The 144179-nt window shown below is 38.9% G+C and overlaps 1 protein-coding gene and 2 pseudogenes across 3 annotated transcripts; 1 reads left to right on the top strand and 2 right to left on the bottom strand.

Annotated features, from left to right (window-relative positions):
• The first annotated feature begins 27080 nt into the window (after nucleotides 1-27080).
• On the top strand, nucleotides 27081-31231 carry LOC138071808 (ubiquitin-conjugating enzyme E2 D3-like; annotated as a pseudogene).
• A 40303-nt stretch (nucleotides 31232-71534) lies between these two features.
• Nucleotides 71535-136013, bottom strand: NBDY (negative regulator of P-body association). Of its 3 annotated transcripts, XM_068963060.1 has the most exons (4): nucleotides 135710-136013; nucleotides 133948-134084; nucleotides 75512-75638; nucleotides 71535-71565 (listed from the first exon to the last, which is right to left on the bottom strand). In XM_068963060.1, exon 1 carries the CDS (start codon nucleotides 135943-135945, stop codon nucleotides 135739-135741), a length of 207 nt encoding a protein of 68 aa, XP_068819161.1. In that variant the 5' UTR covers nucleotides 135946-136013; the 3' UTR covers nucleotides 71535-71565; nucleotides 75512-75638; nucleotides 133948-134084; nucleotides 135710-135738. The 3 variants fall into 3 exon arrangements, with proteins under 3 accessions (XP_068819161.1, XP_068819160.1, XP_068819163.1); XM_068963059.1 differs by lacking the exon at nucleotides 71535-71565 and having other exon boundaries at nucleotides 75486-75638; XM_068963062.1 differs by lacking the exons at nucleotides 71535-71565; nucleotides 75512-75638 and adding an exon at nucleotides 79629-79652.
• On the bottom strand, nucleotides 106695-106994 carry LOC138071554 (mediator of RNA polymerase II transcription subunit 31 pseudogene; annotated as a pseudogene).
• Nucleotides 136014-144179: the final 8166 nt, after the last annotated feature.

The following is a 144179-nucleotide window of genomic DNA, read 5'->3' as shown; positions in this document are numbered from 1 at the left end:
CCATCTCGGTTTCTGGCTCAAACAGCAGCTTGTTTGATTGAAAGTCTGGGTCAGAAGTTAACCTCCCAATAATGTCTGTTGAAAAGCTAAAAGCTGAGTTACATATTTAATTTTAAGGCTTTGGGATCTATGACAATATCTGTGCACAAAAACAGGCTGTTATAGAGACAGTCCCTTCTTTGGTGGAAGGAGGCAGTTCGAGCCCTCATTAAAGCTATGGGTAGAACTGTAAACCAACTGTCTTGTGTTTCCTAAGTAAGCTTACACGGATGTCTTTTAATAATGTCATTAGCTTTTTCAACTTTTTCTGAAGATTGGGGTCTCTGGAAACAGTGTGATATTCTATTCCTAGAGCTTTTGATACCCCTTGAGTTACAGCACCTTTAAAGTTGGAGCCATTGTCACTCTGAACTTTAGAGCTTAAGATACAACTTACATCATGAGAAGTCAGTACAGTAAAATTTTGCCCATTAGTAAACTTATGAGCTTTAGGCATTAGCAAAACAATAGTAACAATTAACCTTAAGCAATGTGGCCATAGCCTTTTTTCAGTAACAAGATAAATTCTTATCCTGTGGGCAAGATCAAAGTTGGAGCCTGTAAGGGAGCAGTTTGCAGAACCTTAAAAGCCTTTTGAGTCTCTGGGGACCAAACCAGCTTGTTGGTTTGGGCCTACTGAGTCTCAGTTATAAGTTTATATAAAGGCTGGGTAAGTTTTCCATAATCTGGGATCCAAATGTGCAATAGCCTGTAATGCCCAAGAATCCTCTCAATTGTCTTAAAGTCTATTTGGCTTGCTTAGGAATTTCAGACAATAAAGTATAAGGATTAGACACTTATTATTTGTATATCTTGAACAAGTTTCCATTTATCTTTGACTTTTTTACACCCAAAATAGGAGTATTGTATGGACTGTTACAGGGAATTAATAGGTCCTGCTCCTTCAAATTCTCAATGATGGGTTTTAACCCTTCCTTAACACCTCAGGCTTTTATGGATACTGCTTTTGATGTGAAAATAGGTGAGGGTCTTTGAGCTTGATAAAGACAGGAACAGAATTTTGTGCTTGACCCACAGTTTTTCCATCAGCCCACACTCTAGGATTTATATTTTGTTCAATTAATGAGAGAGAAAGAGCAGGCTCCATATTCATGAAAACAGAGGCCTGGGCCTTGCTCAGTATATCCCTCCCCAGAAGGGATGAGAGAGACTCTAGCATGAATAAAAATTCGTGAGAAAATAGCACAGAGTCCCAGTTGCAGTCCCAGTTAAAGGATGGCTGAAACAATAGTGTATGTCTTGTCCTGACAGCCCCATTACAGTAGTGGTGATCTGGAGGAAAGCAGATCAGGGGTTTTAGTGAGCAGAAAGCTGCCCCAGTGTCCAAAAGAAAATCAACTTCTAGGCCCTCCACAGTTGTTAATACCCAGGGTTCCTCAGATGTTTTTAGGATCAGGGCTTGTGTGGGGATCCCTGGGCACCTTCAGTCCCATTTGCCTTCAGAATCCAACCCCTGGGGCCTATGCCTTGGAAAGCTGTCTCTCCTCCAGTGTCGTCCTTTACAAACAGACATGGAGCCAAGGGCAACTTGGATGCCTGAGGGCAATCCCACTTGAGATGCCCCTCCTTTCCACCATAATAACAAGCTCATCCCTTTCACCTAGGTCCCTCTGGGCATTTTTCCTCAAGCTGTTTCAGAGCAGGTCTAACAGCCATTGTTGAAGCTTCAGTCTGTTTTGTTTTTTTGTTTGTTTTTGTTTTTTCGTTTGCCTCATATTTTCCTCCTCATATTCTCTGCCATTGGAGAAGGAAATGGCAACGCACTCCAGTGTTCTTGCCAGGAGAATCCCAGGGACAGGGGAGCCTGGTGGGCTGCTGTCTATGGGGTTGCACAGAGTCGGACATGACTGAAGCGACTTAGCAGCAGCAGCAGCATTCTCTACCATACTATACCATCTGAGCCAGCTGCAACAGTTTTTCTAAAGACTGATTTGGTCCAAACACCTGTTTTCTTAACTCAGGGCAGATATCTGGAGCCAACTGAGTGAGAAATCTATCATTTAAGATCATTTCTCCCTCTGAACTTTCAAGATCAACATCAGTAAACTTGTGGAGAGTATCCCATAGTCTATCTAGGAATTTACCAGGAGTTTTCTTCTCTCCCTGTTCTGTGTCAGCCAATTTACATTGTTTAAATTCTCAGTATGTGTGCTCACTTGAGTCCTTCAAGAATATATCTGACAAAGTGGCTCTGTTATTGAAACCACTTGGCTCCCAGTAGGGAGGAGGGCTATTTCATGCTCCCTCTTTCCTCTTGTTTCAAGTTCAAGCCAATCGTCTCCAAAAGTAGTAGCTTCCCCAAAAACTCAAGCTCTCGAGTCAGGAGTCAGTGTCTGTCCCAAGACATACATTGTATCTCTTCAAGTAAGCTCATAAAGTTAGTACTGTAAAGGCTTCTATGTACTTTTTAGACACATACTTCTATGTACTTTTTAGACTATCTTCTAGATAGCCTAGACTGCAATTGGTACTGTTTGAAATTCTACTGAGACTGAGGCAGCCCCTCCTGGAAAGGTGCCCTAACTCTCAGCCTGTTCAGTTAGGAGCCCCAGATAAAGGGACAAAGTGAGAGAACAGGAGGGAGCTGAAGGTTTCACACCCAAATCTGCACCCTTAGGACATAAGTCTGGCATGTCTTGCAGGGAAGATAAAGAACAACACATAAGGCACTTATACTCAGTTTCCTTATTTTCTACAGAACCAGTCTAGTTGTAAAATAGCAGTAATTGAGATGCTTCAACAGGTCAGCATGCCCCATCTTCCAAAGAATACTGTGCCCATTCAGTATCACAGAAGAAGGTCAGGCATGTGTTTTTAAACTCTGGGGATCAAACTTGTCCCAGCTTGTTTTTTAAAATATATTTTAAAGGAGTGGTTTTGGAACTGCTAGCTTCCATCTGTAACAGAGGGGAAAAAAAAAAAATGGCATTCACAGCCATGGCTTTTTTTTTTCCACCGGAATCATCCTTCTCTGCTCTAGATGGGGATGTAGACAGACTTTCCACCGAAACTTTTCTTCCCTGGTTGGACTTAGTCTGTCCCTTACCAACGCAGGCATCTTACTCGTCCCTCCAGGTTCTACTACTGAGGCAGGGTGGAGATGCACCAGGGGTAGACCTGATAGCATCCCAGATTGACGTCAAGTTCCTTACCACCAAAACCTTTGTTTGATTTTTCCCTTTTCCTCTGATGCCACTCAGGGTGGAGCAGAGTAGTTTTCCCATAATGTTTTCCAAGCTAGGACTCCTAGGGGAAGCATCCATGTTCCATGCGCCTATGTACATTCCTGAGTACAGTTCTGACCATAATAGAAGTGGTGAGTCATAAAGAGATGAACAACAGACAATATGTCCCTTATGAGTGTCACCACGCCAGTATATGTGATAGCAAAATAAGTTTTGGAGGGTTGGCCAGTGAGGAAAAAGTGGTTTTTATCCTCAAGTTACTAGGGCCAATCCTTCCAGTTCATTTACATAGATTACACAAAAGAAATATCTAGGGAGTTGAGACAAAAGCCACCAGAGAGCCTCATCTGGTCCACTAAGAGGTAGCACTACCAAAAGAAGAAGCTGACGGTACTTCCAATCTGGGATTCTCGACCTATGTTCTTAGAAACCCCATGCTCACCAGCAATGCTTCTATCTGTATAGATAGGAGGCATAGCCATGACAAAGACTCACTTTTAGGTCGCTGGCCCCTGAGACAGGCAACCAAGAGTAACCTCTAGCCTGAGAGACTTTCCTGGAGCTAGAGTTCCTAGTAACTCCTAGTAACTTTCTAGCAAGGCTTGCCTAGTCTAAAAAGGCTAAGGGCTTCCATACATGGGGTCTAAATAAAAGTACATAATAACTGCATGCTGTCCCTTGAAAGTCTATGATCCAACAGATTATGTTAGTAGTTCTAATTCCCACACAATTACAAAATGGTCAAAGAGACCAGGAAAAGGTGACTGAGACAGGAAAGTTCAGTCCACATGCTTCACACATCTCTGGCCACTCCCCTCACAGGGGGAGGGTGTCTCTTGGCATTGGCAGGTCGGTATAGAGGCATAACAAGGCTTCCCTTTTGGGAGCTGCCTTCAGTCATTCAGTAGCGGCCAAGAGAAGCTACCCCGTGCCTGAGATCAGGGGCAGTGGCCGAGAGGAGCTACCCTGCATCCGAGGTAAGGAGCAGTGGCTGCGCTTTGCTGGAGCAGCCGTGAAGAGAGATCCCACGTCCAAGGTAAGTGAAACACCACCCAAGGTAAGTGAAACCCAAAGAAAAGGGTAGGCACTTAGAGAGGGGATCAGAGGGAAGACAGATGAAAACTACAATCACAAACAACTAGTCAATCTGATCACATGGACCACAGCCTTGTCTAACTCAAGGAGACTAAGCCATGCCATATGAGGCCACGCAAGATGTACAGGTCATGGTGGAGAGGTCTAACAGAATGTGGTCCACTGGAGAAGGGAATGGCAAACCACTTCAGTATTCTTGCCTTGAGAACCCCATCAACAGTATGAAAAGGCAAAAAGATAAGACACTGAAAGAGGAACTCCCCAGGTCAGCAGGTGCCCAATATGCTACTGGAAATCAGTGGAGAATTAACTCCAGAAAGAATGAAGAAATGGAACCAAAGCAAAAAAAAACACCCAATTGTGAATGAGACTGGTGATAGCAGAAAAGTCTGATGCTATAAAGAGCAATATTGCATAGGAACCTGGAATGTCAGGTCCATGAATCAAGGCAAATTGGAAGTGGTCAAACAGGAGACGACAAGAGTGAACATTGCCATTCTAGGAATCAGTGAATTAAGATGGACTGGAATCGGTGAATTTAACTCACATAATCATTATATCTACTACTGTGGGTAGGAATCCCTTAGGAAAACTGGAGTAGCCATCAGAGTCAACAAGAGTCTAAAATGCAGTACTTGGATGCAGTCTCAAAAACGACAAAATGATCTCTGTTTTCAAGGCAAGCCATTCAATATCATGGTAATCCAAGTCTATGCCCCAACCACTAATGCTGAAGAAGCTGAAGTTGAATGGCTCTATGAAGACCTACAAGAACTTCTAGAACTAACAGTCAAAAAAGATATTCTTTTACATTATAGGGGACTGGAATGCAAAAGTAGGAAGTCAAGAAACACCTGGAGTAAAAGGCAAATTTGGCCTTGGAGTACAGAATGATACAGGGCAAAGGCTAATAGAGTTCTGTTAAGAGAACGCACTGGTCATAGCAAACACCCTCTTCCAACAACACAAGAGAAGACTCTACACATGGACATCACCAGATGGTTGATACCGAAATCAGATTGATTATATTCTTTGCAGCCAGAGATGAAGAAGCTCTATACAGTCAGCAAAAACAAGACCAGGAGCTGACTGTGGCTCAGATAATGAACTCCTTATTGCTAAATTCAGACTGAAACTGAAGAAAGTGGAGAAAAACACTGGACCATTCAGGTATGACCTAAATCAAATCCCTTATGACTATACAGTGGAAGTGAGCAATAGATTTAAAGGCCTAGATCTGATAGATAGAGTACCTGATGAACTATGGATGGAGGTTTGTGACATTGTACAGGAGACAGGAATCAAGACCATCCTCATGGAAAAGAAATGCAGAAAGGCAAAATAGCTATCTGAGGAGGGCTTACAAATAGCTGTGAAAAGAAGAGAAGTGAAAAGCAAAGGAGAAAAGGAAAGATATAAGCATCTAAATGCAGAGTTCCAAAGAATAGCAAGGAGAGAGAAGAAAGCCTTCCTCAGCAATCAATGCAAAGAAATAGAGGCAAACAACAGAATGGGAAAGACTAGAGATCTCTTCTAGAAAATTAGAGATACCAAGGGAACATGTCATACAAAGTTGGGCTCAATAAAGGACAGAAATGGTCCGGACCTAACAGAAGCAGAAGATATTAAGAAGAGGTGGCAAGAATACACAGAAGAACTATACAAAAAAGAGCTTCACGACCCAGATAATCACGATGGTGTGATCACTCACCTAGAGCCAGACATCCTGGAATATGAAGTCAAGTGGGCCTTAGAAAGCATCACTACGAACAAAGCTAATTGAGGTGATGGAATTCCAGGTGAGCTATTTCAAATCCTGAAAGATGACGCTGTGAAAGTGCTGCACTCAATATGACAGCAAGTTTGGAAACTCAGCAGTGGCCACAGGACTGGAAAAGGTCAGCTTTCATTCCAATCCCTAAGAAAGGCAATGCCAAAGAATGCTCAAACTACTGCACAATTGCACTCATCTCACATGCTAGTAAAGTAATGCTTAAAATTCTCCAAGCCAGGCTTCAGCAATACATGAACTGTGAACTTCCAGATGTTCAAGTTCACTTTTGAAAAGGCAGAGGAATCAGAGATCAAATTGCCAACATCTGCTGGATAATCAAAAAAGCAAGAGAGTTACAGAAAATAATATCTATTTCTGCTTTATTGACTATGCCAAAGCCTTTGACTGTGTGGATCACAATAAACTGTGGAAAACTCTGAAAGAGATGGGCATACCAGACCACCTGACATGCCTCTTAGAAACCTGTATGCAGGTCAGAAAACAACAGTTACAACTGGACATGGAAAAACAGACTGGTTCTAAACAGGAAAGGAGAACATCAAGGCTGTATATTGTCTCCCTGCTTATTTAACTTATATGCAGAGTACATCATGAGAAACGCTGGGCTGGAAGAAGCACAAGCTGGAATAAGGATTCCCGGGAGAAATATCAATAACCTCGGATATGCAGATGATAACCACCCTTATGGCAGAAAGCAAAGAGGAACTAAAAAGCCTCTTGATGAAAGTGAAAGAGGAGAGTGAAAAAGTTGGCTTAAAGTTCAACATTCAGAAAACGAAGATCATGGCATCTGGTCCCATCACTTCATGGGAAATAGATGGGGAAACAGTGGAAACAGTGTCAGATTTTATTTTTCTGGGCTCCAAAATCACTGCAGATGGTGACTGCAGCCATTAAATTAAAAGATGCTTAGTCCTTGGAAGGAAAGTTATGACCAACCTAGATAGCATAGTCAAAAGCAGAGACATTACTTTGCCAGTAAAAGTCTGTCTAGTCAAGCCTATGGTTTTTCCATTGGTCATGTATGGATGTGAGAGTTGGACTGTGAAGAAAGCTGAGTGCCAAATAATTGATGCTTTTGCACTGTGGTGTTGGAGAAGAATCTTGAAAGTCCCCTGAACTGCAAGGAAACCTAACCAGTGCATCCTAAAGGAGGTCAGTCCTGGGTGTTCATTGGAAGGACTGACGTTGAAGATGAAACTCCAATACTTTGGCCACCTGATGCTAAGAGGTGACTTATTTGAAAATACCCTGATATTAAGATTGAAGGCAGGAGGAGAAGGGGACGGCAGAGGATGAGATGATTGGATGCCATCACCGACTCGATGGACATGGGTTTTGGTGGACTCCGGGAGTTGGTGATGGACAGGGAGGCCTGGTGTGCTGCTGTTCATGGGGTCGCAAAGAGTCAGACACGACTGAACTGAATTGAACTGAATTTCAGTAATTAGGAGGCATCATAAAAGTGCAGAGCAAGGCTCAATGCTCACTTCACTCACGGCGTGTCTTCCATTCACACAAGCACATCTTAGCATTAGTAAAATAAATCAGAAAATGTGTATACTGAGAAAGCAAAGAGGCCACCACTCTGAGTGTTCTTACCTTGTCCTGAAGATCGCAAACAAGCCCCAAGATTATAGCTTACAGTGAATGATGTCAGATTCGTGATCTCTGAAAAAGAAGATTTAGCTTCAGGACCAGGGACCAGGCTTGATCACCCAAGAGCTTATGTGTAGGAGAGTTTTATTAAAGTAGGGAAAGGGACAGAGAAAGCCTCTTACATAGAAATCAAAAGGGAACCATAGAATGTTCCCCTAGCTAGTCTTATCAAGGCTTTATTCACTTTTTTTCAGACCCACTCCCACAACATTCATCTTAAATTAACAAGATTAGAACAAACAATATGAAGATCTTACCAGACCCACTAATCATAATATACATAATCATAATATGCTTTTTAATATGATAAGATCAGTCAGAAAGTTCTTGTTAAGGAGAAACCTGTCCTTGAGTAAAATATATTGTTATATTGACTAAGACAAAGCAATGTAGAAAAGAACATTTGTTCTTTTCTCCTTGAGATCCCCAGACCCCTTTCTCCTTCTCGAGTGCTCTGGACTACTTTCTCCTCATCAGGAACCCTGGACTTCTTATCAACCTATGTAGGAATTGACTCTTTCACTAGATTCCTCTTTCCATGGGATTCTCTAGGCAAGAATACTGGAGTGGGTTGCATGCCCTCCTCCAAGTGATCCTCTCATTCCAGGGATTGAACCCAAATCTTCTGCATTACAAGCTGATTCTTTACCACTGAGCCACCAGGGAAGCCCTAAGACTATTACAAGAGACAAATAAAGATACTACATAATGAGTAAGGGATCAATGCAGGAATAAGATATAATAGTTGTAAATAAATATACAATCAACATAAAATAATCTAAATATATAAGGAAATATTAACACATTTAAAAGGAGAAATCAAGAGTAACACAATTGTAGAGGAATTCAACACCCCACTTACATCAGAAGCACAGATTGTTCACACAGAAAATCAATAAGGAAACAAAGGGTTAAATGACACATTAGAGTAAATGGAGTTAATTGATATATGGAAAGCATTCCATCTGAAAGTCAAATACACATTCTTTTCAAGTTAACATGGAATATCCTCCAAAACAGATCACACATAACAAGGCCACAATACAAGTCTTGTTGTATTTAAGGAAATTGAAATCATTTCCAGCATCTTTCCAACCACAATACTAAAAACAAAAAATTATCTACAAGAAAACAATATAACAACAATAAAAGTCACAAACATATGGAGGCTAAGCAATACGCTACTAAACTACTAATGGATTACTGGAGAAATTAAAGAGGAAAAAAATAAAACCACCCAGAGACAAAGTAAAACATAAACACAACAATTCAAAGCCTATGAGATGGAGTAAAAGCAGTTCTATAAGTTTATACTGATATAAGCTTATCTTGTTAAACATGAAAAATTCCACATAAACAATGTAACCATTCACCTAAAGCTACTAAAGAAAGAAAAAGAAACAAAACTCAAAGTTGACAGAAAGAAAGAAAGTATAAATATCAGAGGTAAAATAAGTGAATTTAAATTCAATAGAAAACATTAATGAAATGAAAAGTTAGTTCTTTTAAAAGATAAACATTATTTATAAACTTTTACCTAGACTCATCATGAAAAAAGGAGAGCCCAAATCAGTATAATCAGAAACACAAAAAGAGAAGTTACCACTGACAACACAGAAATGCACAATATCATTAGAGACTACTATGGAAAACTATACACCAATGAAATGGACAGCATTGAAGAAATGGGCAAATTTTCAGAAAAGTACAATCTCTTAAATTGGAGCCAGGAAGAAACAAAAAATAGGAGCACATAAATTACCAACAATGAAACTGAATCAGTAATTTTATAATTCCCAACAAACATCCAGAACCAGATGTCTTCACAGGAAAACTCTACCAAACAGTTAGAGAAGAGTTAAAACCTATTCTTCTGAAACTGTTTCAAAAAAGTCGCAGAAAAAGGAACAATTTGAACTCACTCTATGAGGTCACCACCACGCAATACCAAAACCAGACAAAAATACAACAAAAAAATAAAATTACCAGCAACTATCACTGATGAAAATAGATGCAAAAAAAATCTTGACAAAATACAAGTAAATCAAATTGAGCAACATATTAAAAGTATCATAAACCATGAATAAGGGGGATTTATTTCAAGGGTTGAGCATTCTTTGGCATTGCCTTTCTCTGGAATTGGAATGAAAACTGACCTTTTCCAGTCCTTTGGCTACTGCTGAATTTTCCAAAATTGCTGTCATATTGAGTGCAGCACTTTCACAGCATCATCTTTCAGGATTTGAAATAGCTCAACTGGAATTCCATCACCTCCACTAGCTTTGTTCGTAGTGATGCTTTCTAAGGCCCGCTGGACTTCGCTTTCCAAGATGTGTGGCTCTAGATTAGTGATCACATCATCATGATTATCTGGGTCGTGAAGATCTTTTTTATACAGTTCTTCCGTGTATTCTTGCCACCTCTTCTTAATATCTTCTGCTTCTGTTAGGTCCAGACAATTTCTGTCCTTTATCGAGCCCATCTTTGCATGAAATGTTCCCTTGGTATCTCTAATTTTCTTGAAGAGATCTCTAGTCTTTCCCATTGTGTTCTTTAAGGCTTTCTTATCTCTTCTTGCTATTCTTTGGGACTCTGCATTCAGATGCTTATATCATTCTTTTTCTCCTTTGCTTTTCACCTCTCTTCTTTTCACAGCTATTTGTAAGGCCTCCCCAGACAGCCATTGTGCTTTTTTGCATTTCTTTTCCATGGGGATGGTCTTCATCCCTGTCTCCTGTACAGTGTCACGTACATCATTCCATAGTTCATCAGGCACTCTATCTATCAGATATAGGCCTTTAAATCTATTGCTCACTTCCACTCTATAGTCATACGGGATTTGAATTAGGTCATACCTGAATGGTCTAGCGGTTTTCCCTACTTTCTTCAATTTAAGTCTGAATTTGTCAATAAGGAATTCGTGATCTGAGCCACAGTCAGCTTCTGGTCTCGTTTTTGTTGACTGTATAGAGCTTCTCCATCTTTGGCTGCAAAGAATATAATCAATCTGTTTTCAGTGTTGACCATCTGGTGATTTCCACGTGTAGAGTCTTCTCTTGTGTTGCTGGAAGAGGGTGTTTGCTATGACCAGTGCATTTTCTTGGCAAAACTCTATTAGTCTTTGCCCTGCTTCATTCAGCATTCCAAGGCCAAATTTGCCTTTTACTCCAGGTGTTTCTTGACTTCCTACTTTTGCATTCCAGTCCCCTATAATGAAAAGGACATCTTTTTTGGGTGTTAGTTCTAAAAGATCTTGAAGAAATCTGCATGCAGGTCAGGAAGCAACAGTTACAACTGGACATGGAACAACAGACCGGTTCCAAATAGGAAAAGGCTGTATATTGTCACCCTGCTTATTTAACTTATAGGCAGAGTACATCATGAGAAAAGCTGGACTGGAAGAAACACAACCTGGAATCAAGATTGCCAGGAGAAATATCAATAACCTCAGATATGCAGGTGACACCACCCTTATGGCACAAAGTGAAGAGGAACTAAAAACCCTCTTGATGAAAGTGAAAGAGGAGAGTTAAAAAGTTGGCTTAAAGCTCAACATTAAGAAAACGAAAATCATGGCATCTGGTCCCATCACTTCATGGGAAATAGATGGGGAAACAGTGGAAACAGTGTCAGAGTTTATTTTGGGGGGCTCTAAAATCATTGCCGATGGTGACTGCAGCCATGAAATTAAAAGATGCTTACTCCTAGGAAGAAAAGTTTTGACCAACCTAGATAGTATATTCAAAAGCAGAGACATTACTTTGCCGACTAAGGTCCGCCTAGTCAAGGCTATGGTTTTTCCTGTGGTCATGTATGGATGTGAGAGTTGGACTGTGAAGAAGGTTGAGTGCTGAAGAATTGATGCGTTTGAACTGTGGTGTTGGAGAAGATTCTTGAGAGTCCCTTGGACTGCAAGGAGATCCAACCAGTCCATTCTGAAGGAGATCAACCCTGGGATTTCTTTGGAAGGAATGATGCTAAAGCTGAAGCTCCAGTACTTTGGCCACCTCATGCGAAGAGTTGACTCATTGGAAAAGACTCTGATGCTGGGAGAGATTGGGGGCAGGAGGAGAAGGGGACGACAGAGGATGAGATGGCTGGATGGCATCACTGACTCAATGGACGTGAGTCTGAGTGAACTCCGGGAGATGGTGATGGACAGAGAGGCCTGGAGTGATGCGATTCATGGGGTCACAAAGAGTCGGACACGACTGAGCGACTGAACTGAACTCAACTGATTCCAAGGATTCTTCAATATGTGCAATCCAAACAATGTGATACACCATATTAACAAACTGAAGAACAAAGTCCACATGAGGATCCCCATAGAGGCAGAAAAACCTTTTGATAAAATTCAACATCATTTATGACAAAAACTCTCAAAAAGTGGGTACAGAGAGAACATACCTCCACATAATAAAGGCGATATATGGTATTCAACATATAAAAAGAGCTCATGCCACTAAACATAAAAAAAGTAACAATCTGTTTGAAAATAGAACTGAATAGATACTCAGCATTGCTGACTATCATGAAAATGCAAATCCAAACCACAATGAGATATCACCTGTCAAAATAGCTACTATAAAATAATGTCTACAAATAGTGCTGTTTGGAGAGTTTGTGGAGAAAATTGAACTCTTGTACTCTGTTCGTAAGGAATGTAAATTGGGGCAGTCAGTTTGGAAAACAGTTTGGAGATATCTCAAAAAGTTAAAAACATGACTATCATCAATTCAGTTCAGTTCAGTCACTCAGTCGTGTCTGACTCTGAGACCCCATGAATTGCAGCATGCCCGGCTTCCCTGTCCATCACCATCTCCTGGAATCTACCCAAACTCATGTCCATTGAGTCGGTGATGCCATCCAGCCATCTCATCCTCTGTCATTCCCTTCTCCTCCAGCCCCAAATCCTTCCCAGCATCAGGGTCTTTTCAATGAATCAACTCTTCGCATGAGGTGGCCAAAGTATTGGAGTGTCAGCTTCAGCATCAGTCCTTCCAATGAACACTCAGGACTGATCTCCTTTAAGATGGACTCGTTGGATCTTCTTGCAGTCCAAGGGACTCTCAAGAGTCTTCTCCAACACCACAGTTCAAAAGCATCTATTCTTCAGTGCTCAGCTTTCTTCACAGTCCAACTCTCACATCCATACATGACCACTGGAAAATCATAGCCTTGACTAGATTGTGTTTCTTCCAGCCCAGTGTTTCTAATGATGTACTCTGCATAGAAGTTAAAGAAACAGGGTGACAATATACAGCCTTGATGTACTCCTTTTCCTATTTGGAACAATTCTGTTGTTCCATGTCCAGTTCTAACTGTTGCTTCCTGACCTGCATACAGATTTCTCAAGAGGCAGGTCAGGTGGTCTGGTATTCCCATCTCTTTCAGTATGTTCCACAGTTTATTGTGATCCACACAGTCAAAGACTTTGGCGTAGTCAATAAAGCAGAAATAGATGTTTTTCTGGAACTGTCTTGCTTTTTCGATGATCCAGCAGATGTTGGAAATTTGATCTCTGGTTTCTCTGCCTTTTCTAAAATCAGCTTGAACATCAGGAAGTTCTTGGTTCACGTATTGCTGAAGCCTGGCTTGGAGAATTTTGAGCATTACTTTACTAGGTATATATGGAATTTAGAAAAATGGTAACAATAACCCTGTATGTGAGACAGCAAAAGAGACACAGATGTACAGAACAATCTTTTGGACTCTGTGGGAGAGGGATAGGATGGGATAATTTGGGAGAATGGCATTGAAACATGTATAATATTATATATGAAATGAATCGCCAGCCCAGGTTCGATGCATGATACAGGATGCTTGAGGCTGGTGCACTGGGATGACCCAGAGGGATGGTACGGGGAGGGAGGGAGGGGCGTTTAGGATGGGGAACACGTGTATACCCGTGGTGGATTCATGTTGATGTACGGCAAAACAAATACAATATTGTAAAATAATTAACCTCCAATTAAAATAAATAAATTTATTTTTTTAAAAAAGAACAGTTCAAGGCTGTACAAGTTCCATTAGACCCTTTCCCAAGGCATATGTCCTGAGATAACTTCAGTAAAAGATTAACCAGCCAGAAGGAACATGTTCGAGGCAATGTGATTCTAGGCCAGATGTACTAATTGCTGAGAAACAGACTCTCCGGCAAGATTTGTTACAATTATAATTATTAACATAGAATCTAAGAAAAGCATTTCCATGAGTAGGTTATTATGTGCTGTTTGATGATAAGCTACTAAAGAAAGACTAGTTCTTGGGTAAGATACATTGTTGCACAAGGCTTGAGGAAAGCATGAATGAGAATGTTCACCTGCTTGTTAATGGGCCCTACATTGCCTAAGCTTTAACCCTCTCAGTTAAAGGTAAGTGACCAAAGGTGTGTGAGTTTATCTGGCCTTTCTATCCTGTTCAACTGAGCTGTGTTTCTCTTTTTGTGCCAGTGCCATACCATCTTGATTACTGTAGCTTTGTAGTATAAGCTGAAGTCAGGGGGCCTGATTATTCCAGCTCTATTTTTCTTTCTCAAGATTGCTTTGGCTATTTGGGGTGTTTTGTGTTTCATTACAAACTATAAAATTTTTTGTTCCAGTTCTGTGAAAAGTGTCATTAGTAATTTGATACAGCTTGCATTGAATCTGTGGATTGCTTTGAGTAGTATAGTCATTTTCACAATGATGATATATCTCTCCATCTGTTGTTAGTGTTGTCTTTGATTTCTTTCATCAGTCTTACCGTTTTCCTGCTTACTTCTTTTCCTTCTTTTCATAGGTTCATTCCTAGGTATATTATTCTTTCAGTTGTAAAGATTAAAGGAATTGTTTCATTAACTTCTGATCTTTCATTGTTAGTGTATAGGAAAGTAAGAGATTGCTGTACATTAATTTTGTATCCACAACTCTACTGAATTCATTCATGAGTTCTAGTAGTTTTCTGGTAGCATCTTTAGGATTTTCAATGTATAGTAGCATCATCTGCAAACAGTGACAGTTTTACTTATTCTTTTCCAATATCAGTTCAATTCAGTCACTCAGTCGTGTCTGACTCTTTGTGACCCCATGAATCGCAGTACGCCAGGGCTCCCTGTCCATCAGCAACTCCCGGAGATCACTCAGACTCACGTCCAATGAGTCGGTGATGCCATCCAGCCATCTCATCCTCTGTCACCCCCTTTTCCTCCTGCCCCCAATCCCGCCCAGCATCAGGGTCTTTTCCAATGAGTCAACTCTTCACATGAGGTGGCCAAAATATTGGAGTTTCAGCTTTAGTGTCAGTCCTTCCAATGAACACCCAGGACTGATCTCCTTCAGAATGGACTGGTTGGATCTCCTTGCAGTCCAAGGGATTCTCAAGAGTCTTCTCCAACACCACAGTTCAAAAGCATCAATTCTTCGATGCTCAGCTTTCTTCACAGTCCAACTCTCACATCCATACATGACCATTGGAAAAACCATAGCCTTGACTAGATGGACCTTTGTTGGCAAAGTAATATCTCTGCTTTTGAATATGCTATCTAGGTTGGTCATAACTTTCCTTCCAAGGAGTCTTTTAATTTCATGGCTGCAGTCACCATCTGCAGTGATTTTCGAGCCCCCCAAAATAAAATCTGAGACTGTTTCCACTGTTTCTGCATCTATTTCCCATGAAGTGATGGCACCAGATGCCATGATCTTCGTTTTCTGAATGTTGCACTTTAAGCCAACTTTTTCCCTCTCCTCTAGCACTTTCATCAAGAGGCTTTTTAGTTCCTCTTCACTTTCTGCTATAAGGGTGGTGTCATCCGCATATCTGAGGTTATTGATATTTCTCCCAGCAATCTTGATTCCAGCTTGTGCTTCTTCCAATATAGATCCATTTTATTTCTTTTTCTGCTCTGATTGCTGTGGCAAGAACAAGCAAAATTATGTTGAATAACAGCAGTGACAGTGGGCAGCCTTGTCTTGATCCTGATATTAGAGGAAATGCTTTCAGTTTTTCACCCATTGAGAATAATGTTTTTTTGTGAGTTTCTCATATATGACCTTTATTAGACTGTGCTATGTTCCCCTCTCTGCCCACTTTCTGGAGAGTTTTTTTTTTTTAATCATAAATGGGTGTTGGTTTTTTAAAAATGCATTCCTTGCATCTATTGAGATGATCATATAGCTTTCATCCTTCAATTTGTTAATATGGTGTATTACAGTGATTAATTTGCATGTATTAAAGAATCTAGGATCCCTGTGATGAACCCCACTTGATAATGGTGTATGTTGTCTTAATATCTTATTGTATCCTACTTGCTATTATTTGTTAAGAATTTTTGCATCCATGTTCATCAGTGATATTGGCCTGTGTTTTTTTTTTTTTTTTTCTGATTCTTTTTCTGGTTTTGGTATTAGCATGATCAGAGCCTTGTAGAATGAGCTTCGGAGTGTTCCCTTCATTTTTTTTTTTTTTTTTGGATGAGTTTGAGGAGGACAGTTGACAGCTCTTCACTAAATGTTTAATAGAATTCACCTGTGAAGCCATCTGGTGCTTAGCTTTCTTTTTCTGGAAAAATTTAAATTCCAGTATCAATTTCAGTACATCTGATTTGTCTGTTCATAATTTCTTTTCCTTCCTGGTTTAGTCTTGAAATGTACTTTTCTAAGAATTTTCCATTTATTTGAGGATTGGTGTATAGTTGTTTGTAATACCCTCTTATGATCCTTTGCATTTCTGTGTTGTTGTAACTTCTCCTTTTTCATTTCTAATTTTATTGGCTTGAGTCTTCTCCCTGTTTTTTGATGAGTCTGGCTAATTGTTTATCAATTTTGTTTCTCTTCTCTAAGAACCAGCATTTAGTTTTATTGATCTTTGCTACTGTTTCTTATTTCTTTTTCATTTATTTATGCTCTGATCTTTATGATTTCTTTCCTTCTACTGACTGAGTTTTGCTTGTTATTGTTTTTCTAATTGCTTTAGGTTGTAAGGTTAGGTTGATTATTTGAGATTTGGGGATTTTTTTGAGGTAAAACTGTATTGCTATAAACTTCCCTCTTAAAACTGCTTTTGTTGCATTGCACAGGATTTGCACTGCTGAGTTTTCATTGTCATTTGTTTTTATGTAGTTTTTATTTCCTCTTTGATTTCTTCAGTAATTTCTTGGTTATTTAGTATTGTATTGGTTATTCTCCATGTGTTTGTGTTTTTTTACATTATTTTACCTGTAATTGATATCTAGTTTCATAGCATTGTAGTTGGAAAAGAATGCTTGATATGATTTAAATTTTCTTAAACTTATCAAGCTTTGATTTGTAACCCAAGATGTGGTCTCTCTTGGAGAATGTTCAGTGTGCACTTAAGAAAACGTATTTGCTGCTTTTGGATGGAATGTTCTATAAATATCAGTTAAGTCCTTCTGGTATAATGTGCTTTAAGTTTGAGTTTCTTTATTAATTTTCTGTCTGGATGATCACTCCATTGGTATAAGTGGGGGTTTTAATGTCCCCCACTATTACTGTGTTACTATCAATTTCCCCTTTTATGGCAGTTAGCCTTTGCCTATGTATTGATGTGCACTTATGTTGAGTGCATAAATATTTATAATTGTTATGTTTTCTTGAATTGATCCCTTGATTATTAGGTAATGTTCTTTCTTGTCTCTTGTAATAGATTTTATTTTAAAGTCTATATTGTCTGATATGAGAATATCTACACTGGCTTTTATTGATTTCCATTTACATGGAATATCTCATTCCACCCCCTCACTTTCAGTCTGTTTGTGTCCCTAGATCTGAAGTGGGTCTCTTATGGACAGAATATATATGGGTCTTACTTTTGTATCCAAAAATAAGACACAAATTTGTATCTTCTTAATTGCATCTTCTCCTTGTGTTTATTCTCATTCTGTTTATTCTGAATGGGACTCTCTGTGCTTCCTGGACTGGATCTACTATTTCCTTTCTGGTGTTAGGGAAATTTTTGGCTATAATCTCTTCAATTATTTTCTCAGACACTTTATCTTCTTGTTAGACCCCTATAATTAAAATGTTGGTGAATTTAATTTTGTCCCAGAGGTCTCTAAGTCTATCCTCAATTTTTCTCACCTTTCTTTTTTATTCTCCTCCTCAACAGTTATTTCCACCATTCCAATGTTCACCTCGCTTACCCATTCTTCTGCCTCAAGTATTTTGCTAATGATTCCTACTAGTATCGTTTTTATTTCAATTATTGTGTTGTTCAGCACTATATGTTCTTTAGTTTTTATAGGTTCTTTTAAACCATTTCTTTATTTTTTCATTCTATTTTTGAGATTTTTGATCATCTTTACTATCATTACCATGAATTCTTTTTCACATAGACTGCTTATTTACTCTTCATTTATTTGGTCTTGTAGGGTTTTACCTTGCCCCTTTGTCTGTGAGGTATTTCTCTGTCTTCTCATTTTGTCTAGCTTATTGTGTTTGAGGTTTCCTTTTCGCAGGCTGCAGGGTCATAATTCCTCTTGCTTGTTGTCCCTACCCCCAGTGGGTGATGTTGGTCAAGTGATTTGCAGAGGCTTCATGGTGGTAGGCACTGATGCCTGTGTTGTGATGAGTGGAGCTGAGTTTTTCCTTCTGATGGGCAGGGCCATCTCAGGCAGTGCATTTTGGGATGTCTATGATCTTTGTGCTATAGGCAGCCTGTTTGCTTATGGGTGGGGTGTGTTCCTGTCTTTCTTATTGTTTGGCATGATGTGTCCAGTACTGGGGCTGCAGGCAGTTGGGTAGAGCCAAGTTATGGATTCAGATGGAGGCCTCTGTGAAAACTGTTGCTGATTAAATTCTCTGAGGCTGGGAATTTCCTAGCAGTCCAGCATCCTCAACTTGATTCTCCCACCCCAGAGGCTCAGGCCTGACTTCCACTTTGGTAACAATACCCCACAATTCTCTCATCACAGCAATAAAGGGGATTAAAGAGGAAAAAGAAAGAAAAGGCAAACAAAACCCCAAATGGTAAAATCAAACAAAAACAAAATCACAGAAACACATACACATACAAGAAACAAAACAGAACCAAAGGAGAAAAACAAGAGACCAACCAACCAGAAAAGAGAAGCCCAAAATAAAATCATACCATTGAAAACAAAACAGCAAAAGCAGAAAACAAAGTCAAAGCAAAGTAAAAATTGAAGAATAAAGCAAAGAAAACAAACCAGACAAAAATGATTTTTAAAAGGGAGAAAAACAAAGGAAAGCAGAAAGCAAATAAAAATGGAAATATAAAGAAATTAAAAACAAAGAAATACTTCACAGAACAACAGAAAGGTAAAGTAAAAGTACAAATATTAAAAAAAAACTTTTTTAAACCCCAAAAGACTGAATAAAAATAATAAACAACAACAACAACAAAAAACAAAACAGAACCAACAACAAAATGAATCAAAGCTTAATAAAAGCAACAACAATAATAATGTTTTCCTAGTGTCTCAGTTCTCAGTTTCTTTGCCCACACCATGAGTCAGAGCCCACCACCTTTGCCTTCAGAGGAGGCCCTCCAGTGCCTCTAGGCTGGTCTCTGGACCTGTTGTGGGACCTGTAGGGACAGCTCAGATTCTGGTCTGGCCCAACTCCCACATGTGCTTGCCCTCAAGGTCCACAGTTGCCATAACTAGACTATTTCATTTTGAGGATTACTCATTGTCCATTCAGATATTCCATAGATGCAGGGTTTACTGACTGACTACAGAGATTTAATATTCAACTTATGCAGCTGATGGAAAGACTTTCTATCCTCTTCCTTAATCACCTCACCATTAGGGCTAAGCTGTGATTTTATCCCCACCTCTGTATTTGGGCCATCCATGAGACTCTGCTCCTGAGGCTGCCCTGGAATAATTGGGTCTGCCCTGGTGAGGACAGGATGCAGAGGTGGCATGGCTGCTTAAATTGCAAGATCCCTTGTGTGCTAGGTGTGCAGAGAAACCAGTGGCCACAGGTGTAAGAGATATGGTCCTACTGGGATCATTTTCTAGCACCATATGGCAGGCACATGAGGGCCAGCCCTGGCCAGCCTTTTTCTATAGCTCAGCAGCAGGTGCTGGGATATGAGGAAAGAAGGCTACAAATGCAGGTGGCTCCACTCCCTCCATGTTACTCAGCAGTAGGGCCCTGCTTCCATGGCAGTCTGGCTTTCCTCCATAGACATTCCCCATTCCGAATTTCCTCCCTCATGTCCCTTCAGGTTGCCACAACCAAAAGCAGTCTTTGCCCTGGCTTTGGTCTCTAATCCCCACAATCCAGCTCCCAACCCCTGTGTGCTCTGGTAGACACACACCCTAGTCCAGGGCACATAGGGCCACAACATGGTCCATCTGTATAGTTCTCACTCTGTTGCCTCTGCCACAGATCAGCCACTTCACCATCCTCCAAGAACTTCAAAAGCTTCTCTTCTGTCCTGATCAGCTGATTTCCACCTTGGTGAGGGGGCTTCCCCTGATGTGGGAATCTCCCTTCTCCTTCAGCATGCCCCTCTACAGAGTGCAGGTTTTGTTACACTTCTTCTCCTCTTCTCTTCTTTCTTCCTACCAAGTTATACAAGAATCATTATAGTTCCTACTGGTGACCAAAGTCTTCTGCTAGTGTTCAGCTGGTGTTTTGCGAGAGCTGTTGCGCCCGTAGATGTATTCCTGATGCATCCGGGGAGAGAGATGCACTCCATGCCTTCTACTTCTCTGCCACCTTGGTTTTCCACAAGAATGTAGTTTTATTCTTAACTAGCATTTCTTCTTCCAGAATAAGAAAAGGGAAGATATAGGGGGGAAACACAATAGATTTTTTTTTTTAATTGTACAAAGCTTGTGGAAAAAGGAAACTTGGCTATGGAATTTTATGTGTGTGTTATTTTAATATTTGAATGCATTGATTTATATCCTTTTAAATGAGCCTTAATATCAAAAGTGTACTGATACAAAAGTAGAATGACTCTTTTATTGGATTATTGATCTTTTCTTAATAAGAGATTGTAAAAGGTTTTTCTTTACCTTTTAAATAAACTGCTTAGGAAATATTCTTAATTTTAACAGAATAATTTCTTCCACCTTATGCTAACATTTATTATGTTCTAGATTTCTTAACAGAATGGAACTTTTGTTTCACAGTGATATGTGAACCAACTTAATCAGATGTTCAAATATTTTGACTTTCTAGAAAACCTGTCCAAAGGAAAAGCTAAAATAAATTTTATTCTCCTCAAATTGACTTTAAGATTGCCCAGAAGAAGGCCCCTGAAAAATCTTGGAGGGTTTGTCCTTTCATCTTGTAAGGAGAAAAAAGTAAATTAATAAGTAATTGTGTTGATTTGATATATTTAATTTCATGGAAAAGCATTTTCAAATAAGTAGAGAACTTAAACTACCCCAGATTATGTTCATATAGTAAATGTTATTACTAAGCATATTTCAGAAATTATATGAAGTCCATAGAAATATGTCATACACTTTTTAATACATGATTATCCTTTATATAATTTTTTCAGTAATAATACCAGTTTTTATCTTAATATGTCAAAAATAACTAAAATTTCTTGTCTAATGAATTCTCATTAGATATTTAAACATAGCATGAGTGCATACTAATATGCTTCAGTCATGTCTGACTGTGTGCAATCCTAATGACTGTAGCTGGCCAGGCTTCTCTGTTTAACCATGCTGCTGCTGCTGCTGCTGCTAAGTCGCTTCAGTCCTGTCCAACTCTGTGCGACCCCATAGATGGCAGCCCACCAGGCTCCCCCGTCCCTGGGATTCTCCACGAAAGAACACTGGAGTGGGTTGCCATTTTCTTCTCCAATGCATGAAAGTGAAAAGTCAAAGTGAAGTCGCTCAGTCATGTCTGACTCTTAACGACCCTATGGTCTGCAGCCTACCAGGCTTCTCCATCCATGGGATTTTCCAGGCAAGAGTACTGGAGTGGGGTGCCATTGCCTTCTCTACTGTTTAACCATAGACATGTATAAAATGCTTTGTTGTCATCCAATATAATTTTTGTTTTACTCTAATTCTTTTCTGAAAATGCTTGCAAATAAAATGAAACATTTATCTTTTCTCCTTACCTGATCTTTCCAGAATTCAGAAACTCATATTGAGTGTACTTATTTTCATGCAATATATTTATTTGTATAAGTTCAAGAAAAAAAAGTTCACCTTGTAACAGTACATAATTGGAAACGTTTATATTTCCAAAACTTTCACTAAAATTTGATATTTAAGAATCATGAATAGAATTAGATATGACTAGACAGCTTTAAGGAACCAAGATTGATATTATGGAATCAATGACTCTTGACTTACAGTGTTCACAGCCTTATAGGTGCATAAGGAATGTTGCTTCCTGAAAGATATAGGAAACACAAGGTATGTGGGAAACTTCAAGAAGAGAAGAACTCACTCAAATCTATAGATACTGAAGATGAGAGAAGAATTCACTCAAATCTATATGTACTGAAGATGAAATCAGGAGTTATATTCTTGGCTTGGCTTCCTACCACCAAGAGGCTTTTTAAAAGGCTAATTTGAGATTCTTTATAAATGCTCCAGTAAAGCAAACTGAAAAGGGCTTATGTTTTCAATTACCATTCTTGCTGCACTTATCAGAGAAGACAATGGCACCCCACTCCAGTACTCTTGCCTGGAAAATCCCATGGATGGAGGAGCCTGGTGGGCTGTAGTCATTGGGGTCGCTAAGAGTCGGACAGGACTGAGCGACTTCACTTTCACTTTTCACTTTCATGCATTGGAGAAGAAAATGGCAACCTACTCCAGTGTTCTTTCGTGGAGAATCCCAGGGACGGGGGAGCCTGGTGGGCTGCCGCCTATGGGGTCGCACAGCGTCAGACATGACTGAAATGACAGCAGCAGCAGCAGCAGCTGCTGCACTGATGCAGATTCAGTTCAGATTAGTCACTCAGTCATGTCCAAATTTTTGCAACCCCATGGACTGCAGCATGCCAGGCTTCCCTGTCCATCACCGACTCCCAGAACCTGTCCAAACTCATGTCCATTGAATCAGTGATGCCATCCAACCATCTCATCCTCTGTTGTCCCCTTCTCCTCCTGCCTTCAATCTTTCCCAGCATCAGGGTTGTTTTTTTTTTTTTTTTTTTTTTTTTTTTACAATGAGTCAGTTATACCCATCAGGTGGCCAAAGTACTGGGTTTCAGCCTCAGCATCAGACCTTCCAATGAACATTCAGGACTGATCTTAGGATGGACTGGTTGGATCTCCTTGCAGTCCAAGTGACTCTCAAGAGTCTTCTCCAAAACCACAGTTCAAAAGCATCAATTCTTCGGCACTCAGATTTCTTTATAGTCCACCTCTCATGTCCATACATTACAACTGAAAAAAAAAAAAAAAAGTTTTGTTTTTTTTAATTTAAATTTATTTATTTTAATTGGAGGCTAATTACTTTGCAATATTATATTGGTTTTGCCATACATCAACATGAATCTACCACGGGTGTACACGTGTTCCCCATCCTGAACCCCCCTCCCACCTTCCTCCATGAACTAGACGGACCTTTGTTGGTAAAGTAATGTCTCTGCTTTTTAATATGCTGTCTAGGTTGGTCATAACTTTGCTTTCAAGAAGCAAGCGTCTTTTAATTTCATGGTTGCAATCACCATCTTCAGTGATTTTGGAGCGCAGAAAAATAAAGTCAGCCACTGTTTCCCCATCTATTTGCCATGAAGTGACAGGACCAGATGCCATGATCTTAGTTTTCTGAACGTTGAGCTTTAAGCCAACTTTTCCACTCTCCTCTTTCACTTTCAAGAAGAGGCTCTTTAGTTCTTCTTCGCTTTCTGCCTCATGCAAATAATCAGGTTAAATTTAATGAGACGACTTATTCTATAAACAAAAATCAAAAGTGAGGTGACTGTATAGAGAAATTTTGTTTCAGTGTAAAACTATATCACACCCTTATGGGTTCTCAGTTCTTCTAGTTTATTCCATTGGTCTATAACTCACTGAACTAACATTTCCATATTTTCTCCCATCTTTTTGCCTTAGCACCACTGATAACTGAAACGTGCCCACTTACACACTTACGAGAACCATCTAAAGAAGCTTATTTGAACTGAAGTTAGATACTTCCATGCTCTGCTCCTACAAATAATCATGACAACAACAGTGATATGTCTGCCATCACCAAAGAAATTCAAACTTCAAATCAAGAAATTTATCAGATTGCCACTGCCATTCTTAACTCTATCATCAAAACATGCTTTCATCTCAAGTTTAGAAATATTCTGTATAGTCTACCTTCTGGACTCAGCAACTAGGTTTTCAAATCTTAATCTTTTGTTTTGTTTTCAGAGACTATCCCTTCACTAAATACCTAACTGAACCATCCAGCAAACACCTCTACTACCAAGTTGCAATAAATGATTCAGTTCAGTTAAGTCGTGTCCCACTTTTTGCGACCCCATGAACCACAGCACACCAGGCCTTGCTGTCCATCACCAGCTCCTGGAGTTCACCCAAACCCATGTCCTTCGAGTCGGTGATACCATACAACCATCTCATCCTCTGTGGTCCCTTCTCCTCCTGCCCTCAATCTTTCCCACCATCAGGGTCTTTTCAAATGAGTCAGCTCTTTGCATCAGGTGGCCAAAGTATTGGAGTTTCAGCTTCAACATCAATCCTTACAATAAACACCCAGGATTGGTCTCCTTTAGGATGGACTCGTTGGATCTCCTTGCAGTCCAAGGGACTTTCAAGAGTCTTCTCCAACACCACAGTTCAAAAGCATCAATTCTTCAGTGCTCAGCTTTCTTTATAGTCCAACTCTAACATCCATACATGACCACTGGAAAAAACATAGTCAACTAGATGGACCTTTGTTGACAAAGTAATGTCTCTGTTTTTGTATATGCTATCTAGGTTGGTCATAACTTTCCTTCCAAGGAGTAACCATCTTTTAATTTCATGGCTGCAGTCACCATCTGCAGTGATTTTGGAGCCCAGAAAAATAAAGTCTGACACCGTTTCCACTGTTTCCTCATCTATTTCCCATGAAGTGATGGCACCAGATGCCATGATCTTCATTTTCTGAATGTTGAGCTTTAAGCCAACTTTTTCCCTCTCCTCTTGCACTTTCATCAAGAGGCTTTTTAGCTCCTATTCACTTTCTGCCATAAAAGTGGTGTCATCTGCATATCTGAGGTCAGCTCACCCTTAATGAAGAAATGGCAACTTATAAGAAATGGAATTATATTGTTCAGAGCAAAGAAGGATGTCTTTTTTCTTCTTTGAATAAGAAGAGGGACTGACAAAAATCCTTCACCAGACTGTACTCAGGTTCTTCAGACTTTCTTCCCAATTAGGCCCTGACTTTTTGGGCTTCTGTGTTTGTCTCTGCATTGTCAATGTTAGAAAGATTGCAATAAGCAAAATTAGCAATTCTAGCTAAGTAAGATTAACTAGAATTCCTCCATTCTTGATATCTGATCACCCTTAATATCTGATTGGGTTCCTCATCCTCCACTATCCCTCAGGTGATGATAGCACCCTCACCTGTCTTCACTAGGAATCCTGTTAGATCAGTTTAACCAGAATATCTCCTTACACCTGATGTTTGCTCTTAGTAATTTTCCATCCATAGACTCCCTAACTCACTCCTCGGTTATACCTTCTCAATTTGCCTTGCTTTATATTCTCCCCCACCACAAGACCCCATTGGCAGTGGTCCTGATACTTATCTCAATGGCTCTGACTTTCTGTCTTTAATAAGTGCCTTGAATGAATAGCTTTTATTTTATTATTAATATTATTTTATTCTGTAATACTGGCCATCCACTTTCAGCACCCAGTCACATTGCCAAGTAAATATAAATGGAAGCTCTAGGTAGGTAGGCCTAGACCTCTTCTGTATTTCTTTCTTACTATGAAATTGTTTTTCCAAAGTGAAATTTAATATTGTACATTTTTAAAACTTCACATTATCTTGATTCCTCAGCATTGGGCTGTGAACACTTCTAGATGTTTGAGTGCACCAAAACTCTTTCTAGCTACAAGTTCCCCTTTTTGCCTCCCCCTGTCTGTGATCTCAGGACATATAAATGCACCAGTGAAATTTTCTCATGCCTTTTGCTTGTATACTCCACCTCGACCCTTAAAGGCACTTGCCCAGCAGTATTTACTCTCTCCCAGCTCCCTATCTGCTTAGTTGAGTTCTTTCTTTTGGCACTCCTCTTGTATCCTGTATGATGTGACATACCTCTCTTTTCTAGAACCCATATGTAATAAATCTTTTATTTTTATACTCTTTTCTGAGTGTAGTTTTCACTACCATGTTGGAATAACCCTTAAAGATCCTACAAGGGTGACTTGCCCATTTACAATCTAAATTCCTCTCCAGTGGAAGACTGATTTATGTCTAGATTCATGATAATCTAATCTTTATGCTCTAGACATTTCATATTTAATTCTTAAAACAAATCTTAGGTAGGCATTATCATAGTTCTTAAAGTTTAATTCTTCAGTTTTTCTTACATTGTGATATGCTATTAATTTTTTAAAAAGAAAACAGGCAGCCCAATAAAATTATGCAATATAAAAATCATTTACAAAGGATATTCTTAGAGATAAAGAAGACTTAACAATATCTCAGTATTCTATAATAGGTCTGAAAAGCTTTTAAAGTGAGCAAATAACAAATATTTTAAGCTATGTGGGCTACATGGCCTCAGTCACAACTGCTCAGTTGTCTTTGTAGCAAAAGTAACTGTAGATACATGTAAACAATGGTATGTGGCTGTGTTCCAATAAAACTTTATTTATGAAAATAGATAGTAGATGGGATTAGATTTCTTGGTCTTATTTTCCATCTTCCTGTTTATTAATGTTTCCTAAAGGAATAAGACTATATATGGTGTGTGTTTGAAAAGGCTGGAGTGGTGATGAAAAAAAATTAAGAGGAGCATAAAAGAGATAGCATTATGAAATATATTTTTCAAAAGTCAGATTTGATATTTGCTCATGATTTTAAAGGCTACATTTTGAGAAAAAGTTTAATACTTTCATCAGTTACTATAATAAAATTGAAGACAGGAGACGGGCTCCTGTCAGGAGGAATGCACAAAATAGCCCTTTAGTTATTGCAGCGTGACAGCTCCTGTTAACCAGCCCTGAGATTCTCACGAATTCCACCTCAATACCAAAAGCCTCTGTCTGGCAGAGCCAATGGAAGAGCAAGAGATAATCCTTCCCAGCTGCTGGTATAATCAAGGGTTTTTGCAGGATCTTTGGGCACGCACTGAGTGAGATAGGGAGGAGCCAGACTATGGCACAGACTAGGGCGCTGAAATGGATTAATAATGAATGTAGTGATTTGGCCCGTGACCCTCTAGCACATGCAGGTCGATTTGGAGGTGATACATTTCATTAGAAAGTGAAAGTGTGGCCATGATGAGGGATCCTTGTCCCATGGAAGGTGATGCTTGCACTTCCTGCATCCTCTCCTGATGCCTCTGCGTGATCCCCTACTGTGTTCAAAGGCTCATGATGGGGGAGGCCCCCAGCTGCCCTCTTGTCACCCCTCCTCCACTTCCCTCCTCTGTCCCCAGTGTGTCCTATAATAAAATTGAAGAGATTAAAAAAAAAAAAAAAGAAAGTGAAAGAGAAGTCGGTCAGTCATGTGTGACTCTTTATGACACCATGGACGGTAGCCTACCAGGTCCATGGGATTTTCCAGGCAATAATACTGGAGTGGGTTGCCATTTATTCAGTTCAGTTCAGTCGCTCAGTCATGTCCGACTCTTTGTGACCCCATGAATCACAGCAAGCCAGGCCTTGCTGTCCATCATCATCTCCCGGAGTTCACTCAGACTCACGTCCATCGAGTCTGTGATGCCATCCAGCCATCTCATCCTCTGTCGTCCCCTTCTCCTCCTGCCCCCAATCTCTCCCAGCATCAGAGTCTTTTCCAATGAGTCAACTCTTCGCATGAGGTATACTGGAGCTTCAGCTTTAGCATCATTCCTTCCAAAGAAATCCCAGGGTTGATCTCCTTCAGAATGGACTGGTTGGATCTCCTTGCAGTCCAAGGGACTCTCAAGAGTCTTCTCCAGCACCACAGTTCAAAAACATCAATTCTTCGGCACTCAGCCTTCTTCAAAGTCCAACTGTCATATCCATACATGACTACTGGAAAAACCATAACCTTGATTAGACGGCAAAGTTATGTTTCTGCTTTCGAATATACTATCTAGGTTGGTCATAACTTTTCTCCCAAGGAGTAAGCGTCTTTTAATTTCATGGCTGCAATCACCATCTGCAGTAATTTTGGAGCCCCCAAAAATAAAGTCTGACACTGTTTCTACTGTTTCCCCATCTATTTCCCATGAAGTGATGGGACCAGACGCCATGATCTTCGTTTTCTGAATGTTGAGCTTTAAGCCAACTTTTTCACTCTCCTCTTTCACTTTCATCAAGAGGCTCTTTAGTTCCTCTTCACTTTCTGCCATAAGGGTGGTGTCATCTGTATATCTGAGGTTATTGATATTTCTCCCAGCAATCTTGATTCCAGCTTGTGTTTCTTCCAGTCCAGCTTTTCTCATGATGTACTCTGCATAGAAGTTAAAGAAGCAGGGTGACAATATACAGCCTTGACGTACTCCTTTTCCTATTTGGAACCTGTCTGTTTTTCCATGTCCAGTTCTAACTGTTGCTTCCTGACCTGCATACAGATTTCTCAAGAGGCAGGTCAGGTGGTCTGGTATTCCCATCTCTCTCAGAATGTTCCACAGTTTATTGTGATCCACACAGTCAAAGGCTTTGGCATAGTCAATAAAGCAGAAGTAGATTTTTTTTTTAGAACTCTCTTGCTGTCTCCATGATCCAGCGGATGTTGGCAATTTGATCTCTGGTTCCTCTGCCTTTACTAAAACCAGCTTGAACATCAGGGAGTTCATGGTTCATGTATTGCTGAAGCCTGGCTTGGAGAATTTTGAGCATTATTTTACTAGCATGTGAAATGAGTGCAATTGTGCGGTAGTTTGACCATTCTTTGGCATTGCCTTTCTTTGGGATTGGAATGAAAACTGACCTTTTTCCATTCCTGTGGCCACTGCTAAGTTTTCCAAACTTGCTGGAATATTAAGTGCAGCACTTTCACAGCATCATCTTTCAGGATTTGAAATAGCTCAACTGGAGTTCCATCACTTCCACTAGCGTTGTTTGTAGTGATGCTTTCTAAGGCCCACTTGACTTCACATTCCAAGATGTCTGGCTCTAGATTAGTGATCACATCATCATGATTATCTGGATCATGAAGATCTTTTTTGTACAGTTCTTCTGTGTATTCTTGCCACCTCTTCTTAATATCTTCTGCTTCTGTTAGGTCCAGACCATTTCTGTCCTTTATCAAACCCACCTTTGCATGAAATGTTCTCTTGGTATCTCTAATTTTCTTGAAGAGATCTCTAGTCTTTCCCATTCTGTTCTATTCCTCTATTTCTTTGCATTGATCGCTGAAGAAGGCTTTCTTATCTCTTCTTGCTATTCTTTGGAACTCTGCATTCAGATGCTTATATCTTTCCTTTTCTCCTTTGCTTTTCACCTCTCTTCTTTTCACAGCTATTTGTAAGGCCTCCCCAGACAGCCATTTTGCTTTTTTGCATTTCTTTTCCATGGGGATGGTCTTCATCCCTGTCTCCTGTACAGTGTCACATACATCAATCCATAGTTCATCAGGCACTCTATCTATCAAATCTAGGCCCTTAAATCTATTTCTCACTTCCACTGTATCATCATAAGGGATTTGATTTAGGTCATACCTGAATGGTCTAGCGGTTTTCCCTACTTTCTTCAATTTAAGTCTGAATTTGGCAATAAGGAGTTCATGATCTGAGCCACAGTCAGCTCCTGGTCTTGTTTTTGTTGACTGTATAGAGCTTCTCCATCTTTGGCTGCAAAGAATATAATCAATTTGATTTCGGTGTTGACCATCTGGTGATATCCATGTGTAGAGTCTTCTCTTGTGTTGTTGGAAGAGGGTGTTTGCTATGACCAATGATTGTTCTTGGCAAAACTCTTTTAATCTTTGCCCTGCTTCATTCTGTATTCCAAGGCCAAATTTGCCTGTTACTCCAGGTGTTTCTTGACTTCCTGCTTTTTCATTCCAGCCCCTTTTCATGAAAAGGACATCTTTTTTGGGTGTTAGTTCTAAAAGGTCTTGTAGGTCTTCATAAAACCGTTCAACTTCAGTTTCTTCAGCATTACTGGTTGGGGCATAGACTTGGATAACTGTGATATTGAATGGTTTGCCTTGGAGATGAACAGAGATCATTCTGTCGTTTTTGAGATTGCATCCAAGTACTGCATTTCAGACTCTTTTGTTGACTAGTTTTCTGTGAGTATGGTTTCAGTGTGTCTGCCCTCTGATGCCCTCTTGCAATATCTACAATCTTACTTGGGTTTCTCTTACCTTGGGCGTGGGGTATCTCTTCACGGCTGCTCCAGCAAAGCACAGCCACTGCTCCTTATCTTGGATGAAGGGTATCTCCTTCCTTACCTTCAAAGTGGGATAGCTCCTCTAGGCCCTCCTGTGCCTGTGCCATTTACTGGCAAGCCACAATTGTGGAACCTAATGACAGCCATTTCAAGGCAGTGTATTTTTGACAATTCATTTTCCTTCAGACTAAGTTATGAACAACCTAGATAGTATATTTAAAAGTAGAGACATTACTTTGCCGACTATGGTCTGTCTAGTCAAGGCTATGGTTTTTCCAGTAGTCATGTATGGATGTGAGAGTTGGACTATGAAGAAGGATGAGCACAGAAGAATTGATGCGTTTGAACTGTGGTGTTGGAGAAGACTCTTGAGAGTCCCCTGGACTGCAAGGAGATCCAACCAGTCCATTCTGAAGGAGATCAACCCTGGGATTTCTTTGGAAGAAATGATGCTAAAGCTGAAACTCCAGTACTTTGGCCACCTCATGTGAAGAGTTGACTCATTGGAAAAAACTCTGATGCTGGGAGGGATTGGGGGCAGGAAGAGAAGGGGACGACCCAGGATGAGATGGCTGGTTAGTATCACTGACTCGATGGACGCGAGTCTGAGTGAACTCCAGGAGGTGGTGATGGACAGGGAGGCCTGGCGTGCTGTGATTCATTTGGTCTCAAAGAGTCGGACACGACTGAGTGACTGAACTGAACTGAACTGAACCCTTTCAAACCACCTAAGGTTGCATTTACAACAATAATTTATCATCCAAATATTAACAGTAATGGCAGCATTTGTCTTAATATTCTAAAATCACAGTGGTCTCCTGCATTAACTATTTCTAAAGTTTTTTTTTTTAATCCATTTGTTCACTGCTATGTGATTCAAACCCAGATGAACCCCCTAGTGCCAGAGATTGCACAGATCTATAAAACAGAGATAGGTACAACAAAATATCTCAGGAATGGAGTCATTAGTATGCCATGTGATGCTACCTTAAAGTCAGAATAACCTGCATTATAGCTGTAATAAACATAAATTACTGTTCCTTGTTTTTAAATTTTCTTATCTGGCTGCTCCCCTTTTGGACCTCATCTGTTTTAATTTTATTTTTTTGTCTACCTCCTCCATTCATTCACATGCTCAACTGATAAGACTTAAGTTCTTCCAGCTTTGGACAATAAATGTTTTTAGAAACTAAAGTACAAGAGAACAGTTGTCCAAGATTCAGAATTTTTTAATTAAAATTTTTTTTTGGTGTTGATTCTCTCTTTTTTTAAAAAAAAAATTATTTTAGTTGGAGGCTAATTGCTTTACAATATTGTAGTGGTTTTTGCCATACGTTGTTATGAATCAGCCATGAGTTTACAGGGATTCCCCATCCTGAACCTCCCTCCCACCTCCCTCCCCATCCCATCCCTCTGGGTCATCCCAGTACACCAGCCCTGAGCACCCTGTCTCATACATGGAACCTGGACTGGTGATCCATTTCACATATGATAATATACATGTTTCAATGTTATTCTCTCAGATCATCCCACCCTCATCTTCCCCCACAGAGTCCAAATACTGTTCTATTCATCTGTGTCTCTTTTGTTGTCTCACATATAGAGTTATTGTTACCATCTTTCTAAGTTCCATATATATGTGTTAGTATACTGTATTGGTGTTTTTCTTTCTAGCTTACTTCACTCTGTATAATAGGTTCTAGTTTCATCCACCTCATTAGAACTTATTCAAATGCATTCTTTTTAATGGCTGAGTAATATTCCATTGTGTATATGTACCACAGATTTCTTATCCATTTGTCTGCTGATGGACATCTAGGTTGCTTCCATGTCCTGGCTATTATAAACAGTGCTGCGATGAACACTGGGTACATGTGTCTCTTTCAATTCTGGCTTCCTCAGTGTGTATGCACAGCAGTGGGATTGCTGGTTCATATGGCAGTTCTATTTTGAGATTTTAAGAATCTCCACACTGTTCTCCATAGTGGCTATACTAGTTTGCAATCCCACCAACAGTGTAAGAAGATTCCCTTTCCTCCACACCCTCTCCAGCATTTATTGTTTGTAGATATTTGGATAGCAGCCATTCTGACTGGCGTGAGGTGGTACCTCATTGGTTTCTATTTGCATTTCTCTGATAATGACTGATGTTGAGAATCTTTTTATGTGTTTGTTAGCCATGTGTATGTCTTCTTTGGAGAACTGTCTGTTTAGTTCTTTGGCCCATGTTTTGATTGGGTCATTTACTTTTCTGGAATTGAGCTGCAGGAGTTGCTTGCATATTTTTGAGATTTTTTTTTTTTTTGTCAGTTGCTTCATTTGCTATTATTTTCTCCCATTCTGAAGGCTGTCTTTTCACCTTGCTTATAGTTTCCTTTGTTGTGCAGAAGCTTTTAATTTTAATTAGGTCCCATTTGTTTATTTTTGCTTTTATTTCCATTACTCTGGGAGGTGGGTCATAGAGGATCCTGCTGTGATTTATGTCAGAGAGTGTTTTGCCTATGTTTTCCTCTAGGAGTTTTTTTTTTTTTTTTGATGGAGCATGTGTATTTTGTGGCCAGTGTCTTGGTTGTAAGATTAAACCATTCCTAATTGCTCTAACATGCTGAAGAGTCATCTGAGAGGGAGGAAGATGAATGCTGAGTTGTCACATCATAGGAAGCAGCATTATTCTAGCAGCATCCATTTAAGCCTTCCACTGTTAAAGACTTGAGGTTACATGATACACTTTATGCTCATAACTGATGTGGCTGGAGAACTGCTATTGAATTTATATCATCAGCAGAACAGAAAATGTGATGTATTTTATGCATGTCAATAAAAGAATGACCTGTTTTTGTTCTACATAGAATAAAAATTGGAAGTCAAACACCCTTTCTATTCCAAAATAGCATCTCATTTTTTAATTTTCACTTAAATTGTTAGGAGGCTTGGAGCTCTTAGTTAGTGTATCTTCCAATACACTGTTTAATATAGCACTGAATAAATGCTGCAAGTTGCCAATGGATGAGTGATCGAATAATAGCTCTGCTAGTAATTGATTTATTTTTCTTCAATAAAGTTACATAAACAAACAAACAAAAAAACTGAAAGTATATGAGTTTGGATTTTCACATGCATTAGCATACCAAATATTAATTTTATATAAGTTCAGCATATCCAATTGGACAAATGTAAAGGAATGCATTCTATAATAACTCCTTCATTGTATCCTCATTACAAAAGCAGATAAGACAATAGATCTAAGACAAAAGTAAATGCAGGTTATTACTGACTGCCCCTATAAAAGAGTTAAGACAATAAAAGAGGGAGCAAAGCAATTTAAAGTCAGTTTTAAAATACCAAACAAGGTGTCTTGATAACTATTAAAGAAAATAATATTCAGTGACACTTGCTAAAGATGGTAAGACAGACTTTATTCAGGACAGTTGAGATAGGTATAATAACAACTACAATGGGTTTTTACAGTGGGGGAGAGAAACTGGTTTCAACTCCAACCATGGGATAGAAAAGTGGGTATTCCATGGAAGAGAAAAATACTGTGAGGAAAAATCAGGTGTTCTGGTAAACTTTCTGAGTTGTCCATACAGCAGTAGGCTCAAAGGCTGCCTATTAAAAAAATGATGTGGCAATTATTTAACTTTATAAGAAGTCATCAGTTTCAGCTTGCAAGACTTTAAGCAAATGAGAGTTTCAGTCCTGAATGACTCTAAGTCAGAAGGTGGGGGAGTGGAAACTTTAATTTGGACAGTTGTAGCAGGATACAAGAGAAAAGAAGGATTGAGTAAAAACTGACAAAATGTGCAAGATGAAATCCACATGGGTACACCATAGTTTTCAATTTTAAAAAAGTTCCCTCTGCAATCACCTCCATTTTTATCAAAAATGATCAAAGTATTCATAAGACTAATTTGTTTACAAAATAAGTTAGTTTCATTAAACTTGATTTTACTCTTTACATAACTGAGGCACAGCAATTGCCCACATGGGCCCTTTTTAAGTTTGCTTTGCTGGAACTTTACATATGGAATCTCATATTGGGCTTTTAAAGCCTCTTGAGACTAGGAAAACAAAGCAAAAACTCATCACCAGATTTTGCCTGAAATACCTATGGATTTAAGTGTATTTCTCTTTCTTCAGGTCTTTGAAATATCATGAGCATCCTCAACCTGCCAGGAAGTGACATTCCTTACTTGTAAGGCAAGAAAGCCTATGGTCCAGGTATAGATAGTTTTTCTAAGGGGTGACTTCATAAGCATGCCTATGTGCTCAGTCACTCATGTCCGACCTTTTGTGACCCAATGGACTGTAGCCTTCTAGGCTCTTCTTTCCATGGGATTTTTACAGGCAAGAGTATTGTAGCTGGTTGCTGTTTCTTACTCCAGCAGATCTTCCTGACCCAGAGATCAAACCCAGTTCTCTGTCTCATGCACTGGCAGGTGGATTCTTTACCACTGAACCACCTGGGAAGCCTGGCTTTATAAACACTGGTGCCTTAAAGTCAATGGTCATCTGATTTATTGTACATCATTCTAAAATATAACATTCCATTCAAAGCAGTGGTAATAAATTAATGTTTGCAATTGTGTTCTGTTACAAGGAAAACTAACTGAACTGATGCAAATAACTATATTTCCATTAAAATAAGAATATTCACTAAGAGTTTTCAAATTATTGAGGTATCAGTTAAGAGGAAATGATAAAAGGTTGAATTTTGTTTACAAAGATAGAATTTACCAAGTTACTCTAAGTTACAGATAGCTTGGGCTTCCCTGGTAGCTTGGTAAAGAATCCACCTGCAATTCAGTAGACCCCAGTTCGATTCCTGGGTCGAGAAGATCCCCTGGAGAAGGTATAGGCTACCCACTCCAGTATGCTTGTGCTTCCCTGGTGGCTCAGATGATAAAGAATCCACCTGCAGTGCAGGAGACCTGGGTTGGATCCCTGGGTCGTGAAGATCTCCTAGAGGAGGGCATGGCAACCCACTACAGTTTTCTTGCCTGGGGAATCCCCATGGACAGATGAGTTTGATGAGCTACAGTTCATGAGGTCACAAAGAGTTTGACACGACTGAGCAACTAAGGACACCACAGCAGATAAATAGCTCAAGAGGAAAACATGTTTCCTTAAATCTGGAAAATAAAATATTAAATGCTTTAACCAGCAATATATCAAACAAGAAGTTATATTCTAAAAATTCCAAAAATACATATCAGTTCATTTAGCCAAATGTAACTAATTCTTATTTTTCTTGATCTCAGGCTGGGAAGTATATAAATTCATGAGTTTCTTCATTAGTTCTGGATATTCTTACACAGTTCAGTGGTATAGTCCTCAAGTTATTGAAGGCATGCCATCATGGAGCATTCTTATTTGCAGCTAATTACAAATACTTTCAGAGAATAATTACAATATAGTAGTAACTGAAAATGATGAAAGATAAAAAAATGACCATGGCTAAAGATCTGATGTAAGTTAATTTGTGGAGGAATTCTAGTTACTTCTGTGGCATACAACATGTTAACATACTAACTGAACAACAAGAATATCAACATGTTTCTATGAACTTCATGTTAATTCTGAAATATCTACATTAAAAATGTATATTTGTACATATATAATGAAAGACAGTTCATCATTACTTCCTTTTTGACAATGCTCTCCACGTAATTTGACATATCAGATAAACCTAAATATACCTCTGTTTTACAAGGTGAGAGAAAAATACTTCAAGATTTTCCAGGGGCCTTCTGGGAAACCTCGAAGTTAGTTTGCAGATGAAAAGGCTCAATTCAGAAGTTTATTGTGAGAAGTTTCAAAATTGTCAAAAAGATGGAACAGTTGACTAAATAGGATCACAGGTAGATGGCTATCAATTTGATAAAAGTTACAAAAAATTTTAAACATTAATATAGAAGGTTGTTGTTGTTGTTCAGTCACTCAGTCGTGTCTGACTCTTTGTGATCCCATGGACTGCAGCACACCAGGCTTCCCTGTTCTTCACTGTCTCCCAGAGCTTGGTCAAAACTCATGTCCACTGAGTCGGGGATGCATCCAACCATCTCAGCCTCTGTCATCCCCTTCTCCTCCTGCCTTCAATCTTGCCCAGCATCAGGGTCTTTTCTAATGTGTTGGCTCTTTGCATCAGGTGGCCAAAGCATTGGCGCTTCAACTTATCAGTCCTTCCAATGAATATTCAGGGTTTATTTACTTTAGGATTGACTGGCTTAATCTTGAAGTCCAAGGGACACTCATCAGTCATCTGTAACACCAGAGTTAAAAAGCATTAGTTCTTCAGCACTCAGTCTTCTTTATGGTCTAACTCTTACATCACACATGACTACTGGCAAAACCATTCTTGACCATATGGATCTTTGTCAGCAAAGTAACGTCTCTGCTTTTTAAAACACTGTCTAAGTTTGTCATAGCTTTTCTTCCAAAGAGCAAAGGTCTTTAATTTCATGGCTGCAGTCACCATCTGCAATGATTCTGGAACCCAAGAAAATAAAGTCTGTCACTGTTTCCATTGTTTTCCCCTTCTATTTGCCATGAAATAATGAGACTGGTTGCCATGATGTTAGTTTTTTGAATGTTGAGTTTTAAGCAGCTTTTTAAATCTCCTCTTTCATTCATCAAGCGACTCTTTAGCTCCTCTTTACTTTCTCTCATAAGGGTGGTGTCATCTGCATATCTGAGGTTGTTGGTATTTCTCCCAGCAATCTTGATTCCAGCGTGTGCTTCATTCAGCTTGGCATTTTGCATGCTGTACTCTGCATATAAGTTAAATAGCAGGGTGACAATATACGTCCTTGATGTACTCCTTCCCCAATTTTGAAACAGTCTGCTGTCCAGTTCTAACTGCTGCTTCTTGACCCACGTACAGTTTTCTCAGGAGGCAGGTTAGGTGGCCTGGTACTTCCATCTCTCTCAGAATTTTCCAGTTTGTTGTGATCCACACAGTCAAAGGCTTTAGCATAGTCAATGAAGCAGAGATAGATGTTTTTCTGGAACTCTCTTGCTTTTCCTATGATCCACCAGATGCTGGCAATTTGATCTCTGGTTCCTCTGCCTTTTCTAAAACCAGCTTGAACATCAAAGAAGTTCTCAGTTCATGCATTTTTGAAGCCTAGCTTGGAAAATTTTGAGCATTACTTTGGTAGCATGTGAAATGAGTACAACTGTGTAGTAGTTTGAACATTCTTTGGTATTGCCCTTCTTTGAGATTAGAATTAGACCTTTTCCAGTCCTGTGGGCACTGATGAGTTTTCAAAATTTGCTGACATATTGAGTGGAGCACTTTAACAGCATCATCTTTTAGGATTTTAAATAGCTCAGCTGGAATACCATAACCTCAGCTAGCTTTGTTCCTAGTGATGCTTCCTAAGACCCACTTGACTTCATACTCCAGGATGTCTAGCTATAGGTGAGTGATTACACTATCATGGTTATCTGGGTCATGAAGATCTTTTTGGTATAGTTCTGTGTATTCTTGCGAACTTGTCTTAATATCATCTGCTTCTCTTAGAAGGTTATGTGCTTATAAGGCAAACAAAAAAATCCTTAGCTCTTTTAATATTAAAAACAACTAATTTTCTTAAGTAATTAAAGACCTAATAAAGATTACATCAAGTACAGAAAACCATTCTAAATCATAAAAAAACTTTTTTTCTCAGGCAGGTAGCTTAAAAGATAAAGAAATGGTTATGAAGTACCAAATGCCAGGCCCCTGCATGCAGTACCTGTGAGTAAGTGAAACCAGACTGATCACATAGGAAAATCACCTCAGCAGGTGATTAGAAAGGCATGGTAACATGCTGGAAGGAGAATTAGGCATGAATGACCCAATCTGAAAGAAAGAAAGATTCCAGTACATCAACCTGAAAGTGAAGAGTGAAGGAAAGTGACATCTGAACGTGTTTCTTTGGGGTTCTAGGTTGTTGACTGTTGCTTTCACCACTAGTCTTGGGGTTTTGTCTTCTGTGCTATGTGGCCTGTGAAGTCTCGCTGCCACAGTAAGCAATCAGGCTTAAATCCCCAAGATGGGAGAACCAAGTCCAGGACTTTGGACCACCAGACAACTCCCAACCCCACAGAATATTAATCAGAAAGACCTCTCCCAAAGGCCTCCATCTCAACACTAAGACCAACCCCCACCCAAAGGCTAGCAAGCTCCAGTGCCTGATGTCTCATGCCAATCTTTCAGCAAAACAGGGATACAAAACTGCACATTAGCAGACAGGTTGCCTAAAGCCATATAAAGCCCAAATACATCCCAAAACACACTACTGGACACAGCTGTCCTTCAGAGAGACAAGATCCAGCTCCATCCATGAGAACAGTGGCACAAGCCCCCAAAACCAAGAAATGTTCATAATGCACTGGTCCAGCAGATGCACGGAAAAATGAGAAGACAATAAACATGTAGCAGACAAAGGAATATGGTAAAAACCATATGAAACAAATGAAGAGGAAATAGGCAGTCCACCTGAAAAAGAATTCGGAGTAATCATAGTAAAGACTATTCAAAATCTTGAAAATAAAATGGAAGCACAGAAAAAGACGGATCAAGAAGATACATGAGGGAGAACAAGATGGCAGAGGAGTAGGTGGATGTGGAGTACATCTCTTTCCACAGATACATCAGACACAGAAGTGCATACAGAACACCAACTGAGAGAAGACAGGAGTACCTGACCAGTGGAAAAGAATATATGAAACCACACAAAACTTGGTAGGATGAAGGGACTAGGGGGAGAAACAGGAGTGTTAGTAAGACTGTACTTGCCCTTGATGGGTGGGGGAACTGAATCAGGGGTCCAATCCCCATAGCGGGGCAATTGTCTGAGTAAGAGGAGAAATATTTAAGGCTGAGAGTGAAACAGCTGATCTGTGGCAGTCTAAAGGTAATGAGAATTAGACAGTTCTTGCCACAGTCGCAGTCACACATACACTGTTCAGGAACATGGTCTCCTGGAAGGGCAGCAGCTGGGTGCTGGAGTTTAGGGATTGTGGAGCAATCCCAGTGCGAGGGCTGCTGCTGACTGTGGAAAGACGGATCGAGAGGATGTGAGGGAGTGGATCGTGGTGGGAAATGCATGTGGAGAAAAGCCCGACAGCCATGGAAGCAAGGTGGTACTGCTGAGTCACATGTAGGGAGTGGAGCCATCATCATAGCCTCTCTCTCCACACACCAGCATTGGGCTGCTGAACAATAGAGAGGTTGGCCCATCAAAGGCCTGATGCACTGAGCTACAGAGTACCACCCCATCCAGGGTGCCCCTTTAAGTGCCTGATGCACTGATCTACAGAGTAGGACCCCAGTCAGGGGGGCTCCTTTGTGTGCCTGAAGCACTGAACAGCAGATAACGACCCCAAGCAAGGGATCCCTCTAAGTGTCTGAAAGGCAGAGCTACAGAGAAAGACAGGCCAAAGAGGCCTTCTGATCATCAGCCTCAAGAGGCTCAATAAAAGACTCTGATAGGGCCATAACTCATGCCACAGAGGCAGTTTTTGTCCCCGAACACTTGACGCCGCCAAGGTCCCCGCAAGCCAAGCAGCTGCACTACCTTCACATTCAACTCTCACTGGGGCAGAGCTGCCACAGGCAAATAAATAAATAAATAAATAAATAAATAAATAAATAAAAAGTCTTGTGTTTATGCATGCAGGGTCGCTTTCGTCCTGTCTGACTCTTTGCGACCCTATAGACTGTGGCTTGCCAGGCTTCTCTGTCAGAGAAGGGGTTCTCCAGGCAAGAATACTGGAGTGTATTGGCCAATACTGGTTGCCATACCCTTTGAGAGCACTATATTTCCTGCTTCCTTAGCCGTCAACCCCCTGAGTACCTGGTGCTGCCAGAACCCCTACAACTCAAGCAGCTGCACCGCTTCCACACCTGGCCCTCACAGGGGAAAACCCAAGCCCTCCAGGGCACCCTCAAGAGCTAAACCCCAGTGGACAACCCACTTGTAGGGGTGGAAATAAAACCACAATTGAAACCCAGGGGCAGTGTGACTAGGAAAAAAAACCCAAAATCTTCCCACCAGCTGTACTAGCTGCAGATTAAATCCACAAGATCAACTAGGCAGACTCTGTGTCTATGGAATATATAAAAGGCCATTGAGAGCTCCCACAAAAGAAAACACACTAGTTCTGATAGCTGTGGACACTGGAGGCAAGAACACACAGGAGCAGGACCATACTAGAATCTGAGCAGCCCCCATAGCAGGTCCAGAGATCAGTACAGTGTTGAAGGGCATCCTAGAGAGGTAAAGTGGACTGTGATTCCCAGCGCAGGAAAGGACTCTGACAGCAGTGACTCAAGAAAAATATTTATTATTCTTATTTTTTGACTTGTTCTGTAGATTATTTTGGATTTTTTTCCCATTTCTTCCCCCTCTGTTGTAGTTGTCGATTTTATTGGCACTGAGAAATCAAATTAAGCTTTTGAGCTTTTTTCTTTTTCCTCAGTCACATTTTTTTGTTGTTGTTGTTGTCATAAACCTCTGCCTCTACGTTGGGCTTCTGCAGTTCTGTGGTGTTTTCCTCTTTTCTTTTCTCTTTTTTAAATTTAAAATTTTAATTTTTTAAACCTATTGTTATTTTTTCTACATTTATTCCTTTGTTTGCTTTTCTGACTGTTCTTTCACCCTTGCAGTTAATCTTTAATGTATATAAATCTTATTATCTACCTTTATTTAACTTTGCATGTCTATTCTTTCTTTCTTTTCTTTCTCTCCTTTCCTCTCAACATATTTGTTAGTTTTATTTTCATTGCTTTATTCCCCAATTGTCACTTTGCTTTAGTTTTGTCTTCCAGTTTGTGGTTTAATTAGTTTTGTTCTGGTAGATATCATTTTTGGTTTCCTTTCTTCACCAGGTCAATCTATCATACTTAATTTTTGTTGTACTGTTTTGATTTTGCTTATGTATTTGTAGATGTGTATATTCAGTCACATTTCCTACTGTTGTTATAAACCTCTGCCTTTACATTGGGCTTTTGCAGTTCTGTGGAGTTTTCATTCTTTTCCCCCTTTTTCCTTTGTTTTTTTTCTCTTTTCTATAATTTTAATTTTTAAAACATATTATATTTTTTCTACATTTATTCCTTTATTTGCCTTTTCTACTGTTCTTTTCTCCTTGTAGTTAATCTTTAATGTATATAAATCTTCATCATCTACCTCTATTTAACACTGCATATCAATTCTTTCTTTTCTTTCTTTCCTTTCCTCTCAAAGTTATTAGTTAGTTTTGTTTTCATTACTTTATTCCCCACTTGGCACCTTGCTTTAGTTTTGTTTTCCAGTTTGTGCTTAAGTTAGTTTTGTTCTTAACTGGTAAATATAATTTTTGATTTCCTTTGTTCACCAGATCAATCTACTATACTTTATCATCATTGGACTCTTTTCACTTTGATCATGGGTGTATATGTATATGTGTATATTCCATTATTTAACTTATTATATGCCTGATTTTGTAACTGCCATTTGTCTGGGGTTCATCTTTGGTTTCTCATTTTTGGATATTTGTTTTACTCTCCATTAATGCCAAAACAAACCACTTGTGGAATCTTCGTTCCTGACCAGAGATCAAAACCTGAACCTTTGGAGTGGGAGCACTGACTCCAAGATGCCAGACTACCAGAGATCTAACAGTAGGGAGTATTAAATAGTGAAAACCCACACAAAGGAAATCACTTGAATACAAGACCCAGCATTACACAACCACCTGTGCAGGATGCCTCATCTACACAACAAACAAAACAAAAATACAAGCCAAATCATCAGCAGACAGGAGTACCACCTCAGTCAGCCTTGCCCATCAGAGGAAAAAACAAATGAAAAAAACAAAAACTCAGCACAAATTTCACCCTATATGAAGCTCAAACAAACCACTGGTCCAAAATTAGGAGTGCAGAAACAAAAAGGAAGAAATAATTCAACCTTCTTCAGGGAAATAATTCAACTTTCCTTGAAGCCTGGGAAAAGGAGACCTCAAAAACAATAACTTAAAAAAAAAAATGAAAAGGCAGAGAAATACTGCACAAAAAAAGGAAAAAACTAGAAACACAGAAGTCCAAATAAATGAAAAGGAAAAAGGAAAATTACCTGAAAAGGAATTCAGAATAATGATAATAAAGATAATAAAAAACCTGGAAAACAAAATGGAGAAAATGCAAGAATCGATCAACAAAGACCTAGAAGAATTAAAGAATAAGCACACAGAGACAAAAGCACAATCACTGAAATTTAAAATACATTAGAAGGAGTCAATAGCACAATATCTGAAGCAGAAGAATAAATCAGTGACCTGGAAGACAAAAATCAGTGATCTGGAAGACAGTGAGCTGTAAATAACTTCTGAACAGCAGAATAAAGTAAAAAGAATGAAAATAGCTGAGGACAGTCTCAGAGACCTTTGGGACCATATCAAACACACCAACGTTTGAACTATAGGGGCACCAGAAGAAAAAGAGAAAAAAGAAGAGGTAAGAGAAAATTTTTGAAGAGATTATAGTTGAAAATTTCCCCAACATAGAAAAGGAAATAGCCAATCAAGTCCAAGAAGCACAAAGAGTCCCACACAGGATAAACCCAAGGAGAAACATGCCAAGACACATACTAATCAAACTAAGAAAGACTAAACAGAAATAAAGAATATTAAAAGAGCAAGGGAGAATCAACAAGTAACATACAAGGGAAACCCCATACGCTTAACAGCTGATCTTTCAGCAGAAACTCTGTAGGCCAGAAGGGAATGGAAGGATATATTTAAAGGACTGAAAGGGAAAAATCTACAACCAAGATTACTGTACCTGGTAAGGATCTCATTCAAAATTGATGGAGAAATAAAAAGCTTTTCAGACAAGCAAAAGTTAAGAAAATTCAGTACCAACAAAACAGCTTTACAACAAATGTTACACGAAATTAAATAGTCAAGAAGTACAAGAGGAGAAAAAGGATCTAAAAAATCAAACCAAAACAATTAGAAAATGGCAATAGGAACATATATACCAATAATTACTTTATTGATTTTTTTTCATGTGCTGACTTGTTTATTTGTATTTAACTTAAAAAAATATTAACCATTTTTATATGTGCATTTCAGTGGCATAAATACATTCACATTGTTGTGTAACCTTGTCATCACCACCATCCATCTCCAAAACCTTTTCATTTTGCAAAACTGAAACTATGTCCCAATAAACAATCCCCCCCTTTCTCACCTCTCCCAGACTCTGCCAGTTGCCATTCTACTTTCTATCTCTATGACTTCAGTTCGGCTGCTTAGTCTTGTCTGACTCTTTGAGATCTCATGGACTATAGCATGCCATGCTTCCCTGTCCATCACCAATTCCCAGAGCCTACACAAACTCATGTCCATCGAGTTGGTGATGCCATCCAATCATCTCATCCTCTGTCGTCCCCTTCTCCTCCTGTCTTTAATTTTCCCAGCATCAGGGTCTTTTCCAATGAGTCAGTTCTTCGTATCAAGTGGCCAAAATATTGGAGTTTCAGCTTCAGCATCTCCTTCTAATGAATATTCAGGACTGATTTCCTTGAGGATTGACTGGATTGATTTCATTGCAGTCCAAGGGACTCTCAAGAGTCTTCTCCAGTACCACAGTTCAAAAACATCAATTCTCCGGTGCTCAGCTTTCTTTATAGACCAACTCTCACATCCATACATGACTACTGGAAAAACCAGAGCCTTGACTAGACGAACCTTTGTTGGCAAAGTAATGTCTCTGCTTTTTAGTATGCTGTCTAGGTTGCTCATAGCTTTTCTTTGAAGGAGCAAATGTCTTTTAATTTCGTGGCTGCAGTCACCATATTCAATGATTTTGGAGCCCAAAAAAGTAAAGGCTCTCACTATTTTCATTGTTTTCCCATCTATTGGCCATGAAGTGATGGGACTGGATGACATGATCTTCATTTTTTGAATGTTGAGTTTTTGTTTTGTTTTGTTTTTGTTTTTGTTTTTTTAAATGAGCCTCCTACATTGCCAGGCAGGTTCTTCTTTTTTAATATAAATTTATTTATTTTAATTGGAGGTTAATTACTTTACAATATTGTATTGGTTTTGCCATACATCAATCAACATGAATCCGCCACAGGTATACACGTGTTTCCCATCCTGAACCCCCCTCCCTCCTCCCTCCCCATACCATCCCTCTGGGTCGTCTCAGTGGACCAGCCCCAAGCATCCGGTATCAGACATTGAACCTGGACTGGCGATTCATTTAACATATGATATTATACATGTTTCAATGCCCTTCTCCCAAATCATCCCACCCTCTCTCTCTCCCTCTCCCAAGGAGTCCAAAAGACTGTTCTATACATCTGTGTCTGTTTCGCTGTATCGCATACAGGGTTAACGTTACCATCTTTCTAAATTCCATATATATGCATTAGTATACTCTATTGGTGTTTTTCTTTCTGGCTTACTTCACTCTGTATAATAGGCTCCAGTTTCATCCACCTCATTATAACTGATTCAAATGTATTCTTTTTAATGGCTGCACAATACTCCATTCTGTATATGTACCACAGCTTTCTTATCCATTCGTCTGCTGATGGATGTCTAGGTTGCTTCCATGTCCTGGCTATTATAAATAGTGCTGCGATGAACATTGGGGTACACATGTCTCTTTCAATTCTGGTTTCCTAGGTGTGTATGCCCAGCAGTGGGATTGCTGGGTGATAAGGCAGTTCTATTTCCAGTTTTTTAAGGAATCTCCACACTGTTCTCCATAGTGGCTGTGCTGCTGCTGCTAAGTCGCTTCAATCATGTCCAATTCTGTGTGACCCCATAGAAGGCAGCCTGCCAGGCTCCCCTGTCCCTGGGATTCTCCAGGCAAGAATACGGGAGTGGGTTGTCATTTCCTTCTCCAATGCATGAAAGTGAAAAGTGAAAGTGAAGTCGCTCAGTCGTGTCCAACTCTTAGCGACCCCACGGACTGCAGCCCAACAGGCTCCTCCATCCATGGGATTTTCCAGGCAAGAGTACTGCAGTGGGGTGCCATAGTGGCTGCACTAGTTTGCATTTCCACCAACAGTGTAAGAGGGTTCCCTTTTCTCCACACCCTCTTCAGCATTTATTGCTTGTTGAATTTTGGATTGCAGCCATTCTGACTGGCGTGAAATGGTACCTCATTGTGGTTTTGATATGCATTTCTCTGATAATGAGTGAAGTACATCATGAGAAATGCTGAATTAGAAGAAACACAAGCTGGAATCAAGATTGCCAGGAGAAATATCAATAACCTCAGATATGCAGATGACACCACCCTTATGGCAGAAAGTGAAGAGGAGCTAAAAAGCCTCTTGATGAAAGTGAAAGAGGAGAGTGAAAAAGTTGACTTAAAGCTCAACATTAGAAAACGAAGATCATGGCATCTGGTCCCATCACTTCATGGGAAATAGATGGGGAAACAATAGAAACAGCGTCAGACTTTATTTTCTTGGGCTCCAAAATCACTGCAGATGGTGACTGCAGCCATGAAATTAAAAGACGCTTACTCCTTGGAAGAAAAGTTATGACCAACCTAGATAGCATATTCAAAAGCAGAGACATTACTTTGCCGACTAAGGTCCATCTAGTCAAGGCTATGGTTTTTCCTATGGGCATGTATGGATGTGAGGGTTGGACTGTGAAGAAGGCTGAGTGCTGAAGAATTGATGCATTTGAACTGTGGTGTTGGAGAAGACTCTTGAGGGTCCCTTGGACTGCAAGGAGATCCAACCAGTCCATTCTGAAGGAAATCAACCCTGGGATTTCTTTGGAAGGAATGATGCTAAAGCTGAAGCTCCAGTACTTTGGACACCTCATGCGAAGTGTTGACTCATTGGAAAAGACTCTGATGCTGGGAGAGATTGGGGGCAGGAGGAGAAGGGGACGACCCAGGATGAGATGGCTGGATGTCATCACTGACTCGATGGACGTGAGTCTGAGTGAACTCCGGGAGATGGTGATGGACAGGGAGGTCTGGCCTGCTGCGATTCATGGGGTTGCAAAGAGTCGGACGACTGAGCGACTGAACTGAACTGATAATGAGTGATGTTGACCAGCTTTTCATGTGTTTGTTACTCATCTGTATGTCTTCTTTGGAGAAATGTCTATTTAGTTCTTTGGCCCATTTTTTGATTGGGTCGTTTATTTTTCTGGAAATGAGCTGCAGGAGTTGCTTGTATACTTTTGAGATTAGTCCTTTGTCAGTTGCTTCATTCGCTATTATTTTCTCCCATTCTGAAGGCTGTCTTTTCACCTTGCTTGGAGATTCCCTTGCTGTGCAGAAGCTTTTAAGTTTAATTAGGTCTCATTTGTTTATTTTTACTTTTATTTCCACTATTCTGGCAGGTGGGTCATAAAGGATCCTGCTGTGATTTATGTTGGAGAGTGTTTTGCCTATGTTCTCCTCTAGGAGTATTATAGTTTCTTGTCTTACGTTTAGATCTTCAAACCATTTTGAGTCTATTTTTGTGTATGGTGTTAGAAAGTGTTCTAGTTTCATTCTTTTACAGGTGGTTGACCAGTTTTCCCAGCATCACTTGTTAAAGAGATTTTCTTTTCTCCATTGTATATTCTTGCCTCCTTTGTCAAAGATAAGGTGTCCATAGGCACATGGATTTATCTAATTTGTTCCATGGATCTATATTTCTGTCTTTGTGCCAGTATCATACTGTCTTGATGGCTGTGGCTTTGTAGTAGACCATGAAGTCAGGCAGGTTTATTCGCCCAGTTCCATTCTTCTTTCTCAAGATTGCTTTGGTTATTTGAGTTTTTTTGTATTTCCATACAAACTGTGAAATTATTTGTTCTAGTTCTCTGAAAAACAACGTTGGTAGCTTGATAGGGATTGCATTAAATCTATAGATTGTTTTGGATAGTATACTCATTTTCACTATATTGATTCTTCCGATCCATGAACATGGTATATTTCTCCACCTATTAGTGTCGTCTTGGATTTGTTTCACCAGTATTTTATAGTTTTCTATATATAGGTCTTTAGTTTCTTTAGGTAGATACATTCCTAAGTATTTTATTCTTTTTGTTGCAATGGTGAATGGAATTGTTTCCTTAATTTCTCATTCTATTTTCTCATTATTAGTGTATAGGAATGCAAGGGATTTCTGTGTGTTGATTTTACATCCTGCAATTTTACTATATTCATTGATTAGCTCTAATAATTTTCTGGTGGACTGTTTAGGGATTTCTATGTAGAGGATCATGTCATCTGTAAACAGTGAGAGTTTTACTTCTTCTCTTCCAATTAGGATTCCTTTTATTTCTTTTTTTGCACTGATTGATGTGCCCAAAACTTTCAAAACTATGTTGAATAGTAATGGTGAAAATGGGCACCCTTGTCTTGTTCCTGACTTTAGGGGAAATGCTTTCAATTTTTCACCATTGAGGATAATGTTTGCTCTGGGTTTATCATATATGGCTCTTATTTTGTTGAGATATGTTCCTTCTATGCCTGCTTTCTGCAGAGTTTTTATCATAAATGGATGTTGAATTCTGTCAAAGGTTTTCTCTGCATCTATTGAGATAATCATATGGCTTTTATTTTTCCATTTGTTAATGTGGTGTATAACATTGATTGATTTGCAGATATTGAAGAATCCTTGCATCCCTGGGATAAAGCCCACTTGGTCATGGTGTATGATCTTTTTAATGTGTTGTTGGATTCTGATTGCTAGAATTTTATTGAGGATTTTTGCATCTATGTTCATCAGTGATATTCACCTGTAGTTTTCTTTTTTTTGTGGCATCTTTATCACAGGTTTTGGTATTAGGGTGATGGTGGCCTCATAGAATGAGTTGGGAAGTTTACCTTCCTCTGCAATTTTCTGGAAGAGTTTGAGTAGGATAGGTATTAGCTCTTCTCGAAATTTTTGGTAGAATTCAGCTGTGAAGCTGTCTGGACCTGGGTTTTTGTTTGCTGGAATATTTCTGATTACAGTTTCAATTTCCGTGCTTGTGATGTGTTTGTTAAATTTTCTATTTCTTCCTGGTCCAGTTTTGGAAAGTTGTACTTTTCTAAGAATTTGTCCATTTCTTCCCTGTTGTCCATTTTATTGGCATATAATTGCTGATAGTAGTCTCTTATGATCCTTTGTATTTCTGTGTTGTCTGTTGTGATCTGTCTATTTTCATTTTTAATTTTATTGATTTGATTTTTCTCCATTTGTTTTTTGATGAGTCTGGCTAATGGTTTCCCAGTTTTATTTATCCTTTCAGAGAACCAGCTTTAGGCTTTGCTGATTTTTGCTATAGTCTCTTTTGTTTCTTTTGCATGTATTTCTGCCCTAATTTTTAAGATTTCTTTCCTTCTACTAACTCTGGGGTTCTTCATTTCCTCCCTTTCTAGTTGCTTTAGGTGTAGAGTTAGGTTATTTATTTGACTTTTTTTCTTGTTTCTTGATGTATGCCTGTATTGCTATGAACTTTCCCCTTAGCACTGCTTTTACAGTGTCCCACAGGTTTTGGGTTGTTGTGTTTCCATTTTCATTCGTTTCTATGCATATTTTGATTTCTTTTTTTTTTTTATTTCTTCTTGATTTGTTGGTTATTCAGCAGCGTGTTGTTCAGCCTCCATAGGTTGGAATTTTTAATAGCTTTTCTCCTGTAATTGAGATCTACTCTTACAGCATTGTGTCAGAAAAGATGCTTGGAATGATTTCATTTTTTTTTAATTTACCAAGGCTAGATTTATGGCCCAGGGTGTGATCTATCCTGGAGAAGGTTCCGTGTGTGCTTGAGAAAAAGGTGAAATTCATTGTTTTGGGGTGAAATGTCCTATAGATATCAATTAGGTCCAACTAGTCTATTGTATAAGAGAGGCAATGGCACCCCACTACAGTCCTTTTGCCTGGAAAACCCCATGGACGGAGGAGCCTGGTGGGCTGCAGTCCATGGGGTCGCTCTAGTCGGGCACGACTAAGTGACTTCACTTTCATTTTTCACTTTCATGCTTTGGAGAAGGAAATGGCAACCCACTCCAGTGTTCTTGCCTGGAGAATCCCAGGGATGGGGGAGCCTGGTGGGCTGCCATCTATGGGGTCACACAGAGTCGTACACAACTGAAGCGACTTAGCAGCAGCAGCAGCAGTCTATTGTATCATTTAAAGTTTGTTTTTCCTTGTTAATTTTCTGTTTAGTTGATTTATCCATAGGTGTGAGTGGGGTATTAAAGTCTCCCACTCTTATTATGTTATTGTTAATTTCCTCTTTCATAATTGTTAGCATTTGTCTTATGTATTGTGGTGCTCCTATGTTGGGTGCATATATATTTATAATTGTTATATCTTCTTCTTGGGTTGATCCTTTGATCATTATGTAGTGTCCTTCTTTGTCTCTTTTCACAGCTTTTGTTTTAAAGTCTATTTTATCTGATATGAGTATTGCTACTCCTGCTTTCTTTTGGTCTCTATTTGCATGGAAAATCTTTTTCCAGACCTTCACTTTCTGTCTGTATGTGTCCCCTCTTTTGAGGTGGGTCTCTTGTAGACAACATAAGTAGGGGTCTTGTTTTTATATCCATTCAGCCAGTCTTTGTCTTTTTGTTAGGGCATTCAACCCATTTACATTTAAGGTAATTATTGATAAGTATGATCCCATTGCCATTTACTTTATTGGTTTGGGTTCGAGTTTATACACCCTTTTTGTGTTTCCTGTCTAGAGAATATCCTTTAGCATTTGTTGGAGAGCTGGTTTGGTTGTGTAGAATTCTCTCAGCTTTTGCTTGTCTGTAAAGCTTTTTATTTCTCCTTCATATTTGAATGAGATCCTTGCTGGGTACAGTAATTTGGGCTGTAGGTTATTTTCTTTCATCACTTTAAGTATGTTTTGCCATTCCCTCCTGGCTTCAAGAGTTTCTATTGAAAGATCTGCAGTTATCCTTATGGGAATCCCCTTGTGTGTTATTTGTTATTTTCCCCTTGCTGCTTTTAATATTTGTTCTTTGTGTTTGATCTTTGTTAAATTGATTAATATGTGTCTTGGGGTGTTTCACCTTGGGTTTATCCTGTTTGAGATACTCTGGGTTTCTTGGACTTGGGTGATTATTTCCTTCCCCATTTAACAGAAGTTTTCAACTATTATCTCCTCAAGGAGTTTCTCACGGTCTTCCTTTTTGTCTTCTTGGATTCCTATGATTCGAATGTTGGGGGGTTTAACACTGTCTTAGAGTTCTCTGAGATTGTCCTCATTTCTTTTAATTCATTTTTCTTTTTTCCTCTCTGATTCATTTATTTCTACCACTCTATCTTCCACTTCACTAATCTTATCTTCTGCCTCGGTTATTCTACGTTTTTTTCCTTCCAGAGTGTTTTTGATCTCATTTATTGCATTATTCATTATATATTGACTCTTTTTTATTTCTTCTAGGTCCTTGATAACGTTTCTTGCATCTTCTCAATCCTTGTCTCCAAGCTATCTATCTGTGATTCCATTTTGATTTCAAGATTTTGGATCACTTTCACTATCATTATTCTGAATTCTTTTTCAGGTAGATTCCCTATCTCTTTCTCTTTTGTTTGGTTTGGTGGGTATTTATCCTGTTGCTTTACCTGCTGGGTATTCCTCTGTCTTTTCATCCTGTTTATATTGCTGAGATTGGGGTGGCCTTTCTATATTCTGGCAGTTTGTGGAGTTCTCGTTATTGTGGAGTTTCCTCACTGTGGGTGGGGTTGTACAGGTGGCATGTCAAGGTTTCTTGCTTAGGGAAGCTTGTGTCGGTGTTCTTGTGGGTGGAGCTGGATTTCTTCTCTCTGGAATGCAATGAAGTGTCCAGTAATGAGTTATGAGTTGTCAGTGGTTTGGAGTAACTTTGGGCAGCCTGTATATTGGAGCTCAGGGCTGTGTTCCTGTGTTGCTGGAGAATTTGTGTGGTATGTCTTGCTCTAGAACTTGTTGGCCCTTGGGTGGTGCTTGGTTTCAGTGTAGGTATGGAGGCGTTTGATGAGGTCCTGTCAATTAGTGTTCCCTGGAGTCAGGAGTTCTCTGGTGTTCTCATTGTTTGGACTTAAGCCTCTTGCTTCTGGTTTTCAGTCTTATTTTTACAGTAGTCTCAAGATTCTCCTTCTATACTTCACCATTGATAAAACATCTAGGTTAAAGATGAAAAGTTTCTCCACAGTGGTTGATATCCAGAGAGGCTCACAGAGATACATGGAGAAGAGAATAAGGAGGAGGGAGTTGGAGGTGACGTGAATGAGATGAGGTGAAATCAAAAGAGGAGAGACCAAACTAGCCAGTAATCACTTCCTTATGTGCACTCCACAACTAGCCCGCTCAGAGATGTTCATGGAGTTATACAGAGAAGAGGGAGGGAGGAGATGGAGGCCACCAGGAGGATAAAAGGGGGGAATTAAAAGGAGAGAGACAGATCTAGCCAGTAATCAATTCCCTATGTGTTCTCTGCCATTTGGAACACACAGAAATTCACAGAGTTAGGTAGAGAAGAGAGGGGGTAGAGAGGAGAGACAGGCAACCTGATGGAGAAAAAGGCGAGTCTAAAGGGGGAGAGAGCAGTTAAGCCAGTAATCTCACTCTCAAGTAAAAATGGGTACTGAAGTTTGGGTTCTTAAAGGTACAAAACTGATAACAAATACCAGAAAGCAAAGATTAAAAATCTAGAGTAGACTTTGGAATTAAAAAAATACAATATTAAAGAAAACAAGAAAAAAAGAAAAAAAAGTCACAAAATTTATTATATATATATATATATATATATATATATATATGAAGTTTGCTTTTAAAAATAGGGTCTTTTTTTGCAAAGTAATAGTAGGTTATAAAAGTGAACATTAAAGGAGTAATAGAGGACTTAAAAAAAAAGAATGATCATAAAAATAGTAAAAAATATATCTAGGACTTTCTCTGGTGTTGTGGGTATTGTGGGGTCAGTTCATTTTTGGATAGTTTCTTGGTCTGGGTTATATTTCTCAGGATCTATAGGCCCCTTCCTATGTATTTGGTACTAATTACAGGGTTTTAATCTATTGCACCTGTCACTTCTAAGACCTTTCCCTCTGTTTTAGCTTCTCCTGTTTCCTGGCCTCTTCAGTGTCTGATTTCCGCCCTGACACAAAGGGGGCGGTGGTGGACACTTTTTTAGGCTCACTTGTTCAGTTGCACTGTGGGGAAGGAGGGACACTGCAAACAAATAACACTGGCATGTGCTCGAAGTGCCTCAGCAACACTGGGCCTGCCCCTGCTCATGGCACGTGTACCCTCCCTGCCCACACTGCTCAGGTTCTAGGTTGCTCCACCGGGAACCATCCAAGGCTGGCCCTGGGCTGCATGCACCTCCCAGGTCTATGCTGTTCAGGTTCAGGCACTCGGGTAGTCCTCAGAGGCACAGACTCGGTTGGGCCTGCGTTTTGTGCCCTTCCCAGGTCCGAGAAGCTCAGGGGATGAGGTGTTTGGTGAGCACAGTCACTGCGATTTATCACCTCCCCCATCCCTGCCACTAGGTTTTCTGGGTGTACAACCGGCACACCTTCTCAGGTGGATGTTGACCGTCCAGAACCCCAAGAAGTCTTAGTTACCAAAGAAGCTTGCTTACAGTTTTCCAGATAATGTCTCTCTGAGGCTGCAATTGTCCCCTTCTGGCTCTGGCTGCCTGTCACCAGAGCGGGATGGTCTGCAGCTGGCTATCTCTGTTCAGTCCTTTGTTCTGTGCATGGGCCTGGTGGTGTCTTAGGTTAGGGCAGGCTTTTCGCATGGTAGTTATCCCACAGTCTGATTTCCTAGCCCAAGTTAGTTCGCTCAGATTGCACTCGGGGCATTCAGGCCAGATCCTTACTCTAAGCAATGCAGCCCACGCCTCCCTGCTCAGCCCCTGCTTTCTAGTGGCGGATGCAGGTGTCTGCACTGCTTCTCTGCTGAGGGGAGTTACTGTTGGGCTCATAATCTGTGGGTTTTAGTTATTTATTTTTCCTCCCTGTTATGTTGCCCTCTGTGCTTCCAAGGCTCACCACAGACTCGGCAGTGAGAGTGTTTCCTTGTGTTTGGAAACTTCTCTCTTTTTAAGACTCCCTTCCCTGGATGGAGCGCTGTCCCTACCTATTTTGTCTTTTTTGTCTTTTATATTTTTTCCTACCTCCTTTCGAAGACAATGGGCTGCTTTTCTGGGTGCCTGATGTCCTCTGCCAGCATTCAGAAGTTGTTTTGTGGCATTTACTCAGCGTTTAAATGTTTTTTTGATGAATTTGTGGGGGAGAAATTGGTCTCCCCATCGTATTCCTCCACCATCTTAGGACCACCCTCAATAAATATTTTAAGTGTAAATGGATTAAATGCTGCAACGAAAGACACAGACTGGCTGAATGAATACAAAAACAAGACCCGTATATATGCTGTCTACAAGAAACTCACTTTAGACCTCAAGACACATATAGACTGAAAGTGAGAGGATGGAAAAATATATTCCATGCAAATGGGAAGCAAATGAAAGCTGGAGTAGCAATCCTCATATCAGAAAAAATAGATCTTAAAATAAAGAAGATTAGAAGTGGTAAGGTAGGACACTGCAAAACGATCAAGGGATCAAGCCAAGAGGAAGACATAACAATTGTAAATATCTATCCACCCAACAGAGGAGCACCTCAATACATAAGACAAACACTAACAGACATAAAAGGAGAAATTGACAGTAACAAATTAATAGTAGGAAGCTTTAAAACCCCACTCAGTGATGGACAGATTATCAAAATAGAAAATTAATAAGGAAACAAAAGTCTTAAATGATACATTAGATGGGCTAGATCTCATTGATATCTTTAGGACATTTCATCCAAATACAGAAGAATACACCTTCTTCTCAAGTGCATGGAACATTCTCCAGGATAGACCACATCGTGGGTCACAAATCAAACGCCAGTAAATTTAAGAAAATTCAAATCATATCAAGCATCTTCTCCAAACACAATGCTATGAGACTAGATATCAATTACAGGAATAAAACTATGAGAAACACAAACACATGGATATTAAGCAACAAGTTTCTAAATAACCCAACAGGTTACTGAGGAAATAAAAACAAAAATTCTAAAAACAAATGACAATGAAAACACAACTCAAAACCTATCAGTTCAGTTCAGTCACTCAGTCGTGTCCGACTCTTTGTGACCCCATGAATCACAGCACATCAGGCCTCCCTGTCCATCACCAACTCCTGGAGTTCATTCAGACTCACGTCCATTGAGTCAGTGATGCCATCCAGTCATCTTATCCTCTGATGTCCTCTTCTCCTCCTGCCCCCAATCCCTCCCAGCATCACATGGGATGCAGCAAAAGCAGTTCTAAGAGTGACGTTTACAGCAATACAATCCTACACGAAGGAACAAGAACAACATTGAATAGAGAACCTAATTTTACACCTAAAGCAGCTGGATAAAGAAAGAAAAAAGAAAACAAAATTAGTAGAAGGAAAGAAATCATAAAGATCTGAGCATAAATAAATGAAAAAGAAATGAAAGAAACAGTAGTAGTAAAGATTACAAGAACTAAAAGCTGGTTCTTTGAGAAAATAAAGAAAATTGACAAACCCTTAGCCAGACTCATCAAGAAAAAATGAGGGAAAAATCAAATCAAGAACATTAGAAATGAAAAAGGAGAAGTTACAACAGATAATGCAGAAATACCACCGATTATAAGAGACTATTATGAACAACTAAATGGCAATAAAATAGATAACTTGGAAGAAATGGATGTATTCTTAGAAAAGTTCAATCTTCCAAGACTGAACCAGGAAGAAACAGAAATTATGAACAACCCAATTACAAGCACTGAAATTGAAGCTGTGATCAAAAATCTCCCAAAAGACAAAAGCCCAGGAACAGATGGCTTCACAGGAGAATTCTATCAAATGTTTAGAAAAGAGTGAATGTGTTCCCTTCTAGAGATCTTTCAAAAAAATTGCAGAGGAAGAACACTTCCAAATTCATTCTATGAGGCCACAAACACCCTGATACAAAAACCAGACAAAGACAACAGAAAAAGAAAACTACAGATCAATATCACTGATGAACATAGATGAAAAATTTCTCAACAAAATTTTAGCAAAAAGAATTCAGCAACACATCAAAAAGCTCATACACCAAGATCAAGTTGGATTTATTCCAGGGATGCAAGGATCCTTCAGTATATACAAATCAAACAATGTGATACACCATATTAACAAAATTAAAGATAAAAACCATATGATCATCTCAATAGAGGCAGAAAAAGGCTTTGACAAAATTCAGAACACATTTATAATTAAAACTCTTCAAAAATGGGCATAGAAGGAACCTACCTCAACACAGTAAAGGCCATATCTGATAAACCTACAGCAAACATTATTTTCAATGCTAAAAAATTGAAATCACTCCCCCTAAGATCAGGAACAAGACAAGGTGTCCACTTTCACCACTGTTATTCAACATAGTTCTGGAAGTTTTAGCCACAGCAATCAGAGAAGAAAAAGAAATAAAAGGAATCCAGATCAGAAAAGAAAAAGTGAAGTTCTCGCTGTTTGCAGATGACACGTTACTGTACACAGAAAACCCTAAAGATAACATCAGAAAATTACTAGTGCTAATCAGTGAATTTAGCAAAGTTGCAGGACAGAAAATCAATACACAGAAAACACTTGCATTTCTATATACGAACAACGAAAAATCAGAAAGAGCAATTAAGGAATCAATCCCATTCACCATTGCAACAAAAAGAATTGACTATCTAGGAATAAACTTACCTAAGGAGATGAAAGGACTGTACACAGAAAATTATAAGACACTCATGAAAGAAATCAAAGATGGTATAAACAAATGGAGAGATATCCCATGTTCCTGGGTAGGAAAAATCAATATTGTGAAAACGACTATACTACCAAATGCAATACAGATTTAATGCGATCCCTATCAAATTTCCAATGCCATTTTTCACAGAACTAAAACAAAAATTTTCACAATTCATATGGAAAAATAAAAGACCCTGAATAGCCAAAGCAGTCTTGAGAAAGAAGAATGGAGCTGCAGGAATCAAGTTTCCTGATTTCAGGTTATACTGCAAAGCTACAGTCATCAAGACATTATGGTATTGACACAAAAACAGAAATATAGACCAATGGAACAAGATAGAAAGCCCAGAAATAAACCCATGTGCCTATGGGTACCTTATTTTTGACAAAGAAGACAAGGATATACAATGGGGTAATGACATCCTCTTCAATAAATGGAAGGATTCCAAAATATACAAGAAGTTCATACAACTCAATATCAGAAAAACAAACAACCCAATCAAAAAGTGGGAAAAAGACCTAAATAGACATTTCTACAAAGAAGACATACAGATGGTTAACAAACACATAAAATGATGCTCAATATCACTCATTATTAGAGAGATGCAAATCAAAACTACAATGAGACATCACCTCAGACTGGTCATCGAAAAGTTTACAAACAGTAAATGCTGGAGAGGGTGTGGAGAAAAGGGAACACTCTTGCACTTTTGGTGGGAATGTAAATTGATACAGCCACTATGGAAGATGGCATGGAGATTCCTTAAAAAACTAGAAATAAAACCACCATATGATCCAGCAATCCCACTCCTAGGCATACATCCTGAGAAAACCAAAATTGAAAGAGACACATGTATCCCATTGTTTATTGCAGTGCTATTTACAATAGCTAGAACATGGAAATAACCTAGATGTCCACTGACAGATGAATGGATAAAGAAGTTGTGGTATATATACACAATGGAATATTACACAGCCATAAAAAGGAATTCATTTGAGTCAGTTCTAATGAGGTGGATGACCTGGAACCTATTATACATAGTAAAGTGAGTCAGAAAGAGAAAGATAAATACTGTATTCTAAGGGTATTCTAACACATATATAGGGAATCTAGAAAAATGGTACTGAAGAATTTATTTACAGAGCAACAGACATAGAGAATAGACTTATGGACATGAGGAGAGGGGAGGAGAGGGTGAGATGTATGGTAAGAGTAGCATAGAAACTTACATTACCATACGTAAAAGCAATAGGCAACAGGAATTTGCTGTATGGCTCAGGAAACTCAAACATGGGCTCTGTAGCAACCTAGACGGGGTGGGATGGGGAGGGATATGGGAGGGAGTTTTAAGGTGGGGGGATGTATGTATACCTATGGCTGATTCATGTTGAGGTTTGACAGAAAACAGCAAAATTCTGTAATTATCCTTCAATAAAAAATAATTTAATTAAAAAAGAAAATACATGAAATCTTTAACAAGGATTTGGAAGAACAGACAATAGCAATGAACAACACAATAACTGAAATTAAAAATACCCACAAAGGAACTAATAACAGGATAACTGAGTCAGGAAAATGACTAAGTGAGCTGGAAGTTGGAAATAACTGAAGCAGATCAGAGGAAAGAAAAGAGAATACAAAGAAATGATGACAGTCTCAGAGACCTCTTGGACAATATTAAGTGCACCAACATTCCAAGTATAGGGGTATCAGAAGAAGAAGAGAAAAAGAAAGTATTTGTGAAGATTGTAGTTAAGATTTTCCCAAACATAGAAAAGGAAATAGCCACCCAAATATGAGAAGCCCAGAGTGTCCCACTCAGGATAAATCCAGGACAAACATTCCAAGACACATATTAATCAAACTAACAAAAATTAAACACAAAGAACAAATATTAAAAGCAGGAAGGGAAAGGCAACAAATATCATACAAGGAGATCCCCATAAGGCTAAAGCTGATCTTTGAACAGAAAATCTGCTGACCAGAAAGGAGGTGCAAAATATACTCAAAGTGATAAAAGGAAAAATTTACAAGCACGATTACTCTATCCAGCAAGTATCTCATTCAAATTCAAAGGAGATATCAAAAACTTCAAAGATAAGCAAAAATTAAGAGAATTCAGTACCACCAAACCATATTTACAGCAAATACTAAAGGATATTGTCTAGAAACACAAGAGAAGAAAAGAGTCTACAAAAACAAACTCAAATCAATAAAATAAATTGAAATAGGATCATATATATCAATAATTACCTTAAATGTAAATGGGTTAAATTCTTCAACCAAAATATACCGATTGGCTAAATAGATGCACAGAAATAAGACCCCATATATGTTGTTTACAAGAGACTCCTCAGAAAGAGAGACACATGCAGACTGAAAGTGCAAGGGTCTAAAAAGATATTCCATGCAAATGGAAATCAAAATAAAGCAGAAGTAGCAATATATATAGGATAAAATATACACTTTAAAATAAAGATCATTACGAGATAAAGAAGGATACTACATAATGATCAAAGGAGAGGGGCAGTCCTAAGATGGTGGAAGAATAGGACAGGAGACCACTTTCTCCCCAACAAATTCATTGAAAGAACATTTGAACACTGAATAAATTCCACAAAACAATTTCTGAATGCAGGCAGAGGACATCACGCACCCAGAAAGGCAGCCCACTGTCTTTGAAAGGACATAGGACAAAATATAAAAGATAAAAACAGAGAGAAAAGATTTAGGGATGGAGACCCATCCTGGGGAGGGAGTCTTAAAAGAGAAGTTTTCAAACACCAGGAGACCCTCTCACCAGTGGATCTGTGGGGAGTCTTGGAATCTCAGAGGGCAACATAACCAGGAAGAAAAATAAATAAATAATTAAACCCCACAGATTATGTGCCTAAGGGCAACTCCCAGTGCTCAAGCCCAGACCAGCAAGTGGGGGTCGAACAAGGAGGCACAGGCTGCATTGCTTAGGGTTAAGGACCAGGCCTGAATGCCCTGAGGGCAATCTAAGGGAACTAACCTGAGATAGCAACTCAAAATGTGGAATAGCCAGAGAGAGAGAGAGAGAGAGAGAGAGAGAGAGAACTATCCCACAAAAAGCCCTAACCTAAGACATTGCCAGGCCCGCTACTAAACAAAGGACTGAGTGAATACCAGAGGAGAGCTAGCAGGCTGCGGACCAGCCCATCCCCTGCTGGAGACAGGCAGGCAGGGGCAGCCAGAGCTGGAAGGAGGTAATTGTGGCCCCAGAGAGGCATCCTCTACTAAACTGCAAGCAGGATTCATTGTTAACCAAGACTTCTTGGCATTCTGGACGGTTGACATCCACCAGGAGGGTTGCAGCCAGAGATCAGCTCCCCAGAAGAGACACATGGCACACCTGAGAAGGCATGCCCATTGTACACCCAGAAAACTGAGTGGCTGGGACGGGGGAGGCAATAAGATACACCACCCACCTGGGGGTGACTGTGCTCACCAAGCACCTGGTCACCTGAGATACTTGGACCTGGGAAGGGCACAAAACACAGGCCCAAATGAGTCTGTACCTTTGTGGAGCACCTGAGAACCTGAACCTGAGCGGCTTAGACCTGGGAAGTGCAGGCAACCCAGGGCCTACCTCAGACAGTTTCCGGCAGAGCAACCTAGAGTCTGAGAAGTGTAGACCATGAAAACACACACACCGTGATCAGGGGCAACCCCAGTGCGGCTGAACCACTGTGACCACTCCCCACACACACCAGTGATATTTGTTTGCAGTGTTCCTCCCTCCCCACAACACGACTGAACAAGTGAGACTAAATAAATGATCACCATTGCTCCCTTGTGTCAGGGCAGAAATTAGACACTGAAGAGACCAGCAAACAGAAGAAGCTAAAATAAACAGAGGGAACCACTTTGGAAGTGACAGGTGCAACAGATTAAAACCCTGTAGTTAGCACCAACTACATTGGAAGGGACCTATAGATCTTGAGAAGTATAAGCTGCATCAAGGAACTATCTGAAACTGAACTGACCCCACACTGCCAACAACAGCTCCAGAAAAATTTCTAGATATATTTTTACTATTATAATTTTTTTTAATTTTTTTTTTTAATTTTAAGTCCTCTATTACTCCTTTAATACTCATTTTTATAACCTACTATTATCTTGCAAAAAAACCTATTTTTAAAGCAAACTTCATATATATATATATTTAATAATTTATGTGATATTTTTTAATATTTTATTTTTGAGTCTAACCTCTACTTTAGATTTTTAATCTTTGCTTTCTGGTATTTGTTATCAATTTTGTACCTTTATGGACCCAATCTTCAGTACTCATTTTTACTTGGGAGTGTGATTACTGGCTTGATTGCTCTCTCTCACTTCTGACTCTCCTTTTTCTCCACCAAGTCGCCTCTATCTCCTCCCTACCCCTGCTCTTCTCTATCCAACTCTGTGAATCTTTTTGTGTGTTCTGGACTATGGAGAACACTTAGGGAACTGATTACTGGCTGGATCTCTCTCTCTCCTTTTGATTCCCCCTTTTATCTTCCTGGTCACCTCTGTCTCCTTCCTCCCTTTTCTCTTCTCTGTGTAACTCTATGAACATCTCTGAGGGGTCCAGACTGTGGAGAGCACATAGGGAATTGATTACTGGCTAGCTTGCTCTCTCCCCTTTTGATTCCCCCATTCTCTTTTTGGTCACCTTGATCTGTATCCTCCCTCTTCTCTTCTCCATGTAACTCTGTGAACCTCCCCGGGTGTCCCTCACTGTGGAGAAACTTTTCATTATTAACCTACATGTTTTATCATTGGTGCTGTACAGATGGAGAAGTCTTGAGGCTACTTTAAGAATAAGACTTAAAACAAGAGGCTAGAAGCTTAAGTCCAAAACCTGAGAACACCAGAGAACTCCTGACTCCAGGGAAAATTAATCAACAGGAGCTCATCCAAAAGCCTCCATACCTACACTGAAACCAAGGCCACCCAAGAAGCAACGAGTTCCAGAACAAGACATATCATGGATAATCTCCAGCAACACAGAAACATAGTCCTGAGTTTCAATATACAGGCTGCCCAAAGTCACATCAAACCCACTGACATCTCAAAACTCATTACTGGACACCTCATTGCACTCCAGAGAGAAGAAATCCAACTCCACCCACAGGAACAATGACACAAGCTTCCCTAACCAGGAAACCTTGACAAGCCACACGTCCAACCCCATCCGCAGTGAGGAAACTCCACAGTAAAGAGGAACCACAAACTGCCAGAATATGGAAAGGCCACCCCAAACACAGCAATATAAACAAGATCAAAAGGCAGAGAAATACCCAGCAGGTAAAGGAACAGGATAAATCCCCACCAAACCAAACAAAGGAGGAAGAGATAGGGAATCTACCTGAAAAAGTATTCAGAATAATGACAGTGAAAATGATCTAAAATCTTGAAAACAAAATGGCGTTACAGACAAATAGCATGGAGACAAGGATTGAGAAGATGCAAGAAGTGTTTTGAAAGGACCTAGAAGAAATACAAAAGACTGTTCTATACATCTGAGGGAGGTGGGAGTGGGGTTCAGGATGGGGAACACGTGTATACCCCTGGTGGATTCATGTTGATGTATGGCAAAACCAATACAATATTGTAAAGTAATTAGCCTCCAATTAAAATAAATAACTTTAAATTTAAAAACAAAAGAAATAAAAAAGAGTCAATATATGATAAATAATGCAATAAATGAGATTAAAAAAAAACTCTTTGGATGGAGCCAACAGTAGAATAATGGAGACAGAAGATAGGTTAAGTGAGGTGGAAGATAGAATGGTAGAAAAAAATGAAGCAGAGAGGAAAAAAGAAAAAAAGAATTAAAAGAAATGAGGACAATCTCAGAGACCTCCAGGACAATGTGAAACACCACAACATTCAAATCATAGTAGTCCCAGAAGAAGACCAAAAGAAAGACCATGAGAAAATACTTGAGGAGATAATAGTTGAAAACTTCCCTAAAATGGGGAAATAAATAATCACCCAAGTCCAAGAAACACAGAGAGTCCCAAACACGACAAACCCAAGGTGAAACACCCCAAGACACATATTAATCAAATTAACAAAGATCAAACAAAAAGAACAAATATTAAAAGCAGTAAGGGAAAAACAACAAATAACACACAACGGGATCCCCATAATAATAACAGCTGATCTTTCAACAGACATTCTTCAGGCCAGAAGGAAATGGCAGGACATACTTAAAGTGATGAAAGAAAATAACCTAGAGCTCAGATTACTGTACCCAGCAAGGATCTCATTCAAATATGAAATAAAAATCAAAAGCTTTACAGACAAGCAAAAACTGAGAGAATTCAGCACCACCAAACCAGCTCTCCAAAAAATGCTAAAGGATCATCTCTAGAGAGGAAACACAGAAAGGGTGTATAAACTCGAACCCAAAACAACAAAGTAAATGGCAAAGGGATTATACTTATCAATAATTCCCTTAAATGTAAATGGGTTGAATGCCCAAACCAAAAGACAAAGACTGGCTGAATGGATTAAAAAAAAAAAAAGACCCCTATATATGTTGTCTACAAGAAACTCACCTCAAAACAAGGGACACATACAGACTGAAAGTGAAGGGCTGGAAAAAATATTCCATGCAAATAGAGACCAAAAGAAATCAGGAGTAACAGTACTAATATCAGAGAAAATATACTTTAAAATAAAAGTTGTGAAAAGAGACAAAGAAGCACACTTCAAAATGATCAAAGGATCAATCCAAGAAGATATAACAATTATAAATATATATGCACCCAACAAAGCCTCTTGATGAAAGTGAAAGAGGAGAGTGAAAAAGTTGGCTTAAAGCTCAACGTTCAGGAAACAAAGATCATGGCATCTGGTCCCATCACTTCATGGGAAATAGATGGGGAAACAGTGGAAACAGTGTCAGACTTTATTTTATTGGGCTCCAAAATCACTGCAGATGGTGATTCCAGCCATGAAATTTAAAGACGCTTACTCCTTGGAAGGAAAGTTATGATCAACCTAGGCAGCATATTCAAAAGCAGAGACTACTTTGTCAACAAAGGTCCGTCTAGTCAAGGCTATGGTTTTTCCAGTGGTAACATATGGATGTGAGAGTTGGACTGTGAAGAAAGCTGAGCACTGAAGAATTGATGCTTTTGAACTGTTGTGTTGGAGAAGACTCTTGAGAGTCCCTTGGATTGCAAGGAATCCAACCAGTCCATCCTAAAGGAGATCAGTCCTGGGTGTTCTTTGGAAAGATTGATGCTGAAGCTGAAACTCCAATACTTTGGCCACCTCATGTGAAGAGTTAACTCATTGGAAAAGACACTGATGCTGGGAGGGACTGGGGGCAGGAGGAGAAGGGGATGACAGAGGATGAGATGGCTAGATGGCATCACCGACTCAATGGACATGAGCTTGGGTAAACTCTGGAAGTCGGTGACAGACAGGGTGGCCTGGCGTGCTGCAATTCATGAGGTCACAAAGAGTTGGACACAACTGAGCGACTGAACTGAACTGAACTGAACCATCCAGAGACAGAAAAATATTACAAATACATAACAAATACATGGACATATGTAAAAACATACACACTAATCCATGCTGATACCTTATAGCTTTCATTATGAATTTTAGTGATCAGTCAGCAAAATATAGCAACAAAAATTCACTAGTTTATATCTACCTTTTGTTTTTATTTGAATTGATTAAAGAAAAATAACAAAAAATTATACTTTTATCAAAAACTGTGGAGTAGATTTCATTTTCTTTTGTCATGGAGGGTAGCAATATAGAGGATGTGGACTAAATTTTAAGAGACTGAAAAGATAAACACATACCAGTTGCTTAGATATCTCCAAAGGTCATGAGTGAAGGAAACATCCAGTTCTATTTGCAGTTAATCCTTTTTGCTCTTTTCAGAAGCCTCAGATGGTTGCCAGCAGGGATACATGAATGCTTAGACAGTATCCGATGCAGAGTACAGGGCAAAAGTGATTGTAAGGAGCTGAAGTGAGAAGGAAAAAGTCTGTCAGGGATATATGGATAGAAGAAATGAAGAGGGGAGGACTTTGAAGGCGAACACGTCAAAGGATTCAAAGGAACTGGAGGGGAGATTGAAAGTGGTAAAAGAAAGGAAGAGGAGCAGAAGTAACAGGAAGAGAGAGATCTTAAGAGAAATCTGTGGGAGATTGCAAAATTCCCAAGGAGGTAAAAAAAAAAACTTCCAAATTATTATCAGCAAAATCATGCCAACAAGAAAGAGGTGGACAGAGCTGGCAGGACATATAGTGAGCAGATACTCAAGAAAGGGGTTTCAATTAACTGGGAAGTTCCCATTGGCAAAGCAGTATCAATGAGAGAACAGAATGGTTTCACAAAGAGTCAGGAAAAAACCCAACCCAGGAAGGGAGGAGAGAACTGAACTTGAAGCAAGGAGCTTAGGGGAAAGCCTTCCAGTCCAGAAGTCAGGGAAAGAAACCTAATCAAAACAAGGAGCCAGACACAAGGGGGCAAAGGTAAAAATAAAACTAACACTTTCTAACAGCATGAACAAAAATAAACTCAAAATGGATTAAAGATCTAAATGTAAGACCAGAATCTATAAAATTCTTAGAGGAAAACATAAGCAGAACACTCTCTGACATAAATCACAGCAAAATCCTCTTTGACTCACCTCCCAGAGTAATGGAAATAAAAACAAAAAATAAACAAATGTGATGTGATTAAACTTAAAAGATTTTTCACAACAAAGGAAACTATAAGCAAGGTGAAAAGGCAGTTGTAAGAATGGGAGAAAATAATAGCAAATGAAACAACTAGCAAAGAATTAATCTCCAAAATATACAAGCAACTCATGCAGCTCAATATCAGAAAAATAAATGACCCAATCAAAAATGGGCCAAAGAACTAGACGTTTCTCCAAAGAAGACATACAGATGGCTAAGAAACACACGGACAGATGTTCAACATCACTTATTATCAGAGAAATGCAAATCAAAACCACAATGAGGTACCATTTCACACCAGTCAGAATGGCTGCGATCCAAAAGTCTACAAGCAATAAATGCTGGAGAGGGTGTGGAGAAAAGGGAACCCTCTTACACTTTGGTGGGAATACAAACTAGTGCAGCCACTATGGAGAACAGTGTGGAGATTCCTTAAAAACTTGGAAATAGAACTGCCATACGATCCAGCAATCCCACTGCTGGGCATGCATACCGAGGAAATCAGAATTGAAAGAGACACATATGACCCAACGTTTATTGCAGCAGTGTTTACAATAGCTAGGACATGGAAGCAACTTAGATGTCCATTGGTAGATGAATGGATAAGGAAATTGTGGTATGTATACACAATGGAATATTATTCAGCTATAAAAATGAAAGCATTTGAATTAGTTCTAATGAGGTGTATGAAACTGGAGCCTATTATACAGAGTGAAGTAAGTCAGAAAAAGAAACAATGCAGTATATTAACGCATATATGTGGAATTTAGGAAGACAGAAAAGATGATCCTATATGCAAGACAGCAAAAGAGACAATGATGTAAAGAACAAACTTTTGGACTATGTGGCAGAGGGCGAGGGTGGGATGATGTGAGAGAATAGCATCGAAACCTGTATATTACCGTATGTAAAACAGATGACCAGTGTAAATTTGATACAGAAAGCAGGGCACTCAAAACTGGTGCTCTGGGACAACCCAGACGGATGGGATGGGGAGGGAGGTGAGAGGGGTGTTCGAGATGGGGGGACACATGTACACCCACTGCTGATTCATGTCGATATATGGCTTCTAATTAAAATAAATTAATTTTTTAAAAAGGACCCAGAAGAACTTCCACCCCAGTGAGTGAGCGAATAATCCCCCAATTAAGAAGAGAGCCAGGAAGAAAGACTTTTAGCCTAGCAGGTATCTTTCAAACAAAGAAACCTGGGATTCTAATCTGTTTATTATAGAGATCCTAGTACTTAAATGCAACCTCTGTCTGGGACTTCTACTCGACTTTTAGAATATTACTCAAAATGTTAAGAATCAAAATCTGTCCTTACCAACTTCAACAGATATTTGTTCAGAGCAATGGTTTAGGAGTCAGATTGACCAATGGACACCTGACCAGTCCGTCAGAAGTGAAGCCAAAGGCTGCAAACATACTCACTTAGAGTCCTGAGTGAGATCTGGGGATCCAGTGATAAATCTGATCCCATCTGGGTTTGGGCACCATAACGGTTAAAGAAAAAATTATTCACGGCCCTTGTTATATATGGTAAGAAAAATTTCATTCAATGGAGGACTATCGTGGTAAGTATAGGGATCACTGTAATGGTGTCTTGCAGTGGAGGAGGGAGATTAGACTTAATTTTGAATACAGCAAGGAAAAATGTGAATTTTAAGCCAAGGGACATGGTGGTGGCGATGATGGGAGGGGAGTGGTCAGTGGATGTAAAATCAATAAGAAGAAACATCAGAATTAAGAAGAGGATTCTGGCTAAACTGAACAAACAGGATTCTTGCTGAAGGCAGGCCAGCGTGATCAGACATCATGTGGGAGATGTGTGGGAAGAGAAACCCACTTAGATATTGAGGCTGGGAATTCTGGCTAAACTCACTTAGCAAGATTCTTGCTAAAACTGATAATACAGAGATAAATACGGAAGCCCAAAAGTCAAGGTCTAGTTGAGAAGAGAGATCAAAAGAGCCTGAGTAGAGTTTGTCAAGGAGAGAATCTTGACAGCAGGTCAAAAGAGTGTCATGTTAAAGATGAAGTTACAGGTAGAAAATTTCCTTGTCAAAACAATGAAATATGAAAACCCTATTAATCAGAGATAAACACCACTGTATGGACACATATTTATACCATGTGACTATAGTGTAATTGTTTCTAAACTGCAGTACCAATAGTAGACTTTTAGATGATTGTACATGATCTAAGGCATAAGTTATCTCAAAGATATCAGAGCAGTTGTCCACATGTCACTAGATGGTGCATTATTCTGGGAAATAATTTAATAGTTAAATGCATCTTGTAAAGAAAAAAAATGCAGTATAAGTAGTATAGTTCAGTTCAGTCACTCAGTCGTGTCCGACTCATTGCGATCCCATGAATCGCAGCACACCAGGCCTCCCTGTCCAGCACCAGCTCTGGGAGTTCACTCAGACTCACGTCCATTGAGTCAGTGATGCCATCCAGCCATCGCATCCTCTGTCATCCCCTTCTCCTCCTGCCCCAAATCCCTCCCAGCATCAGAGTCTTTTCCAATGAGTCAACTCTTCGCATAAGGTGGCCAAAGTACTGGAGTTTCAGCTTTAGCATCATTCCTTCCAAAGAAATCCCAGGGCCGATCTCCTTCAGAATGGACTGGTTGGATCTCTTTGCAGTCCAAGGGACACTCAAGAGTCTTCTCCAACACCACAGTTCAAAACCATCAATTCTGTGGCGCTCAGCCTTCTTCACAGCCCAACTCTCACATCCATACATGATCACAGGAAAAACCATAGCCTTGACTAGACGGACCTTAGTTGGCAAAGTAATGTCTCTGCTTTTGAATATACTATCTAGGTTGGTCATAACTTTTCTTCGAAGGAGTAAAAGTCTTTTAATCTCATGGCTGCAGTCACCATCTGCAGTGAGTTTGGAGCCTAAAAAAATAAAGTCTGACACTGTTTCCACTGTTTCCCCATCTATTTCCCATGAAGTGACGGGACCAGATGACACGATCTTCGTTTTCTGAATGTTGAGCTTTAAGCCAACTTTTTCACTCTCCATTTTCACTTTCATCAAGAGGCTTTTTAGTTCCTCTTCACTTTCTGCCATAAGGGTGGTGCCATCTGCATATCTGAAGTTATTGATATTTCTCCCAGCAATCTTGATCCCAGCTTGTGTTTCTTCCAGTCCAGCGTTTCTCATGATGTACTCTGCATAGAAGTTAAATAAGCAGGGTGACAATATACAGCCTGGACGTACTCCTTTTCCTATTTGGAACCAGTCTGTTGTTCCATGTCCAGTTCTAACTGTTGCTTCCTGACCTGCATACAGATTTCTCACGAGGCAGGTCAGGTGATTTGGTATTCCCATTTCTTTCAAAATTTTCCACAGTTTATTGTGATCCACACAATGAAAGGCTTTGGCATAGTCAATAAAGCAGAAATAGATGTTTTTCTGGAACCCTCTTGCTTTTTCCATGATCCAGCAGATGTTGGCAATTTGATCTCTGGTTCCTCTGCCTTTTCTAAAACCAGCTTGAACATCAGGAAGTTCATGGTTCACGTATTGCTGAAGCCTGGCTTGGAGAATTTTGAGCATTACTTTACTAGCATGTGAGATGAGTGCAATTGCGCAGTAGTTTGAGCATTCTTTGGCATTGCCTTTCTTTGGGATTGGAATGAAAACTGACCTTTTCCAGTCCTGTGGCCACTGCTGAGTTTTCCAAATTTGCTGGCATATTGAGTGCAGCACTTTCACAGTGTCATCTTTCAGGATTTGGAACAGCTCAACTGGAATTGCATCACCTCCACTAGCTTTGTTCGTAGTGATGCTTTCTAAGGCCCACTTGACTTCACATTCCAGGATGTCTGGCTCTAAACGAGTGAACACACCATCGTGATTATCTGGGTCATGAAGATTTTTTTGTACAGTTCTTCTGTGTATTCTTGCCACCTCTTCTTAATATCTTCTGCTTCTGTTAGGTCCAGACCATTTTTGTCTTTTATCGAGCCCACCTTTGCATGGAATGTTCCCTTGGTATCTCTAATTTTCTTGAAGAGATCTCTAGTCTTTCCCATTCTGTTCTTTTCTCTATTTCTTTGCATTGATCGCTGAAGAAAGCTTTCTTATCTCTTCATATGTGTAAAGCACATAATAAGGGCTACATCTCAAACATTTTCCTTTTGAAATAAAAAATGAGGGAGGAGAAAAGTAGCAGCAGTAGCACCTAGGCCCAGGAATCAAGAAATATTCATTTAAGGCCTGGCTCAGCTGATAAAGAATCTGCCTGCAGTACAGGAGACCTGGGTCCAATCCCTGGGTTGAGAAGATTCTCTGGAGAAGGAAATGGCAATGCACTGCATCACTACTGCCTGGAGAATTCCATGGACAGAGGAACTGGGCAGGCTACAGTTCATGGGATTGCAAAGAGTCAGACACGACTGTGAGACAAATTTTCAGTTTTTTTTTTTTTTTTTCTTAGAGGATAGTACTATGTGTTCTAAATCCTTTTGTCTCTCTAGACTGGTTTAGTACTCAGTACAATAATGATTTGAACAAAATAATTGGCAAAGGCCCAAACAGCTCTAGAATTCTATTGTTCTGTTTTCACCAATGGAGAAGGAAATGGCAATCCACTCCAGTATTCTTGCCTAGAGAATCCCATGGACAGAGGAGCCTGGTAAGTTACAGTCCATGTGGGTCACTGAGAGTCGGACACGACTGAGCGACTTCACCTTCATGCACTGGAGAAGGAAATGGCAACCCACTCCAGTATTCTTGCCTGGAGAATCCCAGGGATGGGGGAGCCTGGTGGGCTGCCGACTATGGAGTTGCACAGATGGACACGACTGAAGTGACTTAGCAGCAGCAGTTTCTTGTTTGTGTATGCTTAATGCCTTAATTTCCATGTACCCAGTTAGTAATAACACTTTTGTGTGTATCTAACTAACAAGCTGACATTTTATCTACCAGTTCAGAATGAGACAGGAAATTGAAGAGAAAGCAAAAAGGAAACACACTGTCAAAATATAAACAATGAGATAAATTGGAATTCTGAGGGAAATGGCCTGTAGCATAAGAAGCAGGAAATGGTAGTAAATAGTTCAAGAGTAGTAAATAATGAAGCTGGAAAGCAAGTCATCAAGAGCATTAGAGGTCAGGCTGAGAAAGTAGTCTTCATTCAAGAGTGGGGGTGCCATTTTATGAGTGTCTCGCAGGTCAGAGTCCTTCAAAGCCACACTCTCACCTAGAAACTGAATTCACACATGGAATTTTCTCTTTTCTCTATTTTGCTACACCATCTATTATTAGAGTCCATATCAATAAAGCTTTTTCACAGTTGGACAAATGTGAAATAATGTGCTTTAACTACTTCATTACATTTCAATCACAAGAGCAGGCAAGACAATGGATCTAAGACCAAAAAATGCAAATTACTGCAAACTAGCCCTATAAAAGTCTTAGGACAATAGAGGAAGTTAAAAGCAGGCCTAGGTTAAAAGTACCCTGTAAACCAGATACTTCAAAAATAATCACTGGCTTCTTCCCAATAAGGCCCCCTAGGGAGCTCTATTTTACAAAAACAAAATGAAAGCAAAAATTATTCTGAAAAGCACAACAGGTTTGTGCCCAAAGATATTCCACACAGTCATTTACAATGGTACTGCCTCAGGATAGCTCAACACAAAGGATATAGATAAACCAAGACATATCTTGTCTGCATTCAGATGGGCTTCCCTTGTGGCTCACCTGGTAAAGAATCCACCTGCAATGCAGGAGACCTGGGTTTGATCCCTGGGATTGGAAGAAGCCCTGGAGAAAGGAAAGGCTATCTACTGCAATATTCTGGCCTGGAAAATTCCATGGACAGTCCATGGGTTTGCAAAGAGTCAGACATGACTGAGTGACTTTCACATTTCACTTCCTTTTCTCCTTTGCCTTTCACTTCTCTTCTTTTCTCAGCTATTTGTAAGGCCTCCTCAGACAACCATTTTGCCTTTTTGCATTTCTTTTTCTTGGAGATGGTTTTGAGCCTGGACTGTAAAAGAGTGGATTCAGCAGAGCCCAAGCCTTGAAAAAGGAGAGCTCAACTATTTGTCACATTAAAGAATGAGATATCCTGAAACGCTAGTCTTTTAAATGTGCCTTTCCTCACAAAGACTGTTCAGAACCCAGTTGCCTTCCCTGATTGCTCTGCTTTCCCCAGGATTTGGCAGACCCTGAGGTCCTCTTTTCCTACAAGTTCTTTCATCATGCCTGCACAGTGAATAAAACTTAAAATGCAATGGTGCTTGGATGGGGGCCACCTGCAACCTTTCACTAGGGAATCAGAACCAGGGTGATGTCTGGGCCTCCAAGGGGGAGAAGGGTCAGGAGACATCCTTGTGAAGGCGAAGCAGAATGGGTGCTTTTCAAGGGGTAAGGTCCATGCTTTCCTTGGAGGTTTTAAAGGAGTTCCTATTCCCAAAGAGTTAACAAAATAAGAAAAGAATATATTTGCCCTTGAATCAATAGGTGGAGGTTGGGATGGTGGAGGTGGATGAGGACTAATAAACTTGCTTTCATTCTGACCTTCCCAGACGTTTTTTCAGTTGAGAATCACTGGAATTGCCAGGCATGGGACATGGACCCTAGACTCCCCCCCTTCCCCAGGCTGAGAGATTGTCCATCTAAAACAGGCCTTCAGTTGGGAACTGGGCTCTTGTGTTGTAAATCTCCTACCTTAGGGAAAATGGCCACACCAACACCCTCAGAGACACATGATCTGACTGGCTGAGCTGCAACTTGAGCACAAGATGATTGGTCTGCTCCTGAATGAACAAACAAAATTAGACATATAGATACAGAGAACATATTAATAGTTACCAGTGGGGGAGGTGGGTGGGGAAAGATGAAATTGCTAAAGTGGTCAACTATATAATGATAAATGAAAACTAAACTTTTTGTGGTTATCAGGCTATAGTATAAAGAAGTTGAAATATAATATTGTATACATGAAACTTACACAATGTTATAAACCAGTGTCACTTTAAATACAGGAAATTTAGAGCTTGCCACAAGAAAAAAAAAAAAACACATGTAATCAAGGAATGTTACTCAACAATACAAATAATTAAAACTCACCAATAAGGCAGCAAAAAACATGATTAAAAAATGAGGCAAAAACTTTATCAGACATAGCATCAATGATGATATACACATGAAAAAGAAGCATATGAAAAAATGCTCCACATCATATGTCATCAGGGAAATATAAGTTTAAGCAACAGTAAGATACCACTACACACTTATTAGCATGACCAAAACACAGAACAATGAAAGTAGCTAATGCTGGCTAGGATATGAAGAACAATAGGAACACTAATTCATCCCTTGTTGGAATGCAAAACTGTACCACCACTTTGGTCAGCAGTTTGTGATTTCTTACAAAACTAATCCAATTCTCTTCCTACAGTTCAGCAATTGCACTCTTGATGTTTACCTAAAGAATTGAAAACTTATGTCCAAACAAAAATCTGCACAAGGATGTTTATGGGAGCTTTATTCATAATTGCCAGAACTTGGAAGCACCCAAGAAGTCTTTCAATAAGTGAATGGATTTATAAACTGTCGTACATCAAAACAATTGAATATTATTTGCAATAAAAATAAATGAGCTATCATGCCATGAAGACATGAAAGAAACTTAAATGCATATTACTAAGTGAAAAAGGCCAATCTGAATGGAGTATATATTGTATGATTCCAGGGACATAACACTCAGGAAAAAGCAAATCTATGGAGTCAGTAAAAAGTGGTTGTCAGGATTTGGTGGTAGGGAGAGGAGGGATGAATCAGTGGAGCAAAGGTGATTTTTAGTGTGGTGTAAATACTCTGTGCACTACTATAATGATGTACACATATTATTATACCTTTGTCCAAACCCACAGAATGTAAAACTTATTGTAAAACACTAGGAGAGAATCCTAGTGTAAACTGTGGATTACAATGGGTCAATTTAGGTTCATCAGTTGTGACAAATACACCACTCTAGTGGGTGATGATGGGGGAGTTTATGCACCTATTGGGGTGGGAATGCATGGGAACTCTATACTTTACACTTAATTTTTCTGTGAGCTTAAAACTGTTCTAAAAAAAGTGTTTACAAAAAAATAATCTTTTAAAGAAGGAAGTCTTGTCACATGGTGCAACATCAATTGAGGACATTATGCTAAGTGAAATAAGCCAATCACATCACAAAAATATGTATACTGTATTATTATACTTATATGAGGTATCTAGAGTAGTCAGTCTCATAGAAACAGAAAGTGAAATGTTGTCTGCCAGTGGCTTGGTATAGAGGTAAATGAATTATTATGTAATGTGCATAGAATTTTCATTTTGCAAGATGAAAAGGGATTTGAGATGAATTGTATGATACGAATATATTCAACACTACTAAGCTGTACAGTTAGAAATTATAATTTTATGTTGTGCATATTTTACCACAATTTAAAAAAGGGAAGGCATTCTGATACATTGCTACAACATGGATGAAACTTGAAGAGGTTATACAAAGTGAAATAAGCTATATACAAATATTGTATAATTCCACTGATATGAGGTACATAGAGTAGTTCAATTCATAGAAACAAAAAATAAAATGGTAGTTTCCGGGAACTGGGGGGAGGGAGGAATGGAGAGTTACTGTTTTATGAATAGAGAATTTCAGTTTGGGAAAATGAAAAATTCTTGAGAATGGATGGTGGTGACAACTGCATATTAACTATGTATAAATGTACAATGGCTGATTCGTGTTGATGTATGGCAGAGACCACATTATTGTAAAGCAATTATCCTCCAATTAAAAAAAATGGTTAGGGACTTCCTTGGTGGTCCAGTGGGTAAGATTCCATGCTTCCACTGTGGGGAGCACAGATTCAGTCCCTGGTGGGAGAACTAAGATCCCACATGCCACATGGTATGGTCAAAAACATTTTTTAATTAAAAAAGAGTTAATTTAAATGATTAAATGATAAATTTTATATTATGTATATTTTATTACATTTTAAAAACCCATAGGTATAAAGTCTAAATTCTGTAAAACAATTTACATAAATCCTCGTGATCGCCTCTACCTATCATTCCTGTCTGATCTCTTACCACTCTATCTACTTTATAGTTTAGCTAAATTATTTTTTAATTTGTCAAGTAGGAAGTATTTTCTAGCTTAGTGGATATATATATACTACTTTTTAATCTGTCTTGTGTCTCTTCCTTTTGGAAATTGCCACTTCCTGATTCAGTATGACTCTGGTGAGACTGTTGATCAGGAACCTTACCTTCCTCTCCATAGAGGCAAGAATATAATCTTTAAACTGGCCAATTAGAGCACCCATTCTAGTGGATAGTGATTCGTCCATAAATTCATATGTGATCCAAGCAAGGTCAAACTGAGTACTTTTGGAGCTCTTAATATGGGGACTTGGAAAAGAGATTGCCTCTCCTTCTGAGTGTGTGAGCTTAATGTAATATAATTCTGAAGGTACTGAGGTACCATCTTTCTCAATATGAAGAAAAAAGCTGAAAATGAAGTAAGCAAAGGAATGCTGAACTGAAAGGTGAGGAGAGATCACTGAAGGCAGCTTCTGTATGTAGATCCAGACTCGCTTTATAAATTTAATTAACTTCCTTTACTGTTAGACTTCAAGCTACACTGACTACTGTCTTACTTACCTTCATATTTCCATAGTTTGTAGCATTTATTATATCATAAATATTTAAACATCACTTTTTGAAAAACTAAATTATTATGCATGGGGCATGCTCATTGCACAATAATATAAATATTCACCAAAGTTTTTTTTTTTCTAATATTTTTGTGATTTGATGTATTTAATTTAAATTTGTGGCATGAGGGGGGAGATCTAATCTGTGTTTTCCCCATATGATCAGTCAGATATTCTTTACACAATTTAATGAATGATTCTGCCATTCCTCACTCGTTTGAAATACTACCTTTAAAGTCTTATATGTGTCCATTTCTGGGGTTTATATCCTATTATATTGACTTGTGTACACATTTCTACATAAATAATAGATTGTTTTAATTATTGTATCATTTTTATATTATTTAATGTACATAAAGATCTCCCAAAATGTAACTTTATTTTTTTCTATGATTTATGGAAAAAATACATGAACAATGTGAAAATACTAAAAATTGCTGACTGAAATTTTCCCATTCTCCTTTTATTTTTTATCATAATTTTTATTAATGTTTTTAATTAAGATAATCTATTTGTTTAATACTGAGTGTTTTACAAGTAAATTGGAAAATAGCAAATAAAAAGCACAGCAGCCATCTTGACCAAGAAAGCAGTCAAGATGTAGAAGAATAAGGAATACCACAGAATAGATAAGATACCATAGAAAAGTTGACAGTAAAGAGAATGTGCTGGGAATTTAATTATTTTTCATATTTCCCTTCAATCCTCCCCCCTCATTCTTCTGGTATTTTCACATTATAAAGAATGAGTGAATGGTAATTCTTAGGAAGAAGCTCATACTTTGATGCCAATTTTCCTGATGCTTGGAATTACTATGAAACCTTTACTGAAAATTCAAAATTTACTAGATTGTAGTCATACAGAACTAACAGCAAATGAGAGAAAAACTTTATTGGAAACTTAATGGATTTATAAGAATTCAGTTATACAGCAAAGACTGAGTGTCACCAAAAGAGAGCATTGACTGGCTGCTGCAGGACCACCTCACAGGCATTATTTGCTTTGGTGAGGTCACCACAATCCAGGCTGGGGTCTTCAATTTTAGAGATCTACTGGTCATGTCCCAGAATCCATCCAAATACAGGAGGTGAAATTTCGATGATTATATCATAAGACTGAAAGATATAAAAGAGGACAATTTATTCATTTATATTGAGAAATGCAATAATCATCCAGATTAGATATGTCTCTTGAGAAGGTAACATCCTATCTTTTCTTCTAGATAGATTATAAAGGAAGCAAAATTATTAGTGTATTTCTTCATAAACATTAAATCAAAGTCATAAGATGCTGATAACGGGCATCTTATTTATACCTGATGTAAATTTGCCTGCACAATGAAGATTTATCTGACACATAGACCAGATGTCTCCATTACCCAAGGCATTTTTCCCTCAGAAAAGTTCGAGGATGTCTTCCTCTGTATTACTTATTTTTTTAGACTGCCATAATTGATCAACTGGCCCCATTATGACCCCATTACCCATCAACACATTCTTTTATTCTCCAGAAAATCTGTATTTATTTACAGAAATAATACATGTTTATAATTGAACAGTATATAATTCAAACAACATAGACAAAATTATCCTTGTCACCAAACTTCTACTTTTCTTCAGTTTTATTTCTAAAAGAAATCACAGGTATCAGTTCTTTCTAAATCCTTTTCTATGCATTTAAATGTTCATACAGATAGTACTTACAGTAATATAAAATTTAGACAGTTTGAATATAAATTAGTTCATTCTGCAATTTGTTTTAATTCACTTTAACCCACTTAATAAAATATCATGATTTTTCTTTATCAAAATATATCTATCTACATATTTCAACAGCTCACAATATTAAACTGCATGACAGAATAGTCATTCATCTCTCAAAAGGAATTTCTATCTTTGAAATTTTTCTTTATAATAAAAAAGCATATTTGTCTATATGTAAGAATTTTCCCATAGACTCCATAGGTAAATTATGTGTCAAAGAGTACACACTTTTTAAAGTTTTAATGCTGCTAATATAAAAATACACACTCTCATAACCAGTGTATATATCACCACATCCTCCCTAAAACAGATTACATAGATTTTTGATTGTTGCAAATGTGATGTGCTAAAAATGATATCTTGAATTGTACTTCTATGATTAATAAGGAAGTTAATTAATGATCATTATTGGTCATTAATATTTTGCCTTCTAAGAACTGTCTGTTCCTTGAACATTTTTCTATCAAGTTATTTGTATTTCTGTGTTATATATAAAAGTGTTTTAAGGACTCACATCAAGATGGTGGAGTAGGAGGATGTGGCCCTCCCCCCATGAACATATCAAAAATACATCTACAAGTGGAAAAAATTCGCACTAAAAACTAACTGAATACTAGCAGAAAGACTCCTGAACAATCAAGGTTGTAAGAAAGATACATGAAGAGTTGGGTAGGAAGGGAAATGATCAGATTAGGACTTGTGCCTCTGGGAGAAGATTCAGAGGAAAACAGAGACTATACACATATTGTCTATTCACTGGAGACTGTGTAGTTTGAGCAACATACTGGACGACCCACCCCTGGGGTCTGACAAATGGAAACGCCCCCTTGGCTGATTGGAGGCTCAGTGGGACTAACAAGAGGGCTGTGGGAAGCCTTGACTCTTTGTGATGAGCACTTGAATGCTTGCTTGCTCCCAAACACGGGCAGGAAAGGTTGAATTGAAACCACACAGATTGTTGACTCATTTCCTGTGACCAATCTGGTGTGTGCCCCAGCCTGAATCAAGCAAACACTCTAGCCCCATTTGGCTCACACTGAAGCTCCCCACTAAAGCAAAAACAGTCAGAAATGAAGAAAGAGCTCAGCTATAAGATGCCACAGTGACTCAGATACTAAGCATGTCTGAGCAGGGACTGGGCAACCATTGTGGTTGATAGCACAGACAGCACATCACAGGAAGACCAGATCATTGAAAGTAGTCAGACTGCCATACCATACTCTGTGCCCTGACCCTTGTTCAGTACCCACACCATTACCTCTTGCCCCAGCACTGCTCTTCTCTGGGGCTAAGGGAGCCTGTGCTGGAAAGCAGAAGAATACACACTTCAAGGGAACTGAAGTACTTCAGACTCAACCCTCAGGGTTTCTGTTCCAGCAACCTGAGATCTGACCCAACCCCTAATAGGGTGGGGACAGTCACTGAACAGAGGGAAAGTCCCTCCTTACATCTGCCTTCTGCCCTAGCCCAACTCTCCAGCCCCATCTTCTACCATGATGATAGATGCTAGCACACCCTGAGGAAAGATGTGACTTGTGTTCATATCAAATCTAGCTCTATCACCAAAGTTACTGGTCACACATAGACTCACATATAAGGACATCCCTTCAAGATAACTGATTTACTTAATTTCATAGAGACAGAGAAAAATAAGCAAATTGAGAAGACAAGAATTTTTCTCAATTGAAAAAGAAAACAAGGAACCGATAAAATAGAAATGAACAATTTACTAGATAAAGAATTAAAAGCATTAGTAATAACAATACTAACTAAATTAGATAAGAGAATAGATGGGCACAATGAAAATTTTAACAAGGAAGCATAAAAAAATACATATTTTATATATATATATATGTGTATATATATATATATATATAATCAGTCAGAAGTAAAGAATAAGGTTTCCTTAGTGACAAGGTGGTAGAGTATCCACCTGCCAATGAAGAAGACATGGGTTTGACCCCTGGTCTGGGAGGATCCCACATGCTGCAGGACGACTGAGCTTGCATGCCACAATCACTGAGCTTGTGCTCTAGAAACCAGAGCCACAGCTGTTGAGCCCACATGCTGCAACTACTGAAGCCCATCCACCCTAGAGCCAATACTCTGCATCAAGAGAGGCCATTAAAATGACAAGCCTGTGTACCATAACTAGAGTATCCCCCACTCAACACCACTAGAGAAAAGCCTATTAAGCAATGAAGACCTAGCACAAACAAAAATAAATAATTGAATTTTTTTTAAGAAGTAAAAATAAAATAAATAAAAAACACACTAGAAGGAATGAACAGCAAACTAGGTGATACAGAAGAATGCATACAGAAGAATATATTTAGAATAGAAATCAGCAGCACAACACAACAGGAAAAAGAAAAACAAATTTTAAAAAATGGAAACTGATTAAAAGATTTTGGGGATAACATCAAGCATACAAACACTCACATTATAGGGGTCCCAGAAAGAGAAGAGATAGATAAGGAGGTAAAAATGCATTTAATAAAATTATAGCAGAAAATTTCCCAAACCTGGAAAAGGAAAGATATTCAGGTATAGGAAAACAAAGATTGACCCCAAACAGACCCACAGCAAGACAGTCATAATTAAAATGGCTAAAGTCAAAGATAAATAATTCTAGGTCACGGAGTGAATGAAACTGTTGGAAGATCTTGCTAGAGGCCCCTTCTTTCTCTCTATCCCAGGAATATGCATCCACTTGTCATCCCTTCACTAGAAGATCCTCCAAGGATATGGTCTTGTGAGCATAATATGTTTCTGGGACTATCTGGATGATCTATATACAAGACTGAACCCAATTAAAACCTTCATATACATTATAAAATTCTGGCAGCCAGTGTGGTCTGTTCATCATGTAGTGCCCAAAACAAGCCTCATATGTACTGCCAAAGTGACCTTGATAAAAGCTATACAGATGGCTGACACAATGACAGAGTGGAGGACATAAGGAACGCCTTCTCATTAAAACATGAAAATCACAGCTAATTGCTAAAGAACAATCGAGAAAAAAACACAGGAATCTACCAAAAATTGGTACCCAGTATCCAAAGACAAAACAGAAGTGGCAATGAGACAGAGTCAAAGTCCTGAGCCTCACATCAGGATTCCCAGCCTGGGGTTCTGCCAACAAGAGAAGGAGACCCCAGAGAATCTGGCTTTGATGGACAGTGAGGGTGATCACAGGAATTCCATGAGACAGGAAGAAAGAAAAACTGCACTATTGGAGGGGGAAAACAAGACCCTGTGAGCATCAGGACACATAGGCAAAAATCAGTGACCTCATGAGACTAGATTACACCTACCTGTCAGTATTGGAGGGTCTGCTGTGGAGCTGGTGGTGGCTGTCACTCACTGCAATGACAAAGACACTGGTAGACAACAGTTCTGGAAAGTACTCATTGGTACAAGCCTTCCTGCAGAACACCATTTTCTACTCAAGACCTAGCCTCACCTAACAGCCTGTAGGATTCAATGCTGGGATGTCTCAGGCCAAACAACCAACAGGGAGGGAACAGAGTCCCACATATCAGCTCACAGGCTTGGTAAAGCCTTCCTGAGCAGAGCTCTGCCAACCAGAGAGACAGGACCCAGCTCCAACCATGAGCAGGAAGGAACCAGATCCTCTCACCAAGAAGCCTGCAAAAGCCCCTTAGATAGCCTCATCCAACAGAATGTAGACAATAGAAGAACTACAATCCAACAGCTCGCAGAAAAGAAACTGCAATCACAGAAAGTTAGACAAAAAAAGATGAAAGAGGAATATATCCCAAATGAAGGGAGGAATATATCCCAAATGAAGGAACAAGATAAAACCCCAGAAGAACAACTAAATCAAGTGGAAATAGGCAATATGCTGAAAAATAATTCAGAGTAATGATAGTGAAGATAATCCAAAATCTCAGGAAAAGAATGTGGAGGTACAGATTGTGAGGATGCAAAAAATGTTTAACAAAGATGCAGAAGGACTAAAAGCAAACAAAGGAAACTATAAGCAAAGTGAAAAGGCAACCCTCAGAATGGGAGAAAATAATAGCAAATGAAACAACTAACAAAGGATTAATTTCTAAAATATACAAGCAGTTCATACAACTCAATACCAGAAAAACAAACAACCCAATCAAAAAGTGGGAAAAAGACCTAAACAGACATCTCTCCAAAGAAGACATACAGATGGCTAACAAACACATGAAAAGATGCTCAACATTGCTCATTATTAGAGAAATGCACATCAAAACTATGAGATACCACCTCACACTGGTCAGAATGGCCCTCATCAAAAAGTCTACAAACAGTAAATGCTGGAAAGGGTGTGGAGAAAAGTGAACACGCTTTTACTGTTGGTTGGAATGTAAATTGATACAGCCACTATGGAAGATGGCATGGAGATTCCTTAAAAAACTAGGAATAAAACCACCATATGATTCAGCAATCCCACTCCTAGGCATATACCCTGAGGAAACCAAAACTGAAAGAGACAAGTGTATCCCATTGTTCACTGCAGGACTATTTACAATAGCTAGAACATGGGAACAACCTAGATGTCCATCAACACATGATGGATAAAGAACTTGTGATATATATACACAATAGGATATTACTCAGCCATAAAAAGGAATGCACTTGAGTCAGTTCTAATGAGGTGGATGAACCTGGAACCTATTATACATAGTGAAGTGAGTCAGAAAGAGAAAGATAAATACTGTATTCTAACCGTATTCTAACACATATATACAGAATCTAGAAAAATGGTACTGAAGAATTTATTTACAGGGCAACAGTGGAGAAACAGACATAGAGAATATATTCATGGACATGGGGAGAGGGGAGGAGAGAGTGAGATGTATGGAAAGAGTAACATGGAAACTTACATTACCATATGTAATAGAAAACCAACAGGAATTTGCTGTATGGCTCAGGAAACTCAAACAGGGGCTCTGTATCAACCTAGAGGGGTAAGATGGGGAGGGAGATGGGAGCGAGTTTCAAACGGGAGGGGATATATGTATACCTATGGCTGATTCATGTTGAGGTTTGACAGATAACAGCAAAACTCTGTAAAGCAATTATCCTTCAATAAAAATAAATAAAAAACAAACAGAGATGGACAATACAATAATAAAATTAAAAATATACTAGAAAGAATCAATATCAGAGGAACTGAGTGATAAGAACAGAAATGCAGTGAGCTGGAAGATAGAATGGTGGAAACGACTGCTGTGGAACAGAATAAAGAATGAGAAAAAGATAACGACAGTCAAAGAGACCTCTAGGACAACATTAAATGTATGAGTATTGGCATTATAGGGATCCCAGAAGGAGAACAGAGAGAGAAATGACTTGAAAAAATACTTGGAGAGATAATATCTGAAAACTTTCCCCACATGGGAAAGGAAATAGTTACCCAGGTACAAGCAGCACAAAGAACCTCAGGCAGGATAAACTCAAGGAGGAACAGAGAGTTACATTTTAGTCAAAGTGACAAAAATTAAAAACAAATAAAAGATATTAAAAGCAACAAAGGCAAAGCAACAAATACCATACCAGGGAACTCCATAAGGTAATCAGCTGATTTCCCAGTAGAAACTTTGCAGGTCGAAGGGAATGGCATGGTATATTTAAAGTGATGAAAGGGAAGAACCTACAAACCAAGAATATTCTACCTAGCAAGATGCATATTAAGATGCAACAGAGAAATCAAAAGTTTATATACAAGAAAAAGTTAAGAGAATTCAGCAAAACCAAACTACATTTGCAACAAATGCTAAAGGAAATTCTGTAAATAGAAAAGAAAAGTCCGCTACAAAAAGTAAGACCATTACAAATGAAAAAGTTGATGGATAAAGACAAGAATAAAGTTAGGAAATTAACTACACAAAAATATGATATAAAAACAAGCAATTGTGAGGAGAATACAAATGCAGGATACTGGAAATGTATTTAAAATTAAAACACAAACAGAATGACCATCATCAAAAAAAAAAAAAAAATCTACAAATAATAAATGCTGGAGAGGATGTGGAGAAAAGGGAACACTCTTGCAATGTTGGTAAGAATATATATAAACTGATACAGCCACAATGGAAAAAAGTATGTGAGATCCTTAGAAAACTACCATATGACTCAGAAATCCCACTACCAGGCATATACCCTCCTGCTGCTGCTGCTGCTGCTGCTAAGTCGCTTCAGTCGTGTCCAACTCTGTGCGACCCCATAGACGGCAGCCCACCAGGCTCCCCCATCCCAGGGATTCTCCAGGCAAGAACAATGGAGGGGGTTGCCATTTCCTTCTCCACATGAAAGTGGAAAGTGAAAGTGAAGTCACTCAGTTGTGTCCGACTCTTAGCGACTCCATGGACTGCAGCCTACCAGGCGCCTCCATAAATGAGAGTTTCGAGGCAAGAGTACTGGAGTGGGTTGCCATTTTCTTCTCCACATATATCCTGAGAAAACCACAATTCAAACAGACATCTGTACCCTCGTGTTTATTGCAGCACTATTTACAATAGCCAAGACATGAAAGTAACACAGAAGTAAATTGACAGATGAATGGACAAAGTCGTGATACGTATATACAGTAGAATATCACTCAGCCATAAAAAGGAATAAATGTGAATCAGTTGAACTGAGATGGGTGAACATATAGCCTGTTACACAGAATGAAGGAAGTCAGAAAGAAAAAAACAAACAAATATCATACAGTAAAGCATACATGTAGAATCTAGAAAACAGTACTGATGAACCTATCTGCATGGAGGGAATTGAGACACAGATGTAGTAAACAGCCTTGTGGACACAGTAGGGGAGGGAGAGAATAGGACAAATTGAGAAAGTAGCATTGACACATACGCAATACCATGTGTAAAATAGATAGCTAATGGGAAGCTACTATATAACACAGGGAGTCCAGTCTGGCACTATGATGACCTAGAGGAGTGGGATGGGGCATGGGGTTGGAGGGAAGCTCAAGAGATCACACACACACACACACACACACACACACACACACACACACACATTGCTTCAGTCATGTCTGACTCTTTGCGATCCTATGGACTATAGCTTGCCAGGCTCCTCTGTCCATGGGATTCTCCAGGTAAGAATATTGGAGTACGTTGCCATGCCTTTCTACAGGGGATCTCCCCCACTCAGGGATCAAATCCGGGCCTTCTGCACTGCAGAAGTTTTATATATATATATATATATATAGTTAAGTCTCATTTGCATTGTTGTATGTTAGAAACCAACACAATATTGTAAAGCAATTATCCCTCAATTAAAAAATAAATTAAAGACCAATACTTTAATAAACACAAAACTAAGTTTAATCATCAAATCAAAACAGAAGAGAACAAAAGAGGAAGGGAAGAAAAAGGCCTACAAAACAAATTGAAAAAAATTAACAAAACTAACAAAATGGCAATGCAAACATATATATTAACAAAAGGGTGGCAGAAACATACATATCAATAAATACCTTAAATGTAACTAGATTAAATGTTCCATCAAAATACACAGACTGGCTGAATAGATACAAAAACAAGACCCACATATATGCTGTCATAAGACAAAATAAACCTTAAAATAAACTGTTATAAGAGACAAAGAAGGAAACTACATAAAAATCAAGGGGTCAATTCGAGAAGACTGTAAATTGAAAACATATATGCACCCAACATGGGCTTCCCCAGTGGCTCAACATAAAGAATCCACCTGCAATGCAGAAGATGCAGGAGACCTGGATTTGATCCCTGGGTGGGAGAGATCCCTGAAGAAAGGCATGGTAACCCACTCTAGTATTCTTACCTGGAGAATCCCATGGAGGAGCCTGGCAGCCTACAATCCATAGGATCACAAAGAGTCAGACATGACTGAAGCAACTGTGTATGCATGCATGCACCCAACATAGAATCCCAATGTATGAGGCAAAAGCTAATAGCCATTAAACAAGAAGTCAACAGTAACACAATAGTAGTGGCACTTTTGTCTTTAACATCCCACTTTCATCATGGAAGATCAGTCACACAGAAGATCAATAAGAAAACACAGGCTTTAAATAACATATTAGATCAGATATACTTAATTGATACTTATAGGATATTGCATCTAAAAGCAGAGGGATACACTTTCTTCTCAATTGTACACAGAACATTCTCCTGGATAGATCACATCTTGGGACCCAAATCAAGCATTGGTAAATTTAAGAAAGTTGAAATCATTTAAAATATTTATTTTATATATAAGCTAATTAAAAGTGTGATGGTTTTGTCATATGTCAGTATGAATTAGCCATAGGTATACATGTGTCTCCACCATCCTGAACCCCCTCCACCTCCCTTCCAACCCTATCCTTCCAGGTTGTCACAGAGTACCAGCTTAGGGTGGCCTGCTTCACACATCAAACTCACACTGGTCATATATTTTACATATTGTAATATCTATGTTTCAATGTTATTCTCTCAAATCATCCCACAATCTCCTTCTACTACTGAGCTTTTGCACAAAAAAGGAAACTATAAGCAAGGTAAAAAGACAGCCCTTAGAATAGAAGACAATAATAGCAAATGAAACAACTGACAAAGAATTAATCTCCAAATATACAAGCAGCTCAATACCAGAAAAATGAACAACTCAATCAAAAGGTAAGCAGAAGACCTAAACAGACATTTCTCCAAAGAATACACAGATGGCTAATAAACACATGAAAGGATGCTCAACATCACTCATAATTAGAAAACTGCAAATCAAAAACACAATGAGGAATCATCTCACACTGGGCAGAATGGCCATAATCAAAGTTTATAAACAATAAATGATGGAGAGGGTGTGGAGAAAAGGGAACACTTTTACACTGTTGGTGGCAATATAAACTGATAAAATCACTATGGAGAACAGTATGGAGATTCCTTAAAAAATTAGGAATAAAACTGCCATATGACCCAGCAATCCTGCTACTGGGCATTTACGCTGAGGAAATCAGAATTGAAAAATACATATGTGCCCCAATGTTCATTCCAGCACTATTTACAAAAGCTAGGACATGCAAGCAACCTAGATGTCCATTGGAAGGTGAATAGATAAGGGAGTTGTAGTACATATACACAATGGAATATTACTTAGCTATAAAATGGAATTCATTTGAGTTAGTTCTAATGAGGTGGATGAACCGAGAGCCTATTATACAGAGTGAAATAAATCAGAAAGAGAAAGACAAATACCATATATTAACACATATATATGAAATCTAGAAAGGTGGTACCGATGATCTTATTTACAGGGCAGCAAGGAGACACAGATGTAAACAAAGGCCTTTTGGACTTAGTGGGAAAATTGAAATCTTATCAAGAATCTTTTTCTGATCACAGAATTATTGAAATTAGAAATCAACTGCAAGGAAAAAGAAACGGTAAAAACTACAAATACATGGAGGGGAATCAATATACAACTAAACAACCAATGGATCACTGAAGAAATCAAAGAAAATTTTTTTAAAATACACAGAGACCAAATTAGATCATTTTGGAGAATGGCATTGAAACATGTACACTATCATGTAAGAATCGAATCACCAGTCTATGGCTGATGCAGGATACAGCATGCTTGGGGCTGGTGCACGGGGATGACCCAGAGGGATGTTGTGGGGAGGGAGGTGGGAGGGGGGTTCATGTTTGGGATCGCATGTACACCCGTGGTGGATTCATGTCAATGTATGGCAAAACCAATACAGTATTATAAAGTAAAATAAAGTAAAAATAAAAATTTAAAAAAAAAAAAGAGAAAAAAAATAAATAATAAAATAAAATACACAGAGACAAAAGAAAATGAAAGCACAATTATCCAAAACCTATGGGATGTGGCAAAGCAGTTCTAACAGGGAAGTTATATACAACCTTACTTCAGGAAACAAGAAAAATCTCAAATAAACAGCCTAACCTTATGCCTAAAGATACTAGGGGAAGAGAAAAATACAAAACCCCAAAACAGTAAAAGGTGAGAAATCATAAAGATTAGAGAAGAGATCAAAGAAATAGAGATGGAGAAAACAATAGAAAAGATCAATGAAACTACAATCTGACTCTGAAAAGATAAACAAAACTGATAAACCTATAGCCAGATTCATCAAGAAAAGAGGGAGAAGGCTCAAATCAATAACATTAGAAATGAAAAAGGAGAAGCTACGATGGACATCACAGAAATACAAAGGATCATAAGATACTACAAGTAACTGTAAGTCAATAAAATGGACAACCAGGAAAAAATGGACAGATTCTTAGAAAGATACAGTCTCCCAAGACAGAACCAAGAAGAACTAGAAAATATTTATAGACCAATCACAAGTACTGATATTGAAAGTATGACTTTAAAACTTCCAATGAACAGAAGTGGTTTCAGAGGTTAATTCTATCAAACATTTATAGAAGAGTTAACACCTACCCATCTGAAACTATTCCAAAAATTTGAAAACAAGTAATACTTCCAAATTCATTCTATGAGTCCACCATCATCCTGATATCAACATGAGACAAAGATAACACAAAAAAGATAATCACAGACCAATATCAGTGATGAATATGGATGCAAAGATTCTCAACAAAATACTGGAATCCAAATCCAACAATACATTAAAATAATCAGACACCATGATGAAGTGGAATTTTCCTCAGGGATACAAAGATTTTTAAATATTGATTTTGCAAATCAACCAATGTGATATACTGTATCAATAAATTGAAAAGCAAAAACCATATGATCATGCAAAAAGATAGAGAAAAACCTTTTGACAAAATTCAACACACAATTATAATAAACTCTCTAGAAAGTGGATATAGAGGAAACCTACCTCAACATAATAAAAGCCATATATGACAAACCTACAGCTAACATTATATTCAATGGTGAAAAGCTGAAAGCATTCCCTCTAAGATGAGGAACAAGACAAGGATGGCCACCCTCATCAGTTTTATTCAACAGTTTTGGAAGTCCTTGCCAAGGCAATCAGAGAAAAAGAAGAAATAAAATCATTGCAAATTGGAAAATCAGAAGTAATACTGTCACTGTTTGTTGAAGGCTTTAAACTATACATAGAAAATCTCAAAAGATGGCATCAGAAAACTAGTGGAGTTCACCAGTGAACTGAGTAAAGCTGCAGGATTTAAAATTAATACAAATAATCTGTTGCTTTTCTATATACTAACAACGAAAGATCAGACAGAAAAATAAAAGAAACAATCACATTTACCATCATATCAAAAACAGTAAATTGTCTAGGATTAAACCAGTCTGAGGCAAAGGCTAGTACACTGAAAACTATAAGATCCCAATGAAAGAAACTAAAGATGACACAAACAAATGAAAAGATATACCATGCTCCTGAATCAGAAAAATCAATATTGTCAAAATAATTATACTACCCAAAACAATCTACAGAATCATTGCAATCCCTATCAAATTATCAATGACATTTTTAACAGAACTGGAATAAAAACATTAAAATTTGTATGGAGGTATGAAAGACTCTGAAGAGACAAAGTAATCTTAAGAATGAAAATCAGAGCTGGAGGAAATCAGGCTCCCTGACTTCAGACTCTACCACAAAGCTACAGTTATCAAAAGAGTATGGTACTGACATATAAACCAAAAAATAGATTAATGGAACAAAAAGAAAGCTGAAAATAAAATCACACATTCATGGCCAATTAATCTATGACAAAAGAGGTTAAGAATATACAATGCAGAAAAGACAATCCCTTCAATAAGTGCTGGAAAAACTGGACATGTAAAAGAATGAGATTAGAACACTCACTAACACCCTAGATGAAAATAAATTTAAAATGAATGAAAGACCTAAAAGTTGGGTGGAATATTATAAAACTCTTAGAAGCAAACCCAAGCAAAACATTCTTTGACATAAACTGCAGTAATATCTTGGTGAACCCACCTCCTAGAAAAATGAAAAGAAACAATTTGGACCTCATTAAATGCAGGAACTTTTGCAAAGATAGGGAAATCATTAAGGAAAACTAAAGAATGGAAGAAATATTTGTAAATGAAGCAACTAACAGGATTATTCCCTAAAATTTACAAAGAGCTCATGTGGCTCAATAAATCTCATACACACACAACTCAGTAAACAACAACAAAAAAAGATGACCTAAACAGATATTTCTGCAAAGAACACAAACAGATGGCCAAGAAGCACAGAAAAGATGCTTAACATCACTAACAGTTAGAGAAATGCAAACCAAAACTACAATGAGAAAAATACCATTTATAGTTTGATAGGGTTTGCATTGCATCTATAAATTGCTTTGGGTACTATAGTCATTTTTACAATATTGATTCTTTTGATCCAAGAATATGGTGTATCTTTCCATCTGTTAGTGTTGTCTTCTATTTCTTTCATCAGTATCTTAGTTTTCTGCATACAGTTCTTTAGGTAGGTTTATTCCTATGTATTTTATTCTTTTGTAGAAATGGTGAATTAGATTGTTCCCTTAATTTACCTTCCTGATTTTTCATTGTTAGTATATAGGAATACAAGGGATTTCTGTGCATTAATTTTGTATCTAGTAACTTTGCTACATTCACTGATTAGACCTAGCAATTTTTTGGTTTCCTTCATCTTTAGGATTTTCTATGCAGAGAAGGTAATGGCACCCCACTCCAGTACTCTTGCCTGGAAAATCCCATGGATGGAGGAGCCTAGTGGGCTACAGTCCATGGAGTCGCTAAGAGTCGGACTCAAGTGAGCAACTTCACTTTCACTTTTCACTTTCATGCATTGGAGAAGGAAATGGCAACCCACTCTAGTGTTCTTGACTGGAGAATCCCAGGGATGGGGGAGCCTGGTGGGCTGCCATCTATGGGGTCTCACAGAGTCAGACACGACTGAAGCAACTTAGCAGCAGCAGCAGCATGTATACTATTATGCCATCTGCACACAGTGAGAGTTTTACTTCTTTTCCAATCTGGCTTCTTCTTATTCTTCTCTGATTGTTATTGCTGCTGCTGCTGCTAAGTCGCTTCAGTCATGTCCGACTCTGTGCGACAACAGAGATGGCAGCCCACCAGGCTCCCCCATCCCGGGGATTCTCCAGGCAAGAACACTGGAGTGGGTTGCCATTTGCTTCTCCAATGCATGAAAGTGAAAGTGAAGTTGCTCAGTTGTGTCTGACTCCTAGCGACCCCATGGTCTGCAGCCTACCAGGCTCCTCCATCCATGGGATTTTCCAGGCAAGAGTACTGGAGAGGGTTGCCATTGCCTTCTCTGGATTGCTATGGCTAGAACTTCCAAAATAGAACTATAACAAAATTTTTCACAATTTGTATCGAAAAACACAAGACCCAAAATGAAGAAAAGCATGCTGCAGTTCATGGGGTCACAAAAAGTCAGACAAGACTGAGCAAACGAACAACAACAACAAAGCCAGAGCAATCTTGAAAAAGAAAAACAGAGCTGAAAGAATCAACTCTCTTGACTTCAGACTATACTACAAAGCTACAGTCATCAAGACAGTATGGTACTGGCACAAAAAAGAGAAATATACACCAATGGAACAAGATAGAAAGCCCAGAGATACACATGCACTTATGGGCACCTTATCTTTGACAAAGGAGGCAAGATCATACAATGGAAAAAAGACAGCCTCTTCAATAAGTGGTGCTGGGAAAACTGGACAGCTACATGTAAAAGAATAAAACTAGAACTTCCTAATATTACACCATACACAAATATAAGGCCAGAAACTATGAAGTTCTCAGAGGAAAACATAGGCCGTACATTCCTTGACATAAATCATGGCAAGATTCTTAATGACCCACCTCCTAGAGTAATGGAAATAAAGATAAACAAATGGGACCTAATTAAACTTAAAAGCTTTTGCACAGCAAAAGAAACTATGAACAAGGTGGAAACACAACCCTCAGAATACAAGAAAAGCAAATGAAAGAACTGACAAAGGATTAATCTCCAAAATATACAAGCAGCTCATGTAGCTCAATACCAGGATAACAAACAACCTAATAAAAAAGTAGGCAAAATCCCTAAGCAGATAAGCAGACATTTATCCAAAGAAGACATACAGATGGCTAATAAATGCATGAAAAGATGCTCAACAGTGCTCATTATTAAAGAAATGCAAATCAAAACTACAATGAGGTATCACTTTACACCAATAAAACCGAGAATAAAACTACCACTACCACATGAACCAACAGTCACAGTATTGGAAATACACACTGAGGAAACCATAATTCAAAATCACCAGTCCAGGTTAGATGCATGATACTGGATGCTTGGGGCTGGTGCACTGAGACGACCCAGAGGGATAGTATAGGGAGGGAGGAGAGAGGGGGTTCAGGATGGGGAACACGTGTATACCTGTGGCAGATTCATGTTGATGTATGGCAAAACCAATACAATATTGTAAAGTAAGTAACCTCCAATTAAAATAAATTTATATTAAAAAAAAGACACATGTACCCCAATATTCATCACAGCACTATTTACAATAGCTAGGACATGGAAGCAACCTAGATGTCTACTGACAAATGAATGGACAAAGAAGCTGTGGTACATACATATACAATGGAGTATTTCTCAGTCATAAAAGAATGCATTTGAGTCAGTTCTAATGAAGTGGATGACATAGAGCTTATTATACAGAGTGAAGTAAGTCAGAAAATGTAAAAGAAATATTATATATTAACACGTATATGTGCAGTCTAGAAATATGGTACTCATGAACATATTTCATGGCAGCAATGGAGACAGACTTAGAGAACAGATTTTTGGACAGAAAGGAGGAAGGAGAGGGTAGGACAAATAAAGAGTAGCATTGAAACATATACTTTACTATATGTAAAATAGATAGCCAGTGGGAATTTGCTGTAGGACCCAGGGAGCTCAAACTTGGTGCTCTGTGACAACCTAGAGGGGTGCTATAGGGTGGGAGGTGAGTGGGAGGTTCAAGAGGAAGGGGACATATGTAGGCCTATGGCTGAAACATGTTGATGTATAGCAGTAAACTACACCATATTTTACAGCATTTATGCCCCAATTAAAAATGAATAAATTAAAAAAGAAAAAAAAAAACTACAATGATATATCACCTCACAACAGTCAGAATGACCATCATTAAAAAGTCTACATCATTAAATGCTGGAGAGGGTGTGGTAAAAAGGGAACCTTCTTTCACTGCTTGAGGGGATATAAATTGGTTCAGCCACAGTAGAAAATAATATTGTAGTTCCTCAAAAAACTAAAAACAGAGCCAACACATGCTACTGCAATTCCACTCCTAGGCATATATCCAGAGAAAAACATGGTTCGGAAGGATATATCCAGACAATGTTCTTTGCAGTCCTGATATGTAAGCAACCTAAATGTCCATCAGCCGAAGTGGATAAAGAAGATGTGGTACACATATACAAGGGGATACTACTTAGCCATTAAAAAGCACAAAATAATGCCATTTTAAGCAATAAGACCTGGAGATTATCATACTAAATGAAGTAAGTCAGCCTGAAAAAGACAAATATAAGTATTATTGCTTACATGCAGAATCTTAAAAAAAATGATACAAATGAACTTGTTTATGAAACAGAAACACACTCACAGACTTAGAGAACAACATTATAGTTACCAGGGGGTAAGGGTGCATGGCAGGGATAGATTGGGCATCTGGGATTGACATGTACACACTACTATATATAAAATAGATAACCAACAAGGACCTACTGTATAGCACAGGGAATGCTGCTGAATATTCTGTAATAACCTAAATGGGGGAAAATGAAAAATAATAACTGCATGCTTATATATAACTGAATCACTTTGCTATCCAACTGAAACACAACATTGTTAATCAACTATGCTTCAATATAAAATAAAAGTTTTTAAAAAGGAAAAAAAAAAGAAAAAAATTATAAAGGTAGCAAGAGAAAAAAATAGATTTATATACAAGGGAACCCCTCATAAGGCTATCAGCTGATTTTTCTGCACAAACTTTACAAGGTGGAAAGGAGTGGCATGAAATATTTAAAGTGCTAAAACAAACAAACAAAAAACCTGCAACCTAGGATTATCTACCCAGCAAGATTATGATTTAGAACTGAAGAAGAGATAAAGAACTTGTCGGAGAAGAAATAAATAAGATTTCTTCTATACTAAACTCACCTTACAAGAATGTTAACGTGTATTATCTAAGTAGAAAAGAAAAGGGTTTAATAAGAAGTACCTAGACAAAATGAAAAATCTCACTACTAAAGGCAAATATATGGCAAAGACTAAGATTCCACCTCTTAAATCAGCCAGTATGAAAATTAAAAATAAAACACAAAATCAAATATAACTGTAATAATCAGTAAAGGGACAAACATAAAGATGTAAAATGTAACATCAAAAACATAAAGTATAGTGGAAGATAGTAATATTAATAAATTTAGGTCCTTTAGTATTTGCTTGAATTTCGAGCACTACCTGTTTAAAACAAGCAGATATAGTAATAGATCAACACATATGAATCCCATAGTAGGCACAAATCAAAAATCTATGATACATACACAAAAACAAATGAGAAAGGAATGCAAGCATACTACTAAAGAAAATCATTGAACTACAAAATACAGAAAAAGGAAGAACTACAAAAAAAACAACTGGAAAACATGTAATTAAATGGCAATAAGTATATAATATCCATAATTATTTTACATCAAAAGACATATGTGCGTGCTAAGTCTGCTTGATTCATGTCTGACTCTGTGCGACCCTATGGACTGTAGCCCGCCAGGATCCTCTGTTCGTGAGATTCTCCAGGCAAGATACTGGAGTGGATTGCTGTTCCCTTCTCCAGGGGATCTTCCTGATCCAGGGATCAAACAGTTGTGAAAGAATATGTTGGTGATGCAGGGAAGAATAGTTGGGTTAATGTTCTTACAATGTAAAACATTTAGGTGGACGACAGGAAACAAAAGGACTTCACAGGAGGTGAAGCAGCTACTTGAGAAAAGGTTGAGTCTGATTAGATTTCAGGAGTGCTTCTGCTACAAGAGGTACAAAAAAGGTTAAAGAATAATTCACAGTTTTCTCATTGGTGTTCACCAAAAAAGCAGTGACCATAATTACAGTAACACAAATGGGGTATCCCTTTGCCACACGATCCAGATGCTGGCTATAATACCCTGTGGATCTATGGTGAATCCTCTGTTTATAGGTGACTACCTCAAGGGCATCCCCTATCTTTTCATATAGAGAAAGGAAAAAAAAGAATATGATAATTGGGATGCCCAAGTTTAGGTGGGTTCATCAAATTCTACCTTAAGGCCTTGAAAGCTTCATGATCTAGTTCTATAAAACTGGATCCAAATAGTTACAGCTGAGTAAAAATATGGACATTTGGCCATAAGAGAGAAACTGCAATCCAATATCCGCAACAACTAACCAGAGAAAACCTTGGTGTTGGTGCATTGTATGAGGTTTTAGAAAAATTAGGGCAACTTAAAGTCTATCTAAATCTAGCTGAAACCCTTTTTCTAACATCAGAAACCCTTCCTGAGGAATTCAAGCCTTGGAGGCAGCATTCAAGATAGCTTTCTCAAACATGGATTTGGGAAACCTGCAGTTTTTCTTTTGCAGTATTATGACACTTAAAGGTTAAAAGCTTTAGCAAGTGGATGTTGTCTTTCTGTGAGGAGGCATGAGAAAGAGAGCAAAGAAGCATATCATCTGTATTTGAAAACAAAGTAAAATCTCTATGGAACTTTATGTCTTCCAGAACAGCCAACAGGATGTGTGAAGAATAAGGACACTCAGTATAACCCTGAAGCATTACTGTCCAGAAAATTGATTCCGCTCCCAAGTAAAGGCAAAAAGCTATTGAGTACATACTTTCATTAGTTGGAAAAGTAAAGAATACACTGGATAAATCCATTATGGTAAAGAATTTATTTCCAATAGGAATGGACTTTAGTAATGTATGAGGATTATACACCATAGGAATAACAATGTTGTTATTTCCATAAAGGTTGCAAATAAAGTTCAAGACTCAGCTCTTAGGTTTTATCAATTGTAAAATGAGTGTTACCCTAGCAAGTGCAAGGGATAATGACAATTTCAACACTGTAAACTTCTTTCAATGGCTTTATGCAGAAGGGATTATTTACAGGATATTAATTAACTCTGGGAATGGATGATAGAGTGTTCCAAATAAATTTCAAGGTGAAGTTCTCTGTAATTTTTATGAAAATCAGTTGGATATTTTGCCAAAAAGGAAAGTAATAGCTGATACAATAGTGAAAAATAATTAGTGTTTATGCAAAAATATCCACAATAAATAACCTAACATTATACCTAATGCAACTAGAAAAAGAACAACCAAAAAACAAAGTTAGTGGAAAGAAATCATAAATATCAAAACATATATGAAGAAAACAATACAAAAGATAAAAGAAACTAAAAGCTGGTTCTCTGAGGATAAAAAAAAAATAATAAACTTCTGGTCAGACTCAAGAAAAAAAAGGGTTCAAATAAATAAAAGTAGAAAGTTAAAAAAAGAAGTTACAATGGAAACCACACAAATAAAAAAAATCATAAAAGATTACTGCAAGCAAATATATGGGAATGAAATAAACAATCCAGAAGAAATGAATACTTAGACCAACATACACCCTATCAAGACTGAAACAGGAAAACAGAAAAACTGAATAGATCAATGACAAGTAAAAAATTGAAAATGATTTTAAAAACCAGCCTAGCCAGGCTCCTGGATATGGAGGCAACAGCCTGAAAGAATACAGTGAAATGTGTATTGTTTCCTTCATGTCCTTGGTCTTGGGAACCTAAAGGGAGCAGGGCATGACTTGCAGAGGCTCCTACTGGCTCACCTCTGGACTTTAAGAGCTCCCATAAGCATGACGGCTGTAAGGAGTGCAAAGTCAAGAGATATTTTTGCAAGCCTTGAGCTTCTTTTGCTGTTTCAGTGCCAAGTAATTCGTGGAACACCTTCAGTTTTATTCATGTTTATTTTTATTTTCTTTTGAATATTTTTTTTTTAATTTTACTTTACAATACTATATTGGTTTTGCCATACATCAACATGAATCTGCCACGGGTGTACACGTGTTCCCAATCCTGAATCCTCCTCCCACCTCCCTCCCCATACCATCTCTCTGGGTCATCCCAGTGTACCAGCCCCAAGCATCCTGTATCCTGCATTGAAACTAGACTGGCAATTCATTTCTTATATATTATACATGTTTCAATGTCATTCTCCCAAATTATCCCACCCTCTCCCTCTCCCACAGAGTCCAAAAGACTGTTCTATACATCTGTGTCTCTTTTGCTGTTTCACATACAGGGTTATCGTTACCATCTTTCTAAATTCCATATATATGTGTTAGTATACTGTATTGGTGTTTTTCTTTCTGGCTTACTCTGTATAATCGGCTCCAGTTTCATCCGTCTCATTAGAACTGATTCAAATGTATATTTTTTTAATGGCTGAGTAATACTCCATTGTGTATATGTATTTATGTTTAGTTCTTGGGGGTTTTCTGGAGGATGGCAGGGATCAGCACCAGAGAAAGGAGGAGATGTCGATGATGCAGGGGAAGAGTGGAAACTGAACCACACTACTTACTGCTTTCTCCTACACCTGTACCTTAACCAAAGGGCAGAATGGCAAGGACACTGAGGACACTAGGCCAGCTAAGAGAAACTGAAAGTCAGAGTGGGAAGACCACCTCCATGGCCATGCCACCTCCAAGCTCCAAGCTCCAACACTGCCTGCCCCTGGGCCCTGTGCAAGGACGCCTCACTGTTTCTCTCATACAACATACACAAGGAGTGAAAGGGAAACACAAGCTGCCTGGAAGCCAAAGGACATGCTGCCAGGCAGCCTCTTGTCAGAAGTGGTCCCTCCTGAGTGCCTTCCAGGGCTCCAGACTGACCGACCGACAAACCAACCAACCACCCGGGCAGTAGGCCTGGCGGGCCTCCAGAAGGCAAAAGGAGAGGCGTGGCCAAGTTTGGATGCCCTGAGCATGTCAGGGCTAAAAAGCCTGGGGCATGCACGCCAGGCTCAGAAAGGCTAGGGAGGAATCCGGGAACTGTAGGTTAAAAGTGGGAGGTGAAGGGCACACACCAGAGGGATGAGGTAATAATCTCTGATGGCAATTAAAGGAAGGTTGTGAGGGAATGCCCCTCACTCCCACAGGAAAAGTAAAAGTGTCGGCAGTGTTGATGCTCCCAGGCACCCTGCCTTCAGGACACAGGGAAGAATCGAAAGGGAGGAGCTGAAACTGGAGAGCAAACTGAAAGCACAAGAAAGAATCACAATGGAGGTAAAGTGTGAAGAGGGTCTCCAGTGCACTGTGTCCCAAGTAGGTAGGTGGAACCAACCGTGGCCTCTTGACAAGAGCCATCAGCCAGGGCAGAGCCATCAGCCAGGGCAGAGCCTCAGCCATGTAGGCAAGGGGCTGAACCCCATCCAGAGAGAGGCCTGTTCTGTGATGCCCTAGTGCCCAACTGGGAAGTGGAAAGACAAACAGAAAAGGGACAAGGAGGAAGGATAGGGAACAAGGAAGGAAAGGCAACCATCGGGTCAGCCGAGACTTGGTGGAATGGGTGCCAGCATGGGGATTGGCGTGTGGTGGGGCCTGCACAGGCATATTTTCAGGAATGCAACCCTATGTGTGGGTGTGTGCCCCAGTTCAGGAAAGTAAGCCTGGGCAAAGGCAGGGGAAGGTGTGAGGTGACGCTGAGAGTAGGGATTCCACCACTTGCTGGTCCCAATCCCTGCCCTCTTTCCTTCCTCCCTGCATCTTCCCCAAGTAAGTGTCCCACAAGTCCTGATGTTTAATGCCTAGGAAAGATCCACCTCAGGTCCTACCTGATAGGAAGGTGGTGACTTTGGTTTTAGTGGGTTGTTTGCTGTGTGTTTGGTTTCTCTCACCAATTTCAAATGTTGGCCTACCTCTTGGGACAGCTTGGCATAAGTAGAAGAATGTCCGAAACTGCCACTCCTCAATTCTAAGAGTCCTTAAGATACTTCCGAGTGTGGGAAATCCCTGGGATGTGGATTTGCTTTCCTTTGGAGCTCCCTCCTGTTTGGGTTACACACCTAGGAAGACTTTAAAGGAGCAAAGAAAGGAACTGTTGAGGAACTTACAAAAGAGACTCGGGATCACCTTCCACACTGGTCTCTCGCGAGGCACTGGGTGGCATGGGCATGACATCCTTAAACACTCACGCCACAGTGACCACTTGCTTTCCCTTGCACCCGTGGACCAAACAATGTCCCTGGCCTTTACCATGAACAAAGACTGTGGCCCTGCCCTCAGCCACTGCAGCTGCCCCGGGGATTCAGGATGGGGAAGAGCAGGATACAGGGCCTGGATAGTTCAGATGTGAATCTAGGAATGATTTCAATGGGCGCAGACTTTGGAACCTTCCCACACAGAGAATGAGATGTCTGGCTGTTTTCTGTGTATATATGTATGTACGTATGTGTGTTTACTGGCTTTCGCTGGCCTGGGGTGGGGGGAGGGGGTGGGGGAGGGTTGGAATGGGGGGCTCGGCAGTGGACTAGCAGTAACCTTTCAGTGTTCCCCACGTTTTAATTTTTTCTTTGTTTTTTTTTCAACAAAAACTCCTAAAATAGGCTGGCTCCTTCCTCTCTTACCTCTAGTGAAACCTTTCCTCAGAGCTATCAGAGTGGCTGTACCCCTCAGGAAGGTCCCTGAATGAAAGGAAACTGTCAGCTTTCAGGTTGTGTGTTTTCCTTCTTTGCACACATCCCAAAACTCTCTGGACAAAGGCCCTGATTCCCTTGTGCATGCCATGCCCACTTATGTGCGTGCGTGCGTGTGTGTGTGTGTGTTTAAGGGGGGATCCATAATTCCCCTGGGGTGGGGGTGAGCTTCCAGGGTGAATACTAGGCTACTGTCAGCAGTTAGGTTGAGAAGCTGAGAGATCTACATGGCAAACCAACCCACCAAGCTCCCTTCTTGCCACCTGACCCCTCAAATCCCCAAGCCTGCCTCCTCTCTCCCTTCCCCCTAAACTCCACCTACTTCCCAGAGGATAAAAATTAATAGGATTGCTAGCGGGGGGAGGGCACCTGGAAAGATTGAAGGTGACGTGTGGACGGGTCCCTGGTGTAGAACTGAAGCCGGCGAGAGCCTGGCTACCAAGGCCTGTGGGCAGAAAAGACCCAGATGGCAAACCTGTGGACAAATGTAGGCGAGGCCAAGTGGAGCATTCCCAAAGATTCCACCTGTGTGATCCATGCCATCCCCCAAAGTCCCACCCATGGGCACAGAATGAGTGTTCAGAGGTACCACGCAGGGAGGCAGCCTGGTGGCCTCTTCTGGACCCTCGAGACTCGTGGAAAGATTCCCCCTTATTACAGAAGGGGTCAAAAACTTCTGGACCTCCCTGGGACCTGCTTGCCTCTGTCCCACCAGATCCTCGGGAAAACAGGGGTTGCTGCCTAGGAAAAGGCATGGTGCAGACAAGCAAGAGAGGCTAGGAGGAGCTGAAGATACAAAGAAAAAACTGCAAGCCTACTGGCGGGATCTCTGGAGGGTTATTGGTGTTCACGTGAAGGCAGTCAAGAACAGCCTAGCTACACCTGCAGGTTATCCCAAAGTGGCCAAGGTTATGAGGAGCCCAGCTGAAACAGAGCTGGGTACTGTATGAGCTGGACTATCGACGGTGATGAGGATATTGGGATATTGGTCCTGCTGCTGCTCGTGATGATGGTGATGATGGGGATGATGGGGAGAGTGAGGAGGAAGGGAGGTAGTGGGAGAAGCAAGAAGAGGAGGAGGAAGGTGACCTGAGCGTTTCCCCATCTCCACCCCCATCCCATACTCTGGTGGCTAAAGGAAGGAGAGGAAGGCTTGCTGGGGGCTGGGAAAGGGGCGACTGCCATTTCTGGAGCCACAGTGCCATCCAGCAGAACGTGTATCTCAAAAGTCCATGCAGCAGACACCTGTCTTCCGCCAGGCCTCCAGGGATCAGCAAGGCTGTGCTGGGTCTTCTGACCTCTGCCTAAGCTGGAGGTTCTCCTCCCCCACCCCACCCCCACCCCCACAATTTCAGAAGCCTAAAGGGACCCCTGCCCCGCCACGGGAAAGTCAGGAGCTCTAGGAGCCTTGGACCCTGCCGACAGCACTGGGAAGGACCAGCTCAGAGGGCAGAGCTTCCCGTCTGCCATTTTGGGCTGGACCCAGAGGGATTCTGCAATTTTTCCAGTGGTGTCCCTGCTGGAGAGTGCCGGGGTGCCCTGCCTGGGACCACACTGGGGGTCAGGCGGCCCCTTTCCTCACTGGGAGCTGAGAGGCTTTGAGGTTCTGGGACTGGGGCCAGTCACACTTGGCACTCCCAGTGGCAGGTATCTCGGGCTGCCCCGGGGTATCTGAGGGCCTTCCACAACTGCGGAACCATGGTCCAGTCTCCCATGGAGCACAGATGAAGGGACAACCGGGAGCCCGTTGTCCAGGCGCACCCTCAGGATGCCCCAACACCCATCCCTACCCTCCTCAACCCCCACAGGGCCAGTTTCTTCCCAATCCATGGCTCCATCACTTATGCCCAGGTAACTGGCTTTGACAGAAACAAGCTCCGCTTGATGGCAGCATGGGTCCACAAATGCCAACCGAGGGCAGGATCCTGCCTCCATCATCCCATCAGACCTTGGTCCTCCTCCCCTTCCAAGGCAAAACCACTATCAGACCAACACAGACAACCCCGTGAAGGAGGGGAGAAAAGGATAGAATGACCACTGGTGAGGAGGCTGAACATCCCGCAGGTCTTTCCCTATTCTTTGCCTCCAACCTGTTTCTTTTTCTTCACGCCTGCTTTTGGGAGAAGTAAAAGCCTAAGTAACTTTCAGAAGCCTAAGGGGATACCCTCCCCACCATGGGAAAGACAGGAGGTCTAGGAGCCCTGGACCCTACTGGCTTTGACATGACTTTAGCTCTTTCCTACTTGCTTGTCTTTTCTCAGGTGTTTCCTAGAGTAAGTCTTCTCATGATTTAGTTTGTTAAATGTTACTTTTTTTTCTTTTTTGATTTCTGATTTATATATCTGCCTTACTGAAGAGTTTTCTTTTTCAAATAGTTACTATTTTATTTCTTCTTTATTAAATTGTGGTGAAATTCATGTATCATAAAAGTAACTACTTCTTAAGTGAACAGTGGCATCTATCAGATTCACAATGTTGTGCGACCTCCACCTGTATCTTATTTCTTTTTTAAATTTATTTTTATTTTTTTAATTTATTTATTTAAATTGGAGGCTAATTACTTTACAATATTGTAGTGGTTTTGCCACACATTGACATAAATCAGCCATGGGTGTACATGTGTTCCCCATCCTGAACCCCCCTCCCACCTCCCTCCCCATCCCTACATTTTAGCAGGAAAAGGAAATTCCCTATCCATTAAGCAGTTTGCCACTTCCCTACTCACCACCCACCCCTAGTTGCATTCCACCTCTACAAATTTACCCATTCTGGACATCTCATATCAGTGAATCATACAGTAAGTGACCTTTTCTGTCTCCATCCTTTTACTTACGCTTTTGAGGTTCATCCATGTTGTAGCATGTATAAGAACATCATTCCTTTTTACAGCTGAATATATTTGGATCTTCCCTAGTGGCTCAGTGGTAAAGAATTCACCTGCAGATGCAGGAGATGTGGGTTCGATCCTTAGGTCAGGAAGATACCCTGGAGAAAGACATGGCAACCCACTCCAGTTTTGCAAGAAAATCCCATAGATAGAGGAGCCTGGTGGGCTACAGTCCATATGGTCCCAAAGAGTCAGACATGACTGATGCAACTGACCACAAACTATAATATTTGATTTTATGGTATATACCACAATTTCTTTATCAATTTGTTTCTTCATTTGAGTTGTTTCCACCTTTTAGCTATTGTTAATAGTGCTGCTCTGAACATTAAAGTGAAAGAATTTGTTTCAGTATCTTTCAGCCCTTTTGGGTTTACATCTAGGAATGCAATTTCTCGGTTGAATAACAATTCTATGCTACCTTTTAGAGAAACAGGAAAACTTTTCCCATAGCACCTGCATCATTTCATTTTTCTATTAGCAATTTTATCAGTATTCCAATTTCTCTATGTCCTCCCCCACACTTATTTCCTTTATTTACCCCCAATTATAGCCTTCCTAGTGGGTTTATAAAGTTATGGTCTAGATTTGTATTTCCTTTATGACTAATGATGTTCAGCATGTTTTAAAGTCTTATTGACCATTTGTATATCTTTAGAGAAATGTCTAATTCGAGTTTCTCCATCCTTCTTAAAATTATACTGTTCACTGCTCTATCGTTGAGTTGCAAAAAAAATTTTTTTCATATTCTGGATATGGGCCCTTATCAGATGTATGACTTGCAAATATTTTCTGCCATTCTATAGGCTGTCTTCTCTTTTTTATAGACCTTTGCTGAACAAAAGTTCTCAATTTTGATAAATCCATCTATTTTTGTTCTTGTATTGCTATTGCTTTCAGTGTCCTATTCAAACATTATCAAATCCAAGGTAAAGAAGATTTATATTTGCTTCTAAAAATTTTATGTTTAGTTCTTGTAATTAGGTCATTAATTGATTTTGAATTGAATTTCTTATATTCATCTGTACATGGATATTCAGTTTTCCCAACATCCTTTGCCCAACAGACTGTGCTTATTCCACTAAGTGGTCTTGGCACCCTTGTTGAAGTTCATCTGACCCATATAGGTTTACTTCTGGACTCTCTAGTCTATACTACTAGTCTATTTGTCTATCTTTATGCCAGTACTACACTGTTTTGATTACTATAGTTTTAAAATCAAGAAGTGTGAGTCCTATGACTTTGTTGTTTTCCAAAACTATTCAAGCTGTTTGGGATTCCTTTAAGTGTCCATACAAATTTTAGGATGCATTTTTTCTATTTCTGCCAAAAAAAAAAAAAATGCCATTCAAATTTGGATAGAGACTGGATTGAATCTGTATATCACTTTCAGTAGTATGGATATCTTAACAAAATCAAGGCTTCCAATCCATGAACATGGAATATCTTTCCATTTGTCTTCTTTAATTTCTTTCATCAATATTTTGTAGCTTTGAGTGTACAGATCTTTCACCTACTTGGTTAAATTTATTCTATATATTTATTTTGGGGAGATACTATTGTAAAGAGGGCTGTTTTCTCGATTTTCCTTTTGGATTGTTCATTGCTGGTGTATAGAGAAACTTAGCTGAACATTGTGTGCTGATTTTGTATTCTGCAACTTTACTGAATTGTTAGCTCTAGCAGGGTTTCTTTTTGGTGTGAGAATCCTGTGGGATTTTATAGAGGATTATGTGATCTGCAAATGGAGACAGTCTTACTTCTTTCTTTCCAATTTGGATTTCTTTTATTTCTTTTTTCTTCACAATTGCTTTGGTTAAAACATCCCGTGCAATGTTGAACAGCAGTGGTGAAAGGAAGCATCCTTGTCTTCTTGATCTAAAGAGTAATGTTTTTACCCACTTATTATTAAGAATGGTGTTAGCTGTTTGTTGTTCATATGTGTGTGCATGCTCAGTCTCTCAGTCACTTCCAACTCTTTGCAACCCTAAAGACTGTAGCCCCCAGGCTCCTCTGTCCATGAGATTCTCCAGGCAAGAATACTGAAGTGGATTGTCATTTTCTTCCAGGAATCTTCTTGACCCAGGGATCAAATACATGTCACCTGCATTGTCAGGCAGAGTCTTTACCACTGAGCCACCTGGGGTTCATAGACGCTTTTTATTACATTGACGAAGTTCTTGCTATTCCTAGTTTTCTGACTTTTTTTCCAATTGTGAAATAGTATTGGACTTTGTCAAATGCTTTTTCTGCATCAATTGTGATTATTATTTCCTTTCTTCATTTTGTTAGTGTGATGTGTTATAATGATTGATTTTCTTATAATGAACCACCCTTCTTTATTTCTGAGATAAATCCCACTTTGTCATAGTGTACTGTTGTTCAGTCACTCAGCCATGTCCGACTCTTTGAGCCTGTGAACTACAGCACACTAGGCTTCCCTGTCCTTCACCACCTCTCAGAGCTTGCTCAAACTCATGACCATTGAGTAGGTGATGCCATCCAAACAGCTCATCCTCTGTCATCCCCTTCTCATCCTGCCTTCAATCTTTCCCAGCATCAGGGTCTTTTCTAATGAGTCAACTCATCACATCAGGTATCCAAAGTGCTGGAGCTTCAGCTTCAGCTTCAGCATCAGTCCTTCTAATGAATATTCAAGATTGCTTTCCTTTATGATTGACTGGTTTGATCTCCTTCCTGTCCAGGGGACTCTTAAGAGTCCTCAATACCACAGTTCAAAAACAGCAGTTCTTCAGCGCTCAACCTTCTTTATGGTCCAACTCTCACATCCACACATGACTGGATGGACCTTTGTTGGCAAAATAATGTCTCTGCCTTTTAATATGCTGTCTAGGTTGGTCATAGATTTTCTTCCAAGGAGAAAGTGTTTTTTTAATTTCATGGCTGTAGTCACAGTCTGCAGTGATTTTGGAAGAAAATAAAGTTTGTCACTGTTTCCATTTTTTCCCTTTCTATTTGCCATGAAGTGATGGAACTGGATGCCATGATATTAGTTTTCTGAATGTTGAGTCTTAAGCCAGCTTTTTCACTAGCCTCTTTCATTTTCATCAAGAGGCTCTTCAGTTCCTCTTTGCTTTCTGCCATAAGGGTGGTGTCATCTGCATATCTGAATTTATTGATATTTCTCCTGGCAATCTTGATTCCAGCTTGTGCTTCATCCAGCCTGGCATTTCTCATTATGTACTCTGCATATAAGTTAAATAAGCAAGGTGACAATATGCATCCTTGAAGTACTCCTTTCCCAATTTGGAACCAGTCTGGTGTTCCATGTCCAGTTCTACCTGTTGCTTCTTGACCTGCATACAAGTTTCTCAGGAGGCAGGTAAGGTGTTCTGGTATTCCCATCTCTTGAAAAATTGTCCAATTTATTGTGTTCCACAGTCAAAGGCTTTAGCATAGTCAATGAAGAAGTAGATTTTTTTCTGGAATTCTCTTGCTTTTTCTATGATCCAACAGATATTGGCAATTTGATCTCTGGTTCCTCTGTCCTTTCTAAATCCAGCTTGAATATCTGGAAGTTCTTGGTTCATGCACTATTGAAGCCTAGCTTGGAGAATTTTTAGCATTATTTTGCTAGCATGTGAAGTGAGTGCAATTGTGTTGTAGTTTGAACATGCTTTGGCACTGCCTTTCCTTGGGAATCCCTTTTCTTTGGGATTGCCTTTCTTTGTGTCATGGTGTATAATAAATCTATTTTTCTCTCTCTCTCTACATTAGTTTCCCTGTTACTGATTTGTAGTTTTATTACATTGTCATGGGAGAAGATACACTGTATGATTTAAATTTGTGAAGTAACACATGGCCAATCCTAGAGAATGTTCCTGGCACTTGAGAGAAATATGTACACTGCTATTGTTGCAAGCAGTGTGATACATTTGTCTGTTAGGTCTACTTGTTTATAGTGGAGTGTAAGTCTGCTATTTCCTTATTGGCCTTCTATCTACATGTGTTATTAATTATTGAGAGTAGAGTATTTGTCTCCAACTATTATTGTCTATTCCTCCCTTCAATTCTCTCCTCTCTTACAGCATACTTTCCCATCTCCACTCTTGATCTTCTATGATCTCACTTCTGTCAGACTATTAATTGTAACCACTTTCTCCTAGCACCCTTTCTATTTGATCTTTCCCATAAACATTTAAATATGCTCATCTTTTCCCTCTTAAAAAAACTACCCTTTACCTTATATTCCCCTTCAGTTATAACTTTTCCTCTTTCTTCCTATGTATCATAGCTCAGATTCTTGAAAGCACTGTCAGCCCTCTCTTTGACCACTTCCTCTCATTCCCTCCACAAATTTCCCTACCTATTACAGTCTTTTCTCTGTCTGCTCAGTGAATCTTCTCTTGACAAAGTCAAAAACATCTTTCAACAAAATCAGTGATTGTTGTCTCCTTTCTTCCCCTACCTCAATGGACACTTTTAAGTGGGCTTCCCTGATAGCTCAGATGGTCAAGAATCCATCTGCAATGCAGGAGATACCTATTCAGTTCTTGTCAGGAAAATTCCCTGGAGAAGGGACAGGCTACCCACTCCAATATTCTTGGGCTTTGCTGGTGGCTCAGATGGTCAAGAACCCACCTGCAATGTGGGAGACCTGGGTTCGATCCCCGGGTTTGGAAGATCCCCTGGAGGAGGGCATGGCAACCCACTCCGGTATTCTAGCCTGGAGAATCCTCATGGACAGAGGAGCTTGGCAGGCTACAGTCCATGGGGTTGCAAAGAGTCAAACACGACTGAGTGACTAAGCAAAATGACAAAACTATTTGACATTGTTGATTATTTCTTTTTTCTTGGGGTAATGTCTTCCCTCAGGTTTCAAGACACTTCATTTCCTGCTTTCCTTCCTTACTTCTTTGCCTATTCAGTTCCTTTGCAGGATCTTCTTCTGTCAGTCATTTCATCACTGGTGTTTTTCAGAATTCAATTCTTGCTTTCTTCTCACAATATACATTCCTCATGACTGCAGCTCCCATGTATTTGCTAACAACTTCCATCATATGCTGATAACATCCAAATATACATTCCTTGCTTACAATGCTGGCATTCTAATGAACATGCACACTTGAATATCCCACAGGTATCTCAAATTCATCATGGATGAAAATGAAATAGCTTGTCAACTTTCTTCACCTGCTGCTATTGTTAAGTTGCTTCAGTCGTGTCCAACTCTGTGCAACTCCATAGACGGAGGCCCACCAGGCTCCCCCATTCCTGGGATTCTCCAGGCAAGAATACTGGAGTGGGTTGCCATTTCCTTCTCCAATGCATGAATGTGAAAAGTGAAAGTGAAGTCGCTCAGTCGTGTCCGACTCTTAGTGACCCCATGGACTCCTCCATCCATGGGATTTTCCAGGCAAGAGTACTGGAATGGTGCGCCATTGCCTTCTCTGAGACCTGTCCAAGGCCCCACTGTACATGAGGAGCAGGGTTTGGCTTGGTGGCCCTCCCCTTACCTCATGCCCCACTGCCTTAAATGGGTCTGCAGCACCTAACATTTCTGTTCTTCAGACATTTCTGTGTTAAATACTAATAAAAGCTTACAAATCCACAGGGAAATCAAAGTAAAACAATTCTGGTTTAACAGAAATAATCTCGTAACAAAAAAAGTTCAATTAAATAAGCACACTAATGGTTCTGGCTGCTACTATAATAAAGGTACATAGGAACAGTTTTTTTGTCTTCACTGTACAAAAGCAATATATACATGTCTTAGGAGCCTGGTCAGGATCCAGCTTTTTATTTTCCTGATGTGTTATTCTGCTGTTGCTGCTCCGCCAGGGCTTGCTGAAGGCGCATCTGCTTCCAGGAATAGTGCTGCCAGTGCAGAATTTGCTGCTCACCAATAAATTTCACACACTGAGCTTTCACCAGCTCCTTGCAGAAGTGTTCGTACTGGAGCAGTTCTAACATGTGTAAACACTGAGGGGTACAGTTAAGGTAATTTGGGTTGGCTAAACACTGTACAAATTCCAACTGCAACTGAAACCGCGGTCGATTTCCAGCATCATCTGTCTCCATAGCGACGGTCGCGGCCATCACCAGCAGACACTCTAAGTCCCCAGCAACCCCACACGGCTAGGATCGGAGAAACAGTGAAGGTCTGGAAGTCGCGGAGTCCCCTTCCTGCCGAGGGTGTCCCATTCTTCACCTGGGTGTCCCCCAATTATAAAGTAAGTTTAATTCAAACATTATCTCTTCCAAGAACCCTTCTCTTAGAGCTTATAATCTCTGCTTTGTGCTTCCTATCTTTATCTTCTCCCTTACAAGATGATTTTTTCTCCAGCACTGGACTGTAGGATCTTTAAGGCAGATGCATGGTATAGTGAGCTGTGTGCCCAACACACAGTAAGTTCTCAGTAAGTATTGATTAAATAGAATCAGTTATACCTCAGTGTTGTAGCAGCACCATGGTGTCTAAAGAAAATGATGTTTTGACCTAATCGTACATGTTGTAGTGACCTGAAGGAGACCTAAGCCTTTCTCTTTCTGAGTTTGAATTACAGCTTTGATGTGGTCTTTGTTTTTTGTCCTTGTTCCTAATGTAAAAGTGTTTAACTGCTTCTTGTTTGTATTGGGTGGCATTGGAATAAGATTTTAACTGGGTATTCTTGAATTGCTTTTACAATAAACCAATTTTATAATCTTTAAATTTATCAGCTTTTTACATTTGTGTAAAAGAAAAATAGAAAAAAGAAATTAAAAAAATAGAACTGAATTAGCTTAAAATTAATATCTTCTCTACCCCAGAAAAATGTGAAGATCTCTTCTACAGTTCCTTCAAAGTTTTTTATATTTAATTTTGTATTATCATAAATAATATATGTGCTGTGCTGTGATAAGTCACTTCAGTCATGTCTGGTTCTTTGTAACCCTATGGACTATGGCCCACCAGCCTCCTCTGTCTATAGGATTCTCCAGACAAGAATACTGGAGTGGGTTGCCATGCCCTCCTCCAGGGGATCTTCCCGACCCAGGGACAGAACCTGTATCTCTTTTATGTTTCCTGCATTGGCAGGTGGGTTCTTCACTGCTAGCACCACCTGGGAAGCCATGTGCCAGATCATTTTATTTCAGTGTGAGGATACCCATCCAAATGTTCTTAGACTTTTTGATTCTACTGATTTAAGAGTTGTTAAAGTCTTTGTTTCCCTCTTTGAGCATTACCCTCATGGGCTGTTTCAGTATATTGTGCCCTCATAGGCACCATTATGGTTTTTATAAGGCTTCACATAAAAACCTGTCAGACAAAAGAGCACACATTCTGTGATTCCATTTATGCAAATTTCAAGAACAGGCAAAACTAATCAATGGTGATAGAAGTCACAATAATGGTTACTTCTCAAGGGTATTAACTTGGAACAGGCAAAAATGGGCCTTTAGAGTTATTGGAAATGTTCTATATTTTAAGTGGTGATATTTCTACAAGTGTGTGTATATATATATATACATATATATACACAAATTCATTGAACTACATACTTAAGATATATTACTTTACTATAAGTTATATCTCAATTAATAAGTAAAACAAATACAACAAACCTATGGATTCCTGTTGTATACTTTATTTTTCTTTTACATTCCTAATCAACCAGATGACAAGATACTACACTGGGAATTCGACTGAAATCAGTGTGCACCTATCAAGTGTATATATGATATGTATACCAGGCAGAGAAGTAGCAAAGAGGAATTAGTCACCTCTAGAAGCAGAGGACAGGAAATGAGGAAATATTTCCCTGAGACTAGCACAACTGAGCAGAGCTTGAAGAACAAAGTCCATGAGGTAGACACGGGTCTAAAGGTATTAGAGAGAGCCAAATGTACAAAAGATTGGAATGACATAACAAAATATGTTCAAGGAAAGCCTAGTGGAATATAATATACAAGAAGAGGGCTGGAGAAGTCCAGGATGGAGTGTAGAAATTAAAAGCAACAAGCAAGGCTAGAGTAAGAGGCTTATCAGAGAATCTTAGATCATGTTAATATTTTATTATATGAAATATAATAAAGGAAGTCATTAAAGAATTTTGAATAGGGAAAAATATGGTTAAGTATTTATTCTAGAGGCTGTGCCACGGGTCAACAGGCAGTAGTGGAACATACTAGAGGTCAGTTAGAAAACTATTATTGTCATTTAGGAGAAAAATGGTAATGGTCCAAACCAGGGTATGGAAACGGAGATCTTAGAATGGAAAAGAAGACCAAATGGGTGGCACCCAAAATAATCCAAAGCCCATCAATTCTTTTATCATTCCTAAAACCTTCCTTATTTGTCTTCAGAAGCTTGTAAGTATTGAACAAAAGAGGGACAAAATCATCAAGGAAGAACTTGCATTTCTCCTCTCATGCTTTTGAAATGAAAATATTCTACCTGTTTTTCTAGAGTAACTCTATCTCTGCCATCTTTTTACAATACAAATTTTGAAAAAGGGTAGGTAATTTGGAACTTGTCGAGGACAAATAAATGTCTTCAGTGTATTCTTCATAAATGCCAGTAAAAAAAAGATTCAACCTAGATAGGTGACCTTGATTTGTATATAAATACTCATAAATATGAAGGAAACTACTGAGAGTAAATTTCATGTTCATGTGATCTAAAAAAATATTCAGTATTATATTAATATCTAATATGAAACTTTTAGTTTGATTAATATAAATGTCTTTATATACTATCACATGTAAAATAGATGGTGAGAAGGTGCTATATAACAGATAGCTCAGCCTGGCACTCTGTGATGACCTAGAGGGGTGGGATAAGCAGGGGAAGTGGGGCTCAAGAGGGAGGAGATATATGTGTAATTATGGCTGATTTTTGTTGTTGCATGGCAGAAATCAACACAACATTGTAAAATCAATTTTCCTCGAATTAAAAAATAAAATGTTGTACCTAGGTTTACTAGAGCTCAAATGAGACCTTTCTATATCTGTTACAAATCTGACAGCAAGAAAAATAACTTGGTATGATGAAATTTTTGTAAGTGAATTAAATGCAAGTGAAGTAAGAACTTTTAGGTGAACTTTTTAGAAGTAATTATGTTTTAGGAATATCTACTTAAACATAATCTCTCCTGGGTGATAGGGATAGAATGTTGCAAAGAAGCCAATACTGACTCCATGCTGGAACTGTTTCTTTGACTTGCTTTTGTTATTACAATCATACATAATGGCCTGATTTAAAGGACCCTGTTGCTCTGCCTGACTATAAACTAATGTGCCTTTGTTCAGCTTATAGAAAGACAATCAGACCCTGCCCACTTGTGAATAGAAGAGATTAACACATCCCTTCCAAAGGCTGACCCTTCAGATGTTTTATAAGACTGAAGACCCTTTTTACTTTACTTCCTCACTGCCCCTCCCTTCTCAATTCTGCCTTTTAACTTTAGTTTCTCATTGTTTCTCTCTGGCTCTATATAAGAACCTGGCATCCAGATGCCAACAAAATGGTTACTTTGAGACAATAGTCTGCCATCTTTTTGGTCAGCTGGCTTTCCAAATAAAGCAGTATTCCTTGCTTCAACACCTCTCTTGGATTCATTGCCCTGTTATGCAGCAAGTACAGTAAGCTTGGACATGGAAACAAATTTGGTGAGGCACCACAGGAGCCTTACTGCTCATGGCTAGCTGGCTCCAATCAGGGAATATTGAGACAAGGCCCTAAGCAGCTTCTGGGACCATTTGTCCTGAGGGTCTTTTCTTCAAGATTCCCTGAAGCGGCACCAGCTGCCCCAGCACCTGGGAATTGAGACAAGGAACAAACAAACTTCTAAAAGTCAACAGACTTGATTTTGTTCAAGGGTAAATCTACCCAATTTGATAGCCAGTTGAGCCAGTTTGCTTGTTTATCTGCCGTTTTGTGTTACTAGTCAGTGGACTCAATTTTGGAGGTGAAGTTGCTCTGCTATACACACCAGGAACATATTCTCCCCTTCAATTTGGGTTTTTCCTTTATGAGAAAAGCCAATTTGGTTGGGTTACCCTGTTGGAAAGGGGAAGTGTTGTTTGACTCTACATTGAACCAGTTCATTGGGGAATTATTTCTTGTAAGACAAGCCTACCCTCATTGGAATTAGTTCATTTGTTTCATAGGGTAAATTTATCTACCTGATTTTGGAACCAGTTCATCTGTGCATCAATGCCGGAATTTGTTTGTGCCATCTTTCTTGGAATTTGCACATGTCTTTTGTTGTTTTAGTGTTATCAAACTTATAAAAATGGGGAATATTTAATCTATCCCTAAGGATAGCTCTTTAGGGCATATATTAGATATACTAAGATCAGAAGAGCAATGGCCCCAGAATGGCTCACAATTATACAGTCTCTCAGACAGAAGCACAAAGGAAAGAAACACCCTGAAAATGAAGAGGCCCTAGGGCTCCCTTGGACCTGAGGCATCTGATTCTAGTTCCTCTGCAGGAGCCCCAGGTAACTTTGACAGTGGGGAGCATCAGCTCCAGTTTAGGGAGCTCCCCCTGTGAGGGAAAACTCAGACCATTTGGACAAAGGTCACAGGTCTAATGGGACTAGAAAGTCACATTAATGTGACTTTCTGGTTGGCTAGGTTTTGGTATATTCTGGTACTTTGGTAATGCATAGATATCTGGTACTCTTTCCTCTAAGGCTTCCTCTATGGCTTCCTCTACATCTTCTTGCTTCTATCTGCTCAAACCCTCTGCAAACAGGTGAGTGGCTATGGAAGCAATTGAGGAACTCTGGCCAGGGTTCCTCTCTGGTGTGTTCTGAAGGCCCACAGGTCACGGTGCCCCAGTAGCTGCCACCTAAGCAGGTGAGGGCTCTCCTTTCCTTTCCCTCCCTTAAGCTGAAGACCAGGCCAATTAATATCATGTGGGCACAAGTCAGGCAGAGAAAAGCCATTAGAGTGCCTGCCACTTGCAGACTCCAGTGACAGGATAAAGGAATCATGGAATGGACTACAGTATTAAAGTATCTGTCCCCAACAAGACAACTTCTGTGAAACTCAGATACGTATTGGTTCAAGCAAAACACCGAGCCCACTCCCCTGATGGACAAGTTCCCAGTAGGACTACAAGGCAGATTCCTCAGCCTGTCTTCCCTGTTGCCTTCACCTCTTTCCCCCTCAGTCCAGATTAATTTTGCAGAAGCTTGAGTGTTGTCACTCGGCCATCCCAGGAGGCCTTCTCCCCTACGAGAGATAAGGAGGGGTGAAACTTTCCTAAGGTAGCCACTCAATTCTTTCCAAAATAAAAAAAATTAAAAGGAAAAAACAAAACTTGTTTTACAATGTAGTTTTTATAGCACCAGAGGGGAGGCTTCAAAAAGTCCTTTTACCACTTCCAAAATCTTGCCTGTTCATCTTAAGAGTCATGTAAATATTTTTAAAGGGGGGAAACAAAGTCATCCTAGGAAGAAATTGCCTGTATCACTGAGAAGCAAATGTCTTCTCTGGTCTTCTCAAAAACCATTATCTCTGCTTTTTTTTAATGTAAATTTTAGAGTTATTGTTGTTCAGTCCCTAACTCCTGTCTGATTCTGCAAGCCTATGAACTGCAGCATGCCAGGCTCCCCTGTCCTTCACTATCTCCCTGAGTTTGCTCAAACTTGCAAACTTGCATCACTGAGCAAACTTCAGTGATGCCATTCAAACATCTTGTCCTCTATGGCACCCTTCTCCTCCTGCCTTCAATGTTTCCCAACATCAGTCTTTTCCAATGAGTTGGCTCTTCCCAGCAGGTGGCCAAAGTACTGGAGCTTCAGCTTTAGTATCAGTCTTTCCAATGAATATTCAGGGTTGACTACCTTTAGGATTGACTGGTTTGCTCTCCTTACTCTCCAAGAGACTCTTGAGAGAGTCTTCTTCAGCACTCAGCCTTCTTTAAGGTCCAACTCTCACATCCATACATGACTATTGGAAAAATGATAGCTTCAACTATACAGACCTTTGCCGCCAAATTGATGTCTCTTCTTTCTAATACACCGTTCAGGTTTGTTATAGCTTTTCTTCCCAGGAGCAAGTCTTTTAATTTCGTGGCTGCAGTCATCATCTACAGTGATTTGGGAGCCCAAGAAAATGAAATCTGACACTTATTCCCCATTTATTTGCCTGAAGTGATGAGACCAGATGCCATGATCTTCTTTTTTTGAATGTTTAATTTTAAGCCAGCTTTTTCACTCTCCTTTTTCACCTTCATCAAGAGGTTCTTTAGTTCCTCTTCACTGTCTGTCAATAAAGTGGTATCATCTGCATATCTGTAGCTGTTGATAGTTCTCCTGGCAATCTTGATTCTAGCTTGTGAGTCATCCAGCCCAGCATTTCATATGATGTGCTCTGCATATAAGTTAAACAAACATGGTGACAATGTATAGCCTTGATGTACTCCTTTCCCAACTTGGAACCAGTCCATTGTTCCATGTTGAGTTCCAACTGTTGCTTCTTGTCCTGCATACAGGTTTCTCAGGATGCAGGAAAGGTGGTCAGGTATTTCCATCTCTTTGAGTATATTCCACTATTTGTTGTGATCCACACAAAGGTTTTAGCGTAGTCAATGAAGCAGAAGTAGATACTTTTTTGGAATTCCCTTGCTTTTTTATATGATCCAGTTAATGCTGGCAATTTGATCTCTGGTTCCTCTGACTTTTCTAAATCTAGCTTGTACACCTGGCAGTTCTCAGTTCATGCACTGCTGAAGCCAAGCTTGAAGGACTTTGAGCATAATCTTGCTAGCACATGAAATAAGTGCAATTGTATGGTAATTTGAACATTCTCTTGTAATGCCTTTCTTTAGAGAGGGTAAAGTAATTCAGAAGTTGTCTCATCCAAGGTAATTAGAAATTGCTTTTTATGCAAATATTAATATTTAGCCATCTAGCCAAGTGAGCTTCATTTGTTCCACCTGTGAGAAACACAATTTAAATCCAACCTCTTCTGTAAACTGGGTTTTACATTATTGCTGTGCCTGATTCAGGACAGAAACCTTGAAGAAGTGAGGCCTCAATGTGCATTCACATGTATCTTTGTTTCTGGATAACACTGCTGCAGTTGATTTGTAAAAAGAGCTCTATTTAATTGGCTTAAATAAAAGTAATAAATACTGACAAACCAATCAACTCATATGTAAGAGAAATTTAAAAATGACTTTCAGGCTCACATGAACTAGGAAATATTTAATATTGAAATGGTAGCTGGTATTAATGTTTAAGTTTGTTGATCTAATTTTAATGATATAGACATGTCCTGAGTCACCATCAAATTAACTATAATATTAAGCACAAGACTTTCATTTTGCCTAGGCTTAACATAAGCTAAATAAGGTATTATATCTGTCAAAAATTTGTCAGCAAGAAAAGTACCTCAATGTGGGGGTTGAGGGGAACTGTAGGGATATCAAAATATGTGTTTTCAGTAGAAGGTATGAGGAATTTTTTTTTTTTTAAATTACTGAAAAGAACTATGCATGATCAGGATTTCCTAAGATTAGATTGAATTTACTTGAGTAAATGAATCATGTTGGGAGTAAGCTAAGACTTGGATTTGGCTTTTTCTTTCTGTTCAGAGAAAAAAGTATTCTTGGTATGCCATTTTTGATAACACATTATATGAGTTTCTTTGCCTTTAAGTGCTTTGTATTTGCCTTTGAGATCTCTGGTTACTTTGCTTAAGGAATAAGGGTTATCCAACTTACTTTATCAATTGACCAGATGTTTAACTATGACTTTTAAGTCTTTTGTCATTTATAGATACATCTGTATTCTGATGCTGTTACAAAATGGGCTTTATTATCAAGGAGATTCACAGGAAGGCTATGGAAGCACTTAAAATAGTTCCGCATCAAACTGATGGCTATTCAAGAATTCCAACCCATATGGATTAAAACAAGGAGCTGTCCTGCCCCTGGGGCCCCTATATCAGGTATCCAAAGACTTTTATTCCCTGACCAACAGAGTCCATTCCACTACTCAGACTTGAAGCAGTTACAGAAGATAAGACCATCCTCCCCTGCTTCCCATAAGAATATGGGAGTAAAATCTCTGAAATGGGAAATGAAACAGGAGGGAAGAGGGCAGGGAACAACCTTTGAAAGAGTGACATAACCCTAGGACATTACAAGGCTGATTATAAGCAAACAGGTCCAACATGGTAGAGTAGTCCGTTTCCACTAGACCTTGAGCCGCAGTACATGGTCTTTGTAACACATCAGGAAGCTAAGTGAGGCACCCACAACTGGGTGGTGACCCAATTCAATGTAAAGAAACATTTAGATAAAGAAGTGTAAATGAAACAACAGCTTTCTAGATAAATTTTAAGAAAATACAAATGGGATATGAGCTTTAAGTGAACTTTTAGAAATACATGTTTTAGGATCTCTCCAGATATTCTACAACTTAAAAGGTAAAATTTGTTAAAACAAATAAAGTAATGATAGGTTTATGGAAAATGGACCCCAAAAAGGGTTATGTACATGATCAGTCAGGACTGACAAAGTTTCAAACAAGTTTAACTGAGTAAATGAAACTTTAAAGTAAGCAGGTGCAAAATGTAAATTTGGCTTTTTTCTCTGTTAAAACAGACAAGTTTTCTTAACATGCTAAACTGCGTTTGATATTTAAGTTTACCTTTTAAAGAATGTATTTGCCTTTGAAATTTTGTATAGCCACTTTGGCTAAGTTTCACAGTGACCCCTCTAGCTAACTTTGGGGTGCTTCAAAGAGCCCCTGAGTCACCCCAAAGGGAGACATTAAACTAATTAGGTTCACTTGATATGTTAATAGAGAGGTATTGCCAAGTGAGTAATAAATTTTAAGTTGCTAGAGATTATATAGAGTTCCTAAGAGTCTGATATGTCCAGGTAGAATATTATCAGTCATAATTCTAGCTATTTTCTGAAAGTATCATATGTCACAGCAGCAACTGGGTTGCTTTATCAATTGCATTGTAATTAGATTTAAATGTGCTTTCTTAAGTCTTTTTGAAGACAGTTATGGTTTCACTCTAATGCCATTGCAAAAATGCCTCCTCTTAAAAATTTATTAAAAAGGACTTTTGGAGAAATACAAGTTCCTAACTTTCCAAACACAATGCTGAACTGAAAATTGAAGAATTCTACTAGAACACCTGATGACTTCATAAAGCCCTTAACAAAAAAGATTAGTTACACAGGAATGAGTAAATGGGCAAATATGGTTGTAATTTTTATGGTTTCTATCTAAAAGGACTACCGGTTTGTGTTTCCCAGGTGTAAGAAAAATTTTCTTCGTCATTTAATTATGACTTGTAGTAATTTGGTAGATTATGCCTTTTGTGAGCAGAATGGAACATTTATCTTTTTCTCTCTACCTGGTTGATTCTGCCAGTAACATATGCTTGTCTCAAAAGATTAAGCCAAGCATAAATGTGCATGGCCAGTACAATGGAACTGCAAATAGGTCATTAAATCAGTTATAGCTCCTTTGGTCACTCAATTACTACAACTGGATTACAATTAGTTATACAAATCATTGTTTAAATTTTTTGTTTTCAAATAGTGCTTTGTGTCTCCCTACTGCACTATGTCATTGTCAATGTTACTAGCTGCATTACTTATGTCCTCTCTAATTTATAAGACTGCTGTCTCTTGCAGTAACCAATGTGTAATCAGACCTCCAAAAATATTTGTGTGGCTAAATATTTTGAGAAAATCACATATATAACATAAAATGACTGTAATAGTGTGATTCTAGGTATGGAAAGAAGCAACAAGGGAAAATGTCTCCTGGATTATAGCTAGACAGAATCCAGAAAAATTTTAATTATTGATGGGGCCTGGAGCGGCATATCAAGAATTTTGCCTGAACTAGGATAAGCCTCCCAGCCAGTGCTGTGGGACAAAAGTTGATCATGAACTGTCTTCCAAACATTGGTCAAATTCATGACCAAGAAGGGAAAACCTAAGGAATTGAATCGGCAATTGCAGCCCTTCAACATGAGCCAGTGGAACCCGAGGAAGGAGAATACCTGCCATCCAGCAGTCATCACACTGCTGCCACTTCCTATGGTGAACCCTGAGGAAACTCTGAGAATACAGGATTACAGACCCCTAGGCAGTTGTGCTGTGCTGTCCTTAGTCATTCAGTCTTGTCCAACTCTTTGTGACCCCATGAACTGCAGCCTGCTAGGCTCCTCTGTCTGTGGAATTCTCCAGGCATGAATACTAGAGTGGGTGTCTGTTTCCTTCTCCAGGGGATCTTCCCAACCCAGGGATAGAACCCAGGTCTCTTGCATTGCAGGCAGATTCCTTAAAGGTTGAGCCACCAAAGAAGCCCCCAGATAGCAGAGGTACACATAAAGAAAATAATTTTAATGAGCCCTGACTCTTGCATCTTCTTATATTTAAAAAAGTACTATATTTCTTTAATTTGAAATGCTGCCTCCTGGATTTGAAGATCAGTATTTCTAAAGTCTACAAGTGTAAAGTAGACACTTTCCAAAGAGGAACAAAACGAAGACAAATCTTAACATGTGAAACATTGGCACTAATGGCAGACACTCCCAGAAAGATTCATCTGATGAAGCAAAATGGTCATCACCCCTTTTCCCCACAAGATTGTGGAATGGGCTTTGACAGTGCGGAATTGTTGCAAAGAATCCAATTCTGACTCCCTAATGGAAATATTTCTTTGACTTGCTTTTGTTATTACGATCATACATAAATGTTGTGGTTCAGTCACTAACTCGCGTTTGACTCTTTGTGACCCCATGGACTGCAGGACGGCAGGCTTCCCTGTCCTTCACTATCTCCCAGAGTTTGCTCAAACTCAGGTCCACTAAGTGGGTGATGCCATCCAACCATCTCATTCTCTGTGGCCCCTTTCTCCTTGTGTGCTTGATCTTTCCCAGCATCAGGGTCTTTTCCAATGAGTTGGCTCTTCCCATCAGATGGCCAAAGTATTGGAACTTCTTCAGCATCAGTCCTTCCAATGAATATTCAGGATTGATTTCCTTTAGGATTGACTGGTTTGATCTCCTTGCAGTCCAAGTGACTCTCAAGAGTCTCCTTTAGAACCACAATTAGAACACACCAATTCTTCAGCACACAGCCTTCTTTATGGTCCAACTCTCACATCCATACATGATTACTGGAAAAAGCATAGCTACAACTATAAGGACCTTTGATGGCATAGTAATGTATCTGCTTTTTAATATGCTGTCTAGGTTTGTCACAGATTTTCTTCCAAGAAGTTAAGTGTCTTTTAATTTTGTGGCTGCAGTCCCTGTCCACAATGGTTTCGGAACCCAAGAAAATAAAATCTCACTGTTTGCACTTTTCCCCCATCTATTTGCCATGAAGTCATGGGACCAGATGCCATGAGTTTTGTTTTTTTGAATGTTGAGTTTCAAGCTAGCATTTTTACTCTCCTCATTCACCTTCAAGAGGCTCTTTAGTTTCTCTTCACTTTCTGCCATTAGAGTGGTATCATCTCCATATCTGATGTTGTTGATATTTCTCCCAGCAAACTTGATTCCAGCTTGTGATTCATCCAGTCCAGCATTTCACATGACAAAATCTGCATATAAGTTAAATGAACAGGGTAATGATATATAGCCTCAATGTATTTCTTTCTTAACTTTGAAGCAGTCCACTGTTCCATGCCTTGTTCTAACTGCTGCTTCTGGATCCACATACAAGTTTCTCAAGGGACAGGTAAGGTGGTCTGGTATTTCCATCTCTTTAAGAACTTTCCAGTTTGTTGTGATCCACACAGTCAAAGGCTTTAGCATAGTCAATAAAGTAGAAGTAGATGTTTTTTCTGGAATTCCCTTGCTTTTTCTATAATCCAGTGGATGCTGGCAATTTGATCTCTAGTTTCTCTGCTCTTTCTAAATTCAGCTGGTACATCTGGAATTTCTTGGTTCATATACTATCAAAGCTTAGCTTGAAGGATTTTGAGCATCATCTTGCTACCATATGAAATGAGTGCAAGTGTATGGTAGTTTGAACATTCTTTCGCATTGTCTTCTTTAGGATTGGAATTAAAACTGACCTTTTCAAGTCCTGTGGCTAATGGTGAATTTTGAAAATTTGCTAGCATATTGAGTGTACCACTGCCTGAATGTAAACTAATGTGCCTTTGTCCAACTCATAGAGAGATAATCAGGCCCTTCTGGCCTGTTAACACATCCTGATACTGCAGCTGGAACTCCAATACTTTGGCCACTTGGTACGAAGAACTGACTCATTGACAAAGACCCTCATGCTGGGAAAGATTGAAGGCAGGAGAAGGGGATAACAGAGGATGAGATGGTTGGATGGCATCACCGATTTGATGGACAGGAGTCTGAGCAAGCTCTGGGAGTTGGTGATGGACAGGAAAACCTGGCATGCTGCAGCCCATGTGTTCACAAAGAGTGGGACACAACTGAGCAAGTGAACTGAACTGAACACATTCTTTCCAGAGGCTGACTCTTGGAGATGTTTTGTAAGACTGAAGAACCTTTTTATTTTACTTCTCACTGCCTCTCCTTCTCTATTCTGCCTTTTGACTTTAGTTCCTCATTGCTTTTCTCTCTCTTTCTCTTTCTGATTCTATAAATGAACCTGGCATCCAGACCCTGAAAAGATGCTTAATTTGAGACATTAGTCTGCTATCTTCTTGGTCAGCTAGCTTTCCAGATAAAGTCATAATCCTTGCCTCAACACCTCATCTCTTGGATTCACTGGCCTGTTATGCAGTGAGCACAATGAGTGTGGACTCAGTTACAAGAACCAGATAGTTATACAGGTCCCAGTAGGGGATTATAGATAGAGAGGGAAATCTAGCAAACTTTGGAAGACCACTGTAAGTTAATGATGGATCAGGAAAGCTATTGGAATGTCGTGGAATGAAGCAGGCTTTGTTATCTATTAAACCATAAATAAAATTATGAGCTATGCCCCAGTCCATTAGGTGACAGAAAAATTGCAACCCCCTTCTACTGACTTGAATCTGCATTAACATAAATCCCAGTTTGATTATAAAACCATAAATAAAATTATGAGCTATGCCCCAGTCCATTAGGTGATAGAAAAATGTTGACCCCCTTCTACTGACTTGAATCTGCATTAACATAATCCTAGTTTGATATACCCATGTGAATGCAGAGTTGCAAAAAATAGCAAGAAGAGATAAGAAAGACTTCCTAAGTTATCAATGCAAAGAAATAGAGGAAAACAATAGAATGGGAAAGATTAGAGTTCTCTTCAGGAAAATTAGAGATACCAAGGGAACATTTCATGCAAAGATGGGCACAATAAAGGACAGAAATGATATGGACCTGACAGAAGCAAAAGATATTAAGAAGAGGTGGCAAGAGTACACAGACGTATACAAAATAGATCGTCATGACCCAGATAACCATGATGGCATGATCACTCATCTAGAGCCAGACATCCTGGAGTGTGAAGTCAAGTAGGCCTCAGGAAGCATCACTATGAACAAAGCTAGTGGATGTGATGGAATTCCAGCTGAGCTATTTCAAACCCTAAAAGATGATGCTGTTAAAGTGCTGCACTCAACATGCCAGGAAATTTTACAAACTCAGCAGTGGCCACAGGAGTGGAAAAGGTCAGCTTTTATTCAAATCCCAAAGAAAGGCAATGCCAAAGAATGTTCAAACTACTGCACAATTGCACTCACCATGCATGCTAGTAAAGTAGTGCTCAAAATTCCCCAAGCTAGCCTTTAACAGTATGTGAACTGAGAACTTCCAGATGTTCAAGCTGGATTTGGAAAAAGCAGAGAAACCAGAGATCAAATTGCCAACACCCAATGGATCATCAAAAAAAACAACAGAGTTCCTGAAAAACATCTACTTCTTTATTGACTATGCTAAAGCCTTTGACTAGGTGGATCACAACAAACTGGAAAATTCTTCAAGAGATGGGAATACCAGACCACCTTACTTGCCTCCTGAGAAACCTGTATATGGGTCAAGAAGCAACAGTTAGAACTGGATATGGAACAACAGACTGGTTCCAAATTGGGAAAGGAGTATGTCAAGGCTATTAATTATTGTCACCTTGCTGATTTAATTTATATGCAGAGTTCATCATAAGAAATGCTAGACTGGATGAAGCACAAGCTTGAATCAAGACTACCAGGAGAAATAGCAATTACCTCAGATATGCAGATGACACTACCCTTATGGCAGAAAGTAAAGAGGAACTTAACAGCCTCTTGATGAAGGTGAAAGAGGAGAGTGCAAAAGCTGGCATATATGTTCGATACAGGATACAGGATGCTTGGGGCTGGGGGAAGATCCAGAGAGATGATATGGGGTGGGAGGTGGGAGGGGGGTTCAGGATTGGGAACTCATGTACACCCATGGCTGATTCATGTCAATGTATGGCAAAACCAATACAGTATTGTAAAGCAAAATAAACTAAAAATAAAAATTAAAAAAAATAATAAAATAAAATTACATTTAAACTTATAGAAAATATAAAAAAAAAATCTGGCATAAAACTCAACATTCAAAAAACTAAGATAATGCCATCCAGTGCCATTATTTCATGGGAAATATATAGGTAAACAATGAAAACAGTGACAAAATTTATTTTCTTGTTTTCCAAAATCACTGCAGATGGTGACTGCAGCCATGACATTAAAAGACGCTTGCTCCCTGGGTGAAAAGCTATGACAAACCTAGGCAGCATATTAAAAAGCAGGTACATTACTTTACCAACAAAGGTCTGTATAGTCAAAGCTATGATTTTTCCAGTAGTCATGTATGGATGTGAGATTTGGACCATAAAGAAAGCTAAGCGCTGAAGAGTTGATGCTTTGGTTTTGGAGAAGAGTCTTAGGAGTCCCTTCGACTGCAAGGAGATCCAACCAGTCAGTCCTAAAGGAAATCATTCCTGAATATTCATTGGAAGGACTGATGCTAAAGCTGAACCTCCAATACTTTGGCCACCTGATATGAAGAAATAACTCATTAGGAAAGACCCTGCTGTTGTGAAAGACTGAATGCAGAAGGGGATGACAGAGGATGAGATGGTTGGATGGCATCATTGACTTGACGGACATGAGTTTGAGCAAGCTCCAAGATTTGGTGACAGACAAGGAAGACTGGCATGCTGCAGTCCATACAGTTGCAGACTCAGACACGACTGAGTGAGTGAACTGTTTGATCTCACAGGGTCAGACACTCTTCTGCCTGTTACAACAGAGAAGCTAGTGATATTATTATTCTCAAGTCTACTCAAAGGCAGTCTTTCTCTTCCCCATTTTCCTTTGATTATAAAATTGCAGCCTACACAATCCTCAGGACAGAGCATGCTCACCTGTCAGCTTGTATCTCTCCCAAACCTTCTATATTAATAAACCTACTTCATGCCTATCACTTTGCCTCTTGCTGAATTTGTTCTGCACTGAGAAACAAAGAACCTGACCCTCAGTTCATCCAGACACCAGGTGAGTGATTCTAATTAAAACACCATGAGGCCAAGTCTCAATCAGGGTTTTGGGCAGGTTCAAGTCCCAGCACATGGGTTCAAGTTCCAGTCTGAGGTGCACGGTTTCAAGGGTGTGGAAAAAAGGGAACTCTCCTACACTGTTGGTGGGAATGTAAATAGGTACTGTCAGTATGGATATCAATATGAAATTTCCTTACAAAACTAAAAACAGAACTATCATATGATCCAGTAATCTTACTTCTAGGCATATATCTAGAGAAAGCCATAATTCAAAATGATACATGCTATCCAGTGTTCACTGCAGCACTATTTACAATAGCCAGGATGTGGAAGCAACCTAAATGTCCATCAACAGTGGAATGGATAAAGAAGATGTGGTACATATGTACAATGGAATAATACTCATAAAAAAGAATTAATGTCATCTGTAGCAACATGGATGAACCTAGAGATTGTCCTACTGACTAAAGTAAGTCAGACATAGAAAGAAAGATATCATAGGATATTACTTATTTGTGTAATCTATGAAAATGGCACAAATGTACATATTTACAAAACAGAAATAGAGTCTCATGTGTCGAAAACAAACTTATGGTTACCAAGGTCTATGGGGGGAGGGTTAAATTGGGAGATTGGGATCAATGTATACACACTACTATATATAAAACAAATAACCAGCAAACATGTACTGTATAGCACAGGGTACCCTACTCAATACTCTGTAATGATCTAGATGGAAAAAATCTATAAAAGAGGATATATGTGTATGTGTAACTCATTCACCTTGGTATACATAAACTAATCAGTTCACTTCAGTCGCTCAGTCATGTCCGACTTTTTGCAACCCTATGAATTGCAGCACGCCAGGCCTCCCTGTCCATGACCAACTCCAATAACTAATACAATATTTTAAATCAACTATACTCCAATAAAATTTTTTTGAAATATAATCTCTAGGTATTGAAAATTTATTTGATATTTAGAGTTGTTCTAAATTAAGCGACGGAAGTTTATTGAATAGCTAGGTCATGCCCAAATAAAATAAGATACTGAGGTATCAATTACTAAACAGTTTGATGCCACCCTGAGATATTCTCTTTGAGAAAGCACATGCTTTTAGAAATCATTGGTATTTATGTTTACTAATCTATAGAATACTGGTGTAGAAGATAGTTTATGGTTGCTTAAGGAAAGTAGGTTGTGTGGTTTGAACAAAATCAACTAACTTAGCATCATCAATAATGAATGGGACCAAATGGCATTTTGTGTCTCCTGATGTGATGCAATAGCAAGGACACAGCATCACCTATGTAGTCTTCTTACTAAAAATGTTCAAATTAATCTTGGTAAAGCAGACATGTTCAGATTGTGGGATGAATGCAGGACAACTGCCTGAACTTGTCAAAACTGCCAATGTTATGAAAAATATAAAGAAAAAAATTGTCTGTCTTAGTCGTTCAGTTGTGTCTGACTCTTTGAAACCCCACGGACTGTAGCCTGCCAAGCTCCTCTGTCCATGGGCTTGCCAAGGCAAGAATACTGGAGTGGGTTGCCATCTCCTTCTCCAAAAAGAAAAGAATGAGAAGGCACTATTCTAGATTTTAAAAGACTAAAGGGGCATGACAGCTAAATACAGTGCATGATTCTTGACTGGATCCTGGATGAAAACAAATAAAAAGATATAAAGGACATTGTTAGGACAATTAGGGAACTTTGACATCAATGGTATATTAGATAATTGTATCAAAGTTGAATTTTTCTGAATATTATGTCCTTGTTCTTAAGAGATACTCTTTGATGTGTTTAAGGCTTAAGTGTCATGATATCTACAAGTTACTTCCAAATGGTTAGTGTGTGTGTGTGTGTGTATGTATGTGTGTGTTTGTGTATATATATATACATATATATATATATGTATACATACATATATATATATATACACAGAAAGAGAAAGAAAAACATATGTAGAAAAACAAATGATGTATCTACATGAATGATGTCTTTTGACATTCCTGAAGAGTTGGAGTTTCATAAAATTTTTAAAAAATTGTGAAGAAAATAATGTTTGAGCTATAAAGCTTATCCTTAATTCTAACTATAAATCCTGATGGTAAATTCAGAAATAAGCCAGTGTATTCAATTTTTTGGCATAAAATTTTCTGAAAAATAAAGGGAAAAAAAAAAGAATTAAGAATGGAAAAAAGAAATATCACCCAAAAAGAAGTCTATCAGACAAAATAGATTTTAAATTCAAGTGAGTCACTAAAAATGATAAAAAGGTATATCTATTTTAGACTTGTATGCACATAATAATAAACTCTTGAATATATATAAAGTACAAGAATTTATACAACTACAGTGGAAGATTTTAAATTGGTCTCAATAATTGATAGATGTAGTAAACAGAATTAATAGTGATATAGAAGACACCCAATACAATCAGTATGTTTAACAGACATTTACAGAATACTACATGAAACAATTAGAATATACAAAATATTTTCAAGCACACATGAAACACAAATTGATCATGTTCTTTAAAACATGAAGCATATCTCAACATATACTAAATAATCAGTATCATGTAAACCATGTTGTCTGTATTAAGTGCAATTAAATGGAAAAGAGTAACAAAATGCTAAGCTAAAAAATAACCATGTGCTCCAAAGGAAGAAATAAAGCTATCCCTGTTTGCAGATAACATGATACTACATGTAGAAAATCCTAAAGATGCCACCAGTAAACTACTAGAGCTCATCAATTGTCAGTAAAGTTGCAGGATACAATATAAATATATAGAAATTCATTGCATTTCTATACACTAATAATGAACTATCAGAAATTAAGGAAACAATCCCATTCACTATTGCATCAAGAAGAATAAAATACCTAGAATAAACCCACCTATGGAGGTGAAAGACCTGTACTCTGAAAACTATGACACTGATGAAACTGAAGACAAATAGATGGAAAGATATACTATGTTCCTGGATTGAAAAAATAAGTATTATTACAATGATTATACTACCCAAGGCAGTCTACAGATTCAGTGCATTTCCTTATCAAAATATCAAGGGCATTTTCCACAAAACTAGAACAAAAAAATTTTAAAATTTGTATGGAAACACAAAAGGTCCCAAATAGTCAAAATGATCTTGAGAAAGAACAGGGAAACACGCTCCCTAACTTCAGACTATATTACAAAGCTACAGTAATCAAAAACAGATGTGTAGATCAATAGAACAAGACAGAAAACCCCAAAACAAACTCACACAGTCAGTCATTAATCAATGACAAAGGAGGCAAGAATACACAGTGGAGAAAAGATAGTCTCTTCAATAAACGGTTCTGGGAAATCTGGACAACTACATGTAAAAGAATCAAATCACAACATCCTCTAATATCATATACAAAAATAAACTCAAAATGGATTAAAGACCTAGATGTAAGACTGGATACTATAAAACTCCTAGAGAAAGACTCAGGCAAAACACTGACATAAATTGTGCAACATTTTTTTTATCTGTCTCTTAAAGGAAACAAAAGCAAAAATGAACAAATAGGACCTAATCAAATTTAAGTTTTTGCACAGCCAAGGATACTATCAATAAAATGAAAAGACAAGCTACTGAATAGGAGAAAATATTTGCAAATGATATGACCAATAAGGGATTAATATCCAACATATATAAATAGCTTATACAATTCAACATCATAAACACAGCCCAACTGAAAAATGGGAAGAATAAGAGACATTTTCCCAAAGAGGAAGTGCAGACGGCCAACAGGGACAGGAAAACATGTTCAGCATTGCTAACCATCAGGGAAATGGAAATCAAAACCACAATAAGATATCACCTCATACCTGTCAGAAGGGCTATCATCAAAAAGAAACACAAATAAAAAATGTCAGAGAATATGTGAAGAAAAGGGACCCTTGTATACTGTTGGTGGGCACAGAAATTGGCACAGACACTGGGGAAAACAGTCTGAAAGTTTCTCAAAAAACAAAAAATAGAACTACTATTGTTGCTGTTGTTTAGACTCTAAGTCCTGTTCCACTCTTTTGCAACCCCATGGACTGTAGCCCACCAGGCTTCTCTGTCCAGATTTCCCAGGCAAGAATACTGGAGTGGGTTTCCATTTCCTTCTTCAGGGGATCTTCACAAGCCAGGGATCAAACCAATATCTCCTGCATTGGCAGTCAGATTCTTTACTCAGCCACCAGGGAAGCCCACAATGGACTACTCCTCGGCCATAAAAAAAAAAAAAAATGCATCTACTGCAACACGGATGGACATGCAGGGTATTATGCTAAGTGAAATAAGTCAGAGAAAACAAATACTGTATGGTATCGCTTATATGTAGAATAAAAAAAATTAAAAAATAAAAAAACTAGTGAATATAACCAAAAAGAGGTTTCTCAAGTGGCACTAGTGGCAAAGAATCCACCTGCCAATGCAGGAGAAGCAGGTTCAATCCCTAGGTCAGGAAGATCCTTTCAAGGAGGGCATGGCAACCCACTCCAGTATTCTTGCCTGGAAAATCCCATGGACAGTGGAACCTGGTGGGCTACAGTTCATACACACATAACAAAAAAAGAAGAGACTCACAAATATAGAGAACAAACTAGTGGTTACCAGTAGGGAGAAGGGGGAGTTACAAATTATTGGGTATAAGATTGGCTCAAGGATATATCATACAACATGGCAAATATAGCCAATATTTTGTAATAACTGTAACTGGAAAGTAATCTTTAAAATGTTTAAAGTTTTTTTCAAACTATATCCATGTACCCACATCTTGGTTTCCAAATACCATCTCCCACAAAAAGGTACCAGAGATCCATAAAGAAATTGGCAATGAAGCAGGGAATACAAAACAAGCATAAAAGTTAAAAAGTAAGGAAATGGCTGAAGTCAAGTATGTATTAATCGTGGGAATATGTCAAATGGACAGAGAATCCAGCTTGAATAGGTTGCCACTGGGACAATTTGAGCATTAAAATAAATAATGATAGCAATAGCATACTCATGAAATAAAATAAAAATCTATGTGTCCAAACCAATATAAACAAATAAATAAATGGAGGAGGAAAAAACCTCTTCCTTGTAGCAGAATACAAAGTAATAAATGTAGTGAAAAGATGACATTTGAAAATGATCATTTTAGGATCTCCCCGGTGGCACAGTGGGTAAGAATCCACCTGCCAAGGCAGGGGACACAGGTTAGATCCCTAGCCCAGGAAGATTCCACATGTTGCAAAGCAACTAAGCCCGTGCACCACAACCACTGAGCCCACGCTCTAAAGCCCACAAGCTTCAATTACCGAGACCGTGTGCTGCAACTACTGAAGCCCATGAGCTCTAGGGCCGGAGAGTACAACTACTGAGCCTGTGTGCCACAACCACCGAAGCCCGTGAGCCTAAAGCCTATGCTCTGCAACAGAAGCCATGGCAGTGAGAAGCCCAGGCGCTGCAATGAAGAGTAGCCCCTGCTCACCGCAACTAGAGAAAGCTCACACAAAAGCAACAAAGACCCAGTGCAGCCAGAAAGAAAGAAAATGACCATTTTGCAGCCATTAGGGGGTAATAACTCGGAGAAGGCAATGGCAACCCACTCCAATACTCTTGCTTGGAAAATCCCATGGGCAGAGGAGCCTGGTAGGCTGCAGTTCATTGGGTCATGAAGAGTCGGACACAACTGAGCAACTTCACTTTCACTTTTCACTTTCATGCATTGGAGAAGGAAATGGCAACCCACTCCAGTATTCTTGCCTGGAGAATCCCAGGGACAGAAGAGCCTGGTGGGCTGCCATCTATGGGGTCACACAGAGTCAGACATGACTGAAGTGACTTAGCAGCAGCAGCAGCAGCAACATGGTAATAACTGATTCAGTCAAGAATTATCAATGGATATTAAAGCCAGCAGATTTTAGTTTGAGGAGGAATAGGATACCTACACAGTTTCAAAGTACCCCAAGCAAATTTATTAACTATAAAGCAGAAAATGGAAACTTAAGAGTGGATTAATCTAGTAAACATCATCTTAACCAAGTAATCAAGGTTAACATTTCTTCTAAGGGGTCAAATCAGCATTATGTGCCACTGATATGCTGCCCTGAGAACAATACATTACTTCTCTGACATTCCTGCCAAATTCCATAATCTAAATATAATAATGAGGAATGGGCACACAGATTTAAGTTTAGGAACAACCTATAAAACAACTGTCTACAATTGTCCAGAAATCTTTAAACTGTCATTGTCATCAGAGACAAAGAAAGGTTGAACTGTGCCAGGTTAAAGAAAACTGAAGAAACATGGAAACTAAATGCAGCACATCATCCTCGATTGAAACTTTGATCAAGAAAATAACACAGCTATAAAACACATTATTGGAACAAACTGGTCAAAGTGCAATATGGTCTAGATAATAACATTGGAATACTAATTTATGATATACTACAAAGCTATACTAATCAAAAGAGCATGGTGCTGACATTAAAAACAAACACATAGGCCTTGGAACAGAATTGAAAGCCCAGAATAAAACCTTGCATATACAGTCAACTAATGTTTGGCAAGGGATTCAAGAGTACTTAATGGAGAAAAGATAGTCTATTTCATAAACAATGCTGAGAAAACTGAATATTCACATGAAAAAGAATAAAACTGGAGCCCAGTCTTACACCACTGGCAAAGATTAATTCAAAATAGATTAAAGACTTAAAATTCCTAGAAGCAAACAAGTAAAAAGCTTGTTGACATTTGTCTTTGCAATGATTTTATGGATATGACCCGAAACATAAGCAACAAAGGCAAAAAATAAACAAATGGGACTACATCAAACAAAAACCTTCTGCACAGCAAAAAAAAAAAAAAAAAAAAAAAAAGATCAATATGAACAGGAATCTGTGGATGGGGAAAAACATTTAAAAACACATATCTGATAAGAAATTAATATACAAAATATATAAGGGACTCATACAACTCACTATCAATAAAACAAATAATCTAATTCAAAAAGGTACAAAAGACCTAAATAGACATTTTCCCAAAGACATACAGATCGCCAACAGGTATATGAAAAGGTACTAAACATCATTAATCATCAAGGAAAAGGAAATCAAGGCCACAACGAGATATCTCACACTTTTTAGAATGGCTATTAACAAAGGCAGGAGATAAAAAAATGCCTGTGATGATATAGAGAGAAGTGAACCCTTGCATATTCCTTGATGGGAATGTGAAGTGAAATATCTACTATGGAGAGCAGTATGGAGGTTCCTCAAAGAATCAAAAATAGAACTACCATATGGTCCAGCAATTCCACTTCTGAGGAAATGAAATCACGATCACGAGATACTTGCAATCCCAATTTTACTGCATCATTCTTTACAATAAGCAAGATGTGGAAACAATCTAAGTGTCACTGACAGATTAATGGACAAAGAAAACATGATACACACACACACTACACTGGAACATTATTCAGCTATAAAAAGAAGGGACTTATGACACAGTGATAAACCTTGAGGGTATCAGGCGAAGTGAGGTTAAATCAGACAGAAAAAGATAAATACTGAATGCTCTTACCTATACATGGAATCTTATTAAAAATTAAAAAAAACTGAACTCATAGAAACAAAGTAAATTGGTGGTTTCCAGGGATGGGAAGGTAGGAAAAATGTATAAAGGTGGTCAAAGGATATAAACTTTCAGTTACAGGAATAAATTTGGAGGCACTAATCTACAGCATGATGTAAATTATACTATAACACTATAGTTATAGTATTAATATATAGTTACATAACTACTGTTATAGTATAATTAATACTATAGTATAGTGAGCATAGTTAACAATTCTGTATTGTATACTTAAAAGTTGCTAGGACAGTAGATCTTACAAGTTTTCATCCCACAAACAAAGATTAATTATATTAAATGACTGATGCCTTACCTAATCTTATTGTGGGTAATCATTTTGTAATATACACATTTACCAAATCATCACACTGTACTGTACACTTTAAACTTACACTGTTATATGTCAAATATCTTTCAATAAAGCTAGGAGAAAAAGAACTATAATAGAGCTTACATTGTCCACTTGAAATATATGTTCTCCCAAAGTCATCCCTTTTTCAATAAATATGAGTGTATAATCCTGACAATAAAGGTTTATGAAACAAAAATTGGAACGAGGTCCAAATTCTCTTTTGGTACAGGTACTGAGGTTATGTGGGAGAAGGCAATGGCACCCCACTCCAGTACTCTTGCCTGGAAAATCCCATGGACAGAAGAGTCTGGTAGGCTGCAGACATGGGGTTGCTAAGAGTCAGACATGACCGAGCGACTTCACTTTCTCTTTTCACTTTTGTGCATTGAAGGAGGAAATGGCAACCCACTCCAGTGTTCTTGCCTGGATAATCCCAGGGACAGGGGAGCCTGGTGGGCTGCCATCTATGGGGTCGCACATAGTCGGACATGACTGAAGTGACTTAGCAGCAGCAGCAACTGAGGTTATGAAAGAAAAAGGTATTATTCTGAGAGAATATACACTGAAGTATTTACAAGTAAAAGTGCTTGGAGTCTCCAAGTTACTCTTGAACAGCTCACAGAGAGAGAAGGAGACAGGAAGAGGAGGAGGTAGAAAACAGACCAAGGGGTGGGGGAGGTAGAAAACAGTAAAGGGAAAGAGAAAAGGGGAATGAGAGGGAGAAACAGAAATAAAGAATTATAAAGCAAACATGGCAAAATGGTAATTGGTGAACCTGGATAAAAAGTGTATAGGAGTTCTTTGTAATATTCTCACAATTTTTCTTTAGGTGTAGAATTAGATAAAAATAAAAGATTTAAAACCACAAGTATGGACACCTTATCTTTGACAAAGGAGGCAAGAATATACAATGGAGAAAAGAAAATCTCTTTAAAAAGTGATGCGGGGAGAACTGGTCAACCACTTGTAAAAGAATGAAACTAGAACACTTTCTAACACCATACACAAAAATAAACTCAAAATGGATTAAAGATCTAAACGTAAGACCAGAAACTATAAAACTCCTAGAGGAGAACATAGGCAAAACACTCTCTGATATACATCACAGCATGATCCTCTATGACCCACCTCCCAGAATATTGGAAATAAAAGCAAAACTAAACAAATGGGACCTAATTAAACTTAAAAGCTTCTGCACAACAAAGGAATCTCTAAGCCAGGTGAAAAGACAGCCTTCTGAATGGGAGAAAATAACAGCAAATGAAGCAACTGACAACTAATCTCAAAAATATACAAGCAACTCCTGCAGCTCAATTCTGGAAAAATAAACGGCCCAATCAAAAAATGGGCCAAAGAACTAAATAGACATTTCTCCAAAGAAGACATACAGATGGCTAACAAACACATGAAAAGATGCTCAACATCACTCATTATCAGAGAAATGCAAATCAAAACCACAATGAGGTACCATTTCACGCCAGTCAGAATGGCTGTGATCCAAAAGTCTACAAGCAATAAATGCTGGAGAGGGTGTGGAGAAAAGGGAACCCTCTTACACTGTTAGTGGGAATGCAAACTAGTACAGCCACTATGGAGAACAGTGTGGAGATTCCTTAAAAAACTGGAAATAGAACTGCCTTATCACCCAGCAATCCCACTGCTGGGCATACACACCTAGGAAACCACAATTGAAAGAGACACGTGTACCCCAATGTTCATCGCAGCACTGTTTATAATAGCCAGGACATGGAAGCAACCTAGATGTCCATCAGCAGATGAATGGATAAGAAAGCTGTGGTTCATATACACAATGGAGTATTGTGCAGCCATTAAAAAGAATACATTTGAATCAGTTCTAATGAGGTGGATGAAACTGGAGCCTATTATACAGAGTGAAGTAAGCCAGAAAGAAAAACACCAATACAGTATTCTAACGCATATATATGGAGTTTAGAAAGATGGGAATGATAACCCTGTATGCAAGACAGCAAAAGAGACACAGATGTATAGAGCAGTCTTTTGGACTCTGTGGGAGAGGGAGAGGGTGGGATGTGGGAGAATGGCATTGAAACATGTATAATATCATATATGAAACGAATCGCCAGTCCAGGTTCAATGCATGATACTGGATGCTTGGGGCTGCTGCACTGAGAGGAGCCAAATGGATGGTACGGGGAGGGAGGAGGGAGGAGGGTTCAGGATGGGGAACACGTGTATACCTGTGGTGGATTCATGTTGATGTATGGCAAAACCAATACAATATTGTAAAGTAATTAACCTCCAATTAAAATAAATAAATTTATATTAATAAATAAATTTATATAAAAAAAGAGAAAACCACAAGTATAAATATCAGCAATAACTCCATCATTGAACAGCATAATCAATCACAGTTTTCCTATGTATTTAATGAAAGAAAAAGTTTTATATTGCTGAAATCTATTGAGATGAGGAGCCAGTGTATAATTTTGCTTTTTGCTACAAGAATAAAAAACATTAAATATTTTAAAATAGAAAATAAAATGTTTAATGGTAATTGGATTAATGATTTCACAGTATGATTTCTAAAAAATAGATCCATGTTTGTAAATTTAAAAAACCCAAATAACTCATGAGTCAAAAATAAATCTTAAGAGCAATTATAAAATAATAATTGAATAATAATAAAAATACTCCATATAAAAACCTATGAAATTCTTCTAAAGTAGTACATAGTAGAAAACTTATGGTTATAAATTATTTTAAGGAAAGAAAATTTAAAATTACTGAGCTAATGGTCAAAATAAATTAGAAAAAGAGCAAACAAAAAGAAAATAAAAGGAAAAATTATTAAAATAAGAGACAGAATATTCAATGGTAAGACCTGATGAAACCAGAAGCAAGAAACATATTAGAAAACTGAATACTGTAATTTATCACATAGTCTCAGTGTCATGTTAATGAAGAAAAAAACTCCATGTGATCAGTATTTGGAGAAGCTCCATACTCATCCGTAATAAAAGCTCTTAGCAAACGAAGAATATAAAAGAACTTACATAACCTGAGAAAGAAAATACTAAAAATGGTGAAACATTTATAAAAATTCCCTTGTAAATTCAGGAGCAAAAGAATCCTCTATCACTGCTACTATAGTTTGCTATACCAAAGATCCTAGCTAACACACTAAGACTAATTAAAAAATAAATATTGGAAAGGAAGAAATTTCCATTATTTACAATATACTTAATTAACAGACAATACAAAGAATCCACAAATATTATTAGAACAAATATAAATCAGAAAGTTCACAGCATATAAAATCAGTATGTTACAATATCACATTCCCATTTACCAGCAATAATCTGAAAATGTGGTTTAAAAGATACATTTCACCGTGATACCAAAAACTATAAGGTAATTAGGAGTGAACATAACAAAACAGCTTATAAATAGCATTATTATTATATGGTATATATAGTTTCATATAATGTAGAAAATGGTTCCAATTTATCACTGGTGCTAACTTTAACTACTGTAATGTGTTATAATCAACTGGTATTCCTCCTCCTTCTTTAATAAGATTTTAGTGAAGAGATTACCTTAAAAATTACAACTTCCTGGTGCAGGACATCAGAAAAACCAGGGTGGCAATGCCAATAATCTTCACTGTCTTCACTGAGTGAACTATTTTATGAATACACCAAGGAAATGGAGTCATACTGCAATCCCTCATAGACTGAAAAATAATAAAATAAGGTTAAATCATTTCTTCTTTTACTGTTCCTCTCTTACCCATGGCCTCCTCAAGTTCTTATGTTATACCATACCCCCATTTCAGTTATGTATTCCTGAAAAAGTTATACAGACAGAATTAGAAGGGATCTATTGCACAGCAATTAAGAGCATAGGCACTGGGAAGTTTTGAAGAACAGTGTCTGGCACATAAGATGTTGAGTAAATGTTTGTTATTATAGTTTCAATGATTTGAATCACTGGAGGAAACTATATATTTCTTGCATTTTTTGCCCTATACAACCTCTTTTGTTTTCAATTTAAGCACTCCTATTCCTATGGTTCCCCTTTACCCCAATTCTACCCCTTTGAACAGAGAGGTAAAGTTAGGCAGTAAGGAATGACTGAGTGAAGCTTTCAAGCACAACAGAGCTCATTCTTTTACTATGCACTACCACCAAGCCCCAAGTCCAGAACTTCCTTAAGCTGCCACTGTAATCCCATCAATCATTGACCTATTCATTCAATATCTGTTTCCCTCCTATGTGCTTTAGTTATCTAATCCCTACAGTTCCCAGCATAATGCTTAGTCCATTGCAACAGTTCCTTAAAGGTTTATTGCATAAATGAAGAAAGTATGCCTTGTCTCATTTGGAGTACAAGAATCTATGAGTTTTGAGTCAGACCTTATTTTTTGCATTCTGTAAGATCATCTAAATTGAAGATTGTTTTCCTGATAGTAAAAACCAGACTCCTAAAATATACCATTTCCTTGAAAATCTTCAATGGTTTCCACTGCTTATGGATTAAACTGCATACTCCTTACCATAAGTATTCAATCCCTGCAACACTATCTTACCTCCTAGTTTTTCCTCATACATCCAGAATTATAGGCAAGCTATTCCTAGGACAAACCTGCTTGGGGCTTTTGTTCTGGAAAAGCTAGGCCAGAAAAGCATTCCCGCCCCCTCCACAAGGCAGATGCCACTCATCCTTTAAGGCCCACCCAAAGTTACCCCTTCCTCTTTCATGGCTCAAGGTCCATCCCCCAAGCTCCCTGAATACCTTGGGCAAGCAAATATTATGGTACTTGGGTTTGATTTACTATATTATATTTTTTAAATCATTAAATTCTCCTGTTATACACAGAGAAATACACAACTCTGAAGGTTCACTTTAAAATACTCTGTTAGCACAAAGCTATGGCTATAGGAATTAGGCCTTCAATACAATGGTGTTATTGATCTTGATTCAGGCATTTTTTGAACGGAAAAGCTTCAAATATATACAAAAGTAGCAAGAACAGTTTAATGAATCCCCATATATATATCACTCAGCTTTAACAATTATCAAGTCATTAACATTTGTACCCCTCACCTGGGCCCAACTGACTTTCAAGCAAATCAACAGATACGTCTACTGAAAAATATATTTAAAAATAATTACTTAACGTTATTAAATATCCATAAACTCACCCCCACATATTTTGTGAAAGAGCTATTTAATGCCTGCATTTTTTAAAAAAATTTTGAAATCGCGAAAAGAATAGGGAAAGGAAGAAGGAGATCTGCGGAAATGCATAATTAAGTTTGAGAGAGCCTGGTTGTCCCAAATGAGAAAGAATCTGACCTGGTTTACGGTGGAAGAAGTATATTGCACTACTTCTCTGGAGGAGGTGGATGCGACTTCAGGCCCGGTGATGCCGGAGGAGGTGTGGAAGGGAGAGTGGTGTTACCTCCGTTAGCGGTTCCTTCAGGATAATCCCAACGTGGAGCTAGAAGGCAGCGCTTTTTTGGAGGCTTCGTTTCCCGCGTGTTTCCAGGTGGGAGCGTGGATCTCCCGGAGGTACAAGGTTGGTCCCCCATAAGGATTATAGGACCTGGGTGTCAGCTCTCTCCAGTGGGCCCTGGCGAGGCAAAGAGACCTGAGATGGCGGCGGGTCCCCTCCAGGCACAGAGCTTCCTCTGGGTTTCGCTTTTTCCGTATTTCCTGTATCCTGAAACGTATATCCCCTCTCTGCCTCCGCCCCCGCTCCCTACCCCACCCTATTTTAACGTTTCTGCGAGGATGGGTCTTAAAAAAAAGAAGCGTTTATTTAGTAGAATGTCTCCCTCGCCCCCAGTGTAACTAAATCTGTGGACAGTCCTATACTATCTATGCAATTCTAAGATTAGAACAAATTCAGGTTTACTCTTAAATGGAAACATCTGCATAGATTGTGGAAAGGCGCTGCGTGTGGGGGGCGGGAGTGTTTGTGTGGAGAACAAAGAGGTGATTGAAAAGCTAAGAGCTTTACTTTCTAGTTGTAGAAGCACAAGTCATAAAACTACCTACGACGCTTTAGAAAGCGATATACAAACGTCTTACTTGACTGAAGTGCAGTTGACACACAGGCACCGACCATGGAAATTGAATGTGGAAAACAAATTCACCGTATGTCACAGAATCTAAGATCACGTTTTTTCTTCATATTTTAACAAATTAGAAATCTCTGAAGGCTTATCTTTTTTAAAATATGTCAACATCTAGGAAATCTCTGACAATTGACAGTATGTCATACTTTCATTGTCCTTTTTTTCCTTCTCTACAGTTAAGGAAAATAATGATTCATCCTATTATGGCTGGTGTATTATATTCTGTGATATGTGGTAAGTAACCGAAGCAGGTACACTGTGGCTTAGAATAAGGGTCGGACACCACTGAGCGACTTCACTTTCACTTTTCACTTTCAGGCACTGAAGAAGGAAATGGCAACCCACTCCAGTGTTCTTGCCTGGAGAATCCCAGGGACGAGGGAGCCTGGTGGGCTGCCGTCTGTGGGGTCACATAGAGTCGGACACGACTGAACCGACTTAGCAGCAGCAGCAGCAGAATGTCTTAGGGCTTCCCTGGTGGCGCAGATGATAAAGAATCTGCCTGCAATGCAGGGGACACTGGTTTGATCCCTGGGTTGGGAAGATCACCAGGAGAAGGGATTGGCTATCCACTCCAGTATTCTTGCCTGGAGAATCCCGTGGTCAGAGGAGCCTGGGGGCTACAGTCCATGGGTTCACAAAGAGTCAGATGCAACTAAACAGACAGGCGGAATTTCTTAGACCTTCATCATTCACATCCACCTCTCTGTGACTATGGACACACCTTTCCAGCTCTGCTCCCAGTGTTTTTTAATGGAGAGAATGCAATCCTTAATGTCAAAATATAACTCACTTTTAAAATATTCTATTTACAAACACTGTTATATTTAAGTAGTTAATTAAACACTTGCACCTTTCCTTCCCAGGAGATAATAATTTTTTCCTTGTAAAACTATTGTTATAATCAGGGATTTTTCTGGGCTCCAAAATCACTGCAGATGGTGACTGCAGTCATGAAATTTAAAGACGCTTACTCCTTGGAAGGAAAGTTATGACCAACCTAGATAGCATATTCAAAAGCAGAGACATTACTTTGTCAACAAAGGTCCGTCTAGTCAAGGTTATGGTTTTTCCAGTGGTCATATGGATGTAAGAGTTGTACTATAAAGAAAGCTGAGCACCGAAGAATTGATGCTTTTGAACTGTGGTGTTGGAGAAGACTCTTGAGAGTCCCTTGGACTGCAAGGAGATCCAACCAGTCCATCCTAAAGGAGATCAGTCCTGGGTGTTCATTGGAAGGACTGATGTTGAAGCTGAAACTCCAATATTTTGGCCACCTGAGGTGAAGAGCTGACTCATTGTAAAAGACCCTGATGCTGGGAAAGATTGAGGGCAGGAGGAAAAGGGGACGACAGAGGATGAGATGGTTGGATGGCATCACTGACTCGATGGACATGGGTTTGAGTGAACTCCGGGAGTTGATGATGGACAGGGAGTCCTGGTGTGCTGCAGTTCTTGGGGTGGCAAAGAGTCGGACATGACTGAGCGACTGAACTGACTGAATCAGAGATAATGCATTGAATTTTTTTTTCTAATTGATGGATAATTGCTTTACAAGGATAATGCATTTAAAGTAATTACCATGATTACCTCTCATCACCATCACTACCTTACTCTGAGTACTAGTGTTGCCCTTTGCACAAACTAGATACTTGGTTTAGGAAATAAATGACCCTGTGGTTTTCTATCAGATGCTACTTATAAAGACAAGAGATGTAGCAGTAAGTTAATGAAAAAATATAAAATGAAATCAAAAGAAACAATGCTCTAGAGCTAGAACAGTTGGGACTAGACAAAATTGTTCAAGTCAGTAACACAGATGTGGTAGTTGAAGTTATGGGTGATATTCCAAAGAGAAGCTGTAGAGAAAAAAGAAATGGGTTGCTAAGGACAGACTATTAAGTAATTAGGGCCAGAATAGGAGAAGCCTGTGGTAAAGACCGAGAAAGAATGGACAAATTCAGAAGAAAAGATTCCAGCCCAAGGTTTCTTGGTCTTGGCACTATTGACATTTGAGGCCAGATCATTCTTTGTGCTGAGACCCTGTCCTATGCATTGTAGGATGTTTAGCAGTATGCCAACCCAGGCCAGTAGCATGTCCTGCAACCCTGCTCCAACTGCCTCCTGGTATGATAACCAAAAATGTCTCCAGGTACTCTCAAATATCCCCTGGGCAGGGTGAGAGAGTGACAAGGGAGGACACAGTGGTAGGATAATACCTTTTGAGAACAGTTGGTCTATCCCTAATCCTCCAAACTTGCTCCTTTCCTAGTCTTCATTTCAGTGAATATTAAACCTTCTACCCAGCTGTACAATTCAAACCTTAGAGTGTGTGTGTATATTCCAGTCATGTCCAACTCTTTGTGACCCCATGGACTGTACCCCACCAGGCTCCTCTGTCCATGGGATTCTGTAGGCAAGAATACTGGAGTAGGTAACCATGCCCTCCTCTAGGGGATCTTTCTGACCCAGGGATTGAATTGGAGTATCTTAGGTCTCCTCCATTGGCAGACAGATTCTCCAGTATTCTAGCCTGGAGAGTCCCATGGACAGAGGAGCCTGGCAGAGTACAGTCCATGGAGTGGCACAGATTCAAACATGAATGAAGTGATTGAGCATGCATGCATATATATATCACTATTTTACTATTTCCTGAAATAAATGAAGTAGTTCAGTTCACTTGCTCAGTCGTGTCCGACTCTCTGCAACCCCATGGACTGCAGCATGCCAGGCTTCCCTGTCCATCACCAACTCCCGAGCTTGCTCAAACCCATGTCCATCGAGTCAGTGATGCCATCCAATCACCTCATCCTCTATTGTCCCCTTTTCCTCCTGCCTTCAATCTTTCCCAGCATCAAGGTCTTTTCCAATGAGTCATTTCTTCGCATCAGGTGGCCATAGTATTGGAGTTTCAGCTTCAGCATCAGTCCTTCCAATGAATATTCAGGACTGATTTCCTTTAAGATTGACTGGCTTGATCTCTTTGCTGTCCAGGGGACTCTCAAGAGTCTTCTCCACCACCACAGTTCAAAAGCATCAATTCTTCAGTGCTCAGCTTTCTTTATAGTCCAACTCTCACATCCATACATGACTACTGGAAAAACCATACCATTTTCACAATCTTTTTATGTTGAAAGATTACAGATTTCAAGAGTTAAAGTGGAAATTAAGTTGTCTTATAGCTATAGTCTCAGTAAATTAAGAGAAACATGTGCCTATTTTAGTAAAATGACTGGAATTAAAAATTGTATCAAATCCACATGGGTTTGGTTTATGGTAAATATTTGACTAGAGGTGAAAACAGTCTCAACTTAGAGCTGCTGACACCAACCCGAACTATTTATACTTCAAATGGATTTATTTATTTTTATTTTAAATTGTGTTATAATGCATATAACCTAAAATTTACCAACTTAACCATTTTAATTGTACAGTGCAGTAATGCTAAGTATATTCACAGTGTTGTACAACCAAAGTCCAGAATTTTTTATGCCCATTAAATAACTTTCTGGGATCTTCCTGGTGGCTCTGATGGTAAAGAATCTGCCTGCAGTGCAGGAGACCTGGGTTGATCCCTGGACATGACTGAGCAACTAGCAATGCAATGCTACTGCAAAAAACTTCCCATTTTCCTCTCTCCACAGCCCTGTCAACCCCCATTATACTCACAACTGGATTTTTGTTTATTTTTGTTTTATTAGAATAGAAAACTAAAACATTTTACTTCCAGGTTTCAAAATGGCTTTTCTCAAACATCTTTTCCAAGTTCAGGCCCCCTCCCTTTTTGTTAACAGTGATTAAGTAGCTGCTGAAGAAGGAAATGGCAGTCCATTCCAGTATTCTTGCCTGGAGAATCCTATGGACAGAGGAGCCTGGAGGGGCTACAGTCCATAGGGTGTCAAAGAGTCAGACACCACTGGCAACTAAACAAGTAGTTGCATGTGAAACGTGGCACCAGAAGAGGGCACTATTAAGTTGAAGGACTATTGTATCAAATTTGAGTAGTGTAGATCTGAATTCCTTTCATAATTTCAAGAGCTTAGAGGATGACAACAGAGAACAAAACTGAATCTGCCTCTGGGTAGTAGTAATCTGTTTTCATTTATTTTTTTTTAATTGAGAACTTGGTTGATTCATTGTGTTTCTTTGGAAATTAGCTTTCACTTAAGGCCAAGAATTTTTCTCTTCCTTGTACAAATATAAAGAATTTCTCTGTTAATTGTTTTTAACTACAAATCTAAGGATAAGAACCATGGAAGTCATATAACATTCTCATAAAATGAAAAATAAGAATGATTTGGAGGAAGACGCCATGTATTTTTTTTAATGTGTGTTTTACTTCAGGTTTTTTATGTAATATTTCACTAAGAATTTTTTAGAATTCTATGAAATACAAAGAAAATAAGATCTATTATCTCTCTGCATAGATAGGCTCTAAACATTCAAAACATTAAGGTATAAGAGATAAAGTAGTATAAATTTGGAAAAAAAATTAATACTTCTGAAAGATCAAATAAAAAGTAAAAATATCCAAAGTTGGTCATTTTAGCTGCATTTTAGTAATTACTACGTGGGAGAGGGGCAGAATATAAATTTGTATATGTTTGCACAAACATACACATACAACAGATATGTGTGAGAGTTGCATCTACTTGCATAGCTGTTGTTTTCCATTTCACAAAAGTGATCATATAGCCACCATTTTTGTAGTTTTTTTTTTTAAACTTAACCATGTAGCTTGGTGACTTTTCCATATAACATGTTCTTTGTTCTCATTTATAAATATCCTTTTAATAGCTGCACACAATCCTATTGTATGGACTTACCATAATTTTTTATTTAATTAATTCTCTATTTGTGTATGTTTATGAACACTTTGGTTATTCCAATTCTTTAAATTAAAAATTAATCCATATACTGTGAATTCACCTTTTAATAACATACAATTCAGTATTTTAATGTATGTTCACAAAATTATGCATCTGTTATCACTAATTCCAGAACATTTTCATCACCCCAAAAAGAAACCATGTACTCATTAACAGTTACTCCCAATCTCCCCTCATCACAGCCATTAGAAACAACTATCTATTATCAGTCTCAATGGATTTGTCTATTCTGAACATTTCATACAAATGGAATCATACAATATATGGTCTTATATGTCTGGATTCTTTCACCAAGCACAATATTTCCAAGGTTCATGAGACTATGCAATGTACTTCATCCTTTTTTATTTTTATATTTTTATTATGATAAAAATACACATAACATAAAGTTTACTATATTTTTTTTCTTTTTCATTTGAGGTGATGTTTGCCATCTTGACCATTTAAAAAGTAGTAGTATTAAGTACATTCACATTGTTATACAACCAATCTCTGGAACTCTTTTCATCTTGCAAAACTGAAATGTTACATCCATTAAACAACAACTTCCCATTCCCTACTGCCCATAGCCCCTGGCAACCACCACTCTATTTTCTTTCTACATGCATACCACTAGAGTATTAATTCATATAAATAGAATAATAAAATATTAGTCTTATTGAATTATTTCACTTAGCATAATGTTCTCAAGGTTCATCTATGTTGTAGGATGTGTTTAAATTTCCTTCCTTTTATATATTGTAAAAATATTTTTATTTTTATTTATTTTGTTACTAAAATGTAGGTTCATGTGTATGATATAATGATTTATTTGCATACATTATGATATCACGGGGCTTCCCAAGTGGCGCTAGTGGTAAAGCATCTGCCTGCCAATGTAAGAGATGCAAGGGATGTCAGTTCAATCCCTGGATCAGGAAGATCCCCTGGAGGAGGGATTGACAACCCACTCCAGTATTCTTGCCTGCAAAATTCCATGGATAGAGGAACCTTGCAGTCCATGGGGTAGCAAAAAGTTAGACGCGATTGAGCACACACACACATACACAGAATTGGTCACAACAGTAAGTTTAGTAACCATCCATCCTTATACAAAGTTTGTTGTTCAGTTTCTAAGTCATGTCCAACACTTTTGTTCCTATGGACTGCAGCACACTGGGCTCTTCTGTCCTCCACTATCTTCCAGAGTTTGCTCATATTCATGTCAACTGAGTTGGTGATGCTATCTAACCATCTCTTCCTCTGTTGCCTCCTTCTCTTTTTGCCTTCATTCTTTCCCAGCATCAGGGTCTTTTCCAGTGAGTCAGCTCTTTGCATCAGGTGACCAAAGTATTGGAGCTTCACATTCAGCATCAGTCCTTCCAGTGGATATTCAGGGTTGGTTTCCTTTAGGCTTGATTGGTTCGATCTCCTTCCTGTCCAAGGGACTCTTAAGAGTCTTCTCATCAAGAGTCTCTGATGTATTCTTCTAAGTTTCTTATGGCTTTAAGTCTTACATTTAAGTCTATAATCAATTTTGAGGGCTTTTTTTAGTGTATAGTTTGAGGAAGTTGTATAGTTTCATTCTTTTGTACACATCTCCGAAAACCATTCATTGAAGAGAGTGTCCTTTCCCTATTTTATAATTTTGTTTTCTTTCTCAAGAATTAATTCACTACATATGCGTGGGTTTATTTCTGGGCTCTCTATTCCATGATATTGATCTATGTGTCTGTTTTAATGTCAATACCATGCTATTTTGACTACCTCAGCTTTGTAATATAGTTTGAAATCAGGAATTATTATGCCTCCAGCTTTGTTCCTTCACAAGGTAACTTTGGTTTTTGTGGGTATTGTTTGGTCTGCTGCTGCTAAGTCGCTTCAGTCATGTCTGACTCTGTGCGACCGCAAGATGGCAGCCCACCAGGCTCTTCCGTCCCTGGGATTCTCCAGGCAAGAACACTGGAGTGGGTTGCCATTGCCTTCTCCGATTGTTTGGTCATGTATTAACAAATATTCAGTTCAGTTCAGTTCAGTCACTTAGTCGTGTCCAACTCTTTGCAACCCCATGAATCGCAGAACGCCAGGCCTCCCTGTCCATCACCGACTCTCGGAGTTCACTCAAACTCACATCCATTGAGTCAGTGATGCCATCCAGTCATCTCATCCTCTGTTGTCCCCTTTTCCTCCTGCCTCCAATTCCTCCCAGCATGAGAGTCTTTTCCAATGAGTCAACTCTTCACATGAGGTGGCCAAAGTACTGGAGTTTCAGCTTTAGCATCATTCCTTCCAAAGAACACCCAGGGCTCATCTCCTTTAGAATGGACTGGTTGGATCTCCTTGCAGTCCAAGGGACTCTCAAGAGTCTTCTCCAACACCACAGTTCAAAAGCATCAATTCTTTGCTGCTCAGCCTTCTTCACAGTCCAACTCTCACATCCATACATGACCACTGGAAAAACCATAGCCTTGACTAGGCAGACCTTTGTTGGCAAATATTAAGACTGTTATTTCTGTGAAAATGCTACTAGAATTGTGATAAGTATTGCATTGAATCTATAGATTGTCTTGAATAATATGGACTTTTAAACAATGTTAATGCTTCCAATACATGAACACAGAATAACTCATCATTTATTTGTGTGGTTTTTTTTTTCAATTTTTTAGATCAGTACTTCTTGATTATCAGTGTACAGGTCTTAAACCTCTCTGGTTAAACTTATTCCTAGGTATTTTATTCTTTCCAATGAAAGTGTAAAAGGAATTTACTTAATATCTCTTTCCAATAGTTTATTTTAGTGAGTAGAAACACACCAGA

This window comes from Capricornis sumatraensis, chromosome X (genome assembly GCF_032405125.1).
Source record: "Capricornis sumatraensis isolate serow.1 chromosome X, serow.2, whole genome shotgun sequence".
Taxonomy (NCBI): domain Eukaryota; kingdom Metazoa; phylum Chordata; class Mammalia; order Artiodactyla; family Bovidae; genus Capricornis; species Capricornis sumatraensis.
The sequence above is the reverse complement of the archived record's forward strand: the minus strand, read 5'-3'. Positions and strand labels throughout refer to the sequence as shown.

What these genes read in the sequence shown, in the direction of transcription:
- NBDY (XM_068963060.1), bottom strand. Translation starts at nt 135,945, where the DNA reads ATGGGGGACCAACCTTGTACCTCCGGGAGATCCACGCTCCCACCTGGA.